The following is a 135,870-nucleotide window of genomic DNA, read 5'->3' on the forward strand; positions in this document are numbered from 1 at the left end:
GGCAGATGGAGATGCCGGTAGAATTCTGTTGCACTTCGATGCCGAGGTAGTAGCTAAGCACGCCGAGATCGCTCATCTCGAAGTTTTTCGACATCTTCTTCTTGAACCTTCCAAGGACTTCCACGTCGCCTCTAGTGATTATGAGGTCGTCGATGTACACTCCCACGATCAGTCGCTTCTTTCCATGGCCGTGCGTGTACATGCCATGCTTAGATGCACAATGTTTGAATTTCAGTGACAGTAGGGTACTGTCGAGCTTCGCGTTCCAGGCTCGTGGGGCTGGTCGAAGCCCGTAGAGTGTCTTGTGCAGGCGCAGTACCTTATTGGGGTTGTCGTTGTCCAGGAAGCCAGGTGGTTGTCGGACATAGACAGTCTCCTTCAGCTATCCGTTAAGAAAAGCAGACTTTACGTTCATATGGTGAACCTCTCAAGAGTAATGTGCCTCAATTGCCAGCAAGAAACGAACGGATTCTAACCTTGCCACTGACGCAAATACCTCTTCGAAGTCCACTCCTTGCTTCTGGACGTAGCCCTTCGCCACCAGACAGGCCTTGTGCTTCACAACTTCTTCTTTTTCGTTGCGCTTCAGTTTGATGACCCATTTGAGCCCTATGGCTCGGTGTCCCGGCGGCATATCCTCCAGACTCCATGTCTGGTTCTCGGTGATGGATGTCATCTCCTCCTACATTGCCTTCAGCCAGCACGGGTTCTTTTCTGCTTCGGTGAAGGTGTTCGGTTCATCTGCACTGATGGCATGTAGTTCGGCCACTTCTTCGAGCTCGCGCGCTGCCAGTCCAGGTGGTTCACCTCCTCCCACTTGGTCGTCCATCCTCCGGTACCTGGCCTCCAAATCAGTATCATGATCGGCATCCAGCGTCGAATCCGCAGTCCGTGGTGTTGCGAATTCCACTGGTTCATGGGGTGCACCTGCAGGCGGCGGTGACGACTCCTGATGCTGGGCTCCTCCTTCTTCTGGCTCGGTGATGAGGTACTCCACCGTGAATTGCTTTGGATTATGGTCTGCCTCGATCACGTCATTCCACTGCCAGAAGGTGCTTTCGTCGAAGACGACGTCGCGAGACACGTGAGCTCACCCCCCTACAGGATCATAGAGTATGTACGTCTTGCTCCCGGGTTCATAGTAGATGAAGACGACCTTCAGCCCCCTGGGATCGAGCTTGGCGAGGTGGGGACGTGTTACCTTCATGTATGCGACGCAGCCGAACACGCGGAAATGATGTACCGCTGATTTTTTGTTGTACCAGGCCTCATAAGGCGTCTTCCCGTTGAGGCTTCGAGTTGGTGACCGATTGAAGAGATAGACGGCCATCATTACTGCCTCTCCCCAGAATCTCCCAGGCATCCCGGCCGTCACCAACAATGACCTCGCTGTCCCGACGATGGTCTGATTTTGGCGCTCCACTACTCCGTTCTGTTGGGGGGAGTATGGCGCCGTTAGGTGCCGTTGTATGCCGATCTCGTCGCAGTACTTACCGAAACTTGTCGAGGTGAATTCTTCGCCTCGGTCTGTGTGCAGTACTCGCATCTTCTTCTCACATTGGGCCTCCGCTAGCGCTTTAATGCGCTTAACCGCCTCTGCCGCCTCACTTTTCGCTTGCAGCAGGGTCAGCCACATGAAGCGGCTTTTGTCATCGACTAACAGGAGGAAGAGACTCTTACCGCCTAGGGTCGCCGGCTTGATGGGCCCGTAGATATCGCCGTGTACAAGCTCCAACGGCTCATCGGCTCGGTAGGATGTTCGAGACAGAAAGGGTGTGCGCCTCTGTTTGCCGATGAGACACCCGTCGCACAGCTTGTTCACGCCTTTGATTGCTGGCAAACCATGCACCAACTCCTCCTTCTGTAGCTTTTCTAGAGCAGGAAAGTTTAAGTGCTCGTACCTTGCGTGCCACCTCCAAGATACCTCTTCGGTCTTGGCCTTGAGGCTGACGGGTTACTCTATCTCTAACTCCAGGATGTAAAGACGGTTTGTCGTGCGCCTTGCCTGCGTGAGCAGCCGTCGTTGATTATCGCAAATTTTGAGTAGTCCGCGCTCGATGAAAAGGATGCAGCCTGTCTCATCGAGTTGACCCAGGCTCACAAGGTTAGCCTTGAGCCTCGACATGAAGTAGACATCGGTCAGCTTGCGATGCTCGCCTCCCTTGCTGACGAACAGGATGGTGCAGCGCCCTTCGATCTCGACGATGGAGCCGTCGCCGAATTTCACCGTCCCACGGATCCCCGAGTCGAGCTCGGAGAACGCAGATCTAGCCCCGATCATATGGCTTGTTGCCCCTGTGTCGAGGATCCATCGCCGGTGCTCGTGTTGCTCGTCCCTCTCACCGATCTGAGCACTCGCTCCTCCTCCAGTTGAATTGGCTCCCCAGTTGGTGTCACCTTTGCTACGCCCAGCTGAAGCTCTTTCTCAGGTTCAACATCGTCGTCGATTACCTCCATCTCCGTAGATTTGAAATCGAAATTGGGGAACGCATGCACTTACCATGAAGAGAGCTGGCTCGTCCTCCTCGGATTGAGCCACATGGGCCTTTTCGGCCTTCTTCTTGTTCCTGAGCTTGCTCCAGCAAGCAATTCCTGCTCAGGTGTCCTCTCTTCCCACAGTTCGAGCACTGGATCAGCCTGCCATTGGTCGACTCCTTCTTTTGATTCTCATCTTTCCCGCGCGTGCACCCGTGGGACATCCATGGCTTCTTACCGCCTTTGCGGCTGGAGGAGGGCCCGTTGCTCTCGACTGTGTTGTCACGGAGCTTTAGGCGTGCAAGCCATTCCTCCTCCGTGAGGAGTAGATGGCCCTCCTTGTCAACAGCTGAAGCGGTATTCTTCTTCCGCTGCTCGACGTTACATAGTCTTCCGGTCACCTCTTCTACTGTTAGGTCGTTCACGTCAAGCAATGTCTCGATTGAAATCGCGACTTGCTCGAGGTGATCGGGGACGACCTGCAGCATCTTCTTCACGATTTCTGTCTCTCTGATGCTGCCACCGAGTGTGGTGATGCTATTGGCGTTGGCGAGCCCCGTGATCCGCATTGAAAAATCATTGACGGATTCGCCGTCCTTAAAGTGGATCTCCGAGAGCTCCTTCTGCAGTTGCTCAATGTTGGATTCCCGCACTCGCTGTACACCAACTCGACAGGATTTGATTCCCTCCCAGGCCGATTGTGCGGTGCACTTGGTGGAAAGAGACGTCAGCATCTCTAGGGGCACAAATTGTAATATGGCGGCAAATGCCAGCCGATCCTCCCGATACTCGATTGTTTATCCTTCCTCTGGCTCGACAACGTGCCATAACCCTTGTGCCTGTAGGTTGACGCGCATCAACAAGGCCCACTCGTTGTAGTTGGACCTTGTCAACATCGAAAACTGAACGACGTCGGTCGTTGTCTCCCTGATCACTCGCTCAACGACAACTCGACGCCCGTCATCACGGCGTCGACCTCTTCGTGGTGGTGATGGAGATGCCGGCATTTGGCGGTGGCGTGGAGGAGTGAGCGAGCTTACAAAATGCTGTTAGATTTAGATACAGACGAAAAAGATCTCTTCTGGTTTGAAAAACCTCTTGTGACTATTCTTTTCGACTATAAACGATGGAATCGTCCACTTCGATATATAAAAAATAACAGATTAGAAAATGCTGTTAGAACTGAAATGGTACAATATTTTTTTTATACATGCCAAAGTGATGGAAAAGACAGAATAGTTTTTACATATCCACCCAGTCTATCAACTTTTTTGGAAATGATACAAAAAAAAGATATCTTTGGTCACAATAGAAAAACTTTTTTATGATGAATTGGATAATTCTTGGAATTATCTGAATGAACAAAAAAAAAAAAAAAAAAAAAAATAGTTTTTATATATCCACCCAGTCTATCAACTTTTTTGGAAATGATACAAAAAAAAAAAAAAAAGAAATTCTAGATAAGGGATCCCCCTCGTTGTAGTTGGACCTTGTCAACATCGAAAACTGAACGACGTCAGTCGTTGTCTCCCTGATCACTCGCTCAACGACAACTCGACGCCCGTCATCACAGCGTCGACCTCTTCGTGGTGGTGATGGAGATGCCGGCACTTGGCGGTGGCGTGGAGGAGTGAGCGAGCTTACAAAATGCTGTTAGATTTAGATACAGACGAAAAAGATCTCTTCTGGTTTGAAAAACCTCTTGTGACTATTCTTTTCGACTATAAACGATGGAATCGTCCACTTCGATATACAAAAAATAACAGATTAGAAAATGCTGTTAGAACTGAAATGGTACAATATTTTTTTTATACATGCCAAAGTGATGGAAAAGACAGAATAGTTTTTACATATCCACCCAGTCTATCAACTTTTTTGGAAATGATACAAAAAAAGATATCTTTGGTCACAATAGAAAAACTTTTTTATGATGAATTGGATAATTCTTGGAATTATCTGAATGAACAAAAAAAAAAAAAAATAGTTTTTACATATCCACCCAGTCTATCAACTTTTTTGGAAATGATACAAAAAAAAGATATCTTTAGTCACAATAGAAAAACTTTTTTCTCATGAATTGGATAATTCTTGGAATTATCTGAATGAACAAAAAAAAAAATAGTTTTTACATATCCACCCAGTCTATCAACTTTTTTTGGAAATGATACAAAAAAAAAAAGAAATTCTAGATAAGGGATCCCCTACTTATTTTCGCACTTTGCATTTTCTTCTACTCAAACTTAAGACCTGTGTGTTGTTATAGGTCGATGCTTTAACCACTTAAGCTATTCAATTTGATTGTTAATAAGATTGGCTCTTCTGTAATGGTATACTACCGATCACTTCAACGAGGCTCTGATACCACTTGTTGACTCTGGCAATTCGGAGGACAATGTCGACGAAAAATTGGCCGAAGGTTTCTTCGAAGGAAAAATTAGCGGAAGTAAAAGGGGAGAGGGAGAGAGATTCGCTGAGATTTGCTGAAGACTCGATATCTTATTTTACTTCAGTTGAATGGTTTAAATAACAAATCTAATTACAAAAATAGGAAAACTAATTATACAAAAATAAAAAAATAGAAAAGTGGACGAAGACTTCGCCCAAATTGACCAAAAAAATGGCACCTAGAATTGAGCTCTTCCATCCGGGTAAATTCAGATGTTTTGAGAAACCTAACTAAATAAGGAAATGACTCTTGTTTAACCGTTGTGAGGTGTTAAAATATCACCACCAGCCCAATAGGGTTAAGTCCAATAGTTATCACAATAATTTAGAAATTTTAGGAATAAATTTAGGAAAATAAATTAGATACTTTGGTAAAAAGGTTAGAAATTTCAGGAATAGATTGCTATCATCTAGTATAAATACCCTCCACTCTACTTAGTTTATCTTCCCAAGAAATACAAAGCACAGAGTGCAGTAGTATTCTATGAGTGTCTTGTAATCTTTTCTCAATTGGTCTTAATAAACTTTGGTAGTGTTTCCCGCAAAGAGTTGTGTTCAACAATCTGGTATCAGAGCGATATTAGTGTAGGTTATCTGATCTCTTGAAATTCTTATTATGCTTTGTGGTTGCAGCTCTGTCTGATCTTCCACATCATAAACGATTTCTTGAGATTATTAGTGTGTGAGTTTCTTTAGTGTTGCGAGTAGTCTGTGACTCTGCAAGTCTTGTGTCGAAAGAGCTTGTTTGGTATTACTGAGGTATAGCCAACACGATGAATGATTTCCAAATCGTTGGAGGATTCAAGAAACTCAACAACAACAACTATCATATGTGGGCAACATGCATGATGTCCTATTTACAAGGACATGATCTTTGGGAGATCATTGGCAGGAGTGAAACTACGCCGCCAAAGAATGATTCTAACGGCTCCTTGTGCAGATGGAGAATCAAAGCAGGCAAAACAATGTTTGCCTTGAAGACCACAATCGGAGAAGAGATGTTAGAGCACATTTGGGATGACAAGACACCTAAAGAAGCATGGGACACGTTTGTGAGGTTGTTCTCAAAGAAGAACAATACACCTTTTTCTTTCTTCTTTCACTCTAAAGCAAGGTAAATGGAATAGGTGTTTGGTTCTTGATCCTTCAACTTAAGTGTTTCAAGGCGACAACTTCTGGAGAATGAGTTGTTGTCAATTTCACAATGTGATATGACGATTGCTCAATACTTCCACAAGGTCAAGTCAATCTGTCGGGAGATTACTGAACTAGACTCGAAGTCTGCCATTGTAGAGTCTCGAATGAAGAGGATTATACTCCACGGATTGCGACAAAAGTGTAGAAGCTTCTTTTTTGCTGTACAAGGATGACCCGCTCAACCATCACTTGTAGAGTTCAAAAATTTGTTAGCCAGCCAAGAAGTCATGGCTAAACAAATAGGAGGCATCACATGGAAGGGTGAAGAAGAAGCACTCTACACAAGTGAAAGTCGGAGCAATAATAGGCCGTCTACCAAACGTGGATACAAAAATGGTGATAAAAGAAGAAGTCGTCAAGGAGCTGCACAACCTGGGAGAACTCAGAAGAACGACAACCAAAGTTCTCAAGGGAAGAGATTTGAAGGCATCTGCTACAATTGCAGGAAAAATGGTCACATGTCCAAGGATTGTTGGTCCAAGAAAAAATATGTCGAAAGCAATGTGGCATCCTCCAACATGAAGATGGAGGATGAATGGGATGCAGAGGTACTATGTCTCATAGAAGAGGACGAGCTAGTGCTCATGGTGATGATGAAGGAATATATCGTTTACGAGGATGACTGGATTATTGATTTAGGATGTTCAAACCACACGACTGACGATCAGAGTGGGGCAATGGAAGAGGGTGGCCCTCGGAGAATGAAGTATTACAAGACTTAGACAACATTGACAAAATTCTTCAAAAGAAGACGGAGAAGAAAACTGAAGAAATTCTCCTACAGAAGACGGGGAGCAAACTGAAGTGTGTCATGACCCGATTTTTTAGACTATTCTTGTATGCTAGCACGTTCTAGCAATCTTACGTTCTTCTATGCTAGCACGTTCTAGAAATTCTCCTACAGAAGATGTGGGAGCAAAATGGAAGAGATTATTCTTGTATGCTAGCACGTTCTAGCAATCTTACAAATATAGCTCAAAGAAAGACTGAGTGTGTCATGACTCGATTTTGGAGACTTTGAAGCAAGGATGGCAACTTAAAACAAGTTGAAAATATGGTAAAAATTTTCATATTTAAAATAAAATGGATATAAAACATGATACGAAATAAGGTGTCTCAATCATGTCACAAAAAATTCATGGTATGATAAATGTTTGTTTTTAGAGAGGTTTCATTGTATTTTTCAATTTAAAAGTAATATTTTTAAGGTTGTAAGTTGCCATAAGTATGTTAGGAGTCATTGTGGTATTGATTGACATGAGAGTTACCATCTTTCAATTGATCATAATTACTTTAATGTTTATATTTAAGGTTATAAATAGTAAGTGTGATGTTGTTTTAGTAAGAAGATTTTGGATATAAAAATGAAAGTTGCATATTATGCTTCTAGCTTGTTCTTTTACATTTAGTGTGTTTAAATTTGCTTGCTATAATCATTTAAATAATATTGATCAAGTTATCTTGTTGTAGAGTGATTCGAATCACAAGTTTAGAAACTAGTTTTCCTTACCCTTTATCTAGATCATCTAAATAATTCGTTCCAAAACTTTCCTTTGGATTGATTCTTAATCGTTTTTGGGGTTTTTGAATAATTTAAATCTACAGGTCTTGTTCTTTAACAAAGTTGTTAAATCGAATTCCAAGAATTTCATAACAAAACATAAAAACATGATATTTACTACATTCAAAACGAAGTTTAATTTTAAATGAAAAAACAATACAAAGTAACAAAATAGTTTTGGAGATTGTGGATATGGCTTTTTGTGGCTCGAGCTCTAGATACACTCACCAGGTGGGTGTTAAGGCACACATTCTTTCATCATAATACATGTCTTGGTTCTTATCACCAATCCATAGGTTGTGATAATGAATTTTAAGTACATAACATGGTTCTATTCCGAGGACCTTGGTTCCCAGTTTTGAGTACTTAAGTTTTTAGTTATGTCATGAGGTTCTAAGTTATTAATCATGATTCTTCATTCTTGGTTTTGTTTCTTGTCTCTTAGACACTCTCTAGGGAGACTTATGGTGTCCTATAATTGGTGAATAACTCGATGAGTCATGATACATGTGCCCAATGTGTCATGAATTCCCTATGACAAAGATTAAATTCCTATGCTTAGGGCTGCATGCATTCCATACGATCTAATCTGAATACCTACATCTAAGGCTTCATGCATTGCTTGCAACACAACCTGCATACCTATGTCTAGGGGGGGTAACACTCGAGTTCCGACGAGGATTAATTTTTCAATTCGTCTTTTTAAACTTGGAAATTTGAGATTTTATTCACAATGTTGTAAGTTAAATTTCAAGGCGAGGTATAAGAATAAAATACTTAAGTACATCTTAGAAACTCAAGAAAAATACAAAAGAAAATTGTGACTAGGAAAATTCTCTCAAGATGAGAGGTAAAATGGTTATTTTGACCATTGTGGCCTAATTAGGAGTCTAGGTGAAGACTAAGAAGAAACAAAAATCCATTCCAAATGGCCGTTTGAAGTTTGCATTTTGCTTGAAATCTTTCACCAAAAAAAAAAAAAAAAAAACAAGCCTTTGGGAGAACCCTTTGGCCTTTTGAATGGTCAGAATCCATCAAAAGCTAGCCTAAAGAGGGGCATGTGTCGGCAGACAAGAGGGACGCACTTGAATGATAGTTAGAGGATTTGACTCGTCCCATCTGAATCTGACCCTTTTTTGATTAACTGACACATGAACGGACCCACCCTAATATGCCATGTGTTGCAACATAAAAAATCAAAGGAAACTGTATGCCCATAAGAGATCGAACTTAAAGATGTTGGAGCTGAAGGCCCTAATGAGATTGTGCCATGTGTCTAAATGCAGCTTGCTTCTCTATCCTAGGCATGTAAGGGATCTTACAGGCGTGTGCATGACAACACATGGTGAATACTTTTTAGGTTCATTTGACCCCTGCTCAACTCTTTTTTGCTCTCATTTTTATACTAACCTTAATTTTACTTAGATTTAGATTTACCATACAAATCTCATAAATTTTAAAGCTTCTAACACGAGGAAAAGCTAGTTCAAGAAGGCACGTGTCATCAATATAAGTAGGCACACGAACTTTAGGCAAGTAATACTTGTAGGAATTACGAGAGTGTACTAGTATGTGAACATATCTTGCATTAAATGGTGAGAATATGCATGATTATAACTTAGAATGAGCAATTTGTTTGAGAACAATATGTATGTTATTAAAATTAGAAAATTTCCATATGATGAGGTTCGAGATGAATACTGTCCTAAATACTTTTCGTAGTGTTAAAAATGAGGATATGCTATTGTAATATGTGGTACGAGCGATTGATGGATGGTGTTTGCATGAGTACGTTTATGCTTTTAGTGATTTAGGTGACTGATTGGATATCTCCCTAATAAACTTGTACGAACATGTAGATTATGTAAATAATTCTCTAGGTGATCAATAGAATAATTTCCCTACCAAAACATGACTAAGAGTACTATGCTGAGACGAGGGCACAAGAGCTATAGCGGTTACGAGCCGACCTAGGTGAGTACAATTCAAGTTGACTAAGCACCCCAAGATCATGAGCGGCAATCAAGAGATTTGACATTTGTGCATCCATGGTATATATTAGTTAAAAAGTTAGTCCTAAATGTCTTGGAAATGATAGTTTAGTATCAAATAGCTGACGCTTTAAGTGCATACTAAATCTCCATGACACCCAAGTAAAATTTATGAGGACTTAAACGAAAGTTAGTAGCTTGAAAGAATTATTGTGAGGAGTCATTGTTGCGTGTAGAATAAGTCCACATTGAGCAAGGACAAGAGACTACATAGATAGTTAATTTGAAGAGTCGTTATTGTATGTAGGATATAACCCGTCTTTAGAGAGGATGAGAGACTACAGAATTAGATGACAAAAACTATTGTCATGTGTAGGATTTAACCCACCTTGAGAGAATCACTCTTGTGTGTAGAATAAACCTACCTTAACAAGAGACAAGGGACTATATAAGTAGATAACATGACCTGGACTAGGCCCAAACTTCTTAGAGCTCAAAGAAAAGTATGTGGTAACCACTAGATTCAGGGTTCAATGATAGCCAACATGTAACGACCTGGGAAAGAAAGAAAAAAAAAAAAAGGAAAGAAAAAGAAAACGAGAAAAAAAAAAAAAATTTAGTCGCCGGAAAACTCGCGAGTTTTCCGGCGACCACCGAGTTTCGCGGACCCCACGCGAAACGACGGCCACACCATGCCCAGCCTTCAACCCACGACTCCCAGAACCTATCAGAATACCTACAAAGGGAGGAAAGAAAGAAAATACGAGAGAGAGAGAGAGATTTCGGATAAACATCGGTGAGTATCCAGTTTCTCCGACGAACCCTCAAACCACTTGAAAACCGACACCAAACGATCTGTTACCACCACGAGAAGGATCCCTAACGAAAGCACAATAAATCAAGGTGTGTTTTGTGCTTTTTTGTAAGCGCCGTCGCCGGTAACCGAGATCGAAAAATTGAGTTTTCCTAATCGTTCTTAAATCAGTAGTTTTATGAACTTTTAGGCCGCAAAAACTCCCAGAAAAGAAAGGACGACAAATAAAGAGGAAAAGAAAGAAAGAGGACTGAAATCGGCAACGGAAATGCCACAGGAAGGAGAGAGAAAACTCGCCAAAAAATCGACCGAAGTCGGGTAAGGAAGACGAGATCCACGGATCCGGGTCAACCCGAAACCAAAACCCGAGAGAGCCAGCCCATTCTTTCCCTCGGCCTCTGCCTTCGGCCCAGCCTAACTACAGCGGCCCAAACCTCAAACCAGCCCAAAACCTACGGTTCAGTTGAACCAACCCGAGACCAGACCCACGGTCCAATCAAGCCACCCTGCAACCCAAACACTTGCGGCCCAGCCCAATAAGCCGAGGCCCAACGATTAGTCTTGGCCCAGTAGCCTTTCGCAGCCTATGACCCGGACCACGACCCGAACCGGACTGCGACCCGTGCTTCGACCCGATGCTACCGCACAACGTGGCTCGCTCTGTTGCTGCCACATGTCACATAGCGGCGCAGACGGTCCCTCAGCTCAGCTCGGCGCAAATGGCTCGGGCTCCCTTCGGTGACGCTCCCAGCGGCTGTTCAGCTCGGCTCACCTGTTTTCAGCCCGGTTTCCACTGTTTCGACCCTCCTAAATCTGTTTTCGATCCCGATTAAGGTACCTGAGGTCGTTTTAGAGCCGTATTTCACATTTATTGAATTATAGGTAAATTAATTGTGAAATACTAACGGAAAGTGGTGAACGGTGTGATAGGAAACAAACCCTAACAACGTAGGAAGCAGCTCTCCCGGAACGGGAGCTTACGTTTAGCTATTTAGGGAGTACTTCGGGCAAGGTCAACCAAGTAAGTGACCTTACTATAGGATAGGCTAAAAATTGTATGAGTTATGATGATGTGTGGGTTACGATACCTGATGATGTGTGCAGTATATACATATTTTGATGAACGACGTACTTGATATGTTTGATGCACTTTGTGGCAATATGATGAGTATGATGATTGCATGACGTTTACCTTAATATGATGATGTTTTTCATATTGAGCATGCTATATGATGATGAGTGTCATATTGCATCATGTCGTTAGATCGACATAGGACACACCCCTAAGAGCGTGAAAATGATAATAATATAAATATCCACGAGTATGTGTTACCTAGAGTAACAAAGAGATGAGACTAGAGGGTTGTGTTAGAAGAGACATTATGATAGATTTAGAGATGATGAGTGCGGACGCGCACCATATGATGAGCGTGAATGCGCACAGGTGCGTATGCACACAGATGAGGGTGTTCATGAGGCGCATGACACTATGGGGTTCTGCTGACCTCCGGACGTTGCTACAGATTAGCTGAACCAAAGGGTCCAGGGGGTGTGCGAGTGCCCTGGGGATTCACACTCGCACGTGTGGGTCATGTGTAGGGAAGTACTACACATCCAATTTGTCTGAGACTCGAGGCCACCCCTAAGATTATTAGAGATAGGTTCCTAATTCATGATTGCATGTGTTTGCATTAGCATGACCGCTATAGTGGGGTCACTTACTGAGTATTTCTTCGAAATACTCAGGCCGTGTGCCATATTGTTTTTTCAGGTAAAGGCAAGGCTCCCATGTACGGTTGACAGTGGCATTGTGATAAAAAACTATGGCGCGTGCATAGGATAGTTGCATATTTAAAATTCCTAGTCTTGGTTAGGATAGGGAGTTTGCATTTCATTCATTTATATTATTTAATTTGTAATCGTTTTTATCTTTTTGAACTCCAGCATGATGTTTGAAACACGTAAGTCAGGCAGTGTTTTCCAATGTTTGAATGTATTCTGAATATTTAAATTTTTCCGCTAATAAAGATGAGCATTCTTAGATTTATATTCTGCATTAGAGATGAGCATGAGACGTTAGTGGCGACTCTAGATATGTGGAAATTTAGGGTCGTTACACAACAAGTAGGTTGCTTATTGATTATATTTATACTTACCTCCTTTTCCCTTTCTTTTTTAGGTGTTTGCAAGTTCTTGATCAAGGTAGAAACGTGTTCAAGCGTCGTGCGGTCACAGGGGATCATAACGAAACATTAGTCTGTCATTGTATAATGAATCTTTTGTATTTTGTTTTGTAATTGTATGGCAATCTCATTTTTACCTTTGTAATAAATTTGAACAACATCATTTTGTAATTTGATTTCATTTTATATTTAAGTGTTGTGTTGTTTGTCTTTATTTCAATTTAAATTTCATAGTATTTCAATATTTAAATTTATTTTACTTTTATTTTATTTACTTTTTTTCTATCTTTTTAGACCTTGTTGAGTTTAGAAGTCTAAAAAATTTGGTTGTGACATATTGGTATCAAATCAAGTTTTAGATCCTATCGATATTCTTTAGGGTAGAGAGTCGTACACCTCTTTGCAACTTTGTATGCGGTTTAACTATATTAAATAGTGTATGATATGTTGCAAGACCTTAGGAATCTTATGTATGTTTTTTGTTACGTTGAATAAATTTTCAGTTATGGTAACGTCCTAGAGCTTTAAATAAAAAACGTTAACCCCATAATCTATAACCAAGTTATAGTACTTAGACACGAAGATGAGGCCGAGAGGGGTCATGAGATAGCATACTAGCCTTAAGAAGATAGAGAGCTAACACCACAGAATGCGAGACATCAAACCCATGGATTTGGGTATGAGTTACCTTATGGCATGTAACACCGGAGTCGTTAGGTACACACTTTTTCAAACTTTTCTCTTTTATTATGAAATTCTCAAAATTTATCGAGGGCCTTATTGTCTAATTTGAAAACTCCAAACTTCACTTTCATTTTTCGGTGTTGGTTAATCCCTAGTTGCTTTAACTTTCTTTCATCTACTTCTACTCTATTTTTACCAACTGTGAAGTCTAGAAAGTTAAATTTTTTCATGATAAAGCTATACTTTTTAAAATTAGCACAACCTTTCTATTTTCAAAGTATAATCAAAATTGACTTAACATGTTCTATGTGTTCAAGCAAAGTCTTCAAATAAATTAAAATATCATAAAAATACCTAAAAACATGTTTTCTCAAATATTTTCCCAAATCATGATTCAACACGTAAATGTACTGGAAGAATTAGGTAGCCCAAAAGTCATAATAAGCCATTCATACAATCCAAACTTAATTTTGAAAGTTGTTTTTTCATTCATCTACTATGTGCATTCTAATTTGATAATATCCCGATTTCAAATCAATCTTGGTAAAGACACGTGGACCAAATAGTTCATCAAGTATATCGCTGGCCTAGGAATAGGATGCTCATACTTTACCGTGATTTTGGCTCTACAATCCACACATGTGAATGATGAAAGATGACATTGTTCTTATTTTTAAGAAACTTTCAAAATTTTTAATTTCTTAACTAGAGAGAATTTCAAGATACTAAAGAAGGGAAAAATAACAGGTGAATATGAAGAATTTTTAGAAATTTTTAGAAATTTTTTTGAGAAAAATAATAAAATATTCGAAAATGGTAAATAACGAAAATACCCCTGCAATTATGGATAATTATGAAAATGCCATTCTGCCCATAATCAAAACTTCCATTGTGACCTTATGTAAAAAAAATTCTAACCAATCTAAAAAATTAGCCGTTGGATCTCCTCCACAATTGGACACAAGTTGGATCTCCTCCAAAATTGGATACAATCTAGAACGTTCATAGATGGACATCCAACGATCAGAATTCAAATTGGAAGTCACTAGCTTGTTAATGGGGATGGATATTTCTAACAGATTATCCAGAAAATTCAATCTCTAAATCACGAAGATTTTGAAGCTTTCAACATCGGTTTAAGCTTTCCTTATAAAGTCTCAAGTTGGGGCAATAGTATGGAACAAGAATCAAGTTGAATCGAGCTCCCAATCACAAGTAATCGCTGTTTAGATTTTGGATCTCCTAGTCTCGACTTTGTTCCAAAATTGAGAGAAATTCTCCATCATTTCCCTTCAAACTTGTTCCTACATTTTCTAAGCAAGATTACCCACATGTTCGGTGAAAGAATCAACTGCTAAAATACCTAAAAACCATTCCCCCAATCCAATCCTCCATTGAAGAACTTAAGCTTGAAAATCTAATATGAGCTTACACGCAAATTCTTCAAGCAAGGTCAATTTCAATCAACTTTTGCACCTCCAAGGAGTGTTTCCATAGAAGACCATGAAGAGAAATAACCTCGTAAAAGTGCTCAATTGAAGGAAATCAGTTTTAGGCTCAAATTGGGGGTAAGTGTCGAAATCGTATCTACGGTCTCTTTTCTTTCAAATAGAGCATTCCTTCCACTTCAAAGGATGAAGTTGAGAAACTTTGATGAAGAAATCGAGAGTTCAAACGTCATAGAACGAGATGCCTAAGAAATAAAAAATTTGTCCTTTCGGGTGAGTTGCAAACTAAGAGAAGTTTCTGAAAATAAAGGTCTCACCTCAAAGACGTTCCTCCAAACCAATTTCTTTAGCTTGAGGTTAAGATAAGGAAGAGGTTTCATGAAGAAATCAGGCCCTGAAAATCCTAGAATCGGTTGTCGAATAAAGAATACCGTGTTTTGAGCTCCAACGAGAAAACAAATTTTGGACGAACTTTGGAGGTGAATATCTTAGGGTACAATCCACGACTGTATGAAATTAACCTCTAGCTCTTCCTTGTAACACTATCTTTAAGTTTTGTAAAAAAAATTGAGGGAAGAAACGCTGCAACTGGAGATGTAGAAGGTGATTTTCGGATGGCGACGTAATATAAAACACACATCTTCTCTATGTCTAGAAGAAGAAAACGATGATTTGTCCAGTTCAACTGAAATGACCATGTCAAACTACAATCCGAACTTTCTTTATTTTTCTAAATTTTAACCCCCTTCCAGACTTTTTCTCATGAAAAATTTTATGGTTCCAGAAACTAGACACAATAAGAAATTTGTGGGAGAAGATTTGACGCAATTTAGATAACAGAAGCTCGAGAACGGAGGTTCTGAACGTCAACGAAGTAAGTAGTCATCTTAAACTTTTCTTAAGAAATACCGGTAGGAATCACTCGGATTTCTATATGAACCCTAAACTAAGTATGAATTAAGGAAGTATGAAATAAAAACACAAAGAATCGAGAGTTATGGCCCTGAATCGATTAAATTGCTCAAAATTTAAGTAATGTTAAGATAACCCACTAAATGAACTTAGCTGCCTATGAAATTTTAAATACGAGCATATTATGGTATATTAAGATTATGTATGGAATTTTGCTTTCATTGGATAAGGATAAATTACTAAACTAAGTAACAATGTAAAATGACTATAATGCCCTCAAGGTAATCTACCTTCGGTTCATGATCTAGATGACCTCCAAAGTTTGTGAAAGTTTGTATTAGACCATACTTTATGATGTTGTAAAGTTTGAAAATCTTTAGAATACATTAACTAGCTAGACTAAGAATTATTGGGTAAAATGATCAAAATGTCCGTAGAATTTCTCATGATAGTTTAAAGTTATGCTCCAAATTATTTTCTACTTCTTATAAGGCCTATTCCTAAGGACGTGAAGGTATATTCAATATTTCAAGTTGATTAGAAAAGGTTAGGAACCTAAACCAAGTTAGGACCCAAAAAATACGGAGAGGAAACACTTCAAGATCCACAACTTAAACAATTTATTATGACTCTATGACCTTCTTGAATAACTTATGCTTGTTACTATGATGAGTTCATTACTATGATGAGTTCATAAGCTAATGAATGCATGATGCAATTATGCCTCAAGAACAATAAGAAATACATAAAATGTTTATGATTTAGAAACCAAGGAAGGTACCACACGAGCTCTACAACTACCAAGGTAAGATATTAAACTCCATGCCTTAAAGGTTTTATGATATGAAAGAATGCTAGATAATACTCTTATCATGTCCAAGTTGACCCATGTTCTCCCACCACGCAGTGATTCTAGAGGCTCATGTTTTCCTCTTCTAGGTAGGATGCTCTGCACCATGTTTTTCTTAGCAGGATGTCATGTTTGGCCTTATATATTCTCTCACCTAGATGAGATGCCCTGCACCTTGTTATGGGTACCCTATTAACGATATGCAATGTTCATGTTTTACATCGATCACGTGACCTTCTTAGTCTCCCATGGAGAGTAATCTAGGGCAACGATTGAATAAGAAGAAAGTAAATTATCCTTCCTTAAAAACTTAAAAACCTTACCAATCATGGCAACTAACTTCTTTTAGTTGGCATTTGAAGAGTTAAAAGTTTCCTTTGTGAAGAGTCTATATATGTATTGATATGGAAAAGCATATTTTTTTATGAATGAAATTGAGCTCACAAGTTGAGAATTTCACCCTTGGAAATTTGAGCATCATTTTTTCCATTTCTATGTTTCAAGCAATTCTGGTTGTAGATTGCATCTGAGCCGTTCTATCAAGTCTTGATCAAGTTTGATTGTGGAGTGACTCAATTTCGAACAAGGTTTCAGATCTTGTTTTTAGATCTTTGATCTTAAGAGGAAATCTAATTTTACTCTTATCTCTTGGTTAATTCGAATATTGTATAAAGAGGTGTTAGTTTGTTTGATTCAAAGGTTTTTTCTTCGACAAAGGCCTAGATCATTGGGTTGAGGATTCGAATTGCCTTATCACAAGGCCATGTTATGGTTTTAGAGGATAGGTCTCATCATTATATGTGTGTGATTGCATTACTAACCACAATAGTGGGGTGACTAACTAAGTATTTCTTACGATACTGAAGCCATATGCTACTCTTATTTTTTTTAGGTAAAGGCAAAACTCCCTTGCATGGATGACAGTGAATGCTACTCTTATTTTCTGTGGTGATACATTTGTTTTGACATGTTAGTTTTAATACCAAATGTTGGTTTTGACGGTTGATCTAAGTACACTAAAACAAATAACTAAAATAAAAAAGAATAATTTGAGGGAAAGTTTCTTGGTAAATAACCTTAAGGCCTATGCTTTTAAAATTCCTTTTGTTGTTGTGAATGAAGGGTACATTTGAAGACTATTTCATCCTATAAAAACACTTGGCTAATTTCCTAAACTTTCTCCACAAGTTAATATCTACTAATAATTCTCGTGAGCAAAACACTTACCATTTTTTTTTGAACATGCTCGAGTTAATAACTACCCACAATTCTCCTAAAATTGTTCCAAGTTAATAACTTATTTTTACTAAGCTAAGCTTATTCGCTCACAAAATCTACCTAATTGATTTCTTACTTATCCACGTGAATTTGAAGATTTCTCCACCACAGCTACTGCCATAACTGTTTTTTCCATTTCTCGATTTTTTAGACTATGCATGATTAAGACTTTAGAAGGGTCATATGTATGAGAATGCAATTTATGATGTGAAAAATGAATGAAATGGCCTTAGTATGAGAATTTTAAAATGTATGTTTTCTAAATAATTTTCATTGTGTTCTAGGTGGTTGATGGTTGTTATCTCTTCAGTGAGCTAGCATATATGCTTTTTGAGAATGCGTTATGTGCTCAAGATTATTGAAGGACATTATTGCCTAACTTAGTTGGCTTGTATATTTAGAGAATGAATACTTTATTCTAATTGATTGATAGCATTATCTCCCCAAGAAAGCTTACAGGATATGCTGAGTTAAGGATAGAGAACTAGAGATAGAATGGTTACCTTGACCTAGGTGAAAAGCTTTCCAGTAGACTTAGAACCCTAGAATCGTGAGCAACAATCAATGGTAAAAACCTTAATGTTCCCAAAACTAGACTAGCTCGTCTAGAATGTCCTAATTATGTGAGTTCAAGAATTAAACCATCTAGATGCCCTATGTCACAACCCAAAATTTGAATCTCGAAATCAAGGGCTGACCAACAGACTATGCAATGAAATCGTGTAAAAGCAAATAGAGAAGACGAGATTACAAAAAAAAAACTTTAGCAATTATGTAAAAGGTTTGAAATCTGAAACAAGGTGTTCAAGTATGAAAAGTATGTAAACGGTTTACAAAACAATGCATGACAGATATAAACAAAATTATGCACAGACTCCTAGACGCCCCAGGACACTCCTCTGTGGCATTAAGATTCAGCATGCATTCCCGCCTCGATCCATGACATCATTCACCTGAAAAAAAAGAGTAGAAAGGAATGAGTATAAAAATACTCAGTAAGCAGCCTACTTGTAGGCTCTTTTCGCATCCTTATCTTGGTGGGTAACCACAGTCTTTCTCGGGTTTCTAAGGAGAGTGAACTAAGCTGCAACTCTCTTTTCTGTATCTTCGGAGGCTTGCCCATCTTAAGCAGTGAAAAGATCAGTGTTCTGAGGTGAGGCGCGACCTCATAAGTAAATCTGCGCGACCTCATAAGTAAATCTGAGGGGATTGTATGGCTGGATCTGAAAACGTGACTCTCTCTGAACATCATCCATGGAGGCTAACTGACGACCCTCACACGAGACCATACATCCACTAAACGGGGTGCGACCCCCTGTGTGCCGGTTAGCTACTGAGTTATCCTATGTGGCTCCACGTCTCCCGCTCAGGGACGGCTTTCTACGGCCCAGGAGTCCTATTCAGAAGACCCCTTAGCTACACCACTAGGTCTGGGCACTTGTCACACTTCCCTATCCGGATCTGCTAAGCTCAACGATCACCGTACCGGAGCTCTGTCTCAACTGTACGATATCGGAGGAGAGAGGAAAGTGGAGGTTCTAATGACACTATCTACACTGCTCAACTCTAGCGGGCTACCTACAGTTACCGTGGTGACCTAATTCTTTCTAGGGTGGAACCTTGTGGCTTAGACTTGGATTCGTGTATCTCTGGGATTCTCGTGCCTGGTCTCAGAAACCTATCGGGTTTGGAATTCTGGGCTCTGGATCCGCCAGTAATCATTTTGCGGGTCTAAATGCACGGTATTCTAGAGGTCCCCCAATCTATGGTCTCGTCTAGCCTACTTAGTCACAAGCACACTAATCTAAGCTCATAATTTCTTCCTATTCATCAAGAAAGATAACACAAACATTCATCATGCATAAGAGTTAACACGCAGCAGTTCATACAATATTAACAAACATGCTCAACGGGAAGATAACGACCATCTTTACCCGGAGCGCAGATTTCACAAGTTTTCCCATCCTTCAAATGCATACAGACTCTATCAGATTCTCAATCAAACAGATTTAATAAACATTTAATAACTAGCTTTCCTTAATCATATCATTTTCGCAGTTCCCATACTAATATACTAGGTCTAGCTAGCTAAGTTAATGGGTGGTAGCATGCATGCTTGTTCCTAAAGGTCCCTACAAGAATTGCTTCTGGGAATCCAAATAGCTACTTACATGGTTGTCGCGTGCCTTCCCAAGTTCGAGTTTTCTTGGCGGAATTGTTTCCAACAATTCTGAAATTTCCTTTCCATGTCCTAATTCACATAATAATAAGGTCAGCATCAAAATCTGGTAGGAAAACAAGCAAACAGAGACCGAACAGGAAGACAAACAGTGTCTCACGCGCCCCCACGCGCGTCACACTCGCCCTGGAGGGTCTCTACGCGCATATCCTACGCGCTCGTGCCCACGCGCTGCTTCCCGAGCAGACGCGGGTCAGAGGCACTGGGTCGGGCGGTTCGCGTGCGACGCGGGTTGGTGGCGCCGGGTCGGGCCGGCGGGATCTGCGTGCCTGACGCGTGTCCGCTGCCGGGTGAGGACGTGCCTCACCAATCGGTGATCGACACGTGTCGATCACCGGCTCCTCCGCACGCCGGCCGACGCGTGGCGGCGTCTCCAGCCTCCTGCGTTTTTTTTTTTCATTTTCCAGTCCTCTTTCGCGTTTCGATCTATTTTCTTCCGATTTTTTTTATCTTCCAATCCGTAATCCGATTCCACAAATTTTCTTTACTAACCTTGTAGATCTGATATTCTCCTCCTTCGAAATAATTTTCTTATATTTTTCTGATAATCACAGATCTTAATATTTGAGTTCGAATTTGGAGAAAAACACGAGTTCTTACCGAAGATCGCGTTTTCTTGAAACTCTTATTCGAACGCCAATCTTGGCCGACTTCACTCCGAAAGTTAACCAGATAACGCTATTGAGGGTAAGAGTCCAAGGATCAACACAAAACGTCGCTAACACACGAAAATCTTGATGATTTCTTGATCTAGACACTCGTGGACTAACCTGAAGTTCTTGGACGTTTTGACGAAATAGGAAGGTGCGATTCGTGAGAGCACCTACCCTCGGACTATTGACGGTTTAGATTGGGGACTCGGATCTCCGGCGTCGGTTTTGATCTGATCTCCTCCTCCCTCCTAAAAAACTTAATCTTCTTTCCCTCTTCTTTCTCCTTTCTCTCCCCTCTTCTTTCTCTTTTCCAAATTATGCCTCAACCAAAATAGACAGCTCAAGTAATAAGGGCAAAATGATTAGTTTGCCCCTATTGTGACTTGAATTTTTTTTTGTTTAATACTCGGGCGCTACACCCTAAGAACCAACTAAATCTCCACATTATCCAAGAAAAGTTAAGAAAGTTTACAAGGTTGCTAGCAGCGTGAAGGGTACATTGGAACCCGATTTCCTTCTATTTCTATCGGTACCTTCAATAGCACTACTCAATGACCTAAGTTGAACCTGGTAGTGCTCTTGTCACGCGGTAGGTATCAATAAACACATACTATCGAGCTTGACTAAAATCACATAAGATGATGACATGTATGGCTACATGAAGAGTCACAATCGTGTGTAGAAATGGGTCAAGAACCAATACCACAATTTCATAAACCCGTCATGAGAATGGAAGAGGGACTATCTAATTAGTTGTAATCAAGTTCAATAATTTTGTGACTATTAACTAAATGCTCAGCAAAAAATAATGAAAGAATAAAATAAATGATTTTCAAACTTGAAGGGTGAGAGAGTCCCTCAGCTTTTCTTTTATAGACTTTATTTATTTGTTCTATTTTTAAAATTAGGTCCAAGTGTTTTATCTTATCAACTTCTCTTTCTTCTAACATTATTTCCTTCCATTCATTTCTTTTTTTCTTTAATCATAAAAATCTTCAAAATCTTAAAAACTATTTTGATTCCAAATAAAACAAAAGGATTTCTAAATTGAAAATGGTAAAAAGGAACAAATCTTTATTGAAATGCCAAATCTAGACTAAGGAAGAATAAAGAACATAAAGTAATTAAAGGCAAGAAGAAGGAAGTTGTTTGCGAAAAGCAGAGCCCTTCACATTGTGACAAATAGAAATTGGTTGACCATCACCTTTGAAGGAGAGGTTAATGTCTTGTAACACTATGCCTTCGGCCGAGAAGAACTTGGCTGCATTCAAAATTTACTGTCACTTGAGATGTTGAACTCCCCTTTATGTCTTCATATCTCACGTCTCTAATTTACACTTTTGAGTTATTCTATCAACCACAAACCACATTTTACTTTAGAATTATTCACCATTTATAGTTTTACTAAAATCGAACGACTATCAAATTTAAATATATGTACGATTTTATGTTCATTGCAGTCAGTGCAATATTTTTTATCAATGATGATAGGATTTTTTACAACCTTTATTTCGAGATTGAGAAAAGCGATCTTGCTAACAAAACTAGAAAATGAAGTTGACCATGTATTGATGCTCACATGGTTGTCTGTGCCAACAAATGTGGAGTCTCTTACTATGACTCCAGAGACATCTTCTTCATTTGGGTACTTTCCGAGGCTACCGATGCTAATTCCATGACTTGGACCACACTGGGCGTCTGTTATGTTGATGAATTTACTTCCAGGGCCTAGAGAGATGCAATCGTCTCCGATGCCAATCACTGAATGCATAATGTTGACACCGCTTGAGTTTGAAACGTGAATTCCATCTGTATTGGGGCTATCTACTGGAGCTATCACTGTAACGTGATCAAATGTGACATCACGACATCCATGCACAGCAAAATGGAAAAACTTGCTATTGGACGATGTTATCTTTGCAATTCTGGTAGTGTTGACATTAAAAAGTTTCATAATCTACATTGAACCAAACATTATATCATACACACAAATATATTTTGGTGTAAATTTAAAATAAATGTAAAATGATTGCATCCATTTAACGGCTAACCTAACCAATCAATTTCTTTTTTATTATTTAAACCTAAAAATAGACTTACAATTGGACGGTTAGAACTGTTGGAAAACCAAGCTGAAGAACCACCACCGTTCAAGCTTCTAGGACCGTCAACGAAAAAGGTGTCGACTTGATAAATACTAAGCCAATATTCACCAATGGCGAAACTCTTGGCAACTGGAGCCAACATCTCACCTTTAATATCCAGACCAATGGATCCTTTACATGGACCTTCAAGCACCAATGGCAAAATTAGAAACCTCCCTTCGGTACTAAAACTACATCATCTCCGTTATGTTCATAAGCTTCCCTCCATGCGCTACTTAATGCCTATACAAACCAAATAATCTAATCTACTTTCAACCAAATACCTTAAGTTTTAAATTTTATTATTTTTGACAAATTATTAAACGTTTTTTCAGTGTATCGCTCAATTTACCATAAATAATATAAAAATTATTTTTACAACTAAATTTTCCTTTAGATATTTATTATGCTGATGAATAATCCAAAAACAAAAAAACAAATATATATATATATATATATTAGTTTTAAAAATTTGTTTTATAGACCTGAAATAGATAATAAAACAAAGAAAAAACCAAAAACAAAAAACTAGGCTTAAACTCTTTCAAAAATTGTATCCCATTTCGAAATGGTATTTTTAAAATAATGTTTCTAATGCTTCTATTTCTCAAAAACTTTTAAAAGAATATAAAATGAAAAATAAAAATGGTACCAAGATATGAAACATATACTCATATGGTAAATATGAACAAAAAGTTGTTTGAATCGAACATAAAATTTTACGTTCTGTGCTATCCGTTTTTCCATCTGGTTTTGCATCAAATTGGATGATATCGAACACTTTAGGTTGGGAATAACATTTAGAAATGGAAAGTAAGATGATAACTAAAACTAAACATCTAATCTCTAATAAATAATTGATTTTTTTGTGTTTACTTTTTATAACAATATTTTAACCGCTAAAAAAAGGAAGTCCATTGAGATTTTATTCTTCTATTGCAAAATCATGACATTGAAATTAGTGTCAATGAAGTTTTTAAGGAAAAATATCACTCTTATCTTTCTCAAATTCTCGATCTCCTAATGGTTATCGAGATTACTAAACTTGTCCAGCAAAGCCAAGAAATCGTCAGCCATAGCAACAACATTGGAAATATATAGAACCTCTAAAACTAGAGCACCTCAATTATTTGTATATTTGGCTCCATGTGATACTCGAAGCCTTTCAAAACAAATGTCACGACCTAGGGTTCGAGGTTTTAATTCACAGATCGTGATATGACTTATAAATTAAAAGTTTAAAAACAAACATCAAAATATTTAAAAGATGAAAACAAAACATTTACAAGTTAAACTGTTGTTAAAAGTTTATTATAAAATAAAGACCAAAGAGTAATACACGATAATAAAGGACAACAACCCCTAACATATAGGACTAACGCCCCACCATGACTCTCATTTGTGACCATGTAGCTCTTGAACATTCCCCCACCTTTGCTATTAATATGTAGTCCCCTAAAAAAGAATAGTAGTTTTTGGTTAGTATAAACATACTAAGTAAATAAACATTTTGTAGACTCTAATCATATCCTTGACCTAGTAAGTTATCACAATCTTTCATCTAGACTTTAGAAAGTTAGGGCCTAGGTTTTACAACTATCTCGGAGGCCTCAAAGTTTCAAACAAATGCTCTTGCTTGACACATACCAAATCGGGGACTGAACATCATTTTCTTTCTTTCATCAAACCCAATTGGGGTTTGAAAGTTATTCATCTTTTACGGCATCATGGATCTACTATACCATATATCTGAGTTCTTTAAACTTAGCTAGTTTACATTTCCATGGGAGTGAATCATCGTTATCCTAGATCTGGGAGATGAGACCTCATCACAATCATCACCAAGCAAGAGAAGTCACAAGATGAGATGAAGAGGGTTGGAATAGAGGTTGTAACCAAAGGTGGCACCGCTCAGATTGCACAAATGATCGTGCAACCCACCCTACAAAAATGAGTTATTGATGTCCAGAAGTCTAACGAGCACCTCAGCAAAGGGTGGAATTAGACAGAAACAAAGAGACAACGAGGTATTCAATCTCTTCAAACACGGGCTTGTTGTGGCAAAATAGCTTGTGTGTTCCCCGAGATGAGAAAATGCTTAAAGACATCATGACTAAAGCCCATGATACATCTTATATGTTCCACACAGGAAGTACGAAAATGTATCTAGATCTGAAAGGATGTTATTGGTTATTAGGGATGAAGAAAGACATAGCGGATTTCATAAGTTGATACTTGACTTCTTAGCAGGTGAAGGCCCCAAGACAGCGCCCAATAGGATTGCTACAACCCTTTAATGTTCCTCGGTGAAAATGGGAAGCAGTTTGTATGGATTTCATCTCGGGTTTGCTAAAGACCAAGCATGGTTTTAACATAATTTGGGTAGTTGTAGACCGACTAACCAAGACAACTCATCTCATTTAAGGAAAGTCCATGTATCGAGTTGATCTGTGAACTCAATTATATGCGAGAGAGATAGTACGTCTGCACGGAGTACCATTCTCTATAGTGTCAAACTAGGATACCACGTTCACCTCACAGTTTTGGTAAAGTCTTCAGAAAGCGCTAGGAACTCAGCTAAGGTTTAGTACAACATTTCATCATCCGATGGACTGACAGATTGAAAAGCTGAATTAGATCTCAGAGGACATGTTGCAAGCCTATCTCATGGATTTCTTTGGATACTGGGACGAACATCCACCTCTTATGAAATTTTCCTACAATAACAGTTATTAAGCAACCATCCAGATTGCCCATTTCAAGGCACTATATAGGCGTAGGTGTCGTACACCAATATTTTTGGGATAGGTAAACACCAGCAATTATTGGGACTAGAGTTGGTTCATGTCACCAACACAACGATGTAGAAAATTAAACAGAGGATACTTACCGCACAGAGTCAAGAGAAGAGCTATGCAAATTTGCGTAGAAGAGATCTCAAGTACAAATTGGGTGACCATGTGTTCCTGAAATTAGCCGTTATGAGGGGGTGTTGAGGTTTGGGAAAAATGGCAAGTTGAGCCCAAAATATATAGGCCCTTTTAAGATTCTAGAAAGATTGTATGTGGTTTATAGAATTGGTCTACCACCAAACCTTGCTTGGAACACAAGCCTATCACCAAACCTCGCTCGTGCACATTGTGTTCCACTCGTCCATGCTGCTAAAGTACATGTCAGACTCTACCATGTGGTAGGACATGAAACACTTTCCCTTCAGAAAAACTTCTTTGAATTCCCTGATGATGTACATTGGCTAAGAATGTACATCATCAGTCCATACCTAATATGACATCAAACCTCAATGATGATGTACTGGAGAGACTGTCTGCTCGTTACTGCAGTCTGTCACATTGGCTAAGAATGTGCATGGGCCATTGCGAAATATCTTCCTAGCCTTTAATGTTTTGATGACACTTGGGGTTTTCTTAGAATTGGCTCTCTTGTACGTAAAGCACTCCCCTAACGGGAGTCTGAGATTCACCATCCAATCCTCACAAAGTATGAGAGTGCGATTCTCACCTAACCAGTCCATACCTAATATGACATCAAAGTCTTACATGCTTAATACTATCAGTGTAACATCTATAACTCATTACAACAATGCGACACTACCTTCCTTAACACTATGGGTAGCCATCAAAAGCACGTGAGCAGAGGTGGATACCATTAGGGTGGTTTCTAAGGGTTCCAACTTTAAGTGGGCTAGCTCAACAAATCCCTTAGAGATAAACGAGTGCTTAAAACAAAAGTCAAATAGTATCAAACCCAAATGACCAAAGACTAGTAATGTACCTGTCACAATTGCGTCAGGTTTGTTGGTTCTCTTGGTTGTGGTTGCATGAGCTACAGCTTGCTCCTATTGTTGTTGGGCTCTCCGACCCCTCTGATTCTGTCGAGCAGGTCGATTAGCAATCTGCTACAAAGTGCTTAGCTTGGCCACTTTGTAACATACATTTGTTCCTGCTCGATATTCCTCCTTGGGAGGGCGTTGACACTTGAGACAATTGGCTTTGCCCAACATTGAGGCTCTTCCTCAGTTATCAGTGTGCCCGTGGGTTGATCTGCTAGTTATAGGATGGTTCCAATCTATCCTCTTCCCCTCGACTGAGGTGTTGGGTGTCTGTGCTGATCCTGGCAATATTTTTTCAATGTGAAACATGTCAATGAAGGTCGCCACTCAGAGGGCTTCCACATCCACATGACCCTTTAGTTCTTCCCATAAACCAATAATAAATTACTCAGCCTTCAACATGTCTGTGACATATTCAGCAAACCTTGCCAGTCCATTAAACTCTAGATCATATTCTTCCATAGACTTGTCTCCCTATTTCAGTTCTAGGAATGGTGCTTGCATCTTCATCCTGACATCTTAGGTTGGTGTCACCAATTTATCCATAATGCTAGTTCGATTTTATCCTTTGTATCCAAGTCAACTTATATGAATGACATCAATAGACTTTGCATGAGTAGAGTCTTGTAACGTTATAATATATATATATATATATATATATATATATATATAATATCTCATTTTTTTATTATTAATGTTTTAGAAAAATATTGTTACTATGATAGTAAAGAATTTGTTGGAGTTTCTTGCCAATATTTTTTGTTTTACCTTTTAATTTTGTTCACCAAATATTCTCTCTCTCCTCAGTATTTACTCTTGCTCAATGTTATTTAGTTGGTTTTATCTCATCAAATCTTTCCTCTTGCTCATGATTCTATTATGTAACAGATATTTTTGGCCCATTTATCTCTATGAATTTTGTAAACAAACATATTTTCTAATTGATTGTTATTTCCAAATCTTTTGTTTTTTTAACCTGTGTATTTCCTTTTTTTTTTTTTTTTAATTCGATTAATAGTCTAATGGTTGATAGTCTTGGCTAGCTAGTGGCATGATTAACATGATTTATGGTAACTCATATAAAATTGTTGGCATTGAATTTCTAATCAAAACTAAATAATTGCAACAATATTTAGGAAAGATATAAGATATAATCCGCTCTGATCTCTTAAAAATCACTATTAACGAGAATAAAAATTTAAAAGAATATTGAGATTATTATTTGAAAAAGGTTAAATAGGTTAAATATTTATTTTTTAAAAAAGAAAAAAAAAATCTTATATGAATTTGTGCCATTCTGTATTTGTGTTTGGTATTTTTGAAAATAGATATATTTCTCTTTCTATTTATTTATTTATTTTATTTTATTTTTTTAAGTAATTTGACTTTCAAAATTGTAAAATTACAAATGTGAAGTTATCTCCAATTTTATGTTTTATTTATTATATTAAAATCTATAGTATATTGTGAAATAATATGTATAATATGAATAAAATTTAGTGTTTTATTCGGTCTCCGAGACACAGTTGAATGTAGATATCATGAACGCGAGGTGTAGGATACTAGGCCAAGAAATTCGGGCAACCACTCCCCTTTGTGCTGATTGCTAGCGCATCCAGGGCCCAGTGCCCAGCAGAGCTGGAAGATAAGTATTTGACAAAATAATGATATGTGATTCGATCTTAATTCTAAGTGACTTGTGAATTTCTACTCATGAGGACATATCATTTGAGTTGTATGGGTAACAATGAGTTCTACGATTGAATCAATAAACCTCCTATTGATGTTTTTTAAAACATACCTTGTTTCAAGCTCCTTAATCAGCAACCATTGATGTTTTTTAGAATATGGAATTTAACCTCATTTTCCTTCGACTTACTCCTTTAAACCTCAAATAATTTAAGTATAAAGAATAACTTGAAAGGCGAGTTTCTTGCATGGAATAATCTTAAGCACAATGTTTTCCGCTATTTTTATTGTTGTGAATGTAGAGTACATTTAAAGACTATTGTAGGGGACACTAACAAATTTCCTAGACTCTCTTTAATAACTCCAAATAATTTTCCTAAAATTTCAATGGTTTATTATGCAATTTCTTCCACTATTCTCTTCGGCACAAAGAAACTTCATCGTCACACCAGGTAAGCAGAAATTTCTTGTAAGGTACTCCTCTATTTTCCAACCTTGTTTTCAGTAATACAAGTTCTTTAGAATTTTTTGGGACACTATTAGTCTCAAGCAAGTTGGATGAACCAACTGGTTGTTCAATAGAAAGGGACGGAAGAAGTTGGTAATTGTCACCATTGTTATCATTGGATTGTTCTTTCTTTTTAGGCTTACCTCTAGGCCTCTTTGGTTGAGATGACAAGTTCGACTCTATTTTTCTTATGCCCTAGTGATCTTCTTCTAGGTCTCCTTTGTTGAGATGATAAGTCTAATGAAGCACATCGACTTGTAGGTTACTCTTTGTTGACTAAAGTAGCCTTCGAATTCTTCTTAGCTATGTTCTTTGGTTTTTTGTTCTCCCAAACCGCTGGTTTCTTCTTCCATTTTTTTGCTACCAATGCTAATGGAGGGTTATGAAAGATGTCAATAGTCTTTAATTAATATCTTATATAGGCAGCTTTTTGTTCGTTCTAGGACTATGTTTCTGTTGAACATTTTGAGGAACAAGTCAACTAATTTCACTCTCCTGTCTTCTTCTCTCATTTGACCAAGGCAAATAATATAAGTCTTCAAGTTTGTGATGTAATATACTTTGGTTACTAGACATTGATCTCCATTCTTGCATGGAACCAAGATGGATCTTTTGCCTTGGATCGGTGCAATTGATTTGTTGCCAAACTTCATATTTCCAATGAGTTTCTTATAAAGCTCTTTGAACTTTGCTCGACCTTCGGTCATGTCGATGCTTCCTTCATTGTCTAGATACCACATGTTGGTCTCCTCTCAATATTTTCCATGAGCAAGGATGTTCACCATAACCTTCTCTTCATTGAGCATCAAGAGGTTGACATCTTCTCGGTCAATAGTAGTGCAAGCTCTTTGTCATGCATGAATATGAGATTTATTTCCTCATTGCACTCCTTGTTGCAACAAGCAGTCTGCTACATTGATCATATCTTGTCCATCAAGGAGTTGATATTGTCGTGAGTTTGGGAGATATTATCCCAACCTCTTGTGCCACCACGTCCGTTGCCACGAATGTAACCACATCCACAACCTCTATTTTCCTCGTTGTGGTTGCTGCTCCCTTTATACTGAAAAGAAAGAATCAACCAAATCTTTTTTGTTTTTTTTTTTTTTTTGTCTATGTGAGTAAGAGGAGTTTCTCTTAATCTCTGTCGCTATAGCCATGAAGTCTCTCCTTATGAACCTTAAGATGACCAATGACCTCCACAATTGACATGTTCTTGTGGTCACCAAACTGCTCGATGGAGGAGGGGGACAACTTAAAACCTCTTGATGATGGAGATTTCCTCAACCTTGTTTCCTAGTGAATGGATGTTGATGACAATTGTTATCTGGTTCATGGCAAAGTATTCTACCAACTCACCCTTCGTCATGCGGATAGCCTTAAACTTACTTTTTAGGATTTGCAACTTTGTTTCTTTGACCCGTTCCACACCCATATGCGTTGCTTGCTACATCTCCAATGTTGCCTTTGTCGAATCCTTCTCTACCAACATGTGAAGAACGTTCTCCTGGACTGCTTAATAGATGATAGTAAGAGTTATCCTATCCTTACACAAAATACCCTAGGATAGAAAAAGTACCTGTCACCACTATTTAAGAAGTTATGACTGTCTCTACTGGCAGAAGCATATACTCTTTAGCCTCTTTATCGTAGCAATTCTCAGCTCTCTTTGTTGGACAGCCATGTGGCCCTCTTCGTCACACTTAGAAGCATGCTCTAAGTCCTATAAATTTCATGATCTACAACCCATAAACATAACATACATATCATTATATTCTACTTAAAGCTCAATCATCTATAGTATTGATCATAATCATTTATTAAATTTTGTATGACATGCATGACGGTGATGATGTTCATCAGCGATAACATCATGAGACATGTTGCTCCTATCTCCTAGGCTAGTCTACAACATCTATAAGTCAAGGGAACTAATGCCAACTGTAACGACTTAATTTTTCTACTACAAAAAGGCACTACATATGCATGACTGTTAATTGCAGAAACAATCATTTAAAATAATTTCAAACCATGGACTTAACTTTTGTAATAAACCCTTCACTACAAAATAACAATAATAATAATTCTTCTCTCTTTTCTTATTGAATTCTTTAATGGCCATTGAAAACTCTCTTAGTTCTCCATCTTCTTCTCTAATTTTCTCTAGCTCATAGATCCGTTGTCTTCTATCTCATAATGATTGCTATCATAATCAACTCAAGGTCACCTCAAGTATCTCATTCGAAGATCATAATGGATGCATGTGGCGTTCAACACTCAATCACTTCAAACCCCAATTAGGGAATGAAACTAATAATTAATACTTTATAATTGTTTGGACATTGCCAACAAAATTCTATTCAACCACTTCTTTTCTTAACTATTTATTTGATTAAGAAATTTTAGGTTTCTACTATATTCTGAAATATTGATGCAATAATAGAATCGAATGCTTGATTCATGTATCATTCTTCTAATTTCACTTGCATAGTGCATCGAATAACATAAGTGTGCTTCAACCTTGGCATGCATACAATAATTTTTTTTTTTTTTTTTTTTTTTTTTTTTTTTTTTTTTTGGAGACTAGCTTTGACAAGTAAAGAAAGGCTAGTTCTTAACAAAGTGTTATTAAACAAAGACCGCATTAATTCCCCATATTTTTTAACTACATGAATTTAAAAAGTATTAGTTCTTAGACTCTTGAATGTAATGGTACATAATCTCACATTATTTAGTTTTTTATGAAAGTTGTAGGAACAAATAAAACATGTTGACAAACTACTCTACTACTCCTTTCTCGACATATTCAAAAAATCTAATCTCGAGATGAGCATAGCTACTAGGAGTTACAAACCTGACTCAAATACCAGTTACTTAAGTAAGGTAGCTTGCTCTTAAGGAGACAATGGATTAGTAAGGAATCAATTGTTCAACGTGTTAAAAGAGTTGGAAGAATAGAGTTTGGACACTATTATTGTCTCTATCCTTAGAAGATTTTAGAAAGATTTTAGGAAGATTGTAATAATATGTTCCTAAGTTTTTGAATTATGAACGGAAGTCTCTTAGATTAGATTATATTAAAAAGAAAATATATTGTTGTGCATTTTATAGTCCGGAATAAAAACGGTAACTAAATTTATAAACATAATAAAATAAAATATAAAAAAATAAAAAAATAAAAAAAAGCCATTAATTTTTTTTTTTTTTTTTTTTTACTTTAACTATAGTAATTATAAATGATTAAATAAATAACGTAAGATTAAAACTATTAAGTATTATATTCTGATGAGTTAAAATAGCACAATATTTTAGCTATATTAAACATATTATATATTTTAGCTATATTAAACATATTATAGATTTAAAAAATGGTGCTTATATGAGTTATAGCTTCATAATCTATTATAGAATCCATTATAACTAGACAAACGCTTTAAAAAGTCTCATACTTTTAATAATATGGGTTGTCGCGACGTACGAAAAACGTTATAAGAAGTCTACAATAGCGTTTCGTAAGCTATCGTATCAATTATTTATTGTAGTGCTTAAAAACAACACTAAAAAAAACGGTAAAGTAGAAAAATAAGGAATGTGTGCATATTCTCATCAAATCACTAGCAATGGTCAAATTTGTAGACATGCTGGAGTTGCTCGGAGTGAAAAGTCTCCACGGCCTTGATTTTATTTGAAAACAACAATCAACGTTGGAGAATTGTTAGTATTTATTAACATGTGTAAAACTTAGGGAACTTGTTACACAATTACCAAAATTGACAAGCTTAGTGTTTGAAGTTCTTTGTTAAAGATAAACGCTCCCCTTCCCTGAAGTAGTTCTGTTATTCATTTTAGTGTTCTTCGATTGAGGGTCAAAACCAACCTCAGTTAGGGTGTACTTTGTTCGAGGACTCTCGAGAAGGAGTCAAGCCTCAAATAAGTGGAGGTATGGTGTACTTTGTTCGAGGGCTCTTGAAAAGGAGCCGAGCTTCAAATTAGTGGAGGTTGTTTGATCAAGGGTCAAAACCAACCTCAATTAGGGTGTACTTTGTTCGAGGGTTTATGAGAAGGAGTCAAGACTCAAATAAGTAGAGTTTGTTCGAGGGCTCTAAAAAAAAAAAAAATCTTACGGGAAGCTCTATAGTATAATTTTTTCGGAGGAGAATTATTGTGGATTGTTGGAGTCTTACATTGGTTAACTAAGAAGATGATCATAGGTATGTAACTTGAAAACACTATCTTCATTGATACGAGTCTTGTTAGGAAAATAAAAAGTAAAGTCAGGCAAACTTATACTCAAAATTAACGAATATCATAGCAATGCAGAGGTTCCTCCTCTCTAACATATTTTTGAAGTAAGTGATGGGAAGCTCAAGTATATTATTATATTAGATACAAACATACATTTCCATAAATATTTTATCTAACATATCCAACAAAAACTAAATTTATAATTACAAAAGTTTGATTTATTCAAAGTTCTGTTTGTAACAAGAGATCATAGAAATAGGAGAATCTTAGGAAGATAAAAACTGATTTTTTCTTTAAGAAGTTCATTGTCATTAATCCTAATTTCTTAATTTAGCAATGAAATCAGTATAGTGATTAGAACAACAATAAAATGATGAAAAGGCCTTTGAATTCATGAGCCATTTTTCATACTTTCAATTTGTTTTTACTTGATTCATTGCAACATTCCATTTTTATCTTGAATCATCTCCTAAAAATGCTTACGATCAATATGACTCAATTTTGAAGAGAATTTTGAATTTGGAAGAGACTCAATTTTGAAGAGGATAGATGAGTCAGACCTATAAAAGATGGGTTTGATATCATCAGAAACCGGATGCGTAGTGTTCATTACTATACTACTTTGCCTTTACCAATCTTATGCTCAAAGTAAAGTGTTCGATATTACGCAATATGGTGCAACACCAGATGAAAGCATAGATAGCACTAAGGTACCTTCAAAATTTTAATTTTGAGCTATTTTGGTGAAACATTCTAATGTTACACAAATCTTATGTGAGTATTAAATATGTAGGGTTTGAGTATGGCATGGAGGGATGCGTGTGCAAATAAGGGAGGTGGTGTCGTTTTAGTACCATCAATAGGGAGGTTCTTGGTTTTGCCCGTGTTGCTTCAAGGTCCTTGCAATGGCCTCATTCAACTTCAAATTAATGGTGATCTCTTGGCTTCTTCGGACAAGGCTTTCGTCACAGGTTACTCTTGGTTCAAATTCTATCGAGTCACCAACTTGGTCATCCAGGGTCTAGGCCGCTTCCTTGGCCAAGGTGAAACCGCTTGGCCTTACAATACCTGCAAACATGGGCCATGCACTCGCCTTCCTATTGTGAGTCTATAAGCTATCATTTGTTTTTGATATATTTATTGTAATATATCGTTTGATTTCTCGTAGACTATAAGTCTCCAATCAATCGACGTTGTGAGGATTACGAACATAACATCGTTAAATAGCAAGCTCGGCCATTTCAAAGTGCATGGATGCAACGACGTAGTGTTTGATAACGTTACAGTGATAGCACCAGAAGACAGTCCTAACACGGATGGCATCCATATTTCCAAGTCGACGGGTGTCACCATTATGAACTCAATCATCTCCACCGGAGACGATTGCATCTCCTTTGGCCCTGGAAGTAAGGACGTTAACATAACTAATGTTCATTGTGGTCCTGGCCATGGAATTAGTATCGGCAGTCTTGGAAAGTACCAAAATGAACCAAATATCGATGGAATCACAGTACGAGACTCCCAATTCGTTGGCACCAAAAATGGTGTTCAGATCAAAACATGGTCAAAATCATATCCAAGTGTGGTTAGCAACCTTACATTTGTGAATCTCAAAATGTATAATGTTGAAAGTCCTATCATGATCGATCAAAACTACTGCCCACACAATGCTTGCAATAACAATAAAGTGGTACGAATCTTGACATTTGTTGGGCTTCGATCAAAGTTGATATTACATTATAACGAATGATTCTAAATCAAAATGTGAATGATTGCAGAGCGTGTCAAGAATACAAATCAAAGACGTCAAGTATGAAAACATAAGGGGAACATCAGCGAAACAATTGGCGGTAACTTTGAATTGCAGCCAAGTTGTTCCATGCCAAGGTATAGTGCTAAACAACATCAACCTAGTCTTCAATGGCAGTGGCTCTTCAACTTCCGTTTGTCAAAACATCCAGGGTTCTGCTTCTGGCCCTCAATTACCTCCCTCTTGTCTTTAATAATTTTCATGTCCCTAATTTTTTGTCGGAACCTCTCAAAGAAAATTTCAAATGAGAGAGAATTCAACGTCTTTTTGTAGCCATCCAGCAGTCCAATCTTCTTTTGTTTTTAAATTTTGCTATAATGTCAAAGTATATAAGTTGAATGTCTAACTTGTTAGGAAGAGCCAAACTTCACATTAGTTTGATATTATTCACTTTGAGTAAATAAATTCTAATTATTTTGCTCCTTCCTCCAAGAGGCCTCAGGAAATAGTGTCCTCCTCACTTATACCAATGACCTAATTTTAGAAATACAACAGGTGGGAAATGTCTATTCAATGCTCAACCATTCATGCTTGATGTTGTTAGAATAAAAGCTGGTGGTAACTTATTGGAATGGATGGGATGAAAGTTTTTTTTTTTTTTTTTTTTTTTGAAAGTTCTAGGAAGTTTTGATTTAGGTTCTAGAGTTACGTGAGCTTTTTAAAAGGCTTTGAAATTTCAAGTAGTTCTTTTGCTTGTGAGGGATTGGATGTTGTTCTCCTTTGTTGTCATATATTGGACAACTTTACTTAACTCTAGGTTAAAACTCTCTTCTCTGTTCTCAAACTTAGTAATTCTCAAACTTAGTAAGCTTATTTTACCTGGTAGTGCGTGCAGGTTGACAAATATGGTCTGACATTGGATTGTTTTGGGTCGTAGGTCCTAGGTCGCATGTACTTCTAGATTGGGAAGTTTTGTGGATGGCTACGATAAGTTTGGGCCACAGGTAGGTGCACTTAACTTTCTAACGAATTCTAGATCCAGGTTAATCCAACTTGAAACTAACTAGTGGATTCCTTCTTCTTATTCGCTGAGTTTCTTTCTCATTTTCTCTCTCTATCTTCGTACACACGCATCCGTTCTCCATCTCCTTTATGAAGACGGCTAATACACCCTCTGTTCACCACTAGCTTCAATTTTCTCCCTCTATGGTCGAGACAACACGAACTACTACACAAGATGGTAGCTATGATATAAAATAAGGAAGCTCGAACCCTGGTCTCCATAGATCCTTTTTGGATCAAGTAAGAGAAACGAAGGCTTATCGTCTTGATTTCTTATCATGGTTCTCCGTTTCGATTTTTGTATGATCTTCCTTCACCACCCTAAAGAAAATATCACGTTAATGGGCCTCCCGGATGACAAACAAAATTCTCTCTCTTTCGAAGATGTGTGGATCTTGCTAACTGAGGTTCGAAAATTTCTTGGTGGTTGAGGGTGTGAGGTGTTAAAATATCACCAATAGCCCAATAGGGTTAAGCCATTGCCTATCATCTAATATAAATACCCTCTACTCTAGTTAGTTTATCATCCCAAGAAATACGAAGCATAGAATGCAGTAGTAGAGTGTCTTGTAATCTTTTCTCGATTGGTCTTAATAAACTATGGAGTGTTTCCCACAAAGAGTTGTGTTCAATAATCTGGTATCAGAACGAGATTAGTGTAGGTTATCTGATCTCTTGGAATTCCTAGTATGCTTTCTGGTTGCAGCTTTGTCTGATCTTCCATATCATAAACGATTTCTTGAGATTATTAGTGTGTGAGTTTCTTTAGTGTTGTGAGTAGTCTGTGACTCTGCAAGTCTTGTGTCGAAAGAGCTTGTTTGGTATTACTGAGGTATAGCCAGCACGATGAATGATTTTCAAATTGTTGGAGGATTCAAGAAACTCAACAACAACAACTACAATACGTGGGCAACATGCATGATGTTCTATTTACAAGGACATGATCTTTGGGAGATCATTGGCAAGAGTGAAACTACGCCACCAGAGGATGATTCTAACGACTCCTTGTGCAAATGGAGAATCAAAGAAGGCAAAGCAATGTTTGCCTTGAAGACCCCAATCGGAGATGTTAGAGCACATTTGGGATGACAAGACACCTAAAGAAGCATGAGACACGTTCTTGATGTTGATCTCAAAGAAGAATAATACGAGGCTACAACTTCTGGAGAAGAGTTGTTGTCAATTTCACAATGTGACATGACGATTGCTCAGTACTTCCACAAGGTCAAGTAGATCTATTGGGAGATTACTGAACTAGACTCGAAGTTCGCCATTGTAGAATCTCGAATGAAGAGGATTATACTCCACGGATTGCGACCAGAAAATCGAAGCTTCATATTTGCTGTACAAGGATGGCCCACTCAACCATCACTTGTAGAGTTCGAAAATTTTTTAGCTGGCCAAGAAGTCATGGCTAAACAAATAGGAGGCATCACATGGAAGGGTGAAGAAGAAGCACTCTACACAAGTGAAAGTCGGAGCAATTATAGGCCGTCTACCAAACGTGGATACAAAAATGGTGACCAAAGGAAGAAGTCGTCAAGGAGCTGCACAACCTGCGAGAACTCAGAAGAACAACAACCAAAATTCTCAAGGGAAGAGATTTGAAGGCATCTCCTACAATTGCAGGAAAAATGATCACATGTTCGAGGATTGTTGGTCCAAGAAAAAAAATCTGTCGAAAGCAATGTATCCTCCAACATGGAGATGGAGGATGAATGGGATGCAAAGGTACTATGTCTCATAGAAGAGGACGAGCTAGCGCTCATAGTGATGATGGAGGAATATATCGATTACGAGGATGACTGGATCATTGATTTAGGATGCTCAAACACACGACTGACGATGAGAAATTGTATGAAAATAGACTGTTATGATAGGTTCCATTCATGAAATTGTATGTGTTTGCATTTAACCCCAATAGTGGGGTCAGTTACTTAGTATTTGTTTAGATACTTAAGCCACGTGCTACTTCTATTTCAGGTCAATGAAAGACATCCCTTAACGACTGACGATGACATCGCTACTCGGGACCATTGCACATGCATAGGTAGTCGTATTTATTTTCACAGATATAGGCTAGAATAAGATGTTTTTAATTTAAACGTTTATTTATTTTATTTAGTCTTTTGTTGTGTCGTTTTAAGGATGTTTTTGAACACGTAAGTCCATGCCAGTATTTTAAGATAAAGTTTCTATTTTATGAAGAAGTTTAAACATTATTTTTGCATAGAAAGGATTACGTTATCATCATAGCGACTCTAGGTAAGTAGAAATCTAGTCATATTTTGGTGATCTCACTAAATAAATTTTCCAATATAAGCTGCATAGTAATGAATTTAAGAAAAATGATCACTTATTTATTCATATGTTCCATTTTATTTGATTTCATATAATTGTTAATAATCTGATAATCGCATACTTCAAATAATCGGAAACAAGTTATCTTTATTGTAAAATATCGAGATCGGAAAAAACATAGATAAATTGCAATGAATGAGTAAGATCTAATTGCCTAATAGGTACATATATCTAAGCATCTATTTATGGTAATAAAATAAAATTAAAATACATATATACCTAATCTATTAAAACATAATTTGAATAGGAAATAAATCTATTTGAAATAACCTCATCTAATATACACTAGCATTTAGTTTTTTTTAGGGATACCATCATTTATGATTACTATAGAATAGAAATGTCACTCTTTTTAGTTGAATCGAGTAGAAGTCATAGCCCTATATTAGTTTGAATATGGTTGAATTGGTTGAGACTTATTTTCCGAGTCAATAAAATTGACTTAAAATAAGACGTTATTTTTTATGAAATTTTAAGATAATTGTTATGGATAAAATTTAGGAAAATGAGCTTATTTAGTAGAAAGAAAACTCTTGCCAACCCCTCAAGTTAGTCTCTTCCTACTTCCATTATTCGCTTTGGTGTGCTTGGATGGATGGTCAAAGCCAACATATGGGAGTAGAGTTAGGGTGTCAAAACAAATGTCGTCGTCACAAAAACTCGTTGGAGGAGATGTGACAACAATAAAAAGTAAAAAATGTAACAGCCGAGTCCCGAAAATGTATTAAGTACTTACTTGGCCTTAGTCAACGTTCTCCGTAATTATTATACGTTAGCTCCCGTTCCTTCAAAGCTGCTCCAAGTGTCGTCAGGGTTAGTTTCCTATTAAACTATTTGTCCCTTTTGATAGTATTTCCAAATTTAATAAAAATCTAACTGACATATGTGAAATACAACACTAAAACTACCTCAATTACCTTAATCGGGGCCAAAAATAGGTTTAGGAGTATGGAAATGGTAAAAATCTGGCTGAAATTGGGATACATGAGCCAGATAAGCAGAAAGAGACGCGGAAGTTGAGCCAAGCCTTGCCAAGCCGCAAAGTCGAATGGTTGTTTTTGCTGCAGGTCGACACACGGCAGGACGTGAGTGGGCTATGTCATGTGCAGGTCGAGGGTCGCGGTCACAGGTGCTCGTGTCGAGGCGCTGCAAGCGTGGGCCATTGTAGTGGATTGGCCTGAAGGGTTGGTCGAGGCCTCAAGTTTTCGTGGGCTGCAGGCGCGGATCTCAAGTGCGTGATGCAAACGAGGGCTGTTCCAATTTTAGGCCAAATCGTTTGGACTGGTTGCTAGGCCACAGAGAACGATCCGTGAGTGGGTTACGAGTTGAGTCCAAATCCGAATCTGTTGGATCCTTTCTTCTTCACCCGACTCGCAGCGTAATTTTTTGGTGACCTTTCTCTCTCCTCTGTTCGTTGTTTCTGATACCGATTTCTGTCCTTCTTCTTCCTCTACTTCTCTATTCGTTTCCGCGTGGGTCGCAACAATTCTGGCAGTCGCTGAAATTTTCGCGTCCGGACGCAAATTATGTTTTTATTTTATTTTTTTTTTTTTGAATGAAACTTTATATTATTTTATCTAAATATCTAAAAGTAAATTTAACATCAAAATTTTGCAAATTTAATTTGAAACTACCTTTTGTATTATTTTATTGTAAATTCAGAAGTACATTAAAAATAATTTAAAAAGGTTAAAACTAACTTCCCACAACTAATAAAATTGAAAATTTAAAACTTGAGCTATTTTTGGTTGAAAGGAGATGATAAAAGGTTACTTGGTTTGTATAGGCATTAAGTGGGCATGGAGGGAAGCTTTGTGGACATAACCGACATGGTATAGTTTTAGTATTAGCAAGGAGCCTTTTGATTTTACCATTAGTGCTTGAAGGTCTATGCAAAGGATCCATTGGTCTGCTTATTAATGGTGAATTGTTGGCTTTTGTCAGCAAGAATTTCGCCACCGATAAATACTAGCTGAGTATCTCCAAAGTCGACAATTTTTTCGTTGACGGTTCTGGCAGCTTGAACGGCGGCGATTCTTCAGCTTGGCATTCCTACACTTCTAACCGTCCAATTGTAAGTCCATTTTTATGTTTAAGTGATGAAAAATAAATTGATTTGTTAGGTTGATAGTTAAATGATGCTATCATTTTACATTTAAAAGTTTACCAAAATAGACATATTTATAATCCAACAATTGATGCAATGTAGTGGATAGACATATTTATAATCCAACAATTGATGCAATGTAGTCGATGAAACTTTCTAGTGTCAACACTGCGAGAATTTCAAAGATAACATCGTCTAATAGCAAATTCTTCCATTTTGGTGTGCATAAATGTCGTGATACAATCATAGCTCCAGCAGATAGCCCAGTACAGACGAAATTCACATTTTCAAGTTAAGTGGTATCAATATTATGCATTCGGTGATTCGCACGGGAGACGATTGCATCTCTCTAGGCCTAGGAAGTAAATTCATCAACATAATAGACATCCAGTGTGGTCCAGGTCATGGAATTAGAATCGATAGCCTCGGAAAGTACCCAAATGAAGAAGATGTCTCTGAAGTCACAATAAGAGACTCTACATTCATTGTCATAGACAACGGTGTGAGGATCAAAACATGGTCAACTTCATTTTCTAGTTCTGTTAGCAAGATTGCTTTTCTCGATCTCTAAATGAAGGATGTAAAAAATCCTATCATCATTGATAAAAAATATTGCATTGACTGCGACGACTATAAAATGGTATATATATTTAAATTTGATAGTCATTCCGTTTTAATAAAACTATAAATGGTGAATGATTCTAAAGTAAAATGTAGTTTGTGGTTGACCGAGTAACTCAAAAGTGCAGATTCGAGACATGAGATATGAAGGCATAACGGGGAGTTTAACATCCCAAGTGGCAGTATGTTTTGAATGCAGCCAAGTTCTTCCATGCGAAGGCATAGTGTTACAAGACATTAACCTCTCCTTCAAAGGTGATGGCGAGCCAACTTCCATTTGTCACAATGTGAAGGGCTCTGCTTTTGGCAAACAAATTCCTTCCTCTTGCCTTTAATTACTTTGTGTTTTTTTTTTCTTCCTTATAAGAGTGGCTGGCCGAAGAAGGATTAGATATACATCCATCCCATCGATCTTTCTTCTATTATCCTATGGATTAAGAATTTGATTATATTAGTTCTTGTTATTTTGATAACCCTACAAAATTTATAAACACAGCTCAATTCAATAGATTATCACTTTTTAGTTTATACTTTTTCTCTCTATTCTTATTCTACACAACGCAGAACTTAAGAATCCCAAATGAATTGGCTTATTGGAAAAGAGTGGATAAGGTTTTTGTTGCGGGTTGCTTCCACGCTTGGAATGCACCGTTGGGTTCAAACATGGCAAGCCCCCCATCGTGCATGATTGTGGGTTGAATGTTGAAGCTGGTTCATTGGTTTGCAACTCGGTCCTATTCCATTCAGCCTTGTTCTATGGTTTTTTATCTGGCCTCTTTCTAACCTACCAAATACAAAATTTTAAGATAGGTTAATTTTATTTAGTTTGTGTTGTTTTAGAGATGTTTTTGGATACGTAAGTTCATAATAGTATTTTAAGATAAAGTTTCTATTTTATGAAGAAATTTAAACATTATTTTTGCATAGAAAGGATTACGTTATCATCGTAGCGACTCTAGATAAGTAGAAATCTAGAGTCGTTACAGTAAGTCATATTTTGGTGATCTCACCAAATAAATTTTCCAATATAAGCTACATAGTTATGAATTTCTATTTTATTTGATTTCATATAATTTTTAATAATCTAATAATTTCATACTTCAAATAATTGGAAACAAGTTAGTTGTTTAAATAAAATATTGAAGATTTGAATGGGTAAGGTTTAAATGCCTAATAGATCTAAGCATCTCTTTATGGTAATAAAATAAAATTAAAATGCATATACACATAATCTATTGAAACATAATTGGAATAGAAAATAAATCTATTTGAAATAACCTCTTTTAAATGTTCTGATAATATTTTTTAACAAAAATTTATCATATTATCATAGTTAGTCATATCGAGATCCTTGAGTCAAAATCTCGAAAACTAGGGTGCGACAATTATTTTTGTAGACTTTTGAGTATGATATTGAGCCAATCATATACAAATAATAGATTAAGAACTACTAGCAAGGAGTTCTATATTTTTCCAAAGTGGTTGTTAAATTAATGGAAATCTCTTAACTTGGCCGGACAAATTTAGTAATCTCTAGAACGGTTAAGAGTTTTAAGAAAGAGAGGAGAATTAGGAATATAAGAAAGATGTTTTTCCTTAAAGGCTTGATTGACATAAATTTGAATTTCAGAGTTGCAATAAAAGAATAAAATCTGAGTTGCCCTTCCTTTTTTGGATGTTAAAATTTTGTTATAAAAGTGAAGCAAAAGTAGATAACAAAAATAAGACATCTTACATAGAAAAGACAAAAATGAGTTTGAATTCATGTTTAGTGTTTTTTATCATCTTACTTTCCATTCCTAAATGTTATTCCCAATCTAAAAAGTTCAATATCATCCAATTTGGTGCAACAGCGGATGGAAAAACCGATAGCACCAAGGTAAAATTTTTCTTTTTAATAAACCATAAAAACGTTCAAAACTCAACTCAAACAACCTTTTGTTTTGTATTTACATACTCTTAGGTAACATTTTTATTTTTCATTTTAATTTTTTTTTTAAGTTTTTGAAAAATAGAATCATTAAAAGCATTACTTTAGAAATACAATTTTCAAAATGGGTTTTTGCTTTAATATCTATTTCATGTCTACAAATATCTAAACCGAATCTTTGAAATTAAAAAAAAATATATATATTTTATGTGTTTGGATTATTCTTCCTAATAAATATCTAAATGTAAATTTAAAATTTAAGTTATTTGGCTGAAAGTACATCATAAAAGGTTACTTGGTTTGTATAGGCATTAAGTAGGGCATGGAAGGAAGCTTGTGGACATAACGGACATGGTATAGTTTTAGTACCAGCGGGGAGCTTTTTGGTTTTACCGTTAGTGCTAGAAGGTCCATGCAAAGGATCCATTGGTCTGCTTATTAATGGTAAATTGTTGGCTCCTGTCAGCAAGAATTTCGCCACCGGTAAATACTGGCTGAGTATCTCCAAAGTCGACAACTTTTTCGTTAACGGTTCTGGCAGCTTGAACGGTGGCGGTTCTTCAGCTTGGCATTCCGACACTTCTAACCGTCCAATTGTAAGTCCATTTTTATATTTAAGTGATAAAAAAGAAATTGATTTGTTAGGTTTATAGTTAAATGATGCTATCATTTTACATTTAAAAGTATACCAAAATATACATATGTATAATCTAATCTAACGTTTGATTCAATGTAGTCGATGAAACTTTCTGGTGTCAACACTGCGAGAATTTCAAAGATAACATCGTCCAATAGCAAATTCTTCCATTTTGGTGTGCATAAATGTCGTGATGTCACGTTTGATCACGTTACAATCATAGCTCCAGCAGATAGCCCCAATACAGATGGAATTCACATTTCCAAGTCAAGTGGTATCACTATTATGCATTCAGTGATTGGCACCGGAGACGATTGCATCTCTCTAGGCCCTGGAAGTAAATTCATCAACATAACAGACGTCCAGTGTGGTCCAGGTCATGGAATTAGCATCGGTAGCCTCGGAAAGTACCCAAATGAAGAAGATGTCTCTGAAGTCACAATAAGAGACTCTACATTTGTTGGCACAGACAACGGTGTGAGGATCAAAACATGGTCAACTTCATTTTCTAGTTCTGTTAGCAAGATCGCTTTTCTCAATCTCGAAATGAAGGATGTAAAAAATCCTATCATCATTGATCAAAAATATTGCACTGATTGCGACGAACATAAAATGGTATACATATTCAAATTTGATAGTTGTTCGGTTTTAGTAAAACTATAAATGTTGAATGATTCTAAAGTAAAATGTGGTTTGTGGTTGACAGAGTAACTCAAAAGTGCAGATTAAAGACGTGAGATATGAAGGCATAAGGGGGAGTTCAACATCCCAAGCGGCAGTAAGTTTTGAATGCAGCCAAGTTTGTTCATGTGAAAGCATAGTGTTACGAGACATTAACCTCTCCTACAAAGGTGATGGCCAACCAACTTCCATTTGTCACAATGTGAAGGGCTCTGCATTTGGCAAACAACTTCCTTCCTCTTGCCTTTAATTACTTTGAGTTTTTTTTTTCTTCCTTATATGGGTGTCGGGTCGAGGAAGGATTAGATATACATCCATTCCATCAAACTTTCTTTCATTATCGTATGGATTAAGCGTTTGATTATGCTAATTCTTGTTATTTTGATAACGGTGCAAAATTTATAAACACATCTCAATTTAGAAGATTATCACTTTTTTATTTATTCTTTTTCTCTCTACTCTTATTTTAATACACAACACATAACTTAAGGATCCCAAATGAATTGGCTTATTGAAAAAGAGTGGATAAGGTTTTTGCTGCGGGTGCTTCCACGCTTTGATTGCACCGTTGTGTTCACACACAACAAGCGCCCAATTGTGCATGATTGTGGGTTAAATGTTGAAGCGGGTTCATCGGTTTGCGACTCATTCCTATCCAATTAAGCCTTGTTCTATGGGTTTTTGGTATGTCCTTTTTCTAATCTACCAAATACAAAATTTTAAGATAGATTAATAAATATGGAATTTTTTTAGAGCATTATTATTAAACAAAATTGCTTCCGAACTTTATATATACCATTGAACCTTAATGTGGATTTGGCCATTTCCACGGGTGTTTCATGAATCTAGGCCAACAAAAATTCCATAAAAAGTTGAATCCATATTCATGAATTATGCACAAAATCGGGAGAACTCTTTATTATAAACTTAGAAAATAGTTTTCTTTTATTTTAATCAAATACTTTTTAAGATTTTGAAGATTTTTATGATTAAAAAGAAAAACATTAAATTCAATAGATGGTAGATTGTATTATGGAAATAATGTTAGAAGAAAGAAAAGTGGATAAGATAAAACACTATGACCTAATTTTAGAAATACGAAGTAAGTAATCTACTTGTAGGCTTTCATTGCATCCAGTCCTAATAAGTTACCATGAGCTTTTTTTCTAAGTTCTAGGAAGTTTTGACTTAGGCCCTAGAGTTATGTGAGCTTCTTACAAGGCTTTGAAGTTTCAAGTAGTTCTTTTGCTTGTCACAAACCCCGAGTATTTGGATGTTGTTCTCCTTTGTTGTCATCTATGGGACGACTTTACTTAGCTCTAGGTTAAACTATCTTCTCTGTTCTCAAACTTAGTAAGCTTACTTTGCCTTTGTAGTGCGTGCAGGTTGACAAACTTGGTCGGCATTGGATTGTTTTGGGTCATAGGTCCTAAGTCCCGTGTACGACTAGATTGGGACGTTTTGTGGATTGGGCTGCGATGAGTTTGGGCCACAGGTAGGTGCACTTAACTTTCTAACGAATTCTAGATCCAGGTTAATCCAACCTTAAACTATGTAACGACCCGAAATTTTCTACTTAATTTAAGGTTGCTACTGTATACGCACCATAAACATCGAATGCTGAAGACTTCATTTAAATTTCATAAAACATAACCTTTATCTTAAAACACAGCCATGGACTTACGTATTTCGAAAACATCTTTAAAACGACACAACAAACGACTAAATAAAATAAATAAGAGTTTAAGTTAAAAACATCCTATTCTAGCCTAAGTCTTAGAAAATAAATACCACTATCCTATGCATGTGCCATGATCTTGAGTTGCAATGTCGTCGTCAGCCGTACAGGAATGCCTTGCCTTAATCTGAAAAATTTAGTAGCACATAGCTTGAGTATTTAAAGAAATACTCAGTAAGTGACCTACTATTGGGGTTAAATGCAACAATCACATGCAAACGAGATGATGGGGCCTATCTTTCAATCTATCTTCCTACGGTGCTGTTCTAACGGGTAATTTGGATGTGTACCATATACTCTACACACAGCCCATACATGCGAGTATGGGCTCACCAGTCAGTTCGCACACCGCTAAGCCACTTTCCTTGTCCGGCGAGAATACTCTGGGGTCTCCTTAGGCCGGACACCCGTTAGAACTAGTCACTGTCACGACAACTGTAACGACCCTAAATTTCCACATACTCAGAGTCGCTACTAACGTCTCATGCTCATCTATAATGCGGAAATATAACTCTTACATGAACATAGTTGATAACGTAAACTTCAAAAAAAACGTTAAAACAACTTCTTCTCTGGAAAACACAGCCATGGTCTTACGTGTTTAAATATGAAATACTGAAATTTAGAGAAAACAAAAACAAATACAAAATAATTTAAAACAATCAAATGCAAAACAACCTATTCTAACTTAAGACTAGAAATTTAAATATGAATCTACCCTATGCACGTGCCACAGTCTCTGCTCGCGATGCCGCCGTCTTTCGTACAAGTGCGCCTTGCCTTTACCTGAAAAATGATGTGGCACACGGCCTAAGTATTTCAAAGAATACTCAGTAAGTGGCCCCACTATAGGGAGCCATGCAAATGCAAACACATGCAATCATGATTTAGGGACCTATCTCTAATCATCTTAGGGGTGGCCTCCAGTCTCGGACAAATTGGATGTGTAGTACTTCCCTACACACGACTCACACGTGCGAGTGTGAATCCCCAGGGCGCTCGCACACCCCTTGGACCCTCTGGTCAAGCTAATCTGTAGCGACGTCCGGAGGTCAGCGGAACCCCATAGTGTCATGCACCTCATGAACACCCTCATCTGTGTGTTTTCGCACCTGTGCGCATACGCGCTCATCATACGGTGCGCGTCCGCACTCATCATCTCTAGGGGAAGTAGCCCTATGTTTATGAATATACAATATGCATGAGGTCCCTCTAAATCCATCATAATGTCTCTTCTGACACAACCCTCTAGTCTCATCTCTTTGTTACTCTAGATAACACATACTCGTGGATATTTATATTAATATCATTTTCACGCTCTTAGGGTTGTGTCCTATGTCGATCTAACAACATGATGCAATATGGCACTCATCATCATATAACATGCTCAATATGGAATACATCATCATATTAAGGTAAACGTCTCGCAATCATCATACTCATCATATTGCCACAACATGCATCAAACATATCAAGTACATCAATCATCAAAATATATATATTACGCATATCATCAAGCATCATAACTCACACATCATCATAACTCATATATCATCATAACTCATATACCGCATCGTACGACATAGTTCATACAACATCGTAACTCATACAATTTTTAGCCTATCCTATAGTAAGACCACTTACCTGATTAGCTTAGACTGGTATCACTAATTTATCAAGTTCGGTTTGGTTCTTTGTATCCAAGCCAACCTATATGAACCATGACATCTCCAGGTGTTAGAGACATTATGAGTATTGAATATATATATATCGTTATCTTTTTTTTTTACTTTATGTATTTAATCTGTAAAATTGTTTCTGTTCACCAAATCTTCCATTTTCCTCCTCCACTCTCCCTCTTTTCTTTTCTGTATTTAATTAGTTAAATATATATAATTTCCTTTACCTCTCTTTTCTTTTCTTTCTGTACTTAATTAAATATATATATATATATATATCTTTTTTTTTTCTTTACCTCCTGTCTCTGTTTAATTCTTTTCAAACCTCTCTCGATTTAATTCTTTTCCAAACCTCTTGTTTAATGTTTAATTGTTTTCTTCCCTATTTAATTCTAACAGTTTAGTAAATGGAGGGGAGATCTAATTCTAAGTAATTGTATAAAGGAGAAGATCTATGATCTCATTCAAAGATCTGATATGATTTCTAACTACTAATTAAAATCTAAATAACTGGGTAATATAGGTGGAGATCTGATTCTAATTAATTTGATGAAGGATTTTGAATTTTTTCTTTTCTTTCCTAAAATATCATTCTAATTTTCTTTTCTTTTCTTTCCTAATAATATCAGGAATCATCATTTTTTTTTTAATTCTGCCGGTACGGACTATTTTCAATCCAATCTGATTTTCATTTTTTTTCCCTGCCAAATTTTAATTGATTCTTGGGTTAAAATATCATCATTTCTAACTCAGATCTAAATAATTGCAACATATTAATATCCTTCTATACAGAAAAAGAAAATGTAGATCTGACTACTAACCTTTTAAAATGACATCTATCCGATTATCTGCCTAATCATCCCTCCATTATCTTCTTCTTTTTCTCCCAGAAAATCTATCTGCCTTTCTTCTCCCCAGAAAATGGCCTTTCTTACCAGAGATCTATCTACCTTTCTTCTCCCCATAAAATCTTTTTCTTTCTTTTTCTGTTTTGTTTGTAGAATTATTGATGACAGGAGGTATTTTAGGGAGGGTGGAGAGATTAAAGGAGGGGTGGCCAGTTAATTTTTTTTTATGGCTTATTTTATTATTTTTATTTTACTATTATTATTGTTATTATTATTATTATATATAACCTAACCGGGCGTTACAACAACGCTATGCAAACATAACGATCGTTGTCCTGCCATTGGATGTACGCGTCCGTACCCTCGTGATGGAATAGGGGTATCCCCCAAATGCATGAGCACACATAATGCATGAGGTCCCCAATATTTCTACTTTTATCATTAATGAATATAACCCCGCTATCATCTTTCATGCTTAACATGGTCCTTTATCATTTTCAGTCTACGTATCATACATAATCCTAATTGGGTTACATTTCATTTCATTTGTCGTGATATCATGTCATTCATAACATGCCATATACATACAATTTAGAAAACACAACATAAAGCTCCATGCTTTTAACATATCATTTCATAATGTGCAATTCAGACAACAATTACCTCAATGGTCACACAAAACAATCTAAACATGATACATCACATCACAATATATTGTACCATAAACATTGAGTATCGTAAACCTTTCATGGTCACATCGTTCCCTAACTTATCATAGCCTTAACGTTCTTATACCTATCACAGTCATATCGTTACATGAACGTACCTTAGTCATATCATCACAGGAACGTATTCTAACGCTATCGTTCTATCAATCTATCACAAACTTATCCCTTTCTACCCATACCCTAACCATATTCTTTCATCAATCTCCCCTATCCATAGCACTCTGATATGTAATCTAACCTTAACGTTTCATTAACGTATCTTACTCCTATCGTTACATTTCAGTTTGTGCATCCTTCTCGTATCCTATCTCAAACCTATCCTTGAACACATCATACCATAATTATTATCATACAATTCACATATTATAATATAACATAAACATAATATAAGCATACCGATTAACAGATAATTCACACATATCAGTATATATGACACGTGCAAAACCACAGGCACATGTCAATATCAAATATAACCATGCCGATAGTAAGGCCACTTAGCTGGCTAGCTTAAGTCGTTGTCACGAATATATCTTTAATGAAAGTTTGATTCCGTCCTTTGAAATTTGAGTCAACCTACATGAGCCCATGACATCAGTTTCAAGTTTGAACTCTACAAAATTATTTCTCTAATTTACATTGGTCCATTGTTAAAAGTCTTCAAATGTTATATATCTGTAATTATATTTTTATTAAAAATCTTGTTTTTTCATGGTTACTGTTGTATAAAAAAAAGGTAGATACAACTATTTGAAGTTATTTTGGGTTTTAAAGGTAGATACAACTATTTCAAGTTATTTTGGGTTTTACTACTCTCTGTATTTACCCTGTGTATTTATCTTTCTCTCTATATTTAGTCTGTAGTTTTCAATTCCTTAATTTTTTTTATGGTTGCCTTTTCATTATGTTTCCAAATTTCTAGTGGATCTCTGTTTCCATCTTTTCTTATCTCAGTGTTTTCAATTAATTTGGCTAGTGATATACATTTAATCTAATATTATAATCTTACCTGATTTACTAGCATTCGTATCAATGATTGACATTTAGTTTCTAACTCAAAGCTAAACCATTGTAATAACTAATGAAGATCTAACTATAATTGCTGTGATTTCTAAAGAAAAAAATTGGATAAAAGAAAATGAAGATTTAATATATACCTTATTGATCCCATTTAATGTAAATCTCTCGTGAATCTCAACTTGGTAAATGACATTTTTTTTTTGTAAGTAAAGCTGACAATTATTGTTTTTTATGTGTTATTTTTGCAGTAACTGCTACTTTCTGGTGTAAGGAGAGGAGAGATAATTGTGGGAAGGGATGAGAGGTTAGTGGAGTGAACGGGGAAAGTTTGTTTTTTTTTTTTTTATTTATTTATTTATTATTATTATTATTAATATTTTAACTATTTTTTTTATAATTATTTTTATTTCTTTCTTTATTTACTTTTGGACTATTACAAACTAACTAGTCGATTCCTTCTTCCTCATCTATTGGCTGAGTTTCTTCCTCATTTTCTCTCTCTATCTTCGTACACTTGCATTCTTTCTCCATCTCCTTTATGACAACGACGGCTGATACACCCTCTATTCACCACTAGCTTCGATTTGTCTCCCTCTGTGGTCGAGACAACACGAACTACTACACAAGATGGTAGCTGTGATATAAAATAAGGATGCTCGAACCCTAGTCTCCATAGATCCTTTCTGGATCAAGTAAGAGAAACGAAGGCAGATCGTCTTGATTTCTCATCATGGTTCTCTTATGATCTTCCTTCACCATCCTTGAAAAAAATATCATGTTAATGGGCCTACCAGATGACAAACAAGATTCTCTTTTTCAAAGATGTGTGGATCTTGCTCATGTGAGGTTGGAAAATTTCTTGGTGGTCGAGAGGGTGTGGTGTTAAAATATTATCACTAGCCCAATACGTGGTGCTAAAATGATTTAGATACTCTATAAAGGTTAGAAATTTTAGGAATAGATTGTCTATCATCGAGTATAAATATCCTCTACTCTACTTAATTTATCAACCCAAGAAATACAAAGCATCTCGAATGAAGAGGATTATAATCCATGGATTGCGACCAGAATATAGAAGATTCATTTTTGCTGTACAAGGATGGCCCCCTCAACCCTCACGGGTAGAGTTTGAAAATGTGTTAGCTAGCCAAGAAGCCATGGCTAAATAGGAGGCATCACATGGAAGGGTGAAGAAGAAGCACTCTACACAAGTGAAAGTCGGAGCAATAATAGGCCGTTTACCAAACATGGATATAAAAATTGTGACAAAGGAAGAAGTCGTCAAAGAGTTGCTGGGAGAACTCAGAAGTACGACAACCAAAGTTCTCAAGGAAAGAGATTTGAAGGCATCTGCTACAATTGCGGGAAAAAGGGTCATCTGTCCAAGGATTGTTGGTCCAAAAAAAATCTGTTGAAAGCAATGTGGCACCCTCCAACATGGAGATGGAGGATGAATGGGATGCAGAGGTACTATGTCTCATAGAAGAAGGCGAGCTAGCGTTCATGGCGATGATGGGAGAATATATCGATTACGAGGATGACTGGATCATTGATTGTGGATACTCAAACCACATGGCTGACGATCAGAGTGATGCAATGGAAGTGGGGTGACCCTCAAAGAGTGAAGTATTACAAGACTTAAACAACATTAAAAAAAATTCTTCCACAAAAGATGGGGGAGCAAACGGAAGAAATTCTTCTACATAAGACGGGGAACAAACTGAAGAGATTCTTCCACATAAGATGGGGGAGCAAATGGAAGAGATTCTTCCATAGAAGATGAGGGAGCAAACTTTACACATTTGCTTAAGTGCTGATGTGCCTGAAGATCCAAGTGACACTAGTGTTAGTGAGCAAGAAGTGACTCAACCAAGCAAACCTAGTGAAAAACATAGGGCACCTCAACAACTAAGATAGTTAGAAATAATCCAAAAGCCAAATCCAGAGTATGCCAACGCAACTATTGTAGAAGACGGAGTTAATAAGCCAGAGATATATGAGAATGTATCACAAAACTCGGTTTGGCAGAAAGCGATGGAGGAAGAAATTATTGCCCTGGAGCAAAATCAAACTTGGGAACTAGTGCCAAAATCAAGAGATGTTAAATCTATCTTTTGCAGGTAGATTTACAAAATAAAGTGTACCCCGGATGGATCAATCGTGAGATACAAAACTCAAACTGTAGATCTAGGGTTCTCTCAATGATATGAACTAGATTATGATGAAACGTTTAGTCCAGTGGAAAAGATAACTATCGTGCAAGTTCCTCCAGTACTTGCGGTAAATAAAGATTGAAAATTATGGTAGATGGATATGAATAATGCTTTCTTGCATGGAGAGTTGGACCGGAAGATTTACATGAACCAACCAAATGGATTTGATAAAGTTGTAGACATTAATAAGTACAGGCAAAATCCAAAGAAGCTTCATTTGGGTGTGGCTCGACAGATCTTCAGATATGACAAAGGTACAATCAATTATGATTTTTTTGTACAAAAGAAGTGAAGACTGCAAGCTAGCTAGACACCGTGATGCTGACTATGCTGGATATCACGATACCCGAAGATTAAGCATTGGGTATGTGTTTAAGCTCGATTTGAGAACAACTTCTTGATGTAGTAAAAGACAACAAACAATATCATTGTCAACTAGAGAAGCATAGTACAAAGCAGCGGCTGGAGCAGCTAAAAAAAGTACATGGCTGAAACTTTTGTTGAAAGATTATCACAAAAAAAAAAAATTGACTATCCAATACCATTTCATTAAGACAACCAATTTGTGATTCCCCTAGTAGAAAATCTGGTGTTTCATGCTAGAACAAATCATGTGCAGGTACACTACCATTTCATTAGAGAGAAAGTTCTAATGGAAGAAATCGAGATGCAGCAGATCAAGACAGATGACCAAGTGGAACACTTGTTTACAAAAGGGCTGAATACTAGCAAACATGAGAGTTTTCGCTGTCAGCTCAACATGGTGCAACGAATGAGAACTTGTGCTGAGGGGGAGTGTTAAAATATCATCACTCGCCCAATAGCCCAATAGGGTTAAGCCCATCCTTCTATGTTAGGAAAATGATTCATAAATTTTAGAAATAAATTTTGGAAAATGATTTAGAAATTTTAGGAATAAATTTAAGAAAATGATTTAGATACTTGAGTAAAAAGGTTAGAAATTTTAGAAATAGATCGCCTATCATCTCCTCTAAATACCCTTCTCCCTACTTAGTTTATCATCCCAAGAAATACAAAGCACAGAGTCGAGTAGCATTCTATAAAGTGACTTGTAATCTCTTCTCGATTGATCTTAATAAAATGTGCAAGTATGTCCCACAAAGAGTTGTGTTCAAAATGCTTTGTTTATAACTAAGAGTTTTCTACAAACGTTTATTTATTTTATTTAGTCTTTTCTTGTGTTGTTTTATAGATGTTTTTGGACACATAAGTCCATGATAGTATTTTAAGATAAAGTTTCTATTTTATGAAGAAGTTTAAACATTATTTTTGCATAGAAAGGATTACGTTATCATCGTAGCGACTTTAGGTAAGTAGAAATCTAGGGTCGTTACAATAAGTCATATTTTGGTGATCTCACAAATAAATTTTCCAACATAAGCTACATAGTTATGAATTTCCATTTTATTTGATTTCATATAATTTTTAATAATCTAATAATTCCATACTTCAAATAATTGGAAACAAGTTAGTTCTTTGTTGGGAAATATTGAAGATTTGAATTGGTAAGGTTTAAATTCCTAATAGATCTAAGCATCTATTTATGGTAATAAAATAAAATTAAAATACATATATACCTAATCTATTAAAACATATTGGAATAGGAAATAAATCTATTCGAAATAACCTCATATAATATACACTAACAATTAATTTTTTCAAGAGATACTATCATAATAGAAATGTCACTTGAGTAGAAGCCATAGTCGTATATTAGTTTAGATATGGTTGAATTAGTTGAGCCTTATTTTGTGAGTCAATCAAATTGATGGTTATTCTTTTAATGCAATTTTAAGAGAATTGTTATTAATTATTAACTTGTAGATCAAATTTAGGGGAATGAGTAGTGAATTGTTAGTAGGTATTAAATGGTTTTTAGATATATGTTTTATTATAAAAAACAATAGGAATTCAAAAATTTAGTCCCTAAAGTTATTTAGTACAAACAAACTCTCGCTTCGCCCTCAATTTAGTCTCCTCCTACTTCCATTATTCGCTTTGGTATGCTTCGATCGATGGTCAAAGCAACCATATGGTAGTAGAGTTAAGATTTCAAAACAAATGTCGTCATCACAAAAAGTCCTTATAAACGCTGGTTTATCAAGAATATGCAAGAAAAGCAAAAGCACTTCGGATTGTTGATTCATCACCAGAGATGGCTTAGAACCAATAGTTCATTATCTAATGGATTTTTCCGTTCTAATACTCCATCCGAGAGTTATCAGTATTTATCAAATCTGTTCCTATCTAACGGAACGCTATTGGATCAAATGACAAAGACATTGTTGAGAAAAAGATGGCTTTTCCCGAATGGTTAAATTTAATGTTCAGAGAGATAATATCATAATGTTCTATGAGATGACTGTGTCGAGCAAGAGCACTCTTTGAAACTTTTAGGCCTTCTAGAAGCTCATATAGTTGTAGAACCTAGACTCTAACTTTCTAAAGTTGTAACTACCCAAAATTTTCTACTTAATTTAAGGTCGCTACTGTATACGTGCCATAAACATTGAATGTGGAAGACTTCATTTAAATTCCATAAAACATAACCCTTGTCTTAAAACACAGCCATGGACTTACATTTTTCGAAAACATCTTTAAAGCGACATAACAAAAGACTAAATAAAATGAATAAGAGTTTAAGTTAAAAACTTCCTATTCTAGCCTAAGACTAAGAAAATAAATACCACTACCTTATGCATGTGCCATGATCTCGAGTTGCAATGCTGTCATCAGCCGTACATGAATGCCTTGCCTTAACCTGAAAAATGTAGTAGCACATGCTTGAGTATTTAAAAAATACTCAGTAAGTGACCCCACTATTGGGGTTAAATGCAAAAATCACATGCAATTAAATGATGGGACCTATCTTTCGTTTCGTTTCGTTTCGTTTCGTTTCCCTATGATGCTGTCGTAACAGGTAATTGTGGGCGTATACCATATACTCTACACATAGCCCATACGTGCGAGTATGGGCTCACCAGCTAGTTCGCACACCGTTGGACCACTTTCCTTATCCGGTGGGTATACTTTGGGAGCCCCTTATGCCAGGACCCGTTAAAACTAGTAACCGTCACGGCAGCGCTATGCAAAGCATAACGATCGTTGTCCTGCCATCGGATGTACGCGTCCGTACCCTCGTGATGGGATAGGGGGTATCCCCCCAGATGCATGAACACACACATAATGCATGAGGTCCCCACTACTTCTACATTTATCATTAATGAACATAACCCTCTGTCACGTTCCATGCTTCATGTCCTTCTCATTTTCAATTTACATTTCATACATATTCCTATCAGGGTTATGATTCTAGACAGTTTACCGTATTTCATGTCATACAATTCATGTTGTTTACATTCAAACATTCCATGCAATCATGTCATAACCATTCAAGAACAACGTATCGTTATATGCATTACACATCACATCAGACTAAACAGCATACATAGCATACATTCACGTTCACATGACTACGCACTTAAGCACAATAATCTAGCATACAATGTATCATATCATAAACAAGTCATAACGTAAACACTTCATAGTCATATCGTTCTCTAACTTACAATAGCCTTAACATTCTTATACCTATCACAGACATATCATTACGTAACGTACCTTAGTCATATCATCACAAGAACGTATCCTAACGCTATCGTTCTATCAATCTATCACAAACCTATCCCTTTCTACCCATAACCTAACCGTATTCTTTCATCAATCTCTTTTATCTATAGCACTCCGGTATGTAACCTAACCTTAACGTTTCATGAATGTATCTTACTCCTATCGTTACATTTCGTTTTGTGCATCCTTTCTGTATCCTATCTCAAACATATCCTTGAGCACATCGTACCATAATTATTATCATACAATCCACATATTATAACATAACATAACATATAGGAAGCATATCGATCCACAGATAATTCACACATATCAATATATATGACACGTGCAGAACCACAGGGCACGTGTCAACATCAAATATAACCATGCCGATAGTAAGGTCACTGACCTGGCTAGCTTAAGTCGTTGTCACGAATATATTCTTATTGAAAGTTCGATTTCGTCCTTTGAAATCCAAGTTAACCTATGTGAGTCCATGACATCAGTTTCAAGTTTGAGCTCTATAAAATATTTCTCTAATTTACATGGGCCATGGTTAAATTCTGATATTTACTTGTGAGATGAAACTTAATAGAGTTCCTTGCCGTCTGATATTTACTGTTTTATTTTTAAATTCTGTTCAACCAATCTTTCCTCAATCTTCTCTCCTCCATAGTTATTTTCATTCGGTAAATAAATTTTCAATTCTGTAAACAACATATTATTCTAACCCTATATTTATTTTCATTACGTAAACAAATATTATTGGCCGATTGTAGTTATTTTCATTCAGTAAATAAATTTTCAATTCTGTAAACAAGATATTATTCTAACCCTATATTTATTTTCATTACGTAAACAAATATTATTGGCCGATTTTAATCGATTGTTTGGCTACTATCTTACGATTTATAGATCTGCCAACTAAAATTTAGTGATTCTAACCTTATTTCCTATAACTTCAAATGATATTACTCTAACCCTATATTTATTTTCATTAGTAAACAAATATTATTGGCCGATTTTAATAGATTGTTTGGCTACTATCTTATCAATTTATAGATCTGCCAACTAAAATTTTATTGATTCTAACCTTATTTTCTATGACTTCAAATTGTAACCAAATATCTAATTAATTGAATATGAGATCTGATTATTACAGGATCCAGTCAAATACGAAAGAAGATTTGATGCTAAATTAATTTCTTATAACCATAACTGAAATCTGAGATAGGATTTTATCCTAATAACAGACCAAAATCTCTCGAGGTAAATCTGTATCATATCTTTCTGTTCAAACATCATTTTACTTTTTCTCAAATCTGACATTTTTTTTGTTAATTTTTTTTGGACTAACTGTGGGGTTGAGGAAAGAGGATACCTTTGGGATGAGAGGTTAGTGGAGAGAGGTGGGTAAATTTTATTTTTATTTTTATTTTTATGTAATCTTTTTTAGTTATTTATTTGTGAATGTTATTATTACTATTATTATTATTTTGACGTATCTATTTTTTTATAATTATTTTTATTTGTTTATTTATTTTTATTTTTATTATTATTATTATTATTTTTTGGGTATTACAAAAGTCAAGATGAAAGATTGTGGCAATTTATTAGATAAGATTAGAGTCTACAAATAGATTATTTACTTAGTATATTTATACTAACCAAAAACTACTTTTCTTTGTTAGGGGACTACTGATTGATGGTCACCGTGGGGAAGCATTGAAGAGCTACGTGGACGTAGATGCGTGTCATCGTGGGGCGTTAATTCTGTGTCATGGGTTATTGTCCTTTAATTTTGTATACTATTCCTTAGTTTTAATTTTGTAATAAACTTTTAAACACTTTGATGTGTAACTTTTTTTTGTTTCAATCTATTAAATGTTCTGACGTTATTTTTTAAGCTTGTACAAAATTTTATCTTATTTATCATAGTTAGTCATATCGCGATCCTTGAGACAAAATTTCGAAAATTAGGGTGGGACATTTGTTTTTGTAGACGTTTGATTATGACATGGAGGCAATCATATACAAATAATAGGGGCGGACTAGTTTAAGAACTGCTAGCTGTTAGATTGAATGGCACGATGACCTATATAGGTCACGACCTCATGTATTTATAGATGCGTATAATGAAGATTACATTCCAAATCTATGATTTGGTAACAAACCATAAAATCATAGATTTGGTAACAAACCCTTCAAATCATAACAACTAGTAAATCTTAGACTATTTTAGTATATACAGTTATGATCTATTTTAGGTTTAACACCCCCCCTCAATCTGGACGATGTACTACTAAGTTCAGATTGCGCCTAAAATAGCTAAAAGAAGGAGCTGGCAGTGGCTTTGTCATGATATCGGCGAGCTGATCCTTGGAAGATATGAGTCGAACATCAAGCTGACGAGTCGATACTCGTTCACGAACGAAGTGATAATCAACCTCAACATGCTTCGTCCGTCGATGAAAGATTGGATTGGCGGATAGGTAGGTGGCACCAATGTTGTCACACCATAGGCTAGGCGCTCGCGCTTGCGAGATCCCGAGCTCACGCAAGAGGACTTGGATCCAAATTAATTCGGCAGTGGCATCAGCAACCGCCTTATATTCGGCTTCCATACTAGAGCGAGAAACTGTCGATTGTTTCCTCGAACTCCAAGAGATAAGATTGCCACCAAAGAAGATCACATAGCCTCCAGTGCTTCGACGATCATCAGGATTCCCAGCCCAATCAGATCTGAAAAGGCACTCAACAAATCAGTGCTGGACTTTGTAAGACACAAACCCATATCAATCGTGTCATGTAGATAACGGAGAATTCGTTTGACTGCCGCCCAATGTATAGAAGTCGGAGAGGACATGAACTGACACACTCTGTTGACACAGAAGGATATATCAGGACGTGTCAGAGACAAATATTGGAGAGCACCAACGACACTTCGATAGCGAGTAGTATCCTCAGGTGAGAGCTTTTCACCACCATTCAATAACAACTTCTCACTGGGAAGCATAGGTGTGGGCACACCTTTGGAGGTGAGCATATTGGTTCTGGCTAATAAATCTCGAATGTATTTATGTTGTGTCAGAATAAGTCCACTAGAAGTATGGCGGACCTCAATCCCAAGAAAATAACTCAAAATACCAAGATCCTTGACGGCAAAATCATCCTGAAGCTGTGTAAGAAGTTTCTCAGTAGCCGTAGAAGATGAGCTGATGATAATAATATCATCAACGTAGATGAGGATATACATCTGAATGCCCGTTTTGTTAAAAATAAAAAGAGAGACATCAGCCTTTGAAGGTGTAAAATCCAGCTGTAATAGTTTGGAGCTAAGGCGAGAAAACCAGGCACGCGGAGCTTGTTTAAGGCCATAAAGCGACTTATCCAGCTTGCAGAGATAACCAGGGTGTTGAGAATCCACAAATCCAGGGGGCTGCTTCATATAAACATCTTCATTAAGAAGGCCATGAAGAAAAGCATTTTGAATATCAATCTGCCGAATAGCCCAACCACGAGAAATAGCAAGAGATAATAAGAGCCGAATGGTAGTGGGCTTAACAACTGGACTAAAGGTATCATCATAATCAACGCCATACTGCTGTTTAAAACCTTTAGCAACCAGGCGTGCTTTGTAGCGATCAATAGAGCCATCTGGCTTTTGTTTGAGTTTGAAAACCCATTTGCAATCAATAACGTTAAGACCAGCACGAGGAGGAACTAAGTGCCATGTCTTATTTTTTTGAAGTGCCTGAAATTCATCATTCATTGCCTGACGCCAGAGGGGATGCTCAATAGCAGTAATATGTGAAGTAGGTTCAGAGGCAGAAGACCGAGCTACAAGATATGTTACTGTTCCATCTGTACGCACCTTGGGTTTCTTGATATTGTGCTTCAATCGAGTACCATACAGATGAGTAGTAGGTGCAGGATCCACATTTGAGGGGATGGCCCTATCAGCCGTTGCGAGGGGAGCAACCGATGCTACAGTGACCAACGGCCGAGGATTCGACCGGGCATTGCGCAATATCATCTGCTGGCGGAGGAGCCGAGGCCTCAATCATTGGCGGAACAACCAACGCCGATTCGCATGGCAGCGACGCGGAGGATTGTTGCGGCAATTCCGAAGCTGATGTAGACACCAAATTTTCTGCATCCAAAGAGTTAGTAGGCCCAGACATATGCATGTGATCATTCTCCAAATTAGTACTGCTATTACCCAAATGCAAGGTGCACAAATCAGGGGCATTATGCGTCGACTGCATGATTGGGGAAGAATTAGGTGAGGCTCTCTTGAATGGAAAAACATTTTCATCAAATATGACATCTCTAGATATATAGACACGACCAGAATCGGTGTCAAGACACTTATACCCTTTATGTGAAGAACTGTAGCCTAGAAAGACACATTCCTTTGATCGAAAAGAGAACTTTTGTTTGTTATAAGGACGAAGATGAGGCCAACAAGCACACCCAAAAATTTTTAATAAGGAGTAATTTGGTGGGGTATGAAAAAGAAGCTCTAAGGGGCATTTTTTATCGATGACACGAGTAGGAAGACGATTGATGAGATATGTGGCTGTAAGAAACGCGTCGTCCCAAAATTTAATAGGTACATGAGCATGAGCTAGAAGGGCTAGGCCAGTTTCAACAATATGACGATGCTTGCGTTCAGCAGACCCATTTTGTTGATGTGTGTGAGGGCACGAAACACGATGACCAATTCCAAGGGAACGAAAAAATGTGTTATGAATTTTCTGATATTCCCCACCCCAATCAGATTGGACCCACTTGATTTTAGTATCTAGGAGGCGCTCAACATGAGCTTGGAATTGCAAAAATATACGAGGAGCTTCTGTACGATCATGCATCAAATAGATCCACGAAAATTTACTGAAATCATCAATGAAACTAATATAATATTTAAAACCCCAACAGATGGAGGTGCAGGGCCCCAAACATCCGAAAAAATAAGTTCCAAAGGTGACGAAGACCTATGGGAAGAACTAGTATATGGTAATCGATGACTCTTTGCTAACTGACACGCATTACAAACTGACAAAGATGACTCACTAGCACACGAAATATTATTTAGATGCAAAATGAATTTTATTACTTGAGATGAAGGATGTCCAAGACGTGCATGCCATTGGGCGTGAGTAGTAGATCTGCTCACCAAGGCGTGCTTGAGATTATCGACATCGGATGGCTTAATAGGATAAAGACCAGATTCACACCTCCCATTTAGGAGACTTTTCCTCGACTGTTGATCATTTATAGAAAAATGCCAAGGATGGAATTCAAAGAATACGTCATTATCACGAGAAAATTTATGAATAGAAAGAAAATGTTTGGAAATTTCAGGCACATGCAAAATATTACGCAACGCAAGAGGACGAGTAGCAGTATTAATTAGAGAATGACCAGTATGCAAAACACGCAAACCTGCTCCATTGCCGACTTGAACTTGTTCACCTCCATGATAACGTTCACGCACAGCGAGACGATCCAGGTCACTGGTGATATGGTCTGTAGCGCCTGTGTCGCTGTACCAATTTGGGTCAATCTTGTAAGAGGAAGTAGCCGCCAGTGCCGTAGGAGGAGCAGAAGAAGGTTCATCTTGATAGGACTCATCCATCCTATGCCAGCAGCGGATAGCAGTATGCCCCACTTTGCCGCAGATCTGGCAGGAAGGACGAGCAGAAGGGCCACGACGATCACCAGCAGGACGAGAGGGTGCATAACCTTGAGAACGACCACGACCGCGATCCCTACGCCCACGATTCTTCTGCTGACCACCACGACTAGCATAATTGGCAGAAGATCCAAGATTTAACTGAAGTTCAGCCTGGTGTTGTAGTTGGCGAGCTTCATACGTCATTAGATGTGCAAACACATCATCAAGGGTGAGGGCTTCACTCTTGGTAGTCATTGAGGTGACGAAGGGATCATAGTCAGGGCCAAGACCAGCGAGAAGATACGCGATCACATCATCATCCTGCAAGGCAGAGCCGGCGGCGGCCAGCTCGGTGGCTAGCCCTTTGATCTTGCAAAAATAATTTGCAGCAGATTGATCTCGTTTCTTGGACGTGGCGAGCTCAACACGAATCTGAGTAGTGCGAGCACGAGTTGACGATGAAAACATCCGCTGCAGGGTATCCCACGCCTCCTTGGACGTAGTAGCGGCAACCACATCATGAAGAATCTCCTCAGACATGGAGGAGAGAAGGCCGCTAAGGACTTGTTGATCCTGATCATACCACTAATTATAGGCCGGATTAGAGACCAGCTCAGCACCAGCAGCAGTTGAGGAAGGGATCAGCTTGGCAGGTGCAACATTGGTCCCATCGAGGTAGCCCATAAGCTTCGTACTCCGTAGGTAGGGGAGGAGCTGGGCACGCCATATGATGAAGTTGTTTTTGGTTAGACGAATTGTGACAACATGGTGTAGAGGGATTGGATATTGTTTAAGGCCAAAAGTCGCCATGGTAGTTGAGACGGTGTTGGAGATGGTGGATGGAGAGGAGGAAGAAGACATGGCGAGGAGTTTAAAAAATAAACCTTGGCTCTGATACCATGTTAGATTGAATGGCACGATGACCTATATGGGTCACGACCTCATGTATTTATAGATGCGTATAATGAAGATTACATTCCAAATCTATGATTTGGTAACAAACCATAAAATCATAGATTTGGTAACAAACCCTTCAAATCATAACAACTAGTAAATCTTAGACTATTTTAGTATATACAGTTATGATCTATTTTAGGTTTAACACTAGCAAGGAAGTTCTATATTTTTTCGAAGCGGTTGTTATGGCTCCATTGTAAATTAATGGAAATCTCTTAATGGAAATCTCTTAACTTCCCCAGACAAATTTAGTAATCTCTAGAACCGTTAGGAATATAAGAAAGATGTTTTTCCTTAAAAACTTGATTGACATAAATTCAATTACACTAGTTACAATAAAAGAATAAAATCTGAGTTGCCCTTCCTTTTTGGGTGTTAAAATTTTGTTATAAAAATGAAGAAAAGTAGATAACAAAAATAAGGCATCTTAGAGAGAAAAGAGAAAAATGAGTTTGAATTCATCGGATATGGGATGTTTAGTGTTCTTTATCATCTTACTTTCGGTTCCTAAATGTTATTCTCAATCTAAAGAGTTCAATATCATCTAATTTGGTGCAATACCGGATGGAAAAACTGATAGCACGAAGGTAAAAATTTTCTTTCTTATAAATCATAAAAACATCACAACTCAATTCAAACAACTTAAGAATCCTTAGAAGCATTAATTTAGAAATATCATTTTCAAAATGGGATACATTTTTTTTTTCTTAGTTTTGCTTTAATTTCTATTTCATGTATACAAATATCCAAACCAAATCTTTGAAATTAAAAAATATATATTTTATGTTTAGTAATAAATATCTAAATGTAAATTTAAAATTTAAATTATTTGAGTGAAATTACCTGATAAAAGGTTACTTGGTTTGTATAGGCACTAAGTGAGGCATGGAGGGAAGCTTGTGGATACAACGGATATGGTGTAGTTTTAGTACCAGTGGGGAGCTTTCTGGTATTACCATTAGTGCTTGAAGGTCCATGCAAAGGATCCATTGGTCTGCATATTAATGGTGAATTGTTGGCTCCTGTCAGCAAGAATTTCGCCACGGGTGAATACTGGTTTAGTATCTCCGATGTCGACAACTTTTTCGTTGGCGGTTCTGGCAGCTTGAACGGTGGCGGTTCTTCAGCTTGGCAATCCGATACTTCTAACCGTCCAATTGTAAGTCCATTTTTCTGTTTAAGTGATAAAAAAGAAATTGATTTGTTATGTTGATAGTTAAATGATGCTATCATTTTACATTTAAAAGTACACCAAAATATACATATGTATAATCTAACGATTGATTCAATGTAGTCGATGAAATTTTCTGGTGTCAACACTGCGGGAATTTCAAAGATAACATCGTCCAATAGCAAATTATTCCATTTTGGTTTGAATGGATGTCATGATGTCACGTTTGATCACGTTACAATCATAGCTCCGGCAGATAGCCCCAATACAGATGGAATTCACATTTCCGAGTCAAGTGGTATCAATATTATGCATTCAGTGATTCGCACCGGAGACGATTGCATCTCTCTAGGCCCTGGAAGTAAATTCATCAACATAACAGACGTCCAGTGTGGTCCAGGTCATGGAATTAGCATCGGTAGCCTCGGAAAGTACCAAAACGAAGAAGATGTCTCTGAAGTCACAGTAAGAGACTCCACATTTGTTGGCACAGACAACGGTGTGAGGATCAAAACATGGTCAACTTCATTTTCTAGTTCTGTGAGCAAGATCACTTTTCTCAATCTCGAAATGAAGGATGTAAAAAATCCTATCATCATTGATAAAAAATATTGCACTGATTGCGACGAACATAAAATGGTATATATATTTAAATTTGATAATCGTTGGTTTTTAATAAAACTATAAATGGTGGATGATTCTAAAATAATGTTGTTTGTGGTTGACAGAGTAACTCAAAAGTGCAGATTGGAGATGTGAGATATGAAGACATAAGGGGGAGTTCAACATCCCAAGTGGCAGTAAATTTTGAATGCAGCCAAGTTTTTCCATGTCAAGACATAGTGTTACAAGACATTAACCTCTCCTTCAAAGGTGATGGCGAACCAACTTCCATTTGTCACAATGTGAAGGGCTCTGCTTTTGGCAAACAAATTCCTTCCTCTTGCCTTTAATTACTTTGTGTTTTTTTGTTGTTCCTTATAAGAGTGTTGGGTCGAGGAAGGATTAGATAGACATCCATCCCATCAAACTTTCTTCCATTATTGTATGGATGAAGCGTTTGATTATGTTAGTTCTTGTTATTTTGATAACCCTGCAAAGTTTATAAACACAGCTCAATTTAGTAGATTATTACTTTTTAGTTTATACTTTTTCTCTCTACTCTTATTTTAATACACAACACAGAACTTAAGGATCCCAAATAAATTGGTTTATTGGAAAAGAGTGGATAAGGTTTTTGCTACATGTTTCTTCAACCCTTTGATTGCACCGTTGGGTTCACACACAACAAGCGCCCAATCGTGCATGATTGTGTGTTGAATGTTGAAGCTGGTTTAATTGTTTGTGACTCGGTCCTATTCAATTCAGCCTTGTTCTATGGTTTTTGGTCTAGCCTCTTTCTAAACTACCAAATACAAAATTTTAAGATAGGTTAATAAATATGGAATTTTTTTTGCTTCGGAATTTATAAGTACCATTTAGACAAGTGTTTCATGAATTTAGGCCAACAAAAATTCCATAAAAAGTTGAATCCATATTTATGAATTATGTACAAAATGGGCTGGTTTCATTTACTATAAACTTATAAAATCATTTTCTTTTATTTTAAATCAAATATTTTTTAAGATTTTGAAGATTTTTATGATTAAAAAAAATATATTAAACTCAAGAGATTGAATTAGGGAAATAATGTTAGAAGAAAGAGAAGTGGATAAGATAAAACACTGACCTAATTTTTGAAATAGAACAAAGAAATATGCTGCCAATTGCTAACAATAATGTTTCATTAACCTAGCCAGAAATAATGAAATCGACTTCTATTTTATTAGAATTAAACATAAATTTAAAAAAAAAATAAGAAAACATACATGGAAGAACTATGGAAAAAAAATTTGTGGGTCTTCAATCTTCGTATTCTAGCTCTTTCAATAGTTGAGTCTCTTATTCTTCCACAATGTCTTTCTAGTTATGGATGTCAATGTTTGTAAGAGCTTCTTAAACGAAAATCTCTAAGGGATTGGAGAGGTATAGAGAGAATTCTCGATTCTATAGAGGAGAAAGTGTGGTATGCACATTTTGATCGACCCAAGGGTCATATTCTCACAACCCAATTTTCGAGGTTTTAAATCTCGAACCATGACAAAAAAGATAGACAAAAAGTATAAATAAAAAAAAAATACATAGAAGAGTTGTGCACAATTTAAAAAAGTTATTTTCAAGTTTATTACTAAACGGGACAAGAGATTGAGATTTAAATTTAAACAATACTCTCGCTCCTCCAACGCCCTAGGGTAACCCTATTTGTGACCGCACGGTCTACAAAAGCTCACTCATCTAGAACAACAATCTTCATATACCTAAAAAGAAATGTAAAATTTGGTGAGTATAAAAAATATTCAATAATCAACCTACTTGTAGGCGCTCATCGCATCAAATCCTCCTAGGTTATCATGATTTTTTTTCTAGGTTCTAGGAAGTTTTGGCTTAGGTTGGTCCATAAGGTTACACGTGTGCGAAAGGAAATTGGCTTCATGCCATGAGGTTACACATGAAGTTTTGGCTACATACACGTGTGCGAACCTTCAAGATCCATTCTCTATATTGAAGGTTACCAAAAAGGGGTCCATGAGGTGTGCGAGCCGACTGGTGGGTTCATACTCGCACGTGTGGACTGTGTGTAAGGAAATTAAGTACACATCTCAATTTCCCATTAGGATAGACGCCGTGTAAGAAAATAGACTATTATGATAGGTCCCTGTGAAGAATGAGATATAAAATATAATTGGGAAGGTGTGTATATTATCATTGATATTGATATCCTTTAAATAGGATACAAGCTAGTACAAATGAGGAAAATATAAAATAATTAAATACTGAGAATAAAATAAAATATACTCTAAATCAAATCATAAATGGAAGAATATTAAGATATAATATCTAAGATATATTCCATAAATAATATATCTCGACACTCCCCCTCAAGTTGGAGAGTGTATGTCAATCACATCCAACTTGTCTTTAACTTGTCTTTACGGTAGGTCAATAACACCCAAGTTGTCTTTCACTGTTGTCTTCCCAGTGATGAAAATATCCGTAAAAAAATAGACCGCCTTTGATTGGTTTGTATTTTTAGACTTTCAAGAAATTATTGAATTTTCAAGAAAGATGCAAGACGCAGAAATAGGCCGCAATGATTGACTCGAGGATTGGTAACTTGTCGCATTTAGTTTGATTTGGAACAAGTGAATATCCTCCCTGATCACTTCTTGGTTCATGCATAAATGCTTTAGAAATAGACCGCAATGATTGACTCGAGAATTGGTAACTTGTCCCATTAAATTTGATTTGGAACAAGTAAATATCCTCCCTGATCACTTCTTGGTCCATGCATAAATGCTTTAGTGGATAATAACACCAAGATCGGTGCTTTGGATCACTTGAGAGGCTGTGAAAGAAAATACGAACATCTTGAATATGTCACCTTTGAGCTTGGTGAGAAATTTGAAGATGCTTATAACGTATTCTTGATATTGGATGATTAACGACGGTAAAGGCTTCACTGATTGGTTAGGGTTTGGCTTTAGGTTTAATACTCCCCTTGGACTCTGAGTCCAAGGGGGTATTAGGAATACCACGATCGGTGCTCTGATATTAGGAATATCAAGATCGGTGCTCTGATACCATGTTAAGAATGAGATAAAAAATATAATTGGGAAGGTGTGTATATTATCATTGATATTGATATCCTTTAAATAGGATACAAGCCAGTACAAATGAGGAAAATATAAAATAATTAAATACTGAGAATAAAATAAAATATACTCTAAATCAAATCATAAATGAAAGAATATTAAGATATAATATCTAAGATATATTCCATAAATAATGTAACGACCCAAAATTTTCTACTTGATTTAAGGTCGCTACTGTATACATACCATAAACATTGAATGCGGAAGACTTCATTTAAATTCCATAAAACATAACCTTTAACTTAAAACACAGCCATGGACTTACGTGTTTCGAAAACATCTTTAAAATGACACAACAAAAGACTCGAAATAAAATAAATAAGCGTTTAAGTTTAAAACATCCTATTTTATCCTAAGTCTAAGAAAATAAATGCCACTATCCTATGCATGTGCCATGATCTCGAGTTGCGATGTCGTCGTCAGCCGTACAGGGATGCCTTGCCTTATCCTGAAAAATGTAGTAGCACATGGCTTGAGTATTTAAAGAAATACTCAGTAAGTGACCACACTATTGGGGTTAAATGCAACAATCACATGCAATGAAATGATGGGACCTATCTTTCGTTTCATTTCATTTCGTTTCGTTTCGTTTCGTTTCGTTTTCCCTACGGTATAATCTTAACAGGTAATCGTGGATGTGTACCATATACTCTACACGCAGCCCATACGTGCGAGTATGGGCTCACCAGCTAGTTCGCACACCGCTGGGCCACTATCCCTAGTCGGTGGGCATGCTCTAGGGGCCCACCAGGACCCGTTAAAACTAAAACCGTCACGGCAGCGCTATGCAGGGCATAACGATCGTTGTCCTGCCATTTGGATGTACGCGTCCGTACCCTCGTGATGGGATAGGGGTATCCCCCCAAATGCATGATCACACAATATGCATGAGGTCCCACTAGTCCTACAGTCATCATTTAATGAACATAACCCTGTGTCACATTTTCATGCTTACATGTCATTCTCATTCTCATTTCGTTACATATCATACATATTCCTAGCGGGGTTATGTATCATGCAATTTACCGTATTTCATGTCATACAATTCATTCAGTTACATTTCAATACTCATACAACAAGCCATAATCGTACAAGGGCCACACATCGTCACATGCATTCATATCAGATCAACTAAGCAGCATAAATAACATACATTCACGTTCACATGATTTCGTACTTAAGCACAATAATCTAGCATACAATGTATCATATCATAACCAAGTCATAACGTAAACACTTCATAGTCATATCGTTCTCTAACTTACCATAGCCTTAACGTTCTTATACCTATCATAGACATATCATTACGTGACGTACCTTAGTCATATCATCACCAGGACGTATCCTAACACCATCGTTCTATCAATCTATCACAAACCTATCCCTTTCTACCCATAACCTAACCGTATTCTTTCATCAATCTCTCCTATCCATAGCACTCCGGTATGTAACCTAACCTTAACGTTTCATGAACGTATCTTACTCCTATTGTTACATTTTGTTTTGTGCATCCTTCTCGTATCCTATCTCAAACATCTCCTAGAGCACATCGTACCATAATTATTATCATACAATCCACATATTATAACATAACATAACATATAGGAAGCATATCGATCCACAGACAATGCACACATATCAATATATATGACACGTGCAGAACCACAGGGCACGTGTCAACATCAAAAATAACCATGCCGATAGTAAGGTCACTTACCTGGATAGCTTAAGTCGTTGTCACAAATATATCTTTAATGAAAGTTCGATTCCGTCCTTTGAAATCCGAGTCAACCTATATGAGCTCATGACATCAGTTTCAAGTTTTATCTCTATAAAATTATTACTCTAATTTACATTGGCCATCCTAAAATTCTGATATTTTCTGTTTGACAAAATTTAGAGAAGCTCACTGCCCTCTTATGAAAATTCTGAATGTTTTCTGTTACACAAAATTGAAAGGAGCTCATTGCTGATATTTCCTATTATTGTTAAATACTGTTTAACAAATCTTTCCTCAATCTCCCTCCCTCTCTCTCTCATCTTTTTCATTCTGTAAATAGGTTTTTCAACTGTGTAAACAGATATTACTGACCAATTTTAAGTACTACGATCTTTTAGTTTATAGATTTGCCACCTAAAATTTTATTGAATCTAACTTATAACCTTATTTTGTATAATTAAAATGCTTAAAAAAAATCTAATAATTGTATATGGGATCTGATTATTACATACTGTTAAGATAGGAAAGAAGATTTGATCCTAAATTAATTTCTTATCACCATAACTATAAAGGAAAAGGAAACCTGAGATAAGATTTTACCGTAATAACTGACAAAATCTCTAAATCTGCAATAGTCATTGTACTTCTTCTCAGATCTGACCATTGTTGTTTTTCTGTTTCTTTCTTTTTTTGCAGTTGGTGTAAGATGGGTGGAGGAAAGATAATTGTGGGAAGGATGAGAGGTTAGTGGAGAGAGGTGGGGAAAGATTTTTTTTTTTTTTTATTATTAATTAATTAATTATTATTATTATTATTTTAACTTTTTTTTTTATTTGTTTATCTCTTTATTTATTTTTGGGCTATTACATCATATCCCTCTAAAACGTCCCATTTATGAAATTGTATGTGTTTGCATTTAACCCTAATAGTGGGGTCAATATTTCTTTAAATACTCAAGCCACGTGCTACTTCTATTCCTGTAAAGGAAAAATATCCTTATACGGCTGGTGATAACATCGCAACTCGGGACCATGACACATACATAAGATAGTCATATTTATTTTCTTAGACATAGGCTAGAATATGATGTTTTTAATTTAAACGTTTATTTATTTTATTTACTCTTTTGTTGTGTCGTTTTAAATATGTTTTTAAACACGTAAGTCTATGACAGTGTTTTAAGATAAAGTTTATGTTTTACAAAGAAATTTAAACATTATTTCTGCATAGAAAGGATTACGTTACAATAATGGTAACGACTCTAGGTAAGTAAAAATATAGGGTCCTAACCGTGTAAGTCATATTTCGATGATGACACTAAATAAATTTTCCAATATTTTTCAATATAGGGTCCTACATAGCTATGAATTTAAGAAAAATATTCATTTTTTTTTATATGTCCATTTTATTTGATTTCATATAATATAATCTGATAATCTCATACTTCAAATAATTGGAAACAAATTAGTTCTTTATTGTGAAATATTGAGGATTTGAATGGGTAAGATTTAAATGCCTAATAGATCTAAGCATCTATTTATGGTAATAAAATAAAATTAATATACACTAACCTATTAAAACATAATTGGAATAAGAAATAAATCTATTTGAAATAACCTCATCTAATATACACTAACATCTAGTTTTTCAAGAGATACTATCATTTATAATTGCTATAGAATACAAATGTCACTCTTTTTAGTTTATATTAGTTTGAATGAGGCTTATTTTGTGAGAAAATAAAATTGAATCTTTTAATGAAATTTTAAGGGAATTGTTGTTGGCTTTTTATCAAAATGGTTAGTAGTTATTAACTTAAGTACCATGTTTAGGAAATTTGTGAGTGTTTTATACCAATAAATAAATGGTTTTTAGATATACGCTCTATTCACACAAACAATAAAAATTTTAAAATTTAGTGCCTAAAATTTATTTAGTATAAAGAAAACTCTGAGCCAACCAGATAGTCTCTTCCTACTTCCATTATTGGCTTTGGAATGTTTCGATCAATGGTCAAAGCCAACATATGATAGTAGAGCTAGGATGTCAAAACAAATGTCGTCATCACAAAAAGTCGCCGGAGGACATATGACAATGATAAAAAGTAAAAAAATGTAATACCTGGGTCTCGATAAGGTATTAAATACTTGATGTTTTTTCTATCGAGCTCAAACTTTTAGAATTTTATTGAGGTCCTTATGGGTTAAATTTCAAGAGAGTGTAAAGGAGAAAAATACTTGAAAAAGTCCAACAAACTCAAAAAAAAAAAAAAAAAAAAAAAAAAAAAAAAAAAATGGAAAATGGTCGAAGTCAACATGGGAAGGACATTATTGTCTTTCTGCCCTTGTTCATAATTAGGTACCAGATGTTATAAATGATAATAAAGTAAAAGGAAATAGAAAAGGAAAGAAAAGAAAGGAAAAAGGAAAAAAAAAATAGAGAGAAGGGAAAAGGTTATAGAAAGAGAGAGAGAAATAGCCATCAACTCACTAGTTTTGGCAAGGTCTTTGTTAATATTTAGTAATAAATTAGAGTATTTTATTATAAGGCAAATATCTATAATTATCTTTTTATATTCTTGTAATTTATTTGATTACAAATAAGATAACTTTCGCACCATTTAGGTGTGGTTGGATTAATCAGACATTCTTAGCCTTCTTCACGAAAACAACACATAACCTAGAGGAGAAGCATTTTGGACCTTTGAATCGTCCAAAATCTTCAAAAAAAATGAAGAAAATCTGAAGGTAAGTTCCTAAATCCTTGTTCTCGGATTTCTCTCAAATCCCTGAATAATATTAGGATTTAGGTTCTAAAATTAGAGTATATTAATCGAGGAAGTATTGCGCTCATAATCTTTGATGTTTCTTGTCAACTTTGAACTCGGTTAATTATCTCTGTGATTAGAAATAAATTACTAAAAAAAAATACCTAGGTATAGATAGATGGATATAAACCTACAAATCTTGTGAAGGAATCGTGCTAATCCGAGTTACATGGAAAGAAATAAAAAAAATAATAAAAATAATAAATAATTGATCTTCTGGAAATTGCAGCGCTGAGGAGGAAGAAGAAGCACGACGAAAGGACACTTGTTAGGCAAGGAAGGGCTCGTGTGTTGCCAAAAAAGATTGGACCCGAAGGACAGCGGCCCACTGCCTGAATTGAAGACTCGATAACCGCACTCGACCCGGAATGCAGACCTAGTTCAACACCTAATCACTGTCCACCACGTGTCGTGTTGTGAAAAAAATAAGGAACCTTCGCACCTCCAGATTCGAACCCAGGCCCTCGACCTCGGACAGTCCAACCCCCTCACGCCATGTGGTAGCATGAGAGCACGTGTCCTCCCCCCTCAGGCACATTCGTACGTGCGTGTGACTATGTGATATGAACCAAGAGACATCAATCATACAATATACTTCAATGAAGATGTGAAGAAAAGGTTGTCAAAATTATCAAAAGATGTTTCAACTCATGCTACATTGAAGAAGAATGAAGTTTGATTGTTGTAAATTTTGGGTGGGTTACAATTTAGAGTAATTTAGAGTTATTGTATTTTAAGATTTTTTAGGTTACATTTACATAATGGCTCATTATGGTCATTAAGTATGAATGTTACAACTCTTGGAATGCATTTAGTAGTTTCATTTTGAGGCTATATAAAGCCATGTATGTTGTATTTGTAAGAGACTTGGAAAATATAGTAAAAGAAGCATTTGTGCTTTTCTTTAGCCAATGGCTAAGTTTCTTTGCAATTCTATGTAGTTTAGATTGCATGTAGAATCATTCAAGCTCGACATGATCAATCTTGCTTGTGGAGTGATTCGAATCTCAAACAAGTGTTTGAGTTATTTGATCAACAAGAGTCATTCAAGCTAGACATGATCGATCTTGCTTGTGGAGTGATTCGAATCTCAATCAAGTGTTCTTGCCTTGAGATATTCGATCAACAAGGTAATCCGAATCTTATTCCCCTTGTAGTTGATTCCTTATCTTATCACTATGCGTGTGGAAGATTTCTTAGGCGTGTGGGGCACGTGAATTGATGTGTGAGACTCCTTTTTAAGCTGATTTGACTCCCATTCGACTGTTTTGTGTCTCGATTTTGATATTGGCCAAAATTTGACTTCATTCAGGAACACGCTTCAAAGGACACGCTTCATTATGGTAAGTAACCACCTAGATTTTAGTCAAGTAATACTTATAGGGATCGCTGGGACAAGCTAGAATGCGAGCATGATGAACCTTAGGTGGTTAGAATATGTGTATTTAGGACCTAGAATGAATAATTTTGGTGATTATGACACGTGTATTATAAATTTATGAAATTGCCCTTAGAACAAGATAATTTAGAAGCATGTCTAATTTAATGTTTTTCGTTGTGGTATGATGGAAGAGGGGATATTCTGATTTGTGCTCCATGTGATTGATGGATGTTATCTCCCCGTCGAGCTTGTTTGATTGTTTGATTGTGTGTACGCTTTATGTTATTATTTTCATACATGAAGGCTTGGTAGGAATACCTTTTTAAATAAAAACTGTGAACACGTAGACATGATTTATGTGTTTGGAAGGCCCAATTCCAAGTTGTTCAAGAATAGTGGCATTGAGTTTCTCACCCCTTTGCCTTAGGATTAGTCGGTTCTATTTCTGGATGGGGGCAAGGGAAGGGATATAACTCAACGGTAGAGTGTAGCCTTGACGTGGCGGAATTCATCGGTTCAAGCCTGATTATCCCTAGACCCAATGTGATTTTTTCTATTTTTACTTGCTCCCCCACCCTGATCGAATGAGAATGGATAAGAGGCTCGTGGAATTGACGTGAGGGGGTGGTTCTTGGAGAGAACTCTAGGCAAGACAGCTGATAGGTATATTGGTATATTTTCCTAATAGATCATGCATCAAGACCACAATAAAAAAAAATAGGGCACTATAGTTAGTGCGGTTTATATCTAGAACTAGAGGTTAGACCTATGTGCCCCTAGGGATTGGGTCTTAGATTGAGAAAATGGTATTTAAACCTTATGAATGCCCCTAGAAACATAGTGGACCCCAATGCATGAAACAAGTTGAGTTACTATTGAGTGTAGAGCAGGGACAGGGCGACACTCTAATCCCCTTAAATCAGTTCTTGAGAAGAACTAGGGACTACATGGGTAGTTAGCTCAAGACATGGACATATAAGTGTAGAAATAATCAGACTTGTAAACCAATCCTAGTTGGACTATTGACAACACAAATAGGTGTCAAGCTGCAACTTCGTAAACCGGTCTTATAAGAGATTAGGGACTACGCAGATAGGTGGTTTAGTATGAACATTTCTAATAAGAATCGCAGTGTTCCAAATGGACACCTAAGCACGCAATGCCCAATTGATTAAGAAAAGTATGTTTTTTATTCCTAGATGCGCTTTGAAATATTTGCTTTTGAGAGAAGCATAAGGTGGTGCCTTTGGGACATCTTAGGATTAATAAAGTTTATAAGAGGTTGCATAAACACTTATTTTGGCCGAAGATGAAGCATGATGTTCATAAGTATTGTAGTCAATATTTTAAACAGAAAGAAGCTAAATCTAGATCACAACTTGAATGTACGTAACAAACCTTGGCCTAATATATCTATGAAATTTGTTCTTGGTTTACTGCACACTAAAGAGGGTAAAGATAGTATTTTTGTTGTGGTAGATAAATTTATTAAAATGACTCATTTTATTGCATGCAACAAAATGGATGATGCAAAACATGTTGCTGACTTATTCTTTAATAAAATAGTTTATGGATTTAATCCACCTGATTTGCTTCCTATTTCATCTAATATTCTTGTGAGTGAAGTAGGCAGATTTGAACAAAACATAATTAAGGAGGTGAGAGAGAGAATTGAGAAACAAAATTTCTCTAATATTTTTTGTGAGTGAAGCTGGCCGATTTGATCAAAATATTGCAAAAGGAGGTGATGATTTTTTTTTATTCGAGGACGAATCCTTTTGAAGAGGGAGAAGATCATAAGAACCGCAGTGTTCCGAATGAACACCTAAACAGTCAAAGGCCAATTGATTTCAAGTTTGTCTCCCTGAGGATCAAATGGTCAATTTGACTTCATATTTTGTGGAGATTAAGAGGGATCGAGATTAAATCTCAACCACAAACGTCTTTTCTTAGGAGACTTTAAATACCCACAACATGTTAGGTAAAAATGAGATTCATGGATGAATGTAATTCAGATCACAAATTGAGACATTTCCCTTATAAATGAGCATCATATTTGTCATTTCTAAGTTTCAAGCAGTCTTGTGGTAAAATTGCATCCGAGCCATTCAATCAAGCCTTGATTTCGATTGTGGAGTGACCCAATTTAGAACAGGTTTCCAAATCTTGCTTCTAGATCTTCAATCATAAGAGGTAATTTAATTCTAACCTTATCTCTTGGTTGATCCGAATTTTGTCTAAGGGGTGTTAATTATTTTGATTCAAGGGTTCTTGCTTCAACAAAAGCCTAGATCGTTGGGCTGAGCATTAGGGTTACCTTATCAATTTCTACCGAGTGTAGGAACAGGTCAAGGCTGACGTCGTGGCACCATAAATCAGTCTCGAAGTGGGACTAGGGACTACACGGGTAGACGATCAATGAGCAATCAATTAGAACTTCGTATAGATCAAATGGAAAGTCATGGAAACCTACCAGGAGAATGAAGCAATGAGAGCCTACAAGTAGGTTGCTTACTGAGTATTTTTTTTATACTCACTCCCTTTTCTCTTTCTTTTTCAGGTGCTGGTCAAGGTGGAGAGGTGCTGACAGTTGCACTGTGGTAGAGGGATGTCTACCTTGGGCGTCAGTCAGTTGTATTCTTGTTAGGGTGGTGTTTGCCTTTTAAAATCGAGTGAAATCTTACTGTATTTTTCACATTTTCAATGTTTTGCTTTATTTTAATTTTGTTTTGTTTGTATTAGATTTTGTTTTTTTTTTCATCGTTAGTCCGATTTCTTGAAACCTCCAAAATTGGGTCATGACAAAAAAGATTGGAAATGTAACACTAGTACCCGTTACTCACAAAGAGTAACGACGCAGCATGATCGATAAAGATGCATGTTAATTTACAGGTACAAGGCATGTGGGACGTCATCGAGCATGATGACGACAGAGGAGCATAAGAAAAGGATGACTTTTGATGCCATCTACTCAGCAGTTCTGGAGGACGTTCTTCTCATGTTGGCAAAGAAGAACTCAGCAAAGGCAGCTTGTGAGACATTGCAAACAAAGCATAAGGTGTGGAACATGCCAAGGATGAAAAGGTGCAAACCTCAGCGAGTGAGCTCGAGGATATTTGTATGAAGGATGGTGAGTCGGTGGATGAACTTTCCACGAAGTTGATGACGTTTGTCACCAACATTAGTTTATTAGGCGAAAAGGTGGAAAAGATCTCGTTGTCAAGAAGTTCCTTCAAGTCGCCCCCTGAGATTCATGCAGATCGTTACTTTCATCAAGCAGTTTGGATACCTCAACAACATGTCGGTTAAGGAGGTGGTTGGTCGTGTCAAGACCTATGAGAAGAGACATCACGACTACGACAATATAAAGGAGGAGAAGTACCTCTTGCTCACACACGAGGAGTGACTCGTAAAAATGAAAAAGAAATATATGGTTGATCCTTCTTCTTCAGATACGAAAGGACGCGACTAGCACAACAAGGAAAACAAAGGAAGTGGTCATGGTCCCATTCATGGCTATGGACATGGCGACAAAGGAGGCCCTGGCAATATCCTAACCCAGGAGGATGCCAACCCTGGAAAGGACAAAACCATGATCAAGTTTTACTCGGGTAGAAAATATGGACATTGTGTGGGTAGAGTGCCGCAACAAAAAGCGTGTTGAGGCGGCAAACCTCACATTCATGCATGATGAAAACCCTGTACTAGTTGCGTGTTGAGGCGGCAAACCTCACATTCATGCATGATGAAAACCCCGTACTAATGTTGACTAAGAATATGTCTAACCTATTGATATTCTCAGTGGAGAGAAGGTTATGGTGAACCTCCTCGTATATAGAAAAGACTAAGTAGATGCCAACATTTGAAACCTAAACAATGAAGTGAGAAACCACGTGACCGACAATAGAGAAAAGTTCAAGGAGGTGGATGAGAAACTCATTGAAAACATAAAATTTTGTGATGGATCAACTGTGTCAATCTAAGACAAAGGATCCATCTTGTTGTAACGGCCCAAGCCCACTGCTAGCAGATATTGTTCTCTTTGGGCTTTCCCTTTCAAACTTCCCGTCAAGGCTTTAAAACGCGTCTGCCAGGGGAAGGTTTCCACACCCTTGTAAATGGTGTTTTGTTCTCCTTCCCAACCAATGTGAGACATCACAATTGATCCATCATTTGTAGTGTAAGAATAGCCATCAACATCTATTGATCAAGGTATAGTATATCTCGAGCTTGAAAAGTAATATTACTAGCCTTAGCCAAATAATAGAATAAAAGAGCAAAGTGGAGTTATCACTCGTTCCTCAAGATATTAAATAAAAACGGAGACCTATTAATAAAAGTAAAACGATAAAAAAAAAATTCATTGAATATCTAGAAGTCTCCATTGACATTGGCAGAAGGAAATGGAAGAAGGAATTGAAGAAAAAAAGCTAAGAAAAAAATGGAGCTACTTAAGTCGACAAAGAAAAGCTTATAAATATTTATGATGACCTTGATATTAACCTTTCAATTTTTTATAACTATGTTAAAAATTACTTCAAGGCCTTAAAAATGAAACATACCTTCTTTAAACTTTACTTTTTATTGAAAAGTTATTTAGGAATTTTTGTGAATAGAATCTAGTTACCATTTAAGTAAATGGAAGAATTATAAATCTCCAAAATAATAAATAGGAATATCGCAAATAAATCTATTGCTACACCCATCAAAAGAGTAGTTCCCCACCCAGGAGTCGGTTTACCATATTTTGAATTCAATGGTTTCAATAAATCTCCTACCATTCGTGTCATGATTTCAATTGATACCATTTTTAAGCTATGGGGTGATCCAGTGATAATACAACGGATGAAAGTGACAATTAGCGACTTTCCTGCTCCATTATTTTCTCAAGGGAATGGAGGTACTACAATTGTGAACAAAAAATTGTCAAGCTCATGAAATCATTCCCTAATCAAACGTGAGTCTAATGTTATTTGTGCTTATCCACGTAGCTTTTCCTATCATAAGATGGGTATCCTACTGCATGACACTTAAATCAATAAAGCAGCACCGAGAAAAATGTTGCGACTTTATCAGATTTATCATCTCAATCAAGAAGGCCTAAATAAATGCCACTAGACCATAAGAAAAATGAGATATAGAACTTGTCGTCTCAACCCAAAGAGGCCTAGAGAAAACATAAAAATAAACAAGAATCTAATGATGATAAGGGTGATAATTATCAACTTGTTCAAACCCACTCTACTGAATATTTAGGCCTCTTTGGTTGAGATGACAAAAATTTAGGTAATTGTTGTGACTTTATCAAATTTATCATCTCAACTAAGGAGGCCGAGAGAAATGCCACCAGACCATAAGAAAAATGGGATATAGAACTTGTCATCTCGATTAAAGAGGCCTAGAGAAAACCTAAAAAGAAACAATAATCCAATGATGACAATGGTGACAATTACCAACTAGTTCAAACTCACTCTACTAAATACCTAGTTGCTTCATCAAACTTGCTTGCGACTAATGGTGTCCCCAAAACTTTTGAAGAACTTGTATTGCTAAAGAGGAGGATTAAAAAACAAATGAGTACTTTACCCAAAGTTTCTAAATGCAGATGAAGTTCTTGCGTAGAAGAGGGGAGTTGGAAGAAATTGCATGGTGCGGAATCAAATTTCTACTAAAGAAGATAGAGTTGATCAGTGAACATGCAAAGATTAGATTAGTGAACATGCAAAGATTAGATTAGAGAGTAACATGGAGATACTCTCATCAAGACCCTAGCAAGGGTTAAATATGCAAACGTGAAGGAGTTGCTGAAGGGAAGAATCAAGTTAAGTTTATGGGGATATTGTGAGTTAATAAACTTGATTTATTAAAAGACGTTATTTGTAGCCCAATTTGTGTAGTAAGTTTAAAAAAATGGTTAGTAATTTGTGTTCCAGAATCGTTTTTTTTTTCTCTTTTTTTTTTTTAATTATTACCTAAATCATTTTCTTAAAATATCTAGATATCTATATTCCTACCATATCTAAATCATTTCTCTAAAAGAAAATACAATTGACTCATAAAATTACTAAGCTTGACCTATAGAATTAGTGATGATATTTTAGTATTCTTCCTTGGAAAGCCCTCATATTTGTCAGTGTTCAGCCCTCTTGTAAACAAGTTTGTCACTTGGTCATCCCTATTCTTTTTTGAAGATGTCCTCTTTGATAAAATGGTAATGCATCTCCACATGTTTTGTTCTAGCAAAAAATTTGGGGCGAACTGTAGATTCTTTGTCGAATGAAGTGGTATTAGATAGTTAATTTTCTAATGTAAATCCTTTGTTAAGAGTTTCAGCCATATACTTTCTTGAGCTACTCTAGCTGTTGCTCTGTACTCCGCTTCTGTAGTTGATAATGATATTGTTGTTTGTTTTTTGCTACGACACGAAATTATTCTCGAACCAAGCTTGAAAACATACCAAGTGATTGATCTTCGAGTATCGTGGTCTCTTGCATAGTCAGCATCACAATATCTAGCTAGCTTGCAATCTTTACTTCTTTTGAACAAAAGACCATGATCGGTTTTACTTTTGACATATTGCAAGATTTGTCGAGCCGTATGCAAATGAGCCTTCTTCGAACTTTGCATGTACTGACTAATGACTCCGATTTCATTTTCAAATCCATTTGGTTGGTTCATGTAGATTCTCCGGTCCAACTCTCAATGCCGAAAAGCATTCTTCATATCCATCTACCATAATTTTCGATCTTTATTTACCGCAAGTGCTGGAGGAACCTGTACGATAGTGATCTTCGCCACTAGACTAAACGTTTCATCATAATCTAGTCTATATTATTGGGAGAACCCTATAGTCTGAGCATTTTATCTCTTCATTGATCCTTCTGAGCTACATTTTATTTTTTAAATCCATTTGCAATGGATGGATTCGACATCTTCTGGTCTATATGCTCCAAGGCTATAATTCCTCCCTCTATTGCTTGCTGTCAAGTCATATTTTGTGATGTTTCTCATTCTGACTATCTAAGTTGTTGAGGTGCCATTTCATTTGCACCAAGTTCACTTGATTGAGTCACTTCTTGCTCACTAACATTAGTGTCACGTGGATCTTCAAGAACATCAACACTTAGGAAAATGTGTAGAGTTTGCTCCCTAATCTTCTGTGGAAGAATTTCTTCAATGTTATCCAAGCCTGGTAATACATCCTTATCTGAGGGTCACCCCACTTCCATTGCACTACTTTGATCGTCAATCATGTGGTTTGAACATACTAAATCAATGATCTAGTCATCCTCGTACTCGATATCCTTTCTGATCATCGTCATGAGCACTAGCTCCTCTTCTTTTATGAAACATATTGCCTCTACATCCCACTCCTCCTCCATCTCCATGTTGGATCAAGAATCCCTGGACATGTGGCCCTTCTTCCCGCAATTGTAGCAAATACCTCTAAATCTCTTCCCATGAGAGCTCTTGTTGTCATTCTTCTGAGCTCTCCCTAGTTGTGCAGTTCCTTGGTGACTTCTTCCCTTGTCACCATTTTTGTATCCATGTTTCGTAGACGGTTTATTGTTGTTCTCTTTCACTTGTTTAGAGTGATTCTTCTTCACCCTTTAATGTGATGCCTCCCACTTGTTTAGTCATGGCTTCTTTGCTGACTAGCATATTTTTAAACTCTACAAGTGATGGTTGAGCGGGTCATCCTTGTACAGCAATAACAAAGCTTCTATATTCTAGTCGCAATCCATGGATAATGATCCTCTTCATTCGAGCTTCTCCAATGGCAGATTTCAGGTCAAGTTCAATAATCTCCCGATAGATCAACTTGACTTTGTGAAAGTACTGAGCATTCATCATGTCACGTTGTGAGATTAATAATAGCACATTCTCCAGAAGTAGTAGCCTCATATCGTTCTTCTTTGAGAACAACATCACGAACGTGTCCCATGCTTCTTTTGGTGTCTTGTCATCCAAAATGTGTTCTAACATTTCTTCTTCGATTATGGTTTTCAAGACAAACATCATTTTACCTGCTTTGATTCTCCATTTGTGCATGGTGCCATTAGAGTCCTCTTCTGACAGCGTAGTTTCACTTTTGCCAACGACCTCCAAAGATCATATCCTTGTAAATAGGACTATATCGAGCATCCTATCATAGATTCTGACAAACGTGTGGACTTTGACCCGCCTTTAATATGTTTTTAATACAAACCCTAATTTAGGTTGACCAAGTTGAACTCTAAATTTTCCGACATTAAAGTCCAAATTTTGTCTATGATCTATATTTAAATGGATGACTAAATTTTAAATTAATTATCTTAACATTACTCATTTAAATCTAATTTACTCAAATTAAATTCCAATAATTTTAATTAATTCAATCCATTCAAATTTATCTCTTAAATTTATAAAATATTTTCCTAAAAAACAAGAAGTTACATTTAGATCTTCAATTGTTTTACAACTTGATCTTAATTGATTAACAACGAAGATAACACGATTGAAAAAGTCTTCAATAATTTCAATACGTTTCATTCAAATTGTATCAAAATCTGCATAAAGTGCTTGGAATCTCACCATTTTTACCTTATCTTCTCGTTCATATAGATTCAGCAATGCACCTCATGCCGCTTTAACAGTTTTTGGTCGATAAAAATAATGTCTTTTTATTCTTCATTTTAAGTAATGTCTCAAATATCTCAAGATATATGAAGAACCTTTATTTTTTTACTCCAACATCTTTAATTATTTCCTTGGAAACAACAAAAAAATGAGGCTATAACATATGCTTGGATGACACTGTTTAATGTTCGCTCTGATACTACTTTGTTCGATACGTCACTGATCTCATATAATACTTCACTCTAACGTTCACGTTTTCAAGAAAATAAGATTTTCCTCAAGACCGTACACAAGAAAAATGTTATATTCAACTTTGTATGATTTACTTAAATTGGCATTCCTGGGCTTGGTTATAAATAAGGGAAAGGATCTTGTAAGAGACACCTCTAAAAGTAACAAATTAAATTACATGTATACATACTTTTCATGTACTCTAACAAAAAAAAAGAAACTTAAAAATATAGAAATTCATAAAAATAGAAATTCATAAATATAGAAATTCATGTATCTAGTAATTATAAATTATGCATGGAATATAGCTTAATTAATTTCTAATACATGCATGCAAAGTTTTTGCTTCTTTTTTATAGAGGTGTTCATATGACCTAATAATCGGATGAATACAGACAATCCAATCCAAACCGTTTAGGTTATATTTTATTTAGGTTTGGGTTCGGTTGAATATTGAGAAATCGAAAATTTGAATCAATTCATAGGTTGATATCTTTTTTATTGGGTCAACTTGACCAACACGAAAATAAAGTTACAAACCAACTTTACCCTACTGATAAGATTATTATGGAAATTTAGAATATTTGACGTTGTGACCGATGTTAGTGATGCACTGTGACTTGTGAATATTTGATATTTGAGTTTTATGAAATTTTAGTAATTAATATAACATGTAATGTAGATAAGTAGAATATTTAAAAAATAATTAAAAAAATAACAACCCGACAGCCCAACCTAACCCAACCCATTCCGAAAATAGAAAATTGGGTTGAGTTGGGTTGTGAACTTTATTCGGATTGCTTGGATCACCAACCCGAAATTTCAGATTCGTTCAAAAGATTTCTCCAACTCAACCCATGTACACTCCTATTTTTTCAAACCCAACTTTTAGAATTTGGATACGCCAATTCGTTCCGTATGGCATAAGAGGTTTTGAGTTAATTTCCATAAGAATTTCAATCGTTGTTGTAAATGTGAACATTTAGCAATAATATGAACATGGTAATTACCTAACCAAATAATTGACCTATAAAGGAATAAATAGGTCAGTTGTGAGAGTGTTTCTGTTTTAGTTCATTACAACTATGTTATAAAAGTGCAGAAAAGTAGCAACAAAACAGCAAAATGGGTTTAGGTTCATCAGAAATTGGATATATAGTGTCCATTATTGTTCTACTTTGCATTTCCCAGTGCTATGCCAAAAGAAAAGTGTTCAATATTATTGATTTTGGCGCCACACCTGATGAAAGAACAGATAGCAGTAAGGTACACAAACTTCACTAATCTATGAAACCCTTTTTTTCTCTCTCAATTCTCTTATATATTATATCCATCGCATACCATCTTTATTTCATGATAATCAAATCAATAGTTAACCCTAAGTTCATGAACTTAGGAGTATTTTTATATGAATTTATTTATCATAGAGTATCTTGAGAAGTTATTGGTCGTACAACATTTCTAAGAGAAGTTACTAGTAATCGAACATTTTTTTTGTTAGGAATCACGAACCTCCACAATGAAGTAGATATCAATGGAGATGATTCCTTACTTATAAACTCATGACCATTCCCTAAATTAGCCAAATATGGGACTCTCTCCCAACAATCCTCCCCTCGAACAAAGTACACTATAAAATCTCCCCTGAGACCTATGGAGCCCTTAAACAAAATACACCATTTGTTCGACACTTGAGGATTCTATTGACATGGCTAAGTTAAGGGTATGGCTCTGATACCATGTTAGGAATCACGAACCTCCACAATTGTATGTTATTGTCCACTTTGAACAAAAGCTCTCACGGTTTTGTTTTAGGTTTCCGAAAAAGTCTCATACCAATGGAGATATATTCCTTACTTATAAATCCATAATCACTCCTTAAATTAGCCCAGATGGAACTAGTTCCCAACCATCTTCAACATTGTTAAGAGTAGAATTGTTGGAGTATTTTCTCCCTTTAAATAAAAGTTAGATACCTTTTATTCGCAACAGAAAATTGAAAAATATTGTGCTAGAAGTACTTAGTTTTAAATTTTAAATGTTAATGTATTTCATTTGTAGGCTTTGCGTACGGCATGGAGTGAAGCGTGTGCAAATAATGGAGGTGGTGTGATTTTGGTACCAGCGGTAGGGAGGTTCTTGGTCTTGCCCGTGTTGCTTCAAGGTCCTTGCAAAGGCATCATTGAACTGCAGGTTGATGGCGATCTCTTGGCTTCCTCACACAAGGCTTTTGCCATAGGTTACTCTTGGTTCAAATTCTATGGAGTCAACAACTTGGTTATCAAGGGTCTAGGCCGCTTCGTTGGCCGAGGTCGAACCGCTTGGCCTTACAATACCTGCAAATATGGATCATGCAGTCGCCTTCCTATTGTGAGTCTATAAGTTACCATTTGTTTTCGACATATTTGTTGTAATATAACGTTTGATTTCTCGTAGACTATAAATCTCCAATCAATCAACAATTTAAGGATCAGGGACATAACATCGGTAAATAGCAAACTCTACCATTTCAACGTGCATGGATGCAATGATGTAGTGTTTGATAACGTTAAAGTAATAGCACCAGGAGAAAGTCCTAATACGAATGGCATCCACATTTCCAAGTCAACGGGTGTCACCATAAAAAACTCATTCATTGCCACGGGAGATGATTGCATCTCCTTCGGCCGTGGAAGTAAGGACGTTAAAATAACCAACGTTCATTGCGGTCCTGGCCATGGAATTAGCATTGGTAGTCTCGGGAAGTTCCCAGATGAACCAAATATTAATGGAATCATAGTAAGCGACTCCAAATTCGTTGGCACGACAAATGGTGTTCAGATCAAAACATGGTCCAAATCATATCCAAGTGTGGTTAGCAATATTACATTTGTGAATCTCGAAATGTATAATGTCGAACGCCCTATCATGATCGATCAAAACTATTGTCCCAACAATGCTTGCAAGAACAATAAAGTGGTACGAATCTTGAAATTTGTTTGGCTTCGACCAAAGTTGATATTACATTATAACGAATGATTCTAAATCGAAATGTGAATGATTGCAGAGCGTGTCAAGAATACAAATTAAAGATGTGAAGTTTGAAAACATATGGGGAACATCATCGGAGCACTTGGCAGTAACTTTGAAATGCAGCCAAGTTTTTCCATGTCAAGGCATAGTGTTAAACAACATCAACCTAGTCTTCAATGGCAGTGGCTCCTCAACTTCGATATGCCAAAACGTCGAGGGTTCGGCTTCTCGCCCTCTTCGGCCTCCCTCTTGCCTTTAATTACTCTTATCTTTCTTTCTACTGTTTTCAAAATAAAAGTATTAAGAACCCAATGTAAAACTAATGTGATTGTCTAACGTAGTTTCAGTATTTTGGGTGCACCCTAATAGGAGGGATCTCTCTCCACATGTAGTGGTGAAACAATTGTAAGTTACATTGTGGCGCCAAATAATTGCTTCGATATAAGTTTATAGGTTGGTTTCTTCGAACATATTTCAAATAAAAATAAATCTAATTCAATTAGACGTAATAGAAAATACTCCGAACATTTGTATTTCAGAGATCCAGATCTTATATTCTCTATAAAACCTCAATTTAGGTCTACTCGTAAATATTTCCTGTTAAGAATGAGAAACAAAAATGGGATCGAACATGCGATCTTCATTAATGTTCACATTTAAATGGGATACAAGCTACCAATGAAGTTATACAAAAATATATATATATATATATATATATATATATATATATATATATATATATTCCACAAATATCTTTATATCTTAAATCAAATTTCATAATACTCCCCCTCAAGTGGGAGAATTTATGCCAATCACACTTTAAAAAAAATCAAATGGTTGTCTTCTCAAAGCTCTAGTGATGCCAATTGCATTTTAGTCTAAACATAACATAGTTTGATGATTCCGGCTTGTAATTTTTGCCGAACTATATGGCAATCTATTTCAATGTGCTGCGTAAGTTCGTGAAAATTTGGATTGGTTGCTATATGCAATGCTGCTTGATCATCACAATACAACCATTCTGGTTCGGACAGTGGAATTTTTAAGTCTAGAAGAATGTATCACAGCCAAGTTAACTCTAAACAAGTATTTGTCATAGCTCGATATTCGGCTCCTGCCAATGATCTTGACACATTTGTTTGCTTTTTAGACTTCCAAGAAATAATTGAATTTACTAGGAAGATGCAAAACCCAAAAATAAATCGTTTAGAAGTTCGATATCCACCTCAGTAATAATCGCAATATGCTTGTAATCTCAAGTTGTTTTCAGATGGTAGTAGAAGTCTTTGACCAGGAGTACGTTCTGCCTCCCAATGTGGTTTTCTTGGTTCATGCATAAATTGACTTAAACATATGAACTGAATACATTATGTCAGGCCTAGTAACAGTTAAATATATTAATCTGTCAATCAACCGTCTGTATTTACTTGGATCATTCAACTTCTCTCCTTCTATTAAAGAAAGTTTCAGATTTAGCTTTATAGAAAAGTTTTCTAGACGTGCTGTTGTAAGACCTGTGTCTTGAAGAATATCTAAAGCATACTTCCTTTGAGACATAAAAATTCATTTTCTAGATCGATAAAATTCAATGCCTAGGAAATATTTCAAATTTCTTAAATCTTTGATAAGAAATTTTTCGAGTAAACAAGTCTTGAGATATTGAATTTCTTTGAGATCATTGTTTGTCAACAGAATATCATCAACATAGACAAGATTTGCAGTGAAAGAAGTACATCTACTCTTCGTAAATAAAGAGTAATATGCTTTTGTCTGAGTGTATCCTGCATTTTGTATAGTGGTAGAGAATATGGAGAACCAATTGCGAGAAACATGTTTTAACCCATAAAGAGATTTATGTAGCCGACATATTGTATTCTCCCCCTATTGGCGAAGACCTTGTGGTAAAGACATGTAGACTTCCTCGTCTAGATTACCATGGAGAAAAGTATTTTGAACATCCAACTGATAAGTGAACCATTTTCGAGCAGCAACAATAGTGAGTAAGCAACGAAGTGTAGTAAGTGTCGTTGTAGGAGAAAATGTCTCTTTGTAATCAATACCTTCAACTTGAGTGTATCGTTTTGCTACCAGCCGAGCTTTGTAACATTCAATAGAACCATCAGAGTTGTATTTAATCTTGTACAACCAACGACAGCCAATAGCTTTATGGCAAGGTGGTAAAGGAACAAGCGACCAAATATGATTATGTTCTAAAACTGCAATTTTAGCATTCATAGCATGCTGCCATAGTGGGTCGCCAACTACCTCACCATAGGTTTTAGGTTCTGTCTGGACTGTAATAAGAGCTAGAAAAGCATCTTGAATAGGAGAAAAACGAGCGAATAAAAGATAATGATGAAGGGGATAACTGGTGTCAATGTTGGGACTTGAGCTAGAGGTTAAATGATTGGCTGCAAAAAAATATCTCATAATCATTATGCCAAGCTAGAGGCTTTTTGGTACGAGTAGAACATCGGAGTGAAACTGATGTATCAAGTGAGACAAGATTAGAATTAGTGAGTGAATATGGAGGAGGAAGAGAAAGTGAAGGAGTTGACAAAATAGGAGGAAAATGAATGTTTGAGAAGGATGAATCATGGAGTTGTAAAATGGGAGTTGAATGAGCTAATGTCAAAGTTTGTGAAGCTGATGAAAAAGGAAAATCATCTTCACAAAATTTAACATCATGGCTGATAAAGAATTTGTGAGATTGTATGTCATACAACTTGTAACCTTTGTGACTACTAGAATATCCTACAAAAACACAAGAAATTGCCCGAGATTTAATTTTTTGCTTAGGATGTACTACAATTGCATAACATTTACAACAAAAAATTTTAAGATGATGAAATGTAGGTGGTCGGTTGTAAAGCGTTTCAAAGGGTGTCCTGTTACATAAGAATGGTGATGATGTTCTATTTATAAGATAAAGCACTTAAAATGAACTCTCAAAAAAAAAAAAATAAGCGGAACCTGTGATGGAAAAAGAAGAGACCTAGCTACATTTAGGATACGACGATGCTTACATACTACAATTTCATTTTCTTGTGGAGTATAGACACAAATGTGCTGAAATTCAATGTCACAAGAAGTAAAAAATGGTTGGAAAGATAGGAACTCAACCTTATTGTCTGATCGTACTATCTTGATAGTAGTGTGAAATTGGGTTTGAATGAATTTAACAAAGTTCATTAACAAATGATGTACTTCTGATTTATGTTGCATAAGAAAAACTCAAGTGCATCGAGTAAAATCATAAAAATAGTAAGAAAAAAACACAAACCAAAATGGGTAGGAATTTTATGAGGTCCCCAAACATCGCAATGTAAGAATGTATTGTTATTGAGCTTCTTGGAAAAGACAACCTAGTTTGTTTTGCTAACAGATAAATACTACCGTCATGAGAAAAAGTAGCATTATTAAGATGCAATTGATTAGCTAAAAATTTAAAACGAGAAAATGAAGGATGATCTAAGCGTAAATGCAACAAATCAGATGACTGGGATACTTGATGAGCTAAAGATTTGATTGGAGATGAAGAAATATGATAGAGACCTCCGAATTGCTTACCCGAGCCAATCATCTTCTCTGTAGCAGTCTTGCATAACATAAGAATCAGGATAGAAGGTGTCACGAAATTTCAAGTTATTGGTAGGTTTGTTGATGAATATCAGACTTAAATTGAATGAACGCACCATGAAACATTGTTTAATTTAAGGTCAAGATTAAAGAAAACATTGTCGGTATGTGACACATGTGTTGTTCTCTACTAGAAAAATTTATTGTAGAAATTATTGCAGGCTTTGGTTCAGTCACAACAGAAGTTTTGGATATTATATGATTCGTAGCTCCACCATTGAGAATCCATAAATTAGAACTATTAGAGTTAATGGATAATGTAGATATTGGAAACAAACCGGCAGCATTAATGTAACTGTTAGAATTACGAGAAGGACAATGATTGAGTGCAGATAAGGCTTGTACTATTTGATGCAATTGCTCATAAGAAAAATTTGGAATGAAATTAAGTGACTATTATTCTGTATTCAACTGACAAGCATCAGCCATATTTACCGATGATCAATATCCATGATTGCTTTGTTGATTGACTTGTATTGCATTTCCAGATTTTTTTTTTTTTTTCGACATCGATCTTCTGTATGTCCTATGATTTGTCCTTGGTGAATTTTGAATATGTTGTCTTCTTCTGCACTGCTGCTGAGAAATTCTCAGTAGGTTCAGAAGTTACCTGACGTTGCCTCTCTTCTTGTACAAGTAATGAATAATCTTGCCTCACATTAGGTCATAAAGTCATCATCAATATGTTAGATCTCACCGTTTTACAAGACTCATTGAGAGCCCCATCAGTAGTTGCATCAACTTGTTTTCTTCTGATTGATCAACATGTACTTGGCGTTGATTACAGGTAAATGGTGTTTGATGCGCTTCCAATTCATCCCAGAGTGCTTCGAGCCTGGTGAAATATGCTGACAGTGTCATGGTTCCATGTGACATCATTGTTATCGACTTTTGTATCTAAAAAAGTGTTGGAGCATTCTTTTGTGAGAATTGATCGTGAAGATCAACCCACACTTGATGAGTTGTCTTGGCGTGCATAATACCTTCAACAATATCTACTTCAACTGAATGAGCAAACCAAGATAATATCATATTGTTGCACTAATTCTAGAGTTCAAATTCTTTTGAATTTTCATCTTGAGATGGTTCTTCAATTATATGATCAATGAAGCCAATTTTCTTTTTGGCAACAAAAACGTGCATAACTGATTACTCTAATATTGGTAATTTGTCTCAGAAGAAGTGAATGTCCTCGCTGATCAGAGTGATGAATGCAATAAGAATGTGTAAAATCAATATACGAAGTTTTGAAGTTGGATTTGGCTGATTCTGCCATTAAAAAAATAAAGAAAATTTTGATATTTAAGAACGCGAAGAAGAGTGCTCTGATACCATGTTAAGAGTGAGAAATAGAGGTGGAATTGAAAGTGTGATATTCATTCATGTTCACAACATTTAAATATGCTACAAGCTACCCACTAACTCCTAAAAATAAGAGAACTAACCCAACTCCTAAAAATAAGAGAAAAATATTACCAGCAAAAAAAAAAACAAAAAAACAAAAAAAAAAAAAAAAAAATCCTAAGTGAATATAGTTATATAAAAATATATTTCACAACTAATTATTATACAACAAAATATACTCCACAAATTAGTAGTATAAGTACCATCGGCTAGACCTAGGCCGGATAATGTAGCTTGTCGAGACAACTATGTGTCACTATCGTGTGTGGAAACAATCAATGGTCCCCTAAACAGGCTCGTTCTACTGTAAATTCACCATGAGAGGGGTGAGGGATGACTTAGATAGATTGAGTAGCTGACAGGCACATGAAGTCTCTCCATCATATATTGCATGTATAGCTTTTCTTATGGAATGGTCGCCAGTTAACCTTACACATATGTATTCAGATGAAATGTCATTTTGTCCTATGAGATGCAATAGGGTAGCGCCTCAAATCAAGATACTCAAAGTTCACTGTTGGGGCTATGTAAGAGTACTAAGCATGAGAATAAAAAGTTTGTTCACTCTTAAATGAGATTCGTCATTTAGGAGATTTGCAGCGCTAGTACCTAGTAAATAGCTTTCAGACCCCGATAGGGTCTATAACAGGTAAGAGAACCACTTGGAACCTCAAGATCTACTTAGAACCTTAGATAGCTAAGGAATTACGCTCGGATTTCTAGAACCTAGAGCAAGGCTCATGGATACTTAATAGGTTAAGGATATAATGAGAGCTTACAAGTAGGTTGCTTATTGAGTACTCTTTTCCCCTTTCTTTTTCAAGTGTTTGTAGGCTGTCAGTCGAGGTGGAGGAGCGTTTGAGAGCTATACAGTAACAAATAGGTAGTTTTGGAGAATCAATCCGTTTTTGTATTTCATTTTGTAACTGTATCTTAAACCTATTTCCCCTTTTGTAATAAATTTAAACAACACCGACTTGTAATAAGATTCGTTTTGTCACAGACCACCCTAACAACAAGACAAAACCTATTTCCACATATTACCTAATATGTTTTAGTTTCCATTTTGCATGAAACGACATGTCGCACAAGACAGCGAAAGGAGAAGAAGAAAATGGAAACTGTCACCGACATCATCATTTCTAATCATCTCATCATCATCAAGAAAACATACTATACATAATAAAATATTAAAATATTAAAATATTAAAAAATAAAATTTGTCGGACGGCTGTAGAAGTCGACACGTCGTTATGTGACAGTTATTTTCAATTATTTTAATATGGTTTGACGTTTTTATTCGCTTTCTGTATTTATTTAACGGTTTCTGTTGCATCATGCTTGCACATGACTGATGCAATAATGGGCCCAGGCCCAGGCCCACGAATTTTGTGATCCATAACCTCACTTCCACTGGCCCACTAATTCAAAAAAATCTTATTCATTTAAGTTAAAAAAATCATAACCTAGATTGAGTTGGGTTGGTCCGAGAGGATGATCAGCCACACTGCGAACAGCCCAACCCTTGGAACATACTACAATCCCAGGTGGCAAACAGTCAACATCGAGGTGCCAAACCTTCCTGTCAATGTGAGTTCTTGGGGAAGATCAGTCTGTTATCCTAGAGTAACTTTTATCCATTGAGCGACAACCCTTCCACTCGGCACCTTTGGATCACTAAGGCCAACTTTCGTCCCTGCTCGACAAGTGGGTCTTGCAGTCAAGCTCCCTTTTGCCTTTATCTATGATACATGCTATTATTAATAACTAAAATCTTATATAATTTAAATATTAAATATTCATCAGTTGCAAAAGTCAAATATTCTTAATTTTCATAATAATTAAACCTACTATGAAGTTGGGTTGGATTGTAATCCTATTTTTAGGTTGTTCGGGTTGATCAAACCAAAAGAATGTCAATAATTATTAAATAAGTTTGGGTTTATGTCTTTTTAAATAAATAAAAAGAGAAAAAAAAAAGTTACCAAACATGTTTCCTTTTTGAAGAAAAAAACAAAAATAAAATATTATCCATTCCACATTTTAAAAAATAATTTCATTATTTATTATATTATAATAGTTAAATAATAATTATTATTATTTAAATATTGTGTTTGGTAAGTTGTTAGAAGTAGGCAATTTCAAAAAACACAGACAACAATGAGCGATGGTGATTGGTAGAAATTGAACGGCGGAGATTGAAAGTTGAAAGTCATAGACGGTCGATGTAATCCGACCGTCACGCTGACATAGCTATAAATTATAAACAAAAAGAATGGCTGTTTTGTTCTCCCTCCTCCTCAAGCAATCTCTCTCTCTCTCTCCCTTTGACCTCTCCCAAAATTTATTATCATAAACAAATCTTCCATTTCTCTCTCTCTCTCTCTCTCTATAAATACATATCCCATTTCAACTCCAAACACCCACAAATTTCATATCAAATATGTCTCTACGAAGCTTTGTTGCACTCGAACGCCCTCGTCTTGTCGATCGAAAGCTCCTTACTCGACCTCAACATGAAGGCTTCGGTGCTGTCGTAAGAAGAAGCATCGGCAGGTACAAACGATTCAATTAGTGATTGAGTTGTGAGCTCTATTTGAGTTGTTCGAGTCACTCGTTCAATTAACCTAATCCTTTTTTTTTTTTTTTTTTTTAAGGTATGAGCTCAAATACTTTGATCCGTTCCTTGTTCTCGACGAGTTCTTTGGTACCCACTTCTCAAAATCTTTCGATTTGTATTGATTTATTTGTTCAAGAAATTAAGAGGAGGAAATTAAAATATGTTATTGCAGTGACTGCGCCAGCTGGTTTTCCTGATCATCCACATCGAGGATTTGAAACTGTCACCTACATGCTGCAGGTATTCATGGTCTTGATCTTATTCTCCCCGTTAGAAATTACGACTCTCTAGTATAATACTGTCTACTTTGAGTATAAGCTCTCGTGACTTTGCTTTTGGTTTTCCTAAAAGGCATCGTATCAATAGAGATAATATTCCTTATTTATAAACTCATGATCAATCTCGTAATTAGCTAAGACGTTTGTTTTGGAATTTGATTCAAGGGAGCAATGACACACGAAGATTTTCAAGGCCATAAAGGGACAATTGGAGCTGGCGACTTGCAATGGATGACTGCTGGGAAAGGCATTGTCCACTCTGAAATGCCTGCATCCCATGGCACCCAACATGGCTTACAACTTTGGATCAATCTCTCCTCCAAACACAAAATGTAACTTCAAATCCTTCGATTTCAATTCAAAAAACGTCAAATTTTCATAATAACCGTGTTTTTGTCAACAGGATAGAACCGAGGTATCAAGAAGTACATAACAACGACGTAGTGGAAGCTAAAAAAGACGGAGTAAAAGTGAGAGTGATAGCGGGAGAAGCCATGGGAAAACGATCCCCAATTTACACCAAGACTCCGACCATGTACTTGGATTTCACACTCGACCCAGGATCTCACATCGAGCAGCCGATCCCGGTGGGGTGGAACGCGTTCGTGTACGTGCTAGAAGGCGAGGACGGAGTGTTCGGGAGCATGAAATCGATGCCGATTGCATCACATCACATTGTTTTGTTAGGGAGTGGGGATGGATTGGAGGCTTGGAACAAGTCTTCCTCTGAAGCCCTAAGGTTTATATTGGTTGGGGGTGAGCCATTGAATGAGAGTGTTGTGCAAATGGGGCCATTTGTGATGAACACTGAAGAAGAGATTGACCAAACCATTGAGGATTTTGAGAATTGTACCAATGGGTTTGAGAGAGCAAAGCATTGGAGTTCACAAGCTTAAGATGTTGCTTGCCTCTTCTTTTGCTATTAATTTGTAAACCACATTATTATTTCTTTGTTATTTTAGATTCATATTATTAATACGTAATTCTACGCACAAATCGGATCTTAAATAGTTAATTAACTTGAATGCAGACGATCTTTTGTTCTCGGTGCAATCTCCATGATCTTGAATGTTGAAAAGCCTTTTTCGTACGTTCAGAAGTGTATCCTAAACCTACCCATTCGTGATTTTGTGTTTAGGTTAAGAATTCTCTGGACGTTCTTCCAAAAGCAGCTAAAAATGATGATTAATAGGAAAAATTTGAGTAGCATTGAGGCGCTCGTGGTAAGGAAGCATATTGCAGCGTTGACACGCTATGAACAAAAGTTTGCGTGCACGTGTGCACGTGTTTTTGTTTTGACGTAAGGGTTGCACTTAGTGTTGTCGTAGTGTTGAGGCACTCTTGACAACATCTCAATGTCATGTTCATGACCAATTTGGCTTGATGCATTTGTAGCGTCGAGATGAGATGACGATTCTCCCTTTAAGTCTTGAGCTTGATTTTCTCATTCTCTTTGTAACGGCTCAAACCCACCGTTAGTAGATATTGTCCTCTTCAGCCTTTTCCTTTCGGGTTTCCGGTCAAGGTTTTTAAAACGCGTTTGCTAGGAAGAGGTTTTCACACTTTTATAAATCGTGTTTCTTTCTCCTCCCAACCGACGTGGGATCTCACACTCTTTTACCTGATTTCTTCAGTAATTACCCGATATTGTCCTCTTCAGCCTTTTCTTTTTGGACTTCTGGTCAAGGTTTTTCAAACGCGTCTGTTAGGAAGAGGTTTCCACACTTTTATAAATGGTGTTTCTTTCTCCTCCCAACCGATGTGGGATCTCACACTCTTTTACCTGGTTTCTTCAGTAATTATCCAATTAGATGTAATGCCACTATGACTTTGTTTACCATCCTCGTATGTCTAAAATGACCGTTTAGATTTGCAAGTAGAAATATAGAATTAATTGCTTAAATTCTAAATGATGCTTTAAAATAAAGGTTAAATAGGAGGTGATACGTACACACATACTGACAATGTAATTCACTTAGCGTAATTGAATTACAACGTTATTATTAACATCTTTAAACTTGTAACAGTTAAAAAAACGATCGTAATAAATTCGCGTGGATTCTGAGACGAAACTTTTGCAAACTCAACTAATCACACGTCTTCAATTGAACCCCCATACCACGTCCACTTAGTGTAACAATTAAGTTTCCCCATTTGACTTCCATCCTCCCTATTTTCCACGAGAGAAATCATAGTAGATCCAATAACGGTTCTCGATCTATCTTATATTGTCCTAAGCGCTAGTTCGTCTTTTTCTATGATACATATTACCTCTGCAACTCATTCGTCCTCCATCTCCTTTTTTAATGTTGCCACATTGCTCTCAACAAATTTTTCTTGGACCAACAATCCCGGGACATGTGGCCCTTTTTCTCGCTATTGTAGCAAATACCTCTAAATCTTCGAGTTATTGTTGTCGTTCTTCTGAGCTCTCCCTGGTTGTGAAGTTTCTTGATGACTTCTTTCTTTATCACCATTTTTGTTGTTTCGACTTTCATTTGTGTAGAGTGCTCTTCTTCACCCTTTAATTTGATTTCTCCCCTTCGTTTAGTCATGGCTTCTTAAGAAGCTAACAAATTTTCAAACTTTAGAAGTGATGGTTGAGCGATTTCTCCCATTTGTTTAGTCTTGGCTTATAGACTAGCTAACAAATTTTCAAACTCTACAAGGGATGGTTGAGCATGCCACCCTTGTACAGCAATAACGAAACTTCTATATTCTGGTCGCAATACGTGGATAATGATTCTCTTCATTCGAGATTCTCCAATGGTGGACCTCAGGTCTAGTTCTCTTCATGTCTTGTCACGTTGTAAATTGACAACAACTCATTCTCCAAAAGTTGTAGCCCGTATCGTTTTTCTTTGAGAACAATATCACGAATGTGTCTCATGCTTTTTCGGTGTCTTGTCATCCCAAATGTGCTCTAACATCTCTTATCTGAGTGTGGTCTTCAAGGCAAACATTTTTTTGCCTACTTTGATTCTCCATTTGCGCAAGGTGTCATTAGGATCCTCCTCTGTCGTCGTAGTTTCACTCCCACCAACAATCTCCCAAAGGTCATGTCCTTGTAAATATGACATCATGCATGTTGCCCACATGTTGTAGTTGTTGTTGAGTTTCTTGATTCCTCCAACGATTTGAAAATCACCCATCCTGTTGGCAATACCTTAGTAATAACAAGCATTTTCAACACAAAACTTGCAAAGTCACGGACTACTCACGACACAAAAAAACTCACTCACTAATAATCTCAAGAAATCGTTTATGACGTGGAAGATCAAACAGAGCTTCAACCACATAACTTCCCAATCAAATTCGTCATAACACTCATAATAATCAACTTTACGAAGATCCCATGGTATTCTGAAAGTTTGCAGCATTGGTCCTGATAACCCCCAATTTATTACCTTTTCTCCAAAAATAATGCCTACTCCCTCAACTAGCTCTAAAAAAAATTATTCTTAACTATTTGTCCACCTAAAACATTGAACATAAAATTAGATTAATAGAAAAAAATTAGTGGAATATTTTGTTCTAAATGGTTTTAAAATATTTAAAGCTTTTTAAAAAGGAAACTTGTTAAGTATTTTTAAATTAAATTTAAAATTAAATATTTTTCCTTCTAAATGCATCATTACTTTCCATGTTTCAAGGAAAAGACAAACTGCACTCGGGACTGTACACAGCTGAAGAACACCAGATGTTGTCGTTTTTTTTATCTACAAAGAATGAAAGCTGGATCACCACAAAAATGTTTGGCAGTTCCTTAAAATCTTATTTTAAAATTTTTTAAATTCAATTTTTTAAAATCTAATTAATATTTTTTTAAAAAAAAAAAAATTAAAATTTAAAGAACAAGAGGCATTTACGAACAAGATAACAAGCATTGCTCCAAATCAACTATCTATAAAAGTCCACAGAAGCAAAAAGAAAAACCAGTCACTTTCCAACTCAAATTGCAACAAGTAATCTCTTTCAAACATTAGCTACAAATTGCCATTAACATGGCTGTTCTGCAAAACATGTTAAAAGAATGCTGGATTACGTCTTACCAGCTCGTTCTCCTCTTCTCCAACGACTTGCAGAATGCAGAAAACGCACCTTTAAGTTCAGCTGGAAGCGCAATCTGAAGGGGCAAAACCAAGGGAGGACGATTCCTCTCCATATCGCTTCTCTTTCTCGAGAACACGGGATGAGCTAATGCTGGCTGCTGCTTGTTAAGGCCTTCAAGTATAAAGGAAAAAGCTCCAAAAGTGAGGCAATTCTGGAGAAGAGCCTGTGGGGCGCCTGCAGATTAAGAGCTTATATTTACATACACGAGTTCTAAGTAGCAGTCATATATGTCTCAACTTCTTTATATCAAAGCAACATTTGTGTAATGGAAGTGGACATCGACATGCAATAGACAGGTCCGAGCAAACAAGCCGAATTACAAGTCCAATTGGAACGGTACGCTCAATGAATTAAAATATACAAAGACGCCAGATACCCCCCCGAAACGTAATCCAGGTCCAAGCAAACAAGCCGAAATACAAGTCCAATTGGTACGGTACGCTCAATGAATTAAAATATACAAAGACGCCAGATACCCCCCCCCCCCCCCCCCCCCGAAACGTAATCCAAGTCCAAGCAAACAAGCCGAAATACAAGTCCAATTGGTACGGTACGCTCAATGAATTAAAATATACAAAGACGCCAGATACCCCCCCGAAACGTAATCCAGGTCCAAGCAAACAAGCCGAAATACAAGTCCAATTGGTACGGTACGCTCAATGAATTAAAATATACAAAGACGCCAGATACCCCCCCCCCCCCCCCCCCCCCCAAAAAAAACGTAATCCAGGTCCAAGCAAACAAGCCGAAATACAAGTCCAATTGGTACGGTACGCTCTATGAATTAAAATATACAAAGACGCCAGATACCCCCCCGAAACGTAATCCAGGTCCAAGCAAACAAGCCGAAATACAAGTCCAATTGGTACGGTACGCTCAATGAATTAAAATATACAAAGACGCCAGATACCCCCCCGAAACGTAATCCAGGTCCAAGCAAACAAGCCGAAATACAAGTCCAATTGGTACGGTACGCTCAATGAATTAAAATATACAAAGACGCCAGATACCCCCCGAAACGTAATCCAGGTCCAAGCAAACAAGCCGAAATACAAGTCCAATTGGTACGGTACGCTCAATGAATTAAAATATACAAAGACGCCAGATACCCCCCGAAACGTAATCCAGGTCCAAGCAAACAAGCCAAAATACAAGTCCAATTGGTACAGTACGCTCAATGAATTAAAATATACAAAGACACCAGATACCCCCCAAAACGTAATCCTGGTCTAAGCAAACAAGCAGAAATACAGTTGAATTGGTACGCTCAATGAATTAAAATATACAAAGATGCCAGATACCCCCCCGAAACGTAATCCAGTAATCATGAGGTTTCTTATTTTTTTTTTCACTAAGTGAAGCCAAGGAAAAATTACAGAATGAAGAAAAATGCCAGTTGAAAAGGCTAATACCTGGAAAACTTAGAGCTAGACCAGTGCAGCATCCAGCTACCCCCGCATTAATAACTACAAAATTCGTTAGCTTCATTAGAAAGGGATTCATATGGCTAAACAATGACATTTCCAAAGTGAAGAAACTCACTATCATCCTTTCCTCTCAGCCTCTTTAACATGCAAACGACCAAGCTGTGTACCCCAGACAAAACTGCAAATGTCTGATTCATAAATCAAGTTACAAAAGATCAGTGAACAAAATAGGACATTCAAATCTTTAGGGCCAGAAACCAGTTATGAAATTTATTCAGTGAGAAGAACTCCATTAATCCTTTTCAATCAATAAAAATATACTCGACAAATCACACCTTCGCACTAGATCCAGCGTCTGCAAATGATCCTTTAAAGCCCTTCTTCTTAAACAATCCTGAACCTAAGGGACACTCAAAATGCATTCAATTTTAATTGTCTCAAAGCAATATTGTAAGTAAAGGAACTGTAATGTATAACGTGAAAAAAAGGAAGAAAAAAAAACAGCCCCCATTTTTTACTATAGTAAGTTCGTTATAAATGGTAGTTAATTTAGTCAACTATATTAGAAATCCGTGGTTACAAATTCTATATTTATATGAAGAGTATACTGGTTTAAGTATATAATAAAAAGATTTCGTCCCTTCAGATACAATGACATGATCTTGTATCAGTGCAGAGGACGGTTTTTTAGTGCATGTCAACTTCTGAAGCATGTAATTCTTTTTCATGAGTTGCAATGGAATTAAACTATGCACAATACCTATACTGGCTTGTTAGTGTAGCCAATGATGCCATATCATTACGTGCTTCAAAAATCGGGAATGTTCCTTCCAAGAGCATGGCTATACTAGAAAAGCTGTAAACTAAATTCATATCATGATTTTTCCAATGCGACTCAATGATACACATGTTAACAATCGGGCTACAATTGATTCAGGCTTTTTTCACAGGTTATAAAAGAGAAGCAGTAACAACTTGTCCGTTAAGTGATCAATTCAGAGCCCCTTGCTCTCTTAGTTTGGATGGGTCCTTAACAGAAGTCAGAACTTGAGTTTTTTAGTAGTCTACCGTCTAGTATTGCATAATGTTTACTATGGGTCCCAGAGCTGACACGTTTTAAAAACCTTGAGAGGAAGCCCGAAATTAAAAGCCCAAAGAGTACAATATTTGCTAGCAGTAGGCTTGGGCTGTTACAAATGGTATTAGAGCCAGACACCAAGTAGTGTGTCAGTGAGGACACTGGACCTCGAAGGGGGGTGGATTGTGAGATCCCACATCGATTGAAGAGGGGAACGAGTGCCAGCGAGGACGCTAGGCCTTGAAGAGAGGTGGATTGTGAGATCTCACAACGACTGGAGAGGAGAACGAAGCATTCTTTATAAGGGTGTGGAAACCTCTCCCTAACAAACGAATTTTAAAAACCTTGAGGGAAAGCTCGATAGGGAAAGCCCAAAGAAGACAAATATCTGCTAGCGGTGGGCTTGGGTCGTTACATGTACATTGATTTCATTATTTTAAACCCATCATTGTCAAAGATACTACTGATTCAGTCAAACTTTTGCTTCATGGTCAGTTTCAGCGTAAAGATCTTGGCTCTGTCCGTTAGTTTCTCAGCTTGAAGTTGTCAAGTCTCAGCATGGAGTCTTCCTTTCTTCTAGGAAACTATTGTCTGCAACTGTGTGAGAACATTGACTTCCTTGACTAACTTTTTTTTCTTTTTTTTTCTTTTCTTCGATTCAACAACACATTGGGGTAGGGGTTCAAACCTATGACCTTTTAAACAAAGATATATGTTTGGATCAGTTGAGTTAGGCTAAAGTTGGTAACTCTAAGCAATAGCAATAGAAATTGAAGTTAGCCCTTTTGAGGGTTGATGATTCTTCTCCTTGTCGTTCTCTTACCAACTACAATATCTACAGATTTGGTACCAAATATATGTTTCCCACTTCAATGTCTTAGTGCTAGTCCAATGACAACATATCTAATGGTTGTTCTTAATAGCTTTTGTGGATGTTGATTACCACGTGCATCAATACTCATTGGAAGCCCAATCATGCTCTTGCTAATGCTACTTCGTGACATTCATGTTTCTGGTTCTCTTCCTGTTTTCGTGCTCTGATTTTTGGAATCAGTTTCAACTTGCTGATACGTTTTGTAAGGATTACCAATGAATGGAATCGGGTTATTCTATAATCATCCCAATTTCAACAACAACTGAGCCCCTTGTCTATATCTAAAAATCCGATACCTCAGAGAACAGCGTAATCAAACATATAAAGCCAAAACAAAAATGAAACATTCTTGACAGGGAGGGAGGGAGGGAGAGAGATACCGTAGCCGAAAATGGAGCCCATGAAGGCTCCAGCAGCGGAGTCACCGGCAAACCTGAAAAAACAAAGAGCAGGGCCACCAAAAGAGGGGGAAACAACGGCGGCAGAAGAATTAGGGCTGTCTGATGGATTGGTATCAAGCTCAGCGTCAGATGACTCGTCCTTCGAAGAATCCGCCATGGCCGCAATTCTCTATCTTCCCTCCCTCTCTGCTCTGCTAAACCCTTTCCCAATCTCTTAATCTCCCGAATGCAAAAGTTCCCAACCTTTTTTTTTTTTTTCTGCACACCAATCTAAACGCAGCTGCACGACGTCGTTTCGATTTTTTTTTTTTTTTTTTTTTTCTTTAATTGGAGATATATCCAAATGTATTTTCATGTCCAAATTTTCATTTTATGAAAATATCAATTTCGATGAGTATTTAAATAAATAAATAAATATAAAAAATTCATAAAAATTATTTAAATTAACAAATAAACATTTCACAATTATTAAATAAATTTAAAAATTTTATTATTAATACTTCATTTACATTAATAATATTTTCTATAAAAAAATATTGATTTACTTTTTACGCCGGTGTCGACACCGATGAATAGATATTAAAATGTCCAATAATTATTCCAATTAATTAACTTTCATTTGAAGAATTATTACAAAAGAAAAAAAAAATCTCGAACTTGTTTAATAAATTATAAAATATGAGTAGAAAATGTAATAACCAGCTTGTCGGGTCTGCGATTCGAAAACCACTACAATCAAATTCTGAGTACGTTTAGCCACTTGAATACTTATCACTTTGGTCTAAGAATAACTAGGTGCCTTAATAAGTATGGAAGAATCATGACTCCACAGTATCAACCTTTCGGTCTTCCTAATAGGTTTCACACATGTCTACTACTGAATACTAGTCAAAACCTTCCTCAATGGTACCCAGCAAGTTCCCTATTCTACGTCATTCTAGGCTATGAATAATGCATGGCAAGTTCCCCACTAAGCATAATCGGAGCACGTTAACCATCTTTGCACAGTACTATCAAACTCATATGTCCTCTAGTGACCTTAATGTGGCTTGGAACAAAGAATAATGATTCATAAGATTAACGCTCTAATATAATAAATAAATCTCGAGGTCACGTAGTAATCATCCAACATTTACACGTGGGCATTTGTGAAGTTTCCATCGCTTATTATGCTTTCTAGGAAACTTAAGCATATCTTTTTAAACATACCGATCAAGCATAAAAGGGGTAAAACATAAATATCTACCTGTCAAGGATACTTAGTACTCAGTGTACCATATATATCATATTTGATATTTTATTATAGGCAAATATATAGATATTTGTCTTCTTACCCTCGGTATTTTTCCATTTATTATTATTTTCATATACTTTAATTTATTTAATTATAAATAGAGAATTTTCACGCACCATTTAGGTGGAGTAGTTTTAGCAAATATTAGGTCTTTAAGACATGCTACAATCATATTATCCAAGTCCTAACCGAATTCTACAAGTATTTATCCAAGAATGACTATTTTGATTATTTACTTTCTCGAGTCTGTCTTCCATTGATCAAATTTTGGTCTTTCAATATTCTTTATCTCTTAATGTTCCTCAAGTTGGTTCTAAATCGTAAACCCACATGCTTAACATTAAAATCAATCGAAAAACGGACAACGGAACTCAAACGGGTGAAAAACAAGCTTCACATGCTTGTCCGCACCCCACACGAGGTTGAGAAAGGCCACACGCATAAACCCACATGCAAGTACCCACGTGCATCCTCACGCACAATCACCTCCCGCACTTAAAGTTCAAACCTCTCTAAACCCTAAACCCTAAACTCACATGCGAGTACCCACATGCATCATCGCACACAATCATCTCACGCACAATCAACCTAGGCATTTCCATAATTTTTCTTGTGGCAACACGTGTCGCTCTTCAATTCACGTGTTCGACTTCAATGTCCTGTGTTTGAAACCTAGATGAAGCAATTCTTGATGAATTTCTTCCGTGGGACACATGTCCCTTCAAGTCTAGAAGTGTTCATCTTTCTGATGTCTTTTCCCTTCGATTTTCCTCAAACTAGTCGATAATTTCACTATTTTTTTTAATTTCTTTTCCTATTTTGGTATCTTTTCCACGGATCTTATTTCAACTTGGCACAATTACCGAAGTTGAGAGTGAAGACTCACCTCATAAGCTCTCCTAATTCCGACTAAAAGAGCAACTACTTCAATAAGTTGTACCAATCCCATATTGTAGTTTCACCGTTTGAGTTTCTAACTATTGTACTAAATACAACAATGCTCGTCGTCCCATTGAAGGCAACAACCAACAATCATCACGGGTCACATTTAGAGGTCGTGCATGAATTAAACTTGTTTGTTGTGCTCGAGTTGTTTACGAGGCGTGTCGAAACCAAGCACATAGTGCAGACATATATATTGGGGAACTTTGAATAAATTATACTAATAATTAAAGAATCATCTCATCCATACAATACACAATGGAAAACCAACACCAAAAGCAAATAATGACACATAAATAAATCAATCTCACATGACCCAAGTAAATCAATCTCACATGACCCAAGTAGGGTTCTTTCTTCTTCTGATGCAGCAGCCCCCTCCCCCTTTGTACAAAACCAAAGTAGGTTCAAACTGGATAATGTTAGTAGTGCTGCTCTTGATATATAGCTCCAAATTCTGATCTCCAAGCTTGATCATCGTCTACGAACGAGGCTCTCTTGTCGGTTCCAAGGTCGGAATGATCTTGATGATACAGTGGTTCGAGAGCAGAAGCTGGCAATTTACTCTCTGCAAGGTACTGCTTCATTGTAATCATCTCCATCTTATGCTTTCTTTTGAGTTTCTCCATTTGCTTCTTCAACTTCTCGTTTTCTTGTTGAACTGATGTAAAGTTCTCCTGTGTTTTTTTAACAAGAAAATGTCATATTAAGAAAATAATGAGGAATGAACATTAAACTAAATAGACCAATCGAAGAATTGGCTCGGAAAGAGATTTGCTCATTGGAGCAACAACAATATTCTTTCCTTCAAAAATGGACAAGAACTCAAGCAAAAGAAGCAATTGGACCAGATATGACTTTAACCGCTTTTAGGACCGAATCAAATAGAAAAAAAATAGGGGACTCTTAGGACCGAATCGAATGGAAAACTAGGGGACTCAGTCAAAAAGACTACTTTCTCTACTTCTCAGTAGGATTCAGTATAGGGGAAAGGAGGGGGAGTTATGATTAGTTGACAAAAGAAAAGAAACTTAGTCGATATCGACCACTCTTAGGAAACTAGGCTGGACAGACTACGGGGCAACTCAATCAGACAACCAGACTGTCCATCCAGACCAGATTACTATACTCATTAAGTGACTTGCTTGCTTCCAAGACTTGACCGGTAGGATTCAGTATAGGGAAAAGGAGGAGGAGTTATGCTTACAAGAGAAAGCTGGCCCGAAACAAAAGAAAAGGAACTTAGTCGACATCGACCACTCTTAGGGAAACTAGGCTGGACAAACTACGGGTTACTCAATCAGACAACCAGACTGTCCATCCAGACTAGATTATATACTCACTAAGAGACTTGCTTGCTTTCAAGACTTGACTTCTAACGACGAGAGAGAAATACCCCTTAAAAGGTGTCCCGATTTTGATAACGATTTCATTTTTACTTCAATTTGTTCTATGTACACACAAATAATACATAAGGTTAAGAGTGTTACCTCTGCAACTGATGCTGAATGTTCTGCTTCTCTAAGCCTAACAAGAAGTTCCCCAGCAGCATGAACAGCTTCAGCAGTGTCTCTAAGTTGAACCTTGAGGCCTTTGTTTTCCTTTTTCAAGAATTCTCTCTCTCTGTCCCTCTCAAATCTCAGAGCTGAAAGCTCAGCAGCGAGGGATTTAGAAAAGCGAGAGCCATGTCCTTTGGAACCAGCTTTTTGTGCAGCCCTTTTAACCTCAGCTATCCCTCCCATGATGGCACGGTGCTTTCCCACCAACTCATTATATTTCTCTTGCAATTCAGCATAATGCTCAACAAATCTAGCATGCCCAAGAACAGATCTGTGAAGGGCATCCTCCAGCTCCTCATTGCACTTCTTCTCTGAATTCAGTTCATTCTCCACCTTCTCTGCACGCCGTCGAATGGATTCCAAATCAACTCTCAGTTCATCAGTTAATGAAATCCATTCACTCTCCATTTCTGTCCATCTCTCCCTTTCCTTTTCAAGTTCCTCCTCGTTAATAGTTTGACAACCTCCTCCTCCTGCTCCTCCTAGACCGCTTTTTCTGAGTTGGATGGACCGTGACAACAATAGCGAGGACCTCAGCTTGTCAGTTGACTTGTTAGTAGAAACATCAGCAAATGCCTGCAGCTTACTCCTTAAATTTTGGATTTCTTTAACAAGTTCTTCCTTCTCAGACACATCACTGAAGCCATTATTATTCTCATTGTCCCGAACCTCCTGCACTTCCTTTATTTCACATTTCTCTTGTTCACTCTTCTGCTGAATATTCCATACATATAGAATGTCAGAAGCTGTTATAAACCATATATTCAATATGATACTAATATTTCAAACATCTGATTTGGATAAGTGACAATTATGAAAACTGTTAACCCTCTTAATTTCTGTAAAAAAAAATTGGTAAAAAATGAGTGACAATTATGTAGCTGCTTAAATGAAGTGTATATACCTTTTCAAGATCACTTCCCTCGTTGAATCCTACTAGTTCCTTGGAGCTACTCAGGACTAAACTATTGTCATTCTTGGTGATTCTTCTTTGACAAGATGAACAAAGCTGATGGGGAGAAGATATAGCGATGGGGTTATCTTCTTCCAATGTTTGAAGAGATGGTACAGGTTTGTTGACTTCTGGACATGATTTTCGTGCCAGATGTTCAAAGGAAAAGGATACTGAAGATTTGTTTAATGCTGAGCTTTGCTGGTGATAATCAATTATCTTCAAACCTCTTTGAAGACTAGCTGCCAATGACTCAGTAGGATCTTCAAATGTATTACTCGATCGCAGGGAGGATCTGATGTTCTTACTCTGACTCAATGACTGCCTCAGTACATCTTTATTAAACTTAAAGCTGTCTGACATCTTTTCATGGTGGTCAGCGAAACTCGGTGCAACGACCAAACTTTTCCTTTGAGAATTTCCAATTTTCGGAGACTCAGACAATGGTGGATCTTCAAGATTAGGGAAGTGACATATTGAGCTGACAGAAATACTCCTCTGATTGTTCACAGGTTCAGGAACCTTGGAATCATGAAAAGTTTCTTCTGGGTTTATTTCTTCAATTGTTTGGGGATAACTTACTTCATCATCACTCATTGAACATGAAGCAAAACTTTCTTCTACGGAGGAAAACTGAAGTGAATCTCTATTATCAGAGCTATCTTCAGAAAAGCTATGGACCTTATCCAAATGTTGATGCAATTCCATCACATCTTCCTCGTTACAATTAACCTCTTCGTCTGAGTCATTATCAATGCATGGCAAAATCAGAGAGCGATTGATATTAACTCTTAAATGATTCAGGCTGTCTCGTACATTAGGCCCTTGAAAGTAGCCAGTTTTTGGAACTGACTTTCCTGAGTTGGTATTTGCTCTTATAAGTTCTTCCTGTAATCAGACAAAAGGTAAAGTTTGGTTTGAACCAGCAAATTATTTCAAACATGTAAGTCAGTTTCTAAGATTGAATTAATGAAAACTTACCTTTAATTGACGAATTTGATCACTCAGATCATTTACGTCATCTTCCTTTATTTCATTTATGACTGGTCGATTCTGAACTGATTTCAATCGTTGTCCGAATCTCAATGTCCTTAACGTTTCACCTGAAAAACTGCATTTTATACAAGCAAAGCTACTTTAACATTCAAGGACAGTTTAGGGTGCTTTGAGACAAAAAAATCTTAATAGACGATATGTACTTGTTATCTGGAGAGACAGCACAAATAACTGTGAGCTTGGCGTTGCCTCCAAATGACTCTCTTAATAAATGGGTCAAGCAGGAGCTTCTGTACAAACGCTCTTCAGATGTTCTTAATTCAGTTTCTTTAGCTAGTGAATCGATCAAGTGCCTGCACCAACATAATGAAAACAACAGTTACCACATTTGTAAGAAAATGGATAAACTCTGATACTCCAGAAACTCCACCAATCATTGTTTCTCATACCCCAGCCGTGACATAGACTTCTTCAAAATCTTGTCTTCCCTTGTGGATTGTCTACCCATGGCATCGCTTACATTCCTTTCTAATCCAGCAAGATCAACAAGGTTGATTCTGCTCGTCTTTGAACTACCAAAACACTTGGATGAAGTTTCCTGCATACAAAAATATGATGCAAATTTGAATGTCTCAGCCAGCTGAATCACACTATGATAAGAGACTAACGAAACAGAAGAACAACTAAAACAAAAATGACATGTTTTCTATAAATAAGTACTCAAGCTCTTCTAGAATCAAGGTACCTTGCACCATGACTCAATGATGAAAGTAAACACAATATGAGACCTTGAGCTCTTAGAATTTATAGTGGTTGCTCCGACTTTTCTACTTGAAAGTCCCTGCATTGTAATAGAGAAAAGTAAGCAAATGAAACCTGAATTGTGATGGTTGAAAACAAAGGAAGAATAACACCAAAACTAAAAATAAAAAAGAAACAAAAAAAGGTTAGTTTCCATTCCCCACCTTGATAAGAATCTGAGTTACATCATCGTAGCTTGTCACATATTCCTCTGTGACATTTTCCACATACAGTCCATTCTTTGCATCATCCTTAATCTGGTGAAATATTGCAAAAGTTTATATCAATGGTCAGAAGATGCATAAAACACCAATGACAACAGAATGTCGAAGACAACCAAGCTAACCTTAAGGTTTCTCTGGGAAGGATCAAGCAAATCCCCAATTTGTTCATTAAATATCTGGAATGGGAATCAATGCAGAAGGAGATTACAGATGGATTTTAAAAAACGGTATGGAAAAAGCCAAGAAAGTAATCCATACCTCTACAAAAGAACAACGACACTGGTAATTTATCAGTTTTCCTTCAGAGTTCTCTTGTTCCTGAGTTGGATAACCACAGAATATTAGAAATTGAGCTATGGAACCTAATTGAATTGATATAGAAAGGGAATGAATGGATGCCCACTTTTTGAATCTCTGAAAACAGCATTTGAAAGATGCGAGGAGCAAGGCCTTGGTTACTAAAGGGTGAAGGATCCTCAACCATGGCACTCGGGGGACCCCACATTGTGAATGTTTTACCACTTCCCGTCTGTTAAGATTCAATTGAAGCAATACAAAATGCGAATTAGCTTGTCAATCTTCCACCTTGTGATAATATGGATATGAAAGAATTTGTGTAGAACATAAGATTCAACTATTACCTGACCATATGACATGATGGAAGTGTTATAACCAGCTAACGCATCTTTCACTAGCGGAATTCCGATCTTCGAAAAGATATCTTCCTAAAAAATTTTAACCAAACAATGCTGTGAGAATCAAGCTACTTCAACATCACAATTTAGTTACTTCAAACAGATTTCTTTCCTTAGATCCGAAATTAATAATTTCTGAGACAGGATATAAAGAGAAAGGATCAAACGCAGTACCTGTTTCGAATCTGAATCAAAAACTGAATCGAATGAAAATTTACGGTCCTGAAATGTCAATTCATCTGAAGAAATCTTCTTCACCGTCCTGTCCATTTCCTTCTCTCTATCATTAGGTCTAATCCTCACGACAACCTATATAAAAATCCACCACCGCCGTCACAAAAGAAGAACAAGAAAAAACCGTAAACATTCATCAAATAATCAAATCAAGAACAAATCATAGATCTACAGAGCGAACATAACGTAAACTTCATCATACCTTAATCGGCTGATAAGTAGGGGTAGGAACTTCATACTGGCCGTCTGATTGGACAACTTCATCCTAAGAGTTCGACATAAAAAGAAAAATCAGTAGATCTCTTTCACCAGAAGTGAAATTCGCCGAAGAAAATCACACATACCTTCAGATCAAGATTGGAATCTGGAGGCAAAGCATCGTGAGGAGAATTCCGGATACCGGACTTGGAAACGATCGTGGAAATCCGGTCGTCCTTGACAGGAATGTTCGGATCAGTAGGAGGCATATTTTCAGAATTTGAATGGGGAAGCTTCTTAGAAAAGGAGGAAATTAGTTTCTTCTTAGAAGAGATGGATCGAGGAAGGAGGTTTCGGAAGGAAGAGGCAGATATGCTTCCCAAGAAACCAGTCTCCATTGATTCTGCTATATTCGACTTCATTGTTTCTGATTCTGAAACAAATTGAAGCTTTCAAAACAGAGTAAGAGAGAGAAGAGAGAGAGTTCAAATTGCGAGATGCGAGAAAGCGAAGGGTTTTGATGAAGAAGAAAGCAAATGATGGGACGAACTGACCGTTGGGAATTTGAAAACAAATTAAAAATTTGAATTGCTGAATGTAATTACCAAAGTACCCTTCATCCCTACTATGAAAGACGATTTAATAATTAATCTGATTTGTTTTAATTTAAATTAATTTCCTATGTATTATTATAATATTATTTGATCTAAAGTAGTAAAAAATTTCATAAATAAAAAAGCTCATAAATTATAAATTCACAAAATTGGAAATATTTAAACTTTTCAGTATTTATAAAATTATATTTAATAATTGATTGTCTTTGTTTTTAAAATAAAGGCACTCACAAGGTGCGCGCCTCTTGGAGCCTCGTAGATCAGAGAGGAGGACTAAATAGACATTTTACCTTCTCCAAATAACTAGCCGTTAGAAAGAGAATTCCAAGCTGTCGCCGTCTTGTACTTTAAATTTTTGTTAAATTTGTAGAATATGTTTAAAAATGTTTCAAAATTAATAAAAATAATTTATTTAAAAAATATTTTTGAAATTTTAATTTTTTTTTTTAATCCTAACTTTAAAAATATTAAAATTTTTGAAAATTTAGAGATAAATATACTAAATATTATTTTTCAGCTATTTATTTTCTACTCATATGTGACATCGCACGTCGATTAGAGAGGAGAATGAAAAACCCTTTGTACGGGTGTAGAAACTTCTCCTAGTAGACGCGTTTTAAAAACCTTAAGAGGACAATATCTGCTAGCGATGGGATTGGACGGTTACACGCAAAATTTTTAAAACTAAAAAAATATTTTAAAAAGCTTGTTATTTTGAGTATTTAACTAGAAATTCTGAGTATTTCTAGTTCGAGAAGAGTTGGATGTGTGGTACTTCTCTACACACGACCCACGTATGCGCACAAGGACCTATCAGGCGGACTCGTATATGTACCCCTGGGCATGACTCATTGGACTTAACATGTAGACGGCTACCAAACACCACAGAGGGAAAGACCTGCATGATATCATGATGAACATAGATACTGAAGGTATGCATGACGTAACATAGTACAACATCATTAGTATAGTATAATCTATTACAAGGCTTCACATTACATGCATAGTACAACAAACGTAGCATTTCATATCATACATAACTGGCATACTAGGACATCACATACATAAATAACATTCCTAATTTTGTCGCATGCAGGGGCCACGGGCATGCATCATCATACATCATACAATTCTTTCAACCAACAAACAATAAAGTCACTTACTTGTTTACCCTTGGTCGGAGTCCCTAAATATTTTATAGTTTGTCCGAGATTGTTCTTCTACGTTCAATTTAACCTATACGGACCCATGACACAACAATACAATATATTAACGAGCTTAATTTAGCTTAAAAGTATTAAATACTTCCAATTTTTAGCTTAAAAATACTTAATTAATACTTCCAATTTTTAGCTTAAAAATACTTAATTTGAATAAATAAAAGTCTTACTTACGTCAAATGCTCTTATTAAGATTAAAAATAGCTTTAGGAGGGTCGATAACGTACCGAGCCGAATAAGCTAGATTTGCGCCGAGTGTGATAGCAGCGGCAGCTCGAAAAAAAAAATATTATTACTGTTAGTTTTGAAGAGGAACTGTAGTAGGGCAACACTCAGCTCGACAAAGTAGTCCAACCTAGCAATGAGCACATCCACATTGAAGCCCAACCCCTATACACGTGACTCCAACTCGAACGAAGTACGCCTTAGAGGAGCCTCAACTCCTTTTCTTTTGGAGTCCTTTGTTCTGATTTTATTGATATGGCTAAGTTTAGGGCATGACTCTGATACCATGAGTCCTTTGTTCTGATTTTATTGATATGGCTAAGTTTAGGGCATGACTCTGATACCATGTTAGATGAACACAACTCTCCACAATGGTATGATATTGTCCACTTTGAACATAAGCTGTCATGACTTTGCTCTGGGCTTCCTCAAAAGGCCTCATACAGATGGAGATAGTATTCTTTGATTATAAACCCATGATCATTCCCTAAAGTAGCCGATGTGGGACTTTCATCGAACAGTCCATTCCTTACTCCTTGCCCGCTCATTCGATATTTTGTTGATCATTTTAGCAACACCATTTTGTCTTACCCTAACGAGCATTGTCCTCATTAATCTGGTTCTCTTAGTCCCACATAAGGATTTGAATCCTGACATGTCCTTTCCTCCTTTTCTTCATTGTCAGTCCTCAAACATTTAATATGGCAAACACATATGACTGTATTTCAATAAATAAACTCATACCTTCTTGGCTAAGTAATGAAACTGGAGATGGTTCCCAAACATCTGTATAGACCATTTCCAACTGTACTTTTTTTGGTTCTCTCGTAATCTTTGACTGAAGTCAAGTCATTTCTGTTTGCTCATATCATAGCTCTCACAAAAGATTTCAGACCTTCTAAATCTCTTTTGGCAACCAACATCTTCATTCCTTTAACGTTCATATGTCCAAGTCTATTATACCATAGACTTGAACGGGAAACACTCTTAGCAACAACAACCATGTGTATACACGAAAATTAGTTTGAGTTGAAAACGACAATCTTGCTTGCCTGAAGACTAGGCATGTTTCTTGTAATTGGTATGAGTGCATAGATTTTGGGTAGTCCTGTAGCCATCTTATTCTCTCCTATCATTTTGAGTGCATGAAAATTCACGTGCCCAAGTCTTGTATGTCATAGCTAAGATGGGTTTACGAATGTCATCAATAGAGAGGTGGACTGACACATCTCCAATTGTTTTGCGATCGCTTGACTTTCATCAATATGAATTTGTTTTTGTTGAACATCCTGAGGAACGAGCCAACTAACTCCACCTTTTATAATGTTATGATTCATTAAATTTATCTATCATAGACTTTCAGAATTTGTAATCATTTGATGATGTTCTGTGAAAAAGTCTGTCTAACCTACTTTTGTAGTCCTTCAAAATTATAACCCGTTTCAAATTGATATTATTTCTTTGTTGCAATAAACTGTAATTCGGGCGGGCATTAACTACAGATGTTCATTTAACTCGAGAACTCAATTAATCTAAACTACCTAACCCAAACTGTAAAGGTTGGGTTGGGTTTGAGTTGGGTTGAATTTTTAGGGAAAAAAATAAAAAATTTAGGTTTAGTCGAAGTTGCCATTTTTTTTTTACGGGACCGACTAACCCGAAAATAGGGTTATAACCAAACCCTACCCTACTTTTAAAAGTTAAGAATATTTGTATTTTGACTCGTGAATATTTGATATTTGAGTTTTATGAAATTATAATTATTAATGTAGATAAATATAATTTTTTAAAATGATTAAAAAACATGATAACTTAATCCAGCCCAACGTGAAAATATAGGGTAGGATTATGTTAGGTTGAGTTGTGAACCTTATTCAGGTCGTTCGAGTCACTAACCAAACCAACTCGAAATTTCTGATTAGTCCAAAAGATTCCTTAGACAAAACTCAACCAATGTACGGTACGATTAGCGGTTAGTTCCTCAACTCCAACTACTAAGAAAAATCTAAACAAAATACTCAGAAGCATGTCACGAAATGCCTAAACCTAGTCAATAAACTCTCGAAACTAACCACGTTAATTATATATAATTTTAATTAGCAACAAGAAATGCCAACATAATCGAAGAATGATTATCAACGAAAATAATCTCCTCAAGAATTAAGACAAAAACTAAATTTTTTAATTTAAAAATCTGGTAACGTCGAAAATCGAACTATTAACTTTTTAGATGATAATCGATTCTTTATCCAGCTACGATCCCGGGTAAAGTTAAAATGGTCGAATGAGAGGGCGTTTTTGGTACTAACAAAGTGGGAAATGTTCATCAAAGCAAAAGTAAAAAGACAGCAACAACATAGTCAGACAATATTTGAAACCTCATAAACAAAATTCTCATTATTTCTGTCACTAATCATATCATCTCTTCCCCCGCACCCACTTTATCAAAATACATTAAATGAATCGTGACGTTAACCTTGACCCGTTTCTATACACCGTACAAAAGCTAGCTATCCATGTAGTTCTCACGATCACAATAAGTTTGTTAGGCTTTTTAAGTCATCCTTGTCGTGGGTGTCTACTAGGTTCTTCGAGCATCTAGACGGTCTAAATCTCGTCTTTTGTTTTTAAGATGTTTAGGACTACCTCGAGATTAATCCAAAGACATTATGATACTCGATTAAACTAGAAACTCAATCCTAAAAGACATCTCGGCACCTAGCTAAACAAGCTTCATAAAGTCTACTCGTGTCTGCCAACACTTTACTATACATATCAAATTCAATTGTTAAATTTTTACTCCGGTCTGCCAACCAACTTCCACCTTGGTTCATTCCCGAACCACATTTTACTAGGAGATGTACTATTCTGATACTATTCCCTTGCATACTCTACAGTATGATCACGTTACTTACTTCGTGCTTCAAAGAGTGAATACTTCTAAAAGTGAAAACTATCCCCACAAACCCAACACAAATACTGTCTTCACTCACATGGATCTTAGAAAAATTTCACAAGTCACCCAACATAAGATTACTCCAAACAAAACATGTTTTACTATGAAGTTCCCATGATTGAGCCACCGAAAAAAAAATACACATTGTTGGTATAGGTTAGGACTTTCAATTCTTTTAACCATTTATTAATTATCTTATCTTCAAAATTGCTCTCATTTGAACGTGGTTTGGTGGGGTAAGTAGGTGAGAGTAAAAGCCAACAGGTCAGTTTTCCTCATATTAAAAGGTCGCAATCAGCCCGAGGGAGACCCTTCATTGCTTTCGACTTTAGAATACCTTCACTCTTGCCTCCAATTGTGTCATTGGTGTCCTTAACAACTTCATCTCAATGCTCATAATAGCATCCAACTTGTGGTTGTGACTGAACTATTTACGCCCAGCTCACGGTTCGACTTCACCGTGCCAACCGATCATCTTTGTAATTTGTGTGAGATCTCATGTCGATTGGGCAGAAGAACGAAACATATTTATAAGGGTGTGATATATAGATCTTGTTCATGGATTAACGAAAATGTGCAAAAGCTCTATTTGCCTTTGCTATTCTATGAGTCTCTTTTTAGGATATCAAATGGACCTCCCCAGAAGGTAATTTAATGTGACCGATTTGCCTCTGCTATCCTGTTCAATCAGTTTCGCTACAGTACCTGCTGCTCTAGCTAATTGTCCACCCTTCCCAAGTGTGATTTCTATGTTATGTATGGTGGTGCCCTAATAGACGCGTTTTAAAAACCTTAAGGGGAAGACCGAAAGAAAAAGTCTAAAGAGGAAAACATATGCTAGCTGTGGATTGTTACAAATAGTATCAGACCCAGCACCGGGTGATGTCTTAGAAAGGAGGCTAAGTCTCGAACGGGGCTGGACATGAGGCGGTGTGCCAGTAAGGACACTGACCTCAAACGGGTGGATTGGGGTCCCTCATTGATTGGAGAAAGGAAGGAAAGTCAGCTAGGACATTAGACCCTGAAGGGGGTAGATTGTTAAAACCCATATTGGTTGGGCTGTTATAGTTCGTCTCCTTTGCAAATCTCACCATTCGATCGTCTCGACTCAACCTTTGACAATAGCACCAAGTCTCAACGAATAGTTAGCTCGATTTCTTCTCTGATTAAATACTCGTTTTCAATATGAGCGAGTTAGGTTTATTCGTGAGTGGCACCACATAAGAGTAATCATCATGCATTGTTCACCACTCAAATTTGAACATTGTCTAAAGTTGTTCATATGGAAGTGTATAGCATATTTCCCTAGCCAAAGCCCACAGAAAATAAGGAAATTCCAACACTTTTTCTCATCATCATCATATTTTAAAACCTTTCTTCATCAATAATTAAACAAAGGCAGCGATGTTGATCATTCAAAACCTGAGCCAAGCACTCACAAAAAGAGCAATCAAAACACTCTGTACATCAAAACAGAGTCACTACTCTGAAACTCCCTTCAAAATTGCTCTCATTCGTCAAATATGAGCCCCACGCCTCCCACTTTTGGATCCTAAAAGCCCAAAATTACAAACCCACAAAAATTCCCTAATATATATACTCCAAATCCCATCCATTTTCCACCATCAACCCGATTACCACCAACATACAAACAAACAGAGCCGTTCTTCATTTTACTTTCTTTTCATTTCGTGTTCTTGCCTTGGGATTCTCCTCGATTCATTTCGCTTGGTAAATTCTTGTAGAATTCTGTTTCTGGGTATGCCGTTTTTGATAATCTGCTACTCATTTCTGTGTATTTCGTATTAGGGTTTTGCTTATTTTTAACTTTTGGCTTCTGGATTCATACTTTTTAGTCGACCCATCTTCAGTTTCGAGGTTTTTTGCATGTGGGTGTTCATAATTTCTGTTTATTCGCCTCTGATTTGGGTTTTTTTTTGGCGTTTTTCTTTGTATTTGCTGTGAAAAACTGGAGAGATTGATACTTATCTGATAGGAATTTGGTGCAGGTGTTTGAATGGCTTCCCCTGTTGAGAATTTGAGTGTTGTAGAGGAAGAGAAAAAGGAATGTATTGGTGTTCTTGAGGTGTTTGTTCATCAAGCAAGAGACATTCATAATATATGCATTTACCACAAGCAAGATGTGTATGCAAAGCTTTCCTTTACAACACATCCTGAAAACTCTGTATCCACTAAAACCATCAATGGTGGTGGGAAGAATCCTGTGTTTAACGAGCGTGTTCGTCTCGATGTTCCGATGATCGATACGACGCTCAAATGTGAGATATGGATGTTGAGTAGGGTCAAGAATTATCTTGAAGATCAGTTGCTTGGTTTTGCTTTGATCCCTTTAACAGAAGTTGTTGTTGTGAATGGAAAGTTAGAGAAAGAATTCAGTCTTTCGTCGACCGATTTGTTCCATTCTCCGGCTGGGTTCGTGCAGCTATCGCTTTCGTATAATGGAGCTTCTCCAGAAGTCATGGCGATCCCGGTTGTTGAAACAATTGTAGAGGTCGAAGATTCGGATTTAACCGAGCCACGTCCAAGTGATTTGGATATGATCGAATTCCCCGATCCAAAGATTGCGAATGAAGATCAGATAATGGTGTCTGAGTATTTTGGTATCCCGTGTTCGAATCTAGATTCTGAATCTTCTGAGAGCTTGACTATTTCTGAAGTTGAAAATCATGGGATTCCCGTTGTCGAAAGCTTTCCAACGATGAACGACAAGTCGAATGAAGAAGATTCAAAGATCGATTCTCCACCGAACAATGTGCAAAATGATACAGTTTCTTCACCTCCGTCGTCGAAAGCTCGAGCCAGTTCAAATGGCACCGCTGATAAAGAACAAACAGCTGAAAATGGTGAGGTTAATGGTTCCTCTAGTGACAAAATTACAAAGCCTTTAGTTTCTGTAAGCGTTGAGCCGCCAGAGGACAAGGTAGTGCAGCAAGACATTGTGGATATGTACATGAAAAGTATGCAACAATTCACTGAGTCATTAGCAAAGATGAAGCTTCCTTTAGATATCGACACTAATGGCTCTCCGAGTTCAGCTACCTCGAGCTCCGACCCGAACCTAAAATCTCCCAAGAACAGCGGCTCCCGTGTGTTTTACGGGAGCAGGGCGTTCTTCTAATCGAGCGAGTTCATCAACTTTAGATCTTAGAATGAGGCAGCTAGGCAGCTAAAACGAGTTTGTTTTATGTTTTGTTTGGTTTTAAGGATGTTTTTGTCTCTTGGTTTTGTTGTTGGTAATTGGTGTTAGTTTTGATATGAACAATGTTTGATAAGGTTTTTAATGGGTAATGAAATCAAATTTAATCAATAATTAGAGTTATAATAAGGTGAAGTAATGATGGAGTTAATCATATAATTGAAATGAGGGTCCCACAACCACATGGCCATAGGGTGAAAAAGGTGATGGACACATTGTGTGGGCATGTGATTAATGTATTACTTTTGCTTTCAAATAATTCTTATGTTTTACCTTCTCAAGTATAGCTATCGACCTCACAACCACGACACTCGACGGTCAGGTTCAGTATGTTACGAACCACGACTCTCCACAATAGTATGATATCGTCCACTTTGAGCATAAGCTCTCATGGCTTTTTATTGGGCTTCTCCAAAAAGTCTCGTACCAATGGAGATACCATTCCTTAATTATAAACCCATGATCATTCCCTAAATTAGCCAATGTGGGACTCACTCCCCTCTAAAAGCAAAGACTGAGAGAATAAATGTACTCTTTGACGGCGGTCCGTAGAACTTATAAAAAAGAGATGGTTCTGGCTACTTTTCTGTACCTCATCACTCATGTAACAGTTCAAGTCCACTGCTAGCAGATATCGTCCTTTTTAGGCTTTTCTTCTGGGCTTATCCTCGAAATTTTAAAACGCATTTGTTAGAGATAGGTTTTTACACCCAATGTTTCATTTCCCTCTCCAACCAATGTGGGATCTCACAACTCAGCTCATGCGCAACCCTGTCCCATTATGTTGTGGGTGGACGAAATTGTGATGACCCACATTGGTTGGGGAGGAGAATAAAACACCCTTTAAAGGATATGGAAATCTTCCCCTAGTAGTCGTGTTTTAAAATCTTGAGGGGATGCCCGAAAGAGAAAGTCTAAAAAGAACAATATTTGCTAGCGGTGGATCTGGGCCATTACATAAATACTAGAATAGAAGGTTAGACAATGATAAAGTTTAAATATTTGATTGAAGATTGGTTTGGATAAAATGTTATAAAATCAAAACTATATTAAATTATGGTAATATATTTTACAAGTAGCTCTTAAAAAATTGTTGATATTTTAATATTTAAATTATTATTAATATTATTTTGTATTTTTATACAAAAAGCACTAAAAAGTAGAAATTTCGTCCCATATATATATATATATAATAAATATTAAAAGAATAGTGAGTGGTGTGGAAGAATCTAATGATACAAATGTCGTGCCTGACAAAACCGACATAACCAACCCAAACTACGTTGGTCCTGCTCGGTCTGGTTGGTCTAATTTGGATGTCTTGCCTTTTTCATTCATTTATGTCTCTTCCTTTTCTCTCGTTAATAGATATTGTCATCTTTTGACTTTTCTTTTCGAGCTTCCTCTAAAGAGAGATTTTCATTCCCTTATCAAGAATGTTTTATTCTCTTCTTCAACTGACATGGAATATCACCATGGGTAAGTTTCCGTAAGGAAGATTTACTGATGTCCTCGTGCTTCAACAATGAATTCAAGAAATCGAAGCATCCAAGATAATATACTTGAAAAATAGAAGAAAATGAAGAAAAATGGGCAAAAACATCACCGTTTAGATTGTAGGGTCGAGACACTACGATATATAGATTCAAAAAAAAAAACTAGTGTGTGAGCATGCGAAGAGACGATGTCAAGATGTGTGGTGCATGTGTAAAGAATCGAATAAATAAATGAACTAATATCACTGAAAATATACCTACCAATGCACCTTCTTTTTTCTGTAACTCAATAATACGAACATTATTTTGATGCTTATAAATCGCTTGATAACAAATTATTTGTTTAGTTGATTTATATCTTAGCTCGGGAAAGAAAAATTTAGACTAGAACATCAACTACACGAGCAAAGGAGGGTCTTGAGTTCCCCATAATGACAAACATGAAAGATTTACTCGAGTGAGTGTTAGATCGATTAATAATAAAGTTGATTTTATAATACTTCAAGAGGCTCGAGAGTAGGCGATCACGAAGGAGATGTGCCAAGGAGATGATCGAAGTCACAAAGTCAAAACACTAACGGGCGCCAACCTTCAAGCTACTAACACAATCCCGCACACTGATAACACAAACAAAGTCGAGACCTATATGAAGTTGGTGGCTTAGAGTTTTTCCAAACATTTTTTGAGGTCATTACATTCATTATTAAACTTTGGTTACTCAATTTGAAATTTGCTGGGCAACGTAACTTTTTAACCCTTAAATTTTAAGGATCGTTTTCATTTAACTGTTTCAAACTGTTATGCTTTTACCTATCGAGTTTTGACTTGAATCTTCACTTGATCCATAGAGTTGTTACACTTCAACCGTTTCATTTTTATTTGGTAACTTGTTCAAGATTTTACACTTTTCCCTTAAGTTTCGGCTAATTAATTAGCTCAAACTTAACCCGAACAACAAAAAGTAAGTATTAAAGAAAACATAAGGGTAAAAGTGTAAAATCATTAAACCGAGAAACAAATAAAAATTAAATTAAAAACTCAAGAGTAGTGATGTAGTAAAAATGTAACGTTTTGAAACCTACTCACCAAAAGAATACTAAATTCGAAACTGAGAGATCTCAATAAGTGTAACAGCTCGCCCACCGCTAGCAGATAGTGTTCTCTCTGAGCTTTCCCTTTCAGACTGTCCCTCAAAGTTTTTAAAACGTGTCTGCTACGAGAGGTTTCCACACCCTTATAAAGGGTGTTTTATTATCCTCTCCAACCGATGTGGGATCTCACAATCCACCTGCTTCTGGGCCCAGAGTCGCTCGCTCGCACTCGTTCCTTTCTCCAATTGATATGGGTCCCCACCAAATCCACCCCCCTTCGAATCCCATCGTCCTTGCTGGCAACATCGCCTCGTGTACACCCCCCTTCAGGGCTCAACCTCATCGCTAGCACATCGCTCGGTGTCTGGCTCTGATACCATTTGTAACAGCCTAAGCCCACCACTAGTAGATATTGTCCTCTCTCAACTTTCCCTTTCGGACTTTCCCTCTCGCTTTAGTCTTCGAAAATATTGTATAGAAATATATTTCAATCCTTCCATAAACTTTCTACCATGAGCCCGACCTAAATGTCGAAGTCAAAACACTAGTGGGCGCCAACCATCAAGCTACTATCACAAGCCCGCACACCGATGACAAACAAAGTTGACATCCAAAGCAATATGAAGTTGGTGGCTTCGAGTTTTTTCCAAACATTTTTAAGGTCATTACTTTCACACTTCTTTCACTTTGGTTACTAAATTTGAAATTTTTTGGGCAACATAACTTTTTTGCCCTTAAATTTTATGCATCCTTTTTTATTTCGTCGTGTCAAACTATTATACTTTTACTCTACTTTTACCTATCGAGTTTTGATTTAGTCGTTTCAAACCGTTATACTTTTACTTATTGAGTTTTGAATTGGATTTTCACGTAATCCACAGAGTTTCGAAATACTCAGGCCGTGTGCCATATTGTTTTTCAGGTAAAGGCAAGGCTCCCATGTACGGTTGACGGTGGCATCGTGATCAGAGACTGTGGCGCGTGCATAGGATAGTTGCATATTTTATTCCTAGTCTTGGTTAGGATAGGGCGTTTGCATTTCATTCATTTATATTAATTAATTTGTAATCGTTTTATTTTATCTTTTTGAACTCCAGCACGATATTTGAAACACGTAAGTCCGGCAGTGTTTTCCAATGTTTTAATGTATTCTGAAGTTTTTAAATTTTTCCGCTAATAAAGATGAGCATGCTTAGATTTTTATTCTGCATTAGGGATGAGCATGAGACGTTAGTGGCGACTCTAGATATGTGGAAATTTAGGGTCGTTACAGTTGGTAGTTTTTACACTTTTTCCCCTTAAGTTTTGGTTAATTAATTAACTGAACTTAACCCGACCAACAAAAAGTAAGTATTAATGGAAAGATAAGGATAAAAGTATAAAATCATCCGACCAAGAAAAAAAATAAAAATTAGCCTAAAAACTCAAATAGGAGAATGTAATATTTTGAATCTAAAAACCAAATGAAACTAAATTCAAAATTCAATAATACAAGTAGACTTTATAGGGTTCGCTAGAACGTCTTAGCATGTAAGCATTCCTTACCTTAGAGGGATAAAATATGCATGTTTAAAACTACATAAGGATAATTTTGAATAAGAATACATTGTCGGTATGATATGAAAATTACTAAAATGCCTCTATGATGAGATTTGAGATGAATATGTTTTAAATGTTTTCCGTTTTGTTAGAAAGAAGGATGTGCTATTGTGATCTATGTTTGGGACGATTGATGGATGTTATCTTTCGGTTAAGCTTGCTTGCATGAATGCTTTAGTTTATGCTTTCAATGATTTAGGTGTTTCATAGGACATATCCATATTAAACTTGCACGATCTCATTGTCACGATCCAATTTTCGAGGCTTTGAAAACTCGGACCGTGACCAAAAATACAAAAGCCATAATAAAAAAAAAAAATTAAAAGGAGAGAAAAGTAGAGTGAAAGATAAAAACCTAATAAAATTAAAATAAAGAAAATGAAGTTGTTTCAAATTTTAATACAAATTTTAAAAGGGAATACAAAAGACTTCAAAACGACTAAAAACGGACTGACGCTCTGAAACGACCCATTCTGTCACCGCATAGCTCTTGAATGCTCCTCCACCTCGACCGACAGCCGACGAACCTGAAAAAGATAAAAACAGGAAAGAGTATAAAAGTTATAGTTAGTAAGCCACCTACTTGTCATTGGATCTAGGACGTCTGGTTCTGGTCTTATCCCCTTGGGGCTATTATGGTTCTCCATCCTTTCATTTAAACCCCACGGGTTCCTTATGCCAAGCTGTAAATGACCTATGTCTCTCTACGAGGTGCTACCTCTCCATGGCTATCTGGGACAACTTTATCGACCTAACAACACACAGGTCTCAGGTTTTCGTCGAGCAAGTGATCAGGGAGGATGGTGCACGGTTTGCCAGCAATTGAAAGCGTGAACAGGCTGTGCGACAGGTGATCCTGTTCTTCATGTGGCTGATCCTGCTGCAAGCGAAAAAGTGAGGCAGTGGTAGAGGCGATTAAAGTGCATTCAAGCGTGAGCGGAGGCCAAATGTGCGAAGATGTGAGTGCTCTGCACCGGACCGAGGCGGAGAATTCACATCGGCCGGCAAGTTTCGGTAAGTACTGCGATGAGCTCGGCTTGCAGCAGCACCTTACGGTACCCTACTCCCCCAGCAGAACGGGGTGGTGGAGCGTCAAAATAAGACCATCGTCGGGACAACAAGGGCAAGGTCATTGCTGATGACGGCCGGGATGCCTGGGAGGTTCTGGAGAGAGGCGATAATGACTGTTGTCTACCTCCTCAATCGGTCACCAACGCGGAGCCTCGACTGGAAGACACCACATGATGTCTGGTACAACAAGAAGCCAGTGGTACATCATCTCCGAATGTTTGACTGCATCGCATACATGAAGGTCGCGCGTCCCCACCTCGCCAAGCTCGATCCTAGGGGACTGAAGGTCGTCTTCATCGGCTACGAATCCGGGAGCAAGGCGTACAGGCTCTATGATCCTCACGTATCGCGTGACATCATCTTCGTTTCGACGAGAGCACCTTCTGGCAGTGGAACGACGTGACCGAGGCGGAACGGTGGAGTAACGAAGCGTAGTGAAGCACAAGGCCCGTCTGATGGAAAAAGGCTACGTCCAGAAGCAAGGAGTGACTTCGAAGAGGTATTCACGCCGGTGGCAAGATTGGAATCTGTCTACCTGTTGTTGGAGATCGCGGCACATCATTCCTGGGAGGTCCACCACATGGATGTGAAGTCCACTTTCCTCAACGGAGAGCTGAAGGAGACTGTCTATGTCCGACAACCACTTGGCTTCCTGGACGACGACAACTTTGGCAAGGTACTACGCTTGCACAAGGCACTCTACGGGCTTCGGCAAGCATCATGAGCCTGGAACGCCAAGCTCGACAGTACCCTTCTGTCGCTGAAGTAAAAGTGCTATGCCTCTGAGCATGGCATGTACACGCACGCCCACGACAAGCAGCGGGTGATCGTGGGAGTGTACATCGATGATCTCATAATCACTGGAGGTGACATGGAAGTTCTTGGGAGATTCAAGAGGAAGATGTCAAAGAACTTCAAAAGATGGCGATCTCGGCGTGCTCAGCTACTACCTCAGCATTGAAGTGCAACAGAGTACTGCTAGCATCACCATCTGTCAATGTGCGTATGCAAAAGAGCTGCTGGAAATAGCTGGGCTAGCGGACAGTAACCTTACAAGGACGCCAACGAAGGCCCAGCTCCAGCTAAGGAAGACCGGCACTACGACGGCAGTCGACTCCACCAATTACCACAGCATTGTCGAGATCCTACACTATATGGTAAACACATGCCCTGACCTTGCTTATTCCATACGTGAGTAGGTTTATGGAAATACCTAGGGAGGAGCGCTACTACCTCGGCATCGAAGTGCAACAGAGTACTGCTGGCATCACCATCTGTCAAGGTGCGTACGCAAAAAAATTGCTGGAAACAGTTGGGCTAGCGGACAGTAACCCTACAAGGACGCCAACGAAAGTCTAGCTCCAGCTAAGGAAGATTGGCACTACGACGACAGTCGACTCCACCAATTACCGCAGCATTGTCAAGAGCCTGACCTTTCTTATTCCATACGTGAGTAGGTTTATGGAAGCACCTAGGGAGGAGCATCTAGTGGCTGTCAAGCGCATCCTGCGCTATGTAGCCAGAACTAGAGGTTGGGGTGTGAGATATTGCGTAGGGAGAGGAAAGGAGAAACTTGAGCTAGTCGGCTACAGTGATAGTGACATGGTCGGTGACGTTGATGATTGTAAGAGCACCAATTGGATGATTTACTTCCTCTCAGGCGGCGCGACCTGCTGGCAATCAACTAAACCAAAGATAGTTGCTTTATCTTCTTGCGAAGCAAAGTACATTGCCGCTGTGACGGCAGCTACACAGGGGGTCTGTCTTGCACGACTGATGGAAGAACTCATCAGAAGAGAAGGCGATCCACCAATTTTATACGTGGACAACAAAGCTACGATCTCCCTAGTAAAAAATCTAGTTTTGCACGACCGGAGCAAGCACATAGATATCAGATTCCACTACATCCGAGAATGTGCAGATCGGGGGCTCATCAAGATTGATTTCATCCGAACAGAGGAACAGCTGGAAGACATCTTCACCAAATCTCTGGTGCGGGTGAAATTTGAAGAACTACACTCGAAGATCAGAGTTCAAACAATAAGGTAGATATATACCACAGGGTTTTAGAAGGAGATTGTTAGATAAATCCCTATTTTATGTTAAAAGTCATTCCTCCTCTTTTTTAGTTACTATTAGTTAAAGCCGCACAGTTAAAGTGAGTGGGATGTACACGTCGAGTGGATTAGCTCTAATTGAGTCGCCATTCATCTCCATTTTTAGGATATAATTGTTATTTAACTATCCCAATTGAATGAGAAATAAGATCATCCTGTCTTCAGCACAGAATCTGAAATACTGTCTCTCTCTTTGTTTTTCCGTTATTTTCTTCTTCCAAGATTTTCCATCGGCTTTTTTCCTCGTCAACGATTTCCTCCGATTTGCTCAGTCAAAATCAACAAAACTCACCTTAAGAGAGGACGAGACATAAGTAGATGACATAAAGAATTGCTAATGTGTATAGAATAAACCTAGTTTGAGAGAGCACGAGGGACTGCATAAATAGATGACATAAGGAACGGTAAAATGAACCCACCTTGAGAGAGGACGAGAGACTAAATAAGTAGATGACTTAACGAACTACTATTGTGTGTTGGGATTACATAAGTAGTTAATTGAGGAAATACTATTGTGTATAGAATAAACTCATCGTGAGAAGGGATGAGAGACTATATAAATAGTTTAACTCATGATAGATGCTCACAATTACAAAGCTTGACGAGTGACAGTCGAACGGTCTAGACATGATCATTCAAGCTAGACATGATCGATCTTGTTTGTGGAGTGATTCGAATCTCAAACAAGTGTTCTTGCTTGAGATATTCAATCAACAAGGTAATCTGAATCTTACTCCCCTTGTAGTAATTCCATATCATTTTGGTACTAGAGCTTTCACTTGGGTTGATTCCTATCAATAACTTTTTAGCCCTTAAATTTTAAGCATCGTTTTCATTTATTCGTTTCAAACTGTTATACTTTTTCAAAATAGTCGAAGATATAGGAAGAAACCCCGTCAAATAGAGAGATTTTTTCGTTCGACCATCTGTTGTTTGTTAATACGATATATAAGGACCGCTACTACAAATAGTACTACACCCCCTTGATTGTAAAATATCGATTGCTTGTTGAACCCTGTGAATGGCGTGAAAGTAGAATACTCCAAATTCAGGAGAACCACTTCATTTTTATTTGGTAATTTGTTCAAGATTTTACACTTGTTCCCTTAAGTTTCGGCTAATTAATTAGCTGAACTTAATGCAAACGACAAAAAGTAAATATTAAAGAAAACATAAAAGCATCATTTTCATTTGTTATACTTTTACCTATCGAGTTTTGAATTGAATTTTCACGTGATGCATAGAGTTGTATACTTTAACGTCTTCATTTTTATTTGGTAATTTGTTCAAGATTTTACACTTTTCCCCGTAAATTTCGGCTAATTAATTAGCTGATACTTAACGCGAACCACAAAAAGCATATAAGTATCGTTTTCATTTAGTTTTGAATTGATTTTTCACGTGATCCATAGAGGTCATACACTTTAACGCTTCATTTATATTTGGTAATTTGTTCTAGATTTTACACTTTTCCCCTTACATTTCGACTACTAATTAGCTACGACAAAATGAAATTAAAAACTCTAATATTTTGAAATCTAATAACCAAACGAAACTAAATTCAAAATTCAAGTAAAAATAATGTAACATTTTGAAACCAACAAATCAAACGAATACTAAACTCGAAACTCGAAACTTAGAGACCAAAATAAGTAACGTTCCACATATCGTTTTAGTATCTGAAAATATCGAATAATAAAAATTCAATAGTAAAAATGTAACATTTTGAAACCTCGGAACCGAACCAAACCTATCGAGATTGCATATTTCGTTATACTTTGAAACCGAGGAGAGAGAAACCGAGGAGAGAGAGAGAGAGCAAAGGACCACAAGCATTAAATTGTTGAGATGCTTGAGAGGTAAAGCCAAAAGCAAAGCAAAAGCATATCCTAATCTATAAGGATGAGAATCAAATGGCCATACAAAATAGATAAAGAGATCTCAAATGAATTCCCCAACACAACAAACTCAAACAACTTGTTCATCATCATCATCTGTGTTCTTATACCAAAAACAAAAACAAAAACAAAAACAAAAACAAAAAATGATCTGTTTACTCAAAACATCACTCTATTACACCTCAATCAATCCACCACTCTACGTCTTACTAACGAAAATAAACGCAAATGCAAACGAAAAATTACAGTGCTCGACTTCGGTTGTCGTCGTCTGTCTGTCTGTCTCCTTTCTTCTTTCCAAATCTATGTTTATGTTTTCCATCGAGGAACCGAGTCTAGAGTGTGTGTTTATCAGATCAGTGTTCCCTTTTTAGCTCATCAACTCAACGAGCGGTATAAAAATTACGAATCCGAATCCGAATCCAAATCCTTCTTCGTATCATGTTTCATTCATTGCAACTATATTTTCGATTTATCTTCTTCTACGCAGCAATTCCTATTCACAACAATAATCAAATGCCAAATGGTTCTATTTTCAGCTAAATTCAGAGTCGCAAGTCGAGACGCTATAACGAAAACGTGACTATAAATAAAATAAAGCAAAGGGTGTGTTTACCTCTAGTTGATTGTCTGCTCGAAATGTCGTAATTTGCTAGAGAACTCTCTGAATTTTTCGTTGGATCGTCTGAAGCGAGGTTAACAAGACCATAACCAAAAGCCATAGAATCATCAAGTTCAGGAGTGGTAGACTGCCAAGTTACATCATCGTGCACGACTTGATCACGATATAATTCCCTGTATGACCTCTCGAAACCATTGGTTGTTTCAGCAAATGGCTTTCGGGTTGTGTTCGAGACTACATTTCCTCCATAGTCTCCTCTGAACCCGACGCCATTGTCTCGAACTGCATATCCATTATCAGGAACATTCCCTACTCCAACATGATTAGCAACAGCAGGAAAATTCCAATTATCATCGTTATTTCCATATGCCACTCTGAAGTTACCCATTCCAGAGGCAGAAGAGTTCATGGAAGCAGTGCTCATACTTCCATTTCCCCAGACATTCCACGTACTCGAGCTTAACGGAGAATCGCCTCGTCCATTGCCTCCGCTATAGCCAATCGGGGCAATGTACCTATTCGAATTGGCATTATAATAGGAACTCAACATTTGTTCCTGTGCTTGACTATTCATAATGTTCATAGTCCTACCATAGCCTTGCCTCAGCCCTTGCTCAAAATTCAAACCTAAAGGAGGAACCCCGGTTCGAGGGCTAAGAAACGGACTCAACCTACCATCGGACCGGATTCCGATACCTCCGAGAGGACTCATATTATAGCCTTGAGTATAGTTGTTAAGAAATCCAGTAGCTCTACTCATACCAAAGTTATATCCTACAAGAGCGCTCCGGTTAGGCCCTGGGGTTTGCTCTTTTGGGATTGCTCTTTTAACCTCAACCATTTTTCCATTGAGTTCATGAAAGGTTTTATGCAGCACACGGTCGACGACCTCCTCCGAGTCGTACGTAATGAAGCCAAAACCTCTCGGCCTTTGCGTGCTGTGATCATACATAACAACAACATCAGTGATTGTGCCAAACTGATCAAAGTACTTCTGAAAGTCTGCCTCTGTGACTGTTGAAGCTAAACCTCCAACGAAAATCTTTTTCGTTCGTCCCGAGCTAGGAGAACCTTGAATGCTACTACCAATGTTTCTATTCAACATGTTCTGATCATCCTTTGGAACAGCCTTTTTAGCTTCAACCTAATAATTGAAAACCCACATTTAACAAGAACACAACTCCAATTTCACATATTCTAATCCTACAAATTGCATCCACAGAACACATCACATCTAAATTTATACAGAATTGCCAAGAACAGGAATCAAACGTTAAAAAAATGTACGATCGGAGGTAAGAAGAAAATCTCACAGTGCGGCCATCGATGATATGCTTCTCCAAAATGACTCTCTCAGCAACAACAGGATCTGCAAAGACAACAAAGCCAAAGCCACGAGCACGACCGGTGGTGCGATCTCTCATGATCACAGCTTCAACCACTTCGCCATAGTTTCCAAAATAATCCCTAAGACGTTCTTCATCAGTATCCCAAGAAATTCCGCCAATAAAGAGTTTGCCAAGATCTGATTCCATCTTTTCTATTACCAAACAATGAATCATTCAATGAATTTCGATTTACAAGACATCGCAAAACACCCAAATCAAAATCAAAATCAAAACTAAAAAGAATCGTTCAATTCGAACCATACACAACTCGATCCCAAATCCGAAATCTGAAATAGAAAAACACAATCCAATCTAGTTTGGAGGAAAATGTGGATTGAGGTAAGAAGAAACAAAAGGGGGCGATTCTTAACCGAAAATTGAGATAGAATCGGACAGGCTAAAAACAAAGAAGAGATTGAATCGTGAAACATCCGATGCTTCGTAATGAAGGAAAATAAGCGGAAAAAAATGAAATCCCAGAAGAAGAAAAAGGAAAATAGAGATGGGATTTCACGGTTGCAGTGAAATAGTGATGGGAAAGTAAGATCTAAGAGGAAGGAGGAGGAATAATGGTTAGGGAAGGAAAACAGAGGATGCGCCCATCCCCTCTTCTCTCTCTCTCTCTCTCTCTCTCCTTTTCCTTTAGCTTTTGGTGTTGTTTGGTATTACCACTTCCCTTAAATAAATCAAAACATATGGAATTTCATCCTTACATCAATCCTTCAAACACAAACACAAACAGAGAGACTGACAAATCACTGGTGCAAGAATATTTGGAGGAGCCAACATCCATCACACCGGATCATTTTCTTTTTTTAATTAGTATTTTTTTTTTTTTTCATTACCAAACCAAAATGAGTCGGGTTGGGTTGAAAAATTTATTTGGACGAACCCAAGTTCGAGTTGGATTGAATTGGTAATTAAATCCAACCCAACCCAACCTATCCATTTATTCCGAGTTAGGTTGAGGTTGAGTGGTTGGAATGTTAAAAAACATAATGTTTATCTTAAAATATAGTCATGGACTTGTGTGTTTTGAAAACATATTTAAAGCGAAAACATCGTATTCTAGGTAAATCTAAGTAAGTAAATGTGACTATTCTATGTATGTGTTATGATCTTGATTTGCGATGTCGTCATCAGCCGTATAATACTCAGTAAGTGACTCCACTATTAGAGTTAAATGCAAACACATACAATTTCATGAATAGGATTATAACAATTTGTTTTCCTACGGCGACTATTCTAACGGGCAACTTGGATGTGTAATTAATTTCCTACACATGGCCCACACGTGTGAGTATTGACTCACCAGTCGGTTTGTACACCTCTTGGGCCCTTCTTGTCGGACGAGCATTCTCTAGTAGCTCTCGATGTCTGACACCTGTTAGAAGTAGCGGCGGTCACACAACATTAGGATAAACATAATGATCGTTTTCCTGCATAATCGTTGCAGCATTATGATAAACATAATGATCGTTTTCCTGCCTCGTAACGTACGCTTTCGTACTATCATGAAGGATAAGGGTATTCCCCATTGCATGAGCACACAATAATGCATGAGGTCCCAACACACGGGCACGCACGCGCACACATCATATCGTTTCCATATGCATATCCTTAGTCATATCGTTTCCCAACGTATCCTAAACCATATCGTTTCATAAACATATCCTAATCTTATCGTACAGGAAGGTATCCTAAACCATATCGTACTCTCTCTTGGTTCACATTCCAAAGTTGTCTTAATCCCCTTAAAATCTTGCACACCTACCCTTCTTAATATCATAAATGAGTCCCATATACTTTTCTATAATATTTTGAGTCTTCTAACATCTTGAAAATATCTTAGAATTTTCATAAGGGTCTTTTGGACATTTACCACCCCACATATTCCAATGGCTTTGTAATTTTGTGTAATCCGTTTACACCATGAAAAAAAAAGCTTCTCATCAAATTTCACGTTATTTATAGGTCACTTTGGTCATAAGCTAGTGGTACATAATTATAGGGGCATTTTAGTCATTTTACACATACACTTGGTTTAGCCCGTTATCGTAAGCTAATGGTCATTAAATTTCATACATAACATTATCATGTCATATTGAGCATTCTCCTAAAATTTCACGAGCAACATAACTCATTTAGTAGGTTTGTGGCTCAGGCGTTTCACTACCATCAATATTCATGTAGACAATAAGGTTCGAAAACTCTAAATACTTAACTCAACCTTAGTTTCAACTTTCTCACTTTCTTCGAGACTTGCTTCCTTTTACCAACTAGATCAATATTTAATCAATTTCTTCGGTTACATTGCCCCTTTAGTAATTTTTTTTATCCTAACAAATTATTTATTCTAAAATAAAATTAAATAATCATTTTTAATTTTTTTTAATTTGACTTAAAAAATTATATATTTATAAAAATATTTATTTTCTTGTTGAAAATAATAATAAAATTAGTTGTCTTACAATATATTTAATTTACATACGAAGATATCTAAATTGATACCTTTATTTTTTGCTTTTTTTTTATTGAGTATAATTATAGGGGAAAATTGAATAAAACAAATATTTATATAAAAAATTATAAAAATAATTCAAATTTAGTTGAATTTAAATTGCTACCTATTACTATAAATTAGTAAAATAAATAATTTATAATTTTAGACTAATTGTATTAAAAAAAAAAATATTTAGTTTACAAATTAAATATATTCAAATTAAAAAACTTATGATATTCCTTTTAAAATTAATCGAATATAAATTAAGAATATGTTCGCCCCTAAATTTTCTAATTAACCTAAAGTTGCTATTATATGCATATCATAGTCATTTTATGCGGAAATAATTTAATTCAAAACTTTATCATAAAAACATCGTCATGGACTTACATGTTTACTAGGTCTTTAAACAATTTAACAAAAATTGAAACAAAATAAAACGGAAATGCCCTATACTAACCTATACTCTACGAATTTAAATGCATGCTAACGTATGCTAACCTATAGCGTATGAAATTTAAATGCAAATTATCCTATGCATGTGTCATGGTCTCCTGTGTTGCGATGTCACCCTCAATCGTACATGGCAGGCTTGCCTGTAACTGAAAAATAAGAGTAGCAAATGTCTTGAGTATTGTAAGAAATACGTAGTAATTAACCCCTGATGCAAGCACATACAATCACAAGCAGGACCGATCATATCTGCCTATATTCCCTTAGGCGACTATCCTAAGCGGGTAATTGGATGTGTATTGACTATTCTACATACCGACCACACGTGGAGTATGGACCCACGAGTCGGTTCACACACCTCCTGACCCTTTTCTTAGTCAAGCTAGCATCTCTAGAGATGCTTCCAAACACGTGTTAGGAATAGTGGCCCCTGAGATCTCAATTTCTATTATTAAAGATATTGTTACTCTTTTATAAAAGAATTTGATGAGTTTATTACGGGTTGATATTCTCTCTATTTTATCTTTTAATTATGTTCACCAAATTTCTCTTTTAGTTTATGTATTTACTCTATTTTATCTTTTAGTTCCGTTAATACATATTTTTCCATACCAAATTTCTCTTTCTCATTTAGTCCGGCGTTTTGGGTGAGTTGGATACTGAGAACGATTTCTAGAAATTAAAGTCCCACACTCAAAGACGTTCCTCCAAACCAATTCCTTTAGTTTGAGAAAAAGAAATGGAAGAGGTTCCATGAAGAAATTGGGCCTTGAAAACCCTTAGAATCGGCTACCCAATAAGAAATTCTCTATTTTAGCTCCAGTGAGAAAATTGATTTTGGACGAACTTTGGAGGCGAATATCTTAGGCTACGATCCACGAGAAGGTAGGAAATCAATCCCAAGTTTTTCCTTGTAACACCATCGTTAAGTTTCGTGAAGAAATTGAGGGGAGAAATGGTGTGATTGGAGCTTTGGAGCTCGATTTTCAGACGGCAGCGCGAACAAACGCGCGTGTCTTCTTCCCGTCCTGAGGAAGAAGATGATGACGTGGACGGTTCAATTGAACAGGGCATCCCACCTAGAAGAGGAAAAGTTGGGCCTCATAAAGTACCGGTTGGTGGGAGGTCATGGGTCACTTTAGACATGATTAGATTATTACCTAGCATTCTTGAGTTTCTGAGTTTGAAGACCTTGGTCCCTTATCCTTGAGTGGTACCTAGCATTCTTTTTACTTGGGTAGTTGTAGAGCTTGTGTAGAATTGTTCTTTGTTCTCAATCTTGTAAGTTTCTAGGGTTCTAAATTCTTTGAGGCATAAGTTGTAACATGCGTTCGTAATCATATGAAGCCATCATAATAACTAGGATGAGCTATTATAGAAATTCATAGATCCATAATGTATTCCTTAGAGGGTTCTAGAAGGGTCTTGAATCTTGAAGTGTTTCCTTTGGGCGTTTCTTAGGTTCTATCTTGGTTTAGGTTCCCAACTTGCTATAATCAACTTGAACTCTTGAAAATACCTTCTTGTCCTTAGGAATAGACCTTATAAGAAGTATTAAATCATTTGGGGTATGTACGGACCTTGAATTATCATAAGTAGCCCCAGGGGCATTTTGGTCATTCAACCCCTAATTCTTGGTTTTGCTGCTTAACGAATTTCAAAGGCTTTCAAACTTTACCACATCACCAAAAATCATAAAATAAGATTTACTACAAAGTTTCATAGCATTTTAAGGTTATCTAGGTCATATACCGTAGGTAGATATTCTTAGGGGCATTATGGTCATTTTCCATTGTCTCTTGGTTTACCTACTTATCCTTATCGAATGACCACAAGATTTCATATATAACCTCAAAATACTATAATATGCTCAGGTTTAGAATTTCATAGGCAGCGAAGTTCATTTAGTGGATTATTTTAACGTTACTAAATCTCAAGCAATTTGATCGGTTTAGGGCCTTAACTCACGGTTCATTGAGTTTTTCTTTCATATATTCTTAATTCATATTTTTTTTAGGGTTCATATGAAAATCCAAGCGATTCCTACAAGTATTTCTTAACAAAAAGTCCAAGGTGGCTACTTACCTCTTCATCGACGTTTGGGACTTCCGTTCTTGAGCTTTCGGTACCCAAATTACTTCAAATTTTCTTCCGCAGACTCCTTATTGTGTCTAGTTTCTAGAACCATAAAGTTTTTCATGAGAACCGATTTAGAAAGGGGGTTAAATTGAGAAAAAGCAAGGGAAGGTCAACATATGGCTATATTTTACTTTTATTGGTCAAAGTTTGACCTTTTGACTTTGGACTTCATCTTCTTCCTTGGTTGCTGGAAAAATCACGATTTTCTCTTATCATACCCCTCTGGTTTTGCCTTTGTAAAGCTCTATATAGAACTCTAATGGACTCGATTTCTTCACGAAACCTTTAGATGAAGTTTCAAGGAAGAAGTAGAGACCAAGTTCATACCTTTTCGTGATATGTAGCTCAAGTTATAACCTTCCAAAATTCACCAAAAAAAAATAACAGGTTTCTCGTCGGAGTAAATCTAGAAACATTTCATTAGACAGCCGATTCTAAAGTTTTTCAGGACCCAATTCCTTCATGAAACTTGTTGGAAATCCCATATGAAATATGAAGGAATTGGTAGGAAGGAAAATTATTAACCATAGCCCTCGAATTTAGAAGAAATCCGAAGAAGAAAAATCGATAATTTAAAAGTTTCAAACCCTAGGAATCCTTATCACTCAATTCTTATTTTAAAACATTCCCCAGAACTTCCTATTTATAGATCAAGCTTGCACAACGATTGATGTTTCAGAATCATTGTGAATTTTCTCTTTTTTTATTTTAAGCTTCTAGAATTTTCGTCAAAAATACCTACTATGAGGGTACTTTGAATATTAACCGTTGGGCCTAAAGAATGCCAAGTCTTGTTAAAAATATCTAAAGTTCGGCTCAATCCAACGATTGAATGTGAAGATACGATCAATTTCCTTCTGCTTGTCGGTTCTAAAAAAAAATCCGGTGGCAAATTTTCTTTAATGGCAGTTTTGTACTTAAGTGGAACTTCAGGGTTATTTTAGTAATTTACCACATTCGAAATATTTTATTATTATTATTTTCTCGAAAAAATTCATAATTTTTCTAAAAATTCTTCCTCCTTTTAGTCATTTTTTCCACCATCTTAAAATTCCTTTTGGATAAGGAATTAAAAATCCAAAAAGTTTCTTAAAAATTAGAAAATGATCTTTGAGTCATTTTGGCTTATTTTTTCCGCTTATAAGGGTATAGAAATGACTTGCTTTAAGACCTTTTTCTTGCTTAATCCTCTTCATTTCTTTCCTTTTTTGGGGTGGCTTATTTTCATCCGAGCTAATTTCCTTCATTTTTTGGTGTTACAACTAGGTTCAACCGTTATCTATTCTGATAACATGTCAACTATCAAGTTGTCTAAAAAACATGTGTTGCATAGAAGAAGTGAGTACATCGATATTCGATTTCATTTCTTGCGTGATTTGTGTAAAAAAATGGTACTATTGAGCTAAATTTTTGCCGACATGATGAACAATGCAGACCTATTAACAAAGCCCTTGAAACAACCATTGTTCGAGAAGTTTAGATGAAAGATGGGGATGTGCAAAATCCAAGATGTGGTTCAAGAATATGAAGTAAAATCCTAAACCAATTTATGCAGAATTCAGTTCAAGGGAGGGTGTTGAAGAATTACTCGTAGATATATGTATAGGTACATATATATAAGTACATGTACGAGTAGAATCCAAGATGCGGAATGTCCTAAATTAACTGTGTATACATATGTTGGCATCCGTAAAAAGATGTAGAAAATCAATTTAGCATCCTTTTCCAATAATACACTCTAAAAAATTCTACCAATTTTCTGTGCGGACACCAACAGAAGAAAAAAAAAAACCCAAATTTGACGTTAGTAACTTTAATCATGTTAGTTGGCCACGATCAAAGGTAATTATACTCGACATAGTAACTTTAATCATGTAATCTCGTGGCTAATAGGTAGGGTCAAATGATTGGCGTAGCTAAATCATTGAATCCCCCATTCTCCCGTCACTTTACCTTCTCATACAAGTTCGACCGTCACTAAAGTTCTTTTCTGCGTAACTAATCTCTTAAC

At 36.8% G+C, this 135,870-nt stretch overlaps 9 protein-coding genes and 1 non-coding gene across 13 annotated transcripts; 5 read left to right on the forward strand and 5 right to left on the reverse strand.

Moving 5' to 3' along the window:
* Positions 1 to 19,970: 19,970 nt before the first annotated feature.
* On the reverse strand, positions 19,971 to 22,977 carry LOC111810457 (exopolygalacturonase-like). The gene is made up of 3 exons (XM_023697165.2): positions 22,831 to 22,977; positions 22,310 to 22,687; positions 19,971 to 20,123 (listed from the first exon to the last, which is right to left on the reverse strand). The coding sequence occupies exons 1-3, from the start codon at positions 22,975 to 22,977 to the stop codon at positions 19,971 to 19,973; spliced, it is 678 nt and encodes a 225-aa protein (XP_023552933.2).
* A 10,758-nt stretch (positions 22,978 to 33,735) lies between these two features.
* LOC111810458 (exopolygalacturonase-like) lies at positions 33,736 to 35,169 on the forward strand. The gene is made up of 4 exons (XM_087117604.1): positions 33,736 to 33,876; positions 33,960 to 34,268; positions 34,335 to 34,856; positions 34,945 to 35,169. Exons 1-4 carry the CDS (start codon positions 33,736 to 33,738, stop codon positions 35,167 to 35,169), a joined length of 1,197 nt encoding a protein of 398 aa, XP_086973730.1.
* Positions 35,170 to 37,494: 2,325 nt separating this feature from the next.
* Positions 37,495 to 64,932, forward strand: LOC147789536 (exopolygalacturonase-like). The gene is made up of 7 exons (XM_087117605.1): positions 37,495 to 37,709; positions 43,464 to 43,593; positions 43,734 to 44,249; positions 44,341 to 44,412; positions 63,680 to 63,967; positions 64,103 to 64,618; positions 64,708 to 64,932. The coding sequence occupies exons 1-7, from the start codon at positions 37,495 to 37,497 to the stop codon at positions 64,930 to 64,932; spliced, it is 1,962 nt and encodes a 653-aa protein (XP_086973731.1).
* LOC147789537 (small nucleolar RNA Z247) lies at positions 62,042 to 62,181 on the reverse strand. The gene has a single exon (XR_015411847.1). It is a non-coding gene; the product is annotated as a small nucleolar RNA Z247 (small nucleolar RNA).
* An 18,702-nt stretch (positions 64,933 to 83,634) lies between the features above and the next one.
* Positions 83,635 to 85,780, forward strand: LOC111810461 (exopolygalacturonase-like). Its single transcript, XM_023697168.2, has 4 exons — positions 83,635 to 83,775; positions 84,571 to 84,879; positions 84,946 to 85,467; positions 85,556 to 85,780. The coding sequence occupies exons 1-4, from the start codon at positions 83,635 to 83,637 to the stop codon at positions 85,778 to 85,780; spliced, it is 1,197 nt and encodes a 398-aa protein (XP_023552936.2).
* Positions 85,781 to 92,959: 7,179 nt separating this feature from the next.
* Positions 92,960 to 94,482, forward strand: LOC111810805 (pirin-like protein). Its single transcript, XM_023697606.2, has 5 exons — positions 92,960 to 93,120; positions 93,222 to 93,271; positions 93,357 to 93,424; positions 93,628 to 93,794; positions 93,866 to 94,482. The coding sequence occupies exons 1-5, from the start codon at positions 93,008 to 93,010 to the stop codon at positions 94,356 to 94,358; spliced, it is 891 nt and encodes a 296-aa protein (XP_023553374.2). The 5' UTR covers positions 92,960 to 93,007; the 3' UTR covers positions 94,359 to 94,482.
* A 2,904-nt stretch (positions 94,483 to 97,386) lies between these two features.
* Positions 97,387 to 101,580, reverse strand: LOC111810818 (chloroplastic import inner membrane translocase subunit TIM22-2). Its single transcript, XM_023697621.2, has 5 exons — positions 101,335 to 101,580; positions 99,338 to 99,402; positions 99,118 to 99,190; positions 98,988 to 99,041; positions 97,387 to 97,749 (listed from the first exon to the last, which is right to left on the reverse strand). Exons 1-5 carry the CDS (start codon positions 101,510 to 101,512, stop codon positions 97,511 to 97,513), a joined length of 609 nt encoding a protein of 202 aa, XP_023553389.1. The 5' UTR covers positions 101,513 to 101,580; the 3' UTR covers positions 97,387 to 97,510.
* Positions 101,581 to 103,787: 2,207 nt separating this feature from the next.
* Positions 103,788 to 109,756, reverse strand: LOC111810754 (kinesin-like protein KIN-12F). Of its 2 annotated transcripts, none has more exons than XM_023697528.2 (15): positions 109,397 to 109,756; positions 109,255 to 109,317; positions 108,993 to 109,127; positions 108,765 to 108,848; positions 108,527 to 108,652; positions 108,382 to 108,441; positions 108,246 to 108,299; positions 108,064 to 108,156; positions 107,844 to 107,939; positions 107,548 to 107,696; positions 107,302 to 107,451; positions 107,084 to 107,213; positions 106,055 to 106,990; positions 105,082 to 105,861; positions 103,788 to 104,268 (listed from the first exon to the last, which is right to left on the reverse strand). In XM_023697528.2, the coding sequence occupies exons 1-15, from the start codon at positions 109,670 to 109,672 to the stop codon at positions 104,014 to 104,016; spliced, it is 3,387 nt and encodes a 1,128-aa protein (XP_023553296.2). In that variant the 5' UTR covers positions 109,673 to 109,756; the 3' UTR covers positions 103,788 to 104,013. The 2 variants fall into 2 exon arrangements, with proteins under 2 accessions (XP_023553296.2, XP_023553295.2); XM_023697527.2 differs by having other exon boundaries at positions 105,082 to 105,864.
* Positions 109,757 to 115,840: 6,084 nt separating this feature from the next.
* On the forward strand, positions 115,841 to 117,567 carry LOC111810802 (uncharacterized). Of its 2 annotated transcripts, none has more exons than XM_023697602.2 (2): positions 115,841 to 115,996; positions 116,275 to 117,567. In XM_023697602.2, exon 2 carries the CDS (start codon positions 116,283 to 116,285, stop codon positions 117,402 to 117,404), a length of 1,122 nt encoding a protein of 373 aa, XP_023553370.2. In that variant the 5' UTR covers positions 115,841 to 115,996; positions 116,275 to 116,282; the 3' UTR covers positions 117,405 to 117,567. The 2 variants fall into 2 exon arrangements, with proteins under 2 accessions (XP_023553370.2, XP_023553369.2); XM_023697601.2 differs by having other exon boundaries at positions 115,874 to 116,024.
* A 9,216-nt stretch (positions 117,568 to 126,783) lies between these two features.
* LOC111810793 (heterogeneous nuclear ribonucleoprotein 1) lies at positions 126,784 to 129,436 on the reverse strand. 2 transcript variants are annotated; one of them, XM_087117739.1, is made up of 4 exons: positions 129,023 to 129,436; positions 128,690 to 128,916; positions 127,371 to 128,520; positions 126,784 to 127,250 (listed from the first exon to the last, which is right to left on the reverse strand). In XM_087117739.1, exons 2-4 carry the CDS (start codon positions 128,909 to 128,911, stop codon positions 127,237 to 127,239), a joined length of 1,386 nt encoding a protein of 461 aa, XP_086973865.1. In that variant the 5' UTR covers positions 128,912 to 128,916; positions 129,023 to 129,436; the 3' UTR covers positions 126,784 to 127,236. The 2 variants fall into 2 exon arrangements, with proteins under 2 accessions (XP_086973865.1, XP_023553352.2); XM_023697584.2 differs by having other exon boundaries at positions 128,690 to 129,436.
* Between the last annotated feature and the right edge of the window lie 6,434 nt (positions 129,437 to 135,870).

Source organism: Cucurbita pepo, chromosome 14, assembly GCF_057944985.1.
Source record: "Cucurbita pepo subsp. pepo isolate OVF chromosome 14, ASM5794498v1, whole genome shotgun sequence".
Classification (NCBI taxonomy): domain Eukaryota; kingdom Viridiplantae; phylum Streptophyta; class Magnoliopsida; order Cucurbitales; family Cucurbitaceae; genus Cucurbita; species Cucurbita pepo.

What these genes read in the sequence shown, in the direction of transcription:
- LOC111810754 (XM_023697527.2), bottom strand. Translation starts at nt 109,672, where the DNA reads ATGAAGTCGAATATAGCAGAATCAATGGAGACTGGTTTCTTGGGAAGC. An exon ending in CTACTTATCAGCCGATTAAG is followed by an intron (nt 109,128 to 109,254) that starts GTATGATGAAGT and finishes ATTTTTATATAG; the next exon opens with GTTGTCGTGAGGATTAGACC. An exon ending in TGTTTTCAGAGATTCAAAAA is followed by an intron (nt 108,442 to 108,526) that starts GTGGGCATCCAT and finishes TATCCAACTCAG; the next exon opens with GAACAAGAGAACTCTGAAGG.
- LOC147789536 (XM_087117605.1), top strand. Translation starts at nt 37,495, where the DNA reads ATGGTGACCAAAGGAAGAAGTCGTCAAGGAGCTGCACAACCTGCGAGA. An exon ending in ACACTTCTAACCGTCCAATT is followed by an intron (nt 43,594 to 43,733) that starts GTAAGTCCATTT and finishes GATTCAATGTAG; the next exon opens with TCGATGAAACTTTCTGGTGT. An exon ending in GTTCAACATCCCAAGCGGCA is followed by an intron (nt 44,413 to 63,679) that starts GTAAGTTTTGAA and finishes TGGTTTGTATAG; the next exon opens with GCACTAAGTGAGGCATGGAG.
- LOC111810793 (XM_023697584.2), bottom strand. Translation starts at nt 128,938, where the DNA reads ATGATTCATTGTTTGGTAATAGAAAAGATGGAATCAGATCTTGGCAAA. An exon ending in ATATCATCGATGGCCGCACT is followed by an intron (nt 128,521 to 128,689) that starts GTGAGATTTTCT and finishes TTCAATTATTAG; the next exon opens with GTTGAAGCTAAAAAGGCTGT.
- LOC111810461 (XM_023697168.2), top strand. Translation starts at nt 83,635, where the DNA reads ATGGGTTTAGGTTCATCAGAAATTGGATATATAGTGTCCATTATTGTT. An exon ending in CATGCAGTCGCCTTCCTATT is followed by an intron (nt 84,880 to 84,945) that starts GTGAGTCTATAA and finishes GATTTCTCGTAG; the next exon opens with ACTATAAATCTCCAATCAAT. An exon ending in CTTGCAAGAACAATAAAGTG is followed by an intron (nt 85,468 to 85,555) that starts GTACGAATCTTG and finishes GAATGATTGCAG; the next exon opens with AGCGTGTCAAGAATACAAAT.
- LOC111810802 (XM_023697602.2), top strand. Translation starts at nt 116,283, where the DNA reads ATGGCTTCCCCTGTTGAGAATTTGAGTGTTGTAGAGGAAGAGAAAAAG.
- LOC111810805 (XM_023697606.2), top strand. Translation starts at nt 93,008, where the DNA reads ATGTCTCTACGAAGCTTTGTTGCACTCGAACGCCCTCGTCTTGTCGAT. An exon ending in TGTTCTCGACGAGTTCTTTG is followed by an intron (nt 93,272 to 93,356) that starts GTACCCACTTCT and finishes ATGTTATTGCAG; the next exon opens with TGACTGCGCCAGCTGGTTTT. An exon ending in CTCTCCTCCAAACACAAAAT is followed by an intron (nt 93,795 to 93,865) that starts GTAACTTCAAAT and finishes TTTTGTCAACAG; the next exon opens with GATAGAACCGAGGTATCAAG.
- LOC111810818 (XM_023697621.2), bottom strand. Translation starts at nt 101,512, where the DNA reads ATGGCGGATTCTTCGAAGGACGAGTCATCTGACGCTGAGCTTGATACC. An exon ending in GGGCTCCATTTTCGGCTACG is followed by an intron (nt 99,403 to 101,334) that starts GTATCTCTCTCC and finishes AGTGTCCCTTAG; the next exon opens with GTTCAGGATTGTTTAAGAAG. An exon ending in GCTGAGAGGAAAGGATGATA is followed by an intron (nt 99,042 to 99,117) that starts GTGAGTTTCTTC and finishes CGAATTTTGTAG; the next exon opens with TTATTAATGCGGGGGTAGCT.
- LOC111810458 (XM_087117604.1), top strand. Translation starts at nt 33,736, where the DNA reads ATGGGTTTGATATCATCAGAAACCGGATGCGTAGTGTTCATTACTATA. An exon ending in AAAGCATAGATAGCACTAAG is followed by an intron (nt 33,877 to 33,959) that starts GTACCTTCAAAA and finishes TTAAATATGTAG; the next exon opens with GGTTTGAGTATGGCATGGAG. An exon ending in CATGCACTCGCCTTCCTATT is followed by an intron (nt 34,269 to 34,334) that starts GTGAGTCTATAA and finishes GATTTCTCGTAG; the next exon opens with ACTATAAGTCTCCAATCAAT.
- LOC111810457 (XM_023697165.2), bottom strand. Translation starts at nt 22,977, where the DNA reads ATGTTGGCTCCAGTTGCCAAGAGTTTCGCCATTGGTGAATATTGGCTT. An exon ending in ACAGTTCTAACCGTCCAATT is followed by an intron (nt 22,688 to 22,830) that starts GTAAGTCTATTT and finishes GGTTCAATGTAG; the next exon opens with ATTATGAAACTTTTTAATGT. An exon ending in TTGTTGGCACAGACAACCAT is followed by an intron (nt 20,124 to 22,309) that starts GTGAGCATCAAT and finishes TTTTCCTACCAG; the next exon opens with ATTTTGATGCTGACCTTATT.